The sequence below is a fragment of the Anguilla rostrata genome, chromosome 13 (genome assembly GCF_018555375.3).
Source record: "Anguilla rostrata isolate EN2019 chromosome 13, ASM1855537v3, whole genome shotgun sequence".
Lineage (NCBI taxonomy): Eukaryota > Metazoa > Chordata > Actinopteri > Anguilliformes > Anguillidae > Anguilla > Anguilla rostrata.
Genome location: NC_057945.1, coordinates 33,792,037 through 33,925,978, shown reverse-complemented (window position 1 = coordinate 33,925,978; position 133,942 = coordinate 33,792,037). Strand labels below are relative to the sequence as shown.

Sequence of the window (133,942 nt, the reverse complement as noted above, 5' to 3'; positions counted from 1 at the left end):
TTATATGTAACAATATACCCACACATGCTTATGAGAACATCTTCCTTGTACGTACGTTATTGTGTAAAACTGAAGATTTCAAGCCGAGACACACAATCTGCTGATGTTGTCACATAGGCTAGATGACTAATTCCAACACGCTTCCGTGTTTCATGCTTCTCAGTTTCATGGCAAATGTTTCTTTTCAATGTGTTCCACTGAAGCATAATTTTGAACCGCAAACTTATCGCTCACTCACGCAAGCCATTACGTACTACTAGTTCTCGTTTGGTTTTGAGCGCCATCCAGTGGCATTTTTACTCTTTACAGCTTATTTGCAAGCTGGACTCTTCCTAAGTGGACAGTTACTTTTTACATTTGAACAGTATTGATTTCCCCTCCACCATCTGTCCCACCTTGGAAATGTGGCTCTATATAGGAGATTAATATCTATAATTTTGGTCAGAAGTGCACTTCAAATGTAAACAATGAATTTAATTTTTAATAATTGCAGAATATTAACAATAACATTCACATAATTTGGCAGAAGCTCTTAACCCAGAGTAATTTACAAAAGGGTAAGTAAGGATTAGTTATGTTTTAATTTTATTGAAGGTAATTGGAGGGTTGTTTAGTTCATATGTTCTCACAGGAAGATGGGTCTTCAGTTAAAAGTGGAAGATAGTGAGTGGGGTTGTTCTTCCACAACTTAGGTTCTGAGATGGAATTTTTAAAACACACACACACACACACACACACACACACAAAACGTGTAGCTTAAAATTGTTGCCTCATAAAGGTAGCCTAATAAACTGATAAGGTACCTGATAGAAACATACAGTCCATCAGTACCACCCCCCCTCCCCCACACAAACACACATACACACACATAAAAACTTTTCTGAATTGAGTTACCTGAAATATGTGAGCTGACATGTGACTAAGAGGTGGCTTCAGGGGGATTTGCTCATATCAAAAATCCTAACAGACATTAAAAATGAAAATCTGGCTTGAAGCCACACAGATGGTGCCAAATAGGAAGACTGTGTTTCCATCTGTGAACCATCACCAAGCAAAGGACAGTTGCCATTTTATTTTTTGCCTGGCATCCCTTTGTATATATCTCACTAGCAGTGACACTGCAAAATCAAAGACAAATACAAGAGTGGAGGCTAGGTAAAAGAAGGTGGGGGTAGGGGGGTGGGGGTGACCAGAGATCTGTCTGGAATAAGCTCCTCCCACCCACGACCTCAGTCTGGGAAATGTCGTTGATGACGCATTTCCATGGAAACAGCAGTCTCCCAGAGGGGGTGGGGACATGTGGGCTGAATCCGCTGTGCTAAGGTACGGAACACCACGTAGCAGTTGTGGCACACGCAGCGGTCCACTGGACAGCATGCTGGCTGCAACACCGCAGAGAGCAAAGGCGTATTATTTTTTATTTTGCCACTATCAAAAGGCAAACCCTGAACGACAAGAATCCAGGGGTGTCCAAAACCCAGCTCAGCCTCGGCCTTACGCCACAATATGATTGCGTTTTTTGGTTGTTAAACTCAACACCATGCCTCTCCCCTCTCTCTGTTGCCATTGAAATGCACAAACATTGGTAACTGGAGCCATGGTGATGGCTGCATTAAAAATGTATTGGGGTCAGTGGTGGCTGTACTGGAGATGGTTAAGGTGAGGCTGAAAACCAAACCTGCTGTGATGGGAGGGAGGCCATGAAGAGATAACACTTAGCTTGAGGCGTTTTACTGTATCAACATAAATATTACATTACATTACATTACATTTATTTGGCAGACACTTTTATCCAAAGCGACGTACAAAAAGTGCATTTCATGGTCGTAGACAACTACTAGACACAGGTTCAGTAGGATACAATACTTATTTTGTACAGCTATTTCTAGCCAAGAACACAGTTTAGTTCACACAGTGAACACTATTCAGACCTAACCTCTGCAAAGCCAACTAGGCAATAATAAATAATCTATTGTATGGCAGTTGTGTTTTAAAGGCTGCAGATAGGGTAGGACGAAACACACTGGTTATTTTACAGGTTAGATTCCAGCCACGTCTCATTTTATTGTGAAGCTTTTACAGAACATCATAGACATTGTGCATTTACATTTTGATGATGCGTTCTGGATTCAATCAAATCGCAGTCCATTTACAAATAAATGCAATTCTTAAGGCAGTCTGTTGTGTTGGGATTTAATGTTGTATAAACGTTTTTGTGAAGAAAAATGACTACATTTTATTGTACTTCATAGTCAAGGACAATGGTTAATGGAATCCAGTATTCCACTTTATCAGTCACAATCAGAAGATGAATTTGTCAGTCCACTCTTAAAGTTTCCTGATTCTATTTTGAAATTGAATAACGGCTGAAAACCTCTGCAACGTTTTTCTCAGACGTGTTTAAATCCTGCTCTCTAACTTGGAAAAAGTAATGCCTGACTTTTTCACTCTTGCCACCTATGACACAGTCTTGAAGCGTAGATTGTTGTCATACTCCACAGAGTGAAACTGCATTTAAAAACCCTTGCCTCTGTAGAGTGGTGATTGCTGTGGTGCAAAATAGCTGCCATTTATCAGAACTTTGGATACTACATGCGGTATCAGGATGTTGAGATAGACGTTGTATTTCTTATAGATGTATTCAATTATTACTGAACCCTTGAACGATAATATTTTGGTAATGTTACATGCTGATATGTTTTAAAAGACGCTACCTTTGTGAACAACCTGCTGATAGCTTTTATGAATGATGCAATGCTGTTGTCAGGCATTTTAATTCTACCAATGCTTACTTGGGACTAGGAATAATTCAGTACTATAGACACAACCATTCCCCACACACTTTGGTTAAAATTCAGGACCATCACTAGCTTTGTGACCTTAGACTCAAGCCTGTGTTCACAGAGCAGTACAATACCAAGCTGTTCTGTATCTCCTGTGTTGTAATCACTCATCTTACAGTGATTAAGATACATTTTTTTTGTAGTTTGTACAACAATAATTTATCATTTGAAAAATCAATCATGTATCAGCATGGTGCCCCGATCATAAATTGTAATGCCAGTATTTTGGTTCTCACTCTGCTTCTCCAGTAGCCTGAACTAGACGGAGGAAAGGGAGCAGAAACCAGTGTTGTCCTTTGTTTTCCCCTACCTCCTCTTGACCCGTAGAAGGTGAGCCTCGTGTGGCTTTAATTTTGAAGTTGAAACGCAGCTGAAAAGGTCAGGGTGTTTGAACCGCTCTGCTTGGCTCTTAGCTGTCTCCCTTTCCAATGGGACATCAAAGCGATGAGTCAGATCAACACCGATCCCGTACCGCATGGAGCACACACTGCACATGACATGGGAGCAGGGAGGGAGGGGGGAAGGGAGGGAGTGAAAGAGAGGAAAGAGAGAGAGAGAGAGAAGGAGAGATTGTGTGTGAGAGTGAGATTTTAATGGAGAGAAAGCACGAGGGATGATTTTGAGAAGGTATCATGTCAGTTCCCAGTGAGCGTTTTTGTGGTGAAGACAGTGAAATCATTCAGGTGAAAATCTGGCTACATTTGGTTGAAAAGCAAAAGTTTTCTAGCCGATTAGGACGTAAGCCAGGTTATATCTGGGTAAAACCTGAGTTATATTGGGGTTAACCCAGTTTGTTTCTGTCAAAATGTCTCTCACTCTAGACTTCCACGCCTGTAGATGTCTGGATTTTGTCTTTTGCTCACTGGGTTATCCTCATTTGTTCCTGAGGAAAAACAGCAAACTCACCACACTGTTTCCCTCAGCTGCCGTGAAGTCACCCATGACCCAAGGGATTTTTATGTCAGGCTTGGCAGATTTATCATCTTCATGTTACCAACCATCTTACTTCGAATCAGTGGCTGAAAATACACATTATACACAAACAATGTGCTCAAATATCCATAACATGCCCTAACCTGGACATAACTTTTTGACACTTTTGAATAAAGAGTACATGAAAATAGGAGTCTTGGTAAATTTGACCATGGTGACAGTTATGACCCACCGGCCAGCTTCTGAAACTTGAAATGAAATGACTGAGCACACAGGGCTAAGGGCTAACTTGGTTTAAGCCTAGAGGATCAGGATCAGTAAAAGCAAACTAGGGTCACTGGGGCACAAAGCCTCCATCGCTATGGAGGAAATAACCCAGTTTGAAAAGCAATAGTTAATTCTACAAATCTTAGGGATAACTGGACCCTTTTAGCCTCCAAGGCCACTGGACCACTGAGCAGCTTAGACACTTGGAAGTAAATTTAGCACAGGTGTAACGAGGGACCGGAGCAAGATGGACTCTCCCATCCCTTGACCAATAGATTTCCCTGAGGCTTCCCCTGACTCACACCCGCAAGCTTCCCTCATCTCTTCGCAGATACTAACTCTTTAGGTCCCCATATTTCCAAAGGAAAATTATCTCCTGTAGTTCCCTTATCTCTGAAGCCAATACCAAATCTTGAGGTCCCCTTCTCCCTCCCACAGGACCTCAAGAGGTCCCCTTATCTCTTCCACAGGGTTGGAACAGAGTGGACACTTTAACAGGGGTCTTCCTCCAGGTGTCAATTGTCAAGGGTGCAGGGAAACACTGACTCTTGAGAGCCTCGTCTCTGAGGCGATACCGATTATGAGTTTGTGCTGGCTCTCTGATCTGCAGCGCTGACTTACTCCCCCAGTTGTTTGAAATTCTCGCGATTCGGATGCTTTTTGCCCTTGCTGATAAAAGGGTACTCCAAGATGAAGGGTCCTTGAGGCAGTGGCACTATAAATAAGGAAGAAAAACTAGACTATGATTAGTTTTAGGTTGCCCTGGAAATAGTGTTGTACTGATTTGCTCCTGATAAATATTCATGAGGGGTGCGGTCAAAAGTAGACTAGCATAGCTAGCACAGCAGAAGTTACCGAGAGTTTTCATTGCTAACATGAACCTTTTAGATATATAGGCGCCAAGGACAGATGGAAACAGAGCTGGAAATTTCAGTAAAGCCAGAGACCGGGGTTTAAAAAATTAAACATAAGACAGTGACATATCCACATACTGGAGCCAAACCTGAACTAAGCGGCTCCTTCTGTTTGCATGGCTAGACCAATTCCTGTTTAATCCCTTGATTCCATTACCTAGGAGCCACATAGACAATCTCTGCCTCTCACACCTTTTAAGTGTGCGGTAAAATGTAAACAGGCCTAGCATTGGGGACACACTGCAGTGACCTGTCCTTCTGAAATAAGTGGGTTCTCCTTCGCATGGGGGCGCACGGTAGCGGTGGAGGTTCAGCCTGGATGATGGTGGTGTGGGGGCTATAGGGAGCCCATTGATACGCCCCCCACACTGAGTTCTCCTCCGCACTCCCATTTCAAAAGGTCACTCCTCTCTTTCATGTCTCTGCTCCGTCTCAACGGGCTTCCTCACTCATCCCTCACCCCTCACCCTCCCCCCCCTCCCCCCAAATTATAGATTTGTTCTGGCTTCCACCCGCACCCCCACTCCCCCCCTCCAAAAAGCATGGATTTGTTCTGGGCTGTCGGGTCTGGCGTGTGCATTTTAGAGTGTTAGATTTATTGTAATATTAGGGGTAATTTTGAATGAATGACTGCTGTGGGTATAACCAGCTTCAAAGAAACTGTGCATGTGTTTGTGCGTAGGGTGAGATAGCACTGATAGGCTATAGCCTTCGAAAACCTGTATGTGATCCTAAAGTCCCATTAGCCACTGAGAGAAGAAAAGATGATATCAGCCCATTGACAATCATACACTTAGCAGAGCTCATATCAAATGCACAGTTCATTCACATGAATTCAACCATGTCACAATACCATTCAAAACAACCTAAGGTGAGCTACTCTCAAGAACACATACACCAACAGGCATACATGCACAAAGACACACACACACACACACACACACACACAATCATTGATACTTTCAAGATTTTTTTAATCTAGGAATGAATTTGATGACATAAGATGTAGAAAAAAGTTGTGACCACAAATCGCTCACAAGGAAGATATAATCTCTGGTTAAAAGAAAATTCACAAAGAGGGATCAATAACCAATAACCAACAATTTGTCTAATAAATAATCAAATATGGATCAAAAAGAAAACAAATAAGTTTTAATAAGCTATTCTCACACAAACCATGTGTTCTATAGACGGGTGCCACAGATGAGCCTCCTTGTGTCCATAATAATAAGGTCTAAAATGACCAACATATTTGAGCCTCCACACACAGTAGAATGTGTATCCCTGTGAAGCTTGCCAGTCCAGATGTGATGTCGGCACAGTCCTAAGGCCAGGTTTGCAATTCGGGAAAGGTCACACGAAAGTCAATCAGTGTCTCTTCGTTTGTCATCAGAAAGCGACGCACAGAACGGAAGGCATTGACGATTCACACCGTTGTTGGAAAAAAAAAAACCATCTGAACAGATCTGCATTTAAAAATAAAAAAAATGAAATCAATTTTTTTCATATCACATTTCTGCTTTGAGGTATGTTCGAGGAAGAAATCCTCACGTTTGGAGAAGCACAAATGCAGTTCAATAAACTGTCTGGTCCTTTTGCACTAAACTTGTACGGTACCTACTAACGGTACTAATGGAACCCACACAAAAGGGTTCAGGTTCTAGACAGTCCAGGAATCAATGTGGCTCCTTATTTTCATTGACATACATACAAAAAAACCACTTTATTGTCTTAACAAATAAGCACCTTCCCATCCCAACTATAACACACCAATTCCTTTATACCATGGTCAGGGTGGCAGACACCGATCAGAAGAGTGTGGGCCTGATTTACTAAGACCTTTAGCATATGCAAAACCTTTTAGCAGCACACGCAAAATTAATAACACAACCAGTGATTGGTGCAAAACAAATACCACGACCAATCATTGGTCATCATACTGGTTGTGTGCACTAAAAGGTTTTGTGTCTTCTAAAGGCTAGAGTAAATCCAATCCTGTAGGTGCAGAAGAAATTGACTCATCTCTCCTATGATACAACTAGAGGGTGCTGCCACATAAATAATTATTTTGCTTTTGAGATGGCTTTCGTGACCAGTGGCGTGCGACTCCTGCTTTGCGAAAGAAAACTTGTGGAGAAAAAGCCGTGGTTTTCCTTGCATTTTCGGCACACTCCTTGACAGAGAGCGTTAAAGATGGTGAGAGAGAACAGATCAGTGCAGAGGGCACTATTTGATAAAGACTTGCTATTTTTAATTGTGCTTGCTTGGTCCTCTCTGCACCGATGTGGACCTTGCCGATCCCAAACACCTCACCTCACCTGCTCCTGGGGCAGTGTTTAATATAAACAGGGGGGGGAAACCCATCGTAAAGAAGAACAGCCGCACCAAAGTCATCAAACTATAAATTCTGAAGAACATTTCTCCACCTATAAATACTACCTCCCCCTCCAAACCTTCTTCTGTAGTGACAAGTCTCTTTTGCTTTTTGTTGCTCTTCCTTCCACCCCCCCCCCCCCCCCATAAAAACAACCAACTTTTTTTCTCTGTCCTTCTCTGTCTGTTGGTGGCTGGGGGACTGAAAAGCTGCATGTACTGTAGATAAAATGTCATCATTTCTTATGTTAATATGAGCTGAATTTGAATGAGACGCGAGTGAGAGAACACCCGAGGGGGGGTGGAGGGCGGGGGGGGGGAGTAAGTTGGTTGCACAAGGACGTAAAAGTGTAGATGGCCACAGACTTGTGAAATGCATTGCCTCCGCCACCACCCACCATGTGGACAAAACAAGCCACCATTTGCTTATGGCAAAACACACTGGGGCTCGGAGAGCTCCGTGGAGAGGGGTCAGCGTGAGGTTCACCTGTAAACACCAGGGAGCTGGTGTGGGGGGGGCACTAATTGGTGCCATCTGTCTCCATCAGAGCCGGCAGCGCGCATGCAACTTTTCGAAAGGCCTGTCGGTAAACACCGCCCCCCCCCCCACCCAACGCCGACCCCCCCACCCCACAACCATATCAGACGGCTGTATGTTTCTGCAGCCTGCAGCGTGCAATTCCCCTTCCAAAAAAGGCCTTTTAATCACGGTGCTTACGCTTCACCCAGATGGTGAAGAACACTCCAGCTTTTCAGAAATAGGCTTACCTGTGTTAAAACAACACACATTGCCCACAGATCAACTTGCAGAGAAAGACGTAAGTTTTATGCTTGTGTGGGGGGGGGGGGTGTTGGAAGGCATGCCGTTCGAACCTTAAAAATCATAGTTGTCAGAGTCGGAAGTAATATCGAGTGATTAATTTCAAGTGTCAACATTTCCCACGATTCTTTCACATACATTTAACCATTTTCCCAGCTTTGCCACACACCCATTCCAATGTGGAAAATCAATGTTTACACGCATGTCATAAAACAACACTCACGCTCTTCCAAGTACATTTTGGTAACAAAGGACTTTCAGCAAGGATAACACGCCCCCAGGGCTCCCCTGTCAAGAGTGACACCTGTTGCCTTTCGAACCGCCAGGTGCAATGTTTAGCTTGCTCATAATCTGACAGTTCCAGGGAAAAATCATCGTCAATCGTCGCACGCGATGGAAAGTGCATTCACATGCAGTTACCTCTTATTTCATTAAGCCGACTCAATGCATCAAATAAGGCAGACACCCTTTCAAAACGAAATTTACACTAACCTGCTAGAGAACAGGGACATGCGCACAAGCGAATCAGATAATAGCGATGAGAAAGAAATGATTAAAACCGGAGATCACATTATAATATAATTCTTGTTAACATCGCCCTTTGTCATCGGCAGCGAGAACTGAGAACGAGTAAAAAAAAGTTGCACGGATTCAGCAGCTGAATGACAAGGAGCTGAGAAGATTGCAAATAAATAGCTCACTTCTGCAAATACATGCACTTTCCATTGTGTGCACAGCAATACAACCGTTTCTCCTGAGTCAATACCACAGATATTGGAAACCTGATGAAAACTGTCAAAGCAGCTCCAAATGTGACATTTCGGCTTGTTCGCTCATTCTCTGGGGACCATGGGTAATACTCGTCTTCTTGTATACAATGTAGACAGTTGTGGCTTATTTGAAACAGACACATCCAGGAGATATCAAGGCTGAACAACTGAGCCTTGTGTGTGATAGCAGGGGCTCCGTAATCTGAAAATCACGACTCCCTGCTGACATACTTATTAACACTACTATGCCCCGACAAAGCATTATTGCAATCAGGCAGAAGTATTTTTTTTTTTTTTTTAATTAAAAAAACAAAAACAAAAAAAAAAACCTCCCCATCCCTTAAATACCACAGAGGATAGGGTGATATTTTAATCCTAGAATAAAGTTTGCTCCGGGTAAACAGTTATATCATAAAGCATACGGTCTTAAGAACAGGAGAGAAACTGGGGTAAACATTTTTAATCACCTCAGAAAAAATGGCCGGGGCTGAGTCAGAGCCGGTTTCATAACGCGAGGGGAGGGAAGCAGGAACGAAGACTTTCCCATTATCGTCACGTCCCACTCAAAAAAAAAAAGGCACTCTTTTTCCCTCAGAGGCAATTACCTGATTCCCTATCCCTGTGTCTCCATAGCCAGAACTTCAGAAGGAGACGTTCTCCCACGAAATACACAGCGTGCTGCTATAGCTACGGCTGGAGAACGGCTGATCCTCACGCGGGCGATGGTGCTGGAGGGAACGCGGCACAGTAAAATATCCAGCGTTGATTCAGCTCTAACTGAGCACATATGAGTCCAATATAGGGACTCACATCATACTCTCCAAGAGTTGATTTAACACTGAACATTTCCACTGTGAATGACCTCTAATTCAGACCGGAACAAAGGTGGGAAGGGCACAGAAAGTGGTTTATAGTTAGAATGTCGAATGAGGTGCTGTAATACGTATGCTCAGTTGTTCATTCCAGTTGTTAGTATTGTTTATATTTTTATATTTTTATTTTTGGGGTGGGTGTGGGGGCAAAGTAAGCAAAAATCGAGGAGTCGTGACAGTCAGGATGGCATTCTGAATTATGCCACATGCTAAAGCTTGAAAGCTTTGCTTGGATTGTCAAGTGCAACAGATTGGTTTCTTTCCATCATTTGTGCAGTGGGACATGCCTTTGAAAAGCACTCACGAAAGCAGCTTTAAATAATGCCCAATAATATCACGTGAGCAGTGGAGGGCAGGGGGAGGAGACACCTGTAGTTACCTGCTCCATAGTGGCATCTTAACAGTACGTTTGATGTGAAGGAAAACATCATTTTATTTCCCACACCACAGAGCCCTGAGAGTGACTACCTTGTAGTTTCCCAGGGCTGAGAGATATCATTGGTGGGATACAGCCGCTGTGATCACTGGACCCTTGAGAAATTCTGAACTTTACTTTTTAACATTGTTTTTAACATTTTTCATCTTTCCGTCCAAGCCAGGCCTATTAATCCAGCATTTCAATCCACCATTTGCACGCCTAGTTTGCAGATCTGTTCATGCTTTTACCTTGTACCCCTGCCATTCTCACAACTCCACTTTAACTGCACATGCCACACCATGTTGTTTGACAGCAATTGGTCACCATGAGCACTAATACTGTAACATCCCTGGTGGAATTTCCAGCTACCAGCCTAAGATGGAATCCGGCTGGAACCAGCTTCTGCTCCTGCTGGATACCGTCGGGTAGTTGGTGATGGTCTGTTGTCTCTGTACCAAGTTGGCCCCACCAGCTGGACGTGGTCTTGCCAGCTGGTTGCCAACTCAACCATCTCCAAACTAGCTTCAAACCAACTGGACCACCAGCTTCAACTCAGCTGGACCAGCTTAAAACCAGCTGGAACCAAGCTGGAATTTACACTAGGGATGTTTCTCATATTCATATGTGTAATTAATCATGTGTCCTGCCCTTAGTCTGAGCCCCTGAATGAATGAAAATGAAAGCTGTATGATGAATTGTAATAAAAATACTTAAACCTCCTTTGCTCATCCTATCACCACCGAGGCATTGGGGCCATTTATGAATATATTTTATTTAAGAATAGATATTTATAAGATCAAAGAAACTTCCCATTTGCAAGTATATGTATTATATACAGTAAGTATAATGGGTGGCATGCTACTTACTGTTTCTGCTTTATCAGTATTAGACTTGTGATATTTTTTCCATGGAAAGAAGAGGATCTTCTTATCATTTAAGTGAGGGAAGGGGGCCCCAAAATGTGATTCTGAAACAGGCTTCAAAATCACTGAGGCCATCTGTACTCAGAATTAATAGCTGTTTTGAGGTATGTGCATATTCCAGCTCGTTATACACTCCTACTCATGATTGCTATACAAAATTCCCTGCTGTTCTGCCATATAGTCTACCATTAGAATACTGCACTCTCCACAGCACCACAGCATCTAATGAGTGGAGGAATAAGACTCTGAGCTGTATTTGTGTGTGTGTGTGTGTGTGTGTGTGTGTGTGTATGTATGTATTTGTGTGTGTATCTATGTGTTCTGGGACTTCCCACTGCATTTTCCAAGAAAATTATAAAATGACGCCTGGCATGTAACAATTTTGGTGAAATGATTGCATTTTTAAAATGGGTGATAATCCAGTTGACCCACAAAAAAACCAGTCGGTCCTACAAACAAATATAGTGGAACTGCTTGAAATAATGAGATCACAGTCCGTGGGATACTTGCAAACAACTGATCAAATGAAGGATTGAAAATGTGACTTAATTGGCCCCCTGTGGACGGTGATAATGCAGTCCAAAAAAAAAAAAATACGTTCAGAAATTCGCACGCTATACTTTTCACATAGGCATAGGTACTCTGGGTATTATCCATAAAACTGTGTCTAGACATCAAAAATAGTTATTTGCTGTCACTGTATGATCGCATCATTCATAGATTCTGCCAATTCTGCCACGGACGAAAAAGACAAACAAAATGAGACCGTAAGCTCTGAAATAAATCTTAATAAATAAAAATATATAACAATCGTAATAACGCTATAGGCTCATAACATTGATGTGTAGAGCCTTCCGTGACGTAGCAATGCCCATGCTTTTCGGTTCATCAGCTGTTTACTGAGACGTGTTTATTTACAACTGTTTTTCTAATGGTGTCATTTTGAATGGCCAGTAATGTTGTAAATTAACTGTAACTGTAGTCATAGCAATAGATGCCCGATTACCAACTGTCGTCCACACCACAGCTGACAGAGGCTAGGTGTTACATTTACTGTGGCATTTTCCTCTGATCCATCACTTCAATTGCATGCAATTTGGTGTTTCTGCATGTGACAGCAAATACTAAAGGTACAGGTAAACCGCCCTGTTACGTATTCACCCCCGAATCTGAGGAGTACACCCATTGCTCCGCTGTCTGGAACACATCTCCCTATAAAGGCATCCCTTTACAATGTGTCACTCACAAGGAGTGGGGAAAAGGTGTTCGGTTTTCAATAATAATCAACAGATGAAAAAAAAAAACAAAAAAAAAAAACAAGCAAACAAAAAAAACAAAATGGCAACCTAAGGACCCGAAAAGCTGTCCACCGAAATGGCCTGTCTTTGCCACTACGCTTCCGGCTTGGGAGAGGGCGCTGTCCTGAGGCAGCCGTCCGATATAGTGAGGTCGTTGTTAATGTGATGGTGCTCCATGAACTCGGAAGTCTCCTCCACGATCTGGCCGGGGATGCGAAAGTCGACGGGTACCTGTGGCGGCGGCGGCTGCTGCTGCGTGGGCGGCGCCTGCAGCACGGGGTGGTGCTCCGCCTTGGGGCTGGAGGTGCTGTGGGAGTTCTGGGGCTCCAGGTTGCAGCCGGTCCCCTGGAGGAACTGCAGGAAGTTCTCCTCGATGGAGCCCTCGCGGCTGGGCAGCCGGTCCTCCTCGCTGGGGCCCCTGCTGAACAGGCAGGGGAGGTGCTTGCTGAGCTCCTCGCGGATCTGCCGGTTGAGGCAGCCGTAGAAGAAGGGGTTGGAGGTGAAGCAGAAGTAGCCGATCCAGGTGACCACCTCCTCCAGGTGGGCCAGGTCGGCGGGCGCGGCGGCCGCCAGGGCCGAGTAGAGGTGGAAGGAGAAGTACGGCAGCCAGCAGCAGAGGAACTGGCCCCCGACGGCCAGCAGGACGGCCGCCGCCTTGCCGCCGCCGAAGGCCCGCTGCGGGGTGGTGCGGGCCGCGCCCGAGCTGGTCACCATGGTGGAGCGGCTGCTGAGCGACTCGGAGCGCTGCCGGGGCGTGTCCATCCAGGTGGGCAGCGGCCCGTGGTGCATGGCGGCCACGCGCGCCACCTTGAACATGCTGCAGTACACCACCAGGATGACCAGCAGCGGGCACAGGAAGTAGACTAAGGTGAAGAGGACCATGAAGGCCGTGCGGTTGGAGCCGCCACCCGCCCAGTGCAGCGAGCAGTGCCGGCGTCCCAGGACGGGCGGCGGCGGCGGCAGGGGGTCCCCGACGCGCCCGTCCAGCAAGGGGCCCCCGCCCTGGAAGGCCCAGCCCAGGAGGGGCATGGCCGACATGACGATGGCTTTTATCCAAATGCCCACCAGCACGGACACCACCAGGCCCAGGGTCATCTTGACCTCGTAGCGCATGGGGTGCACGATGTAGTAGTAGCGCTCCACGTTGATGGCGGAGATGGAGAGGATGACGGCGCTGACGAGGCAGACGCTGAGGAAGAGGTAGCTCCGGCAGAGCGCCTCGCCGAAGAAGGGCCGGTCCGAGAGCATGCCCAGCGGCATCAGCACCAGCGCCGCCAGCAGGTCCACCAGGCACAGGTGGAACACGAACGCGAACTTGCGCAGCTGCGGCGTCTTGGCGATGACGACCATGACGGCCACGTTCCCCGCCACGGCCAGCAGGGCCATGAGGAGCATGGCCAGCAGCGCCAGCGACTGGGAGAGCGTGGCGGCGGCGCCCCCCCCCGGCGGGGTCAGGCTGGAGGCGTTGGCCGGCTGAGCGGCCGCGAGGGAGGAGTTCCACGGCGGCGGGACGCTGGAGGAGGAGGGGGGCGACGGCGGCGGCGGCGGCGGCGGGCTCCATGGGGCTGCGGGATAGGGCAAACGGGCGCTGCAGCTCACGGGCCCATCACCCATCCTTTCCGGTCGCGGGCGGTCCCGGGACGAGGGGCTCAGGCAGCGCAGGCGGGCGGGTCCGGCCAGCAGCGGGTGGCGCGCGGCGGCCAGGCGGCTAACGTGGCGTTAGCGGCGGCGCGGAGGAAGGGCCAGAAATAGCAGCGGCGGCTTATTGGGGAACACCGGACTCACCCCCGGGCACTCATCAAACGGACAGCGGCCTGCCTTTCATTCGTCCCACGGAGCAGCAAACCTGGGGAAGGGCAGACACAGAGGCGCTTTTAACAAACAAAGGCATCAAAGATGGGCGCATGTATTCCGACAGCTGCAGAGGGCTGAATCCTGACTCCACAGTTCACAGCTGAAATACTGCACCCCAGGGCAGAAAATGTGGCTAGAAAAAAAAAGCAACTCTCTTCGGTTTTACAGTGTGCTGGAAGACATTCTCATCAGTTGACCAAAGCTTTTGCCAATCATTTTTTCTTCCGGTCATTTTAAAACTGTATTTGTCAGACGGACACAGATTCTGGTCTACCTCATTCCAGGATGCTAATCTTATCCCCTGTGCTAATCGGGGTGTACGAAAGCCAGGCCACAGAGCCCTTCACTCTGATTAATCTCATATCCTCTTTGAAGTATTTGCAAATGGTCCTTGGAATTCTAGTATGCTACCAGCTACAAGAGGAGGCTGGTCCAATGTTGTTTCATAAACATTTTTTTTTTCCCCTCTTAAAATATATGACGTCATCCACAATTTCAAGTGCACCAGTTTAGCAACTTAAAGCTACGCGCACAGGACAATGTCACCTTCCGTAGCGCAAGCCATACCTTCTGTCTCAAGGAACACCAAGGACGGTGTGGAAAAGTTTGTTTTTGCAGTAACAACACAGAGATTATCTGTACAGTTACAAGCCACCAATTCCTTTGTGTCTGAAAGAGAACGGTACTTCTATAAATAAAGAAACAAAGAAAAGGAATTATTTATACTCAAAGTTTGTGTGTACTTTTCATTTTAAAAAACGGTCAGCATACATCTGACAGAGTACTTAAGCTCAACATTTTTTTAAATATTGACTGATTTTTTTCTCTGTGTTGTCTTAAGGACCATTAGAATAATGGAGCGGTGTGTTTGCTGCGTATACAAATCATCGACGCTTACAATAAATTACCAAGGAAATGTCACTTCGGTCACAACTTGTACTAGCCAGCGTAGCCGCTCCACAGGAGGACTACAGTCAACAAAGCTGTGTTTTCCCACAGGTGAAGGAACAGAACAGACCACGTCGCGCGTGTGATGTGGACGGCCTCCCGTCCGATCGGGGCGGGCCCGCGCGCAGTGCCAGGAACGCAGGTCATCTCCAGGCCCGCCGGTCAGGTGTGTGTGTGTGTGTGTGCGCGTGTGCGTGCGTGTGTGTGTGTGTGCACCCCTCGCCCAGGTGCGCCGTGTTTACTGCCACCACCGGCTCACCTGGCCGTGACCCCCTGCCTGCCTGCTTCTGCAGCAGTGGAAAAATCTCAGGAGCGCGGTACATTTCCACACACGAGGGCGCGACGTCCTGCGCGGGGTGACCGTCACCGCGGAGGGGGCCCGTTTTGCCCCCCCCGCCCCCCCCGCCCCTCCGGTTGCACCCGTGTGGACCGGTTCCCAATTTCTTAAGGAGAACAGATAAACCATATTTACCACCCGGGTCAATTAACCCTACATTACGGTCTTTGGATGTTTCAGTGGACGGTTGGCTACTGTACTTTGTAATAGCGGCGAGAGGGAGCCGGGAGATGGATCCGAATCAGAGAATGATGAGATCAGCAATAAGTGTTTAATAAAAACAGGGGGGATGGTCCCTGTGGCCGTCCATAACAAGGCCAAAGGAAAAGCAAATATCTCTGAGAGATGAAGCACTTAGGCTGCAGGGAACGCCAAATTTTTTAAAGCGCCTTGATCGATATCGACCACAACAAAAGTCCGGTAACATTCAAAGTCCTAAAGTTGAACCCCGAAGACACAGTGTCAATTCAAGAAATTCCAGCGTCAGATTAAACCGTGTGTCACAACTAGTCACAACTAGTTTTGAAACTATTTCACTTTAAAAAAGATCAACAGTCACAAATTCAAACTCCAATCCTCAGAAGGAAAGAATGCATACATAAAATAAGGCATGGGGATGAACCGTGATCTGCAATGCATACCGTCAATTATTCTGCGTAAGAAAGAGTACCTTTCTGTCCATTGGTTCACAAGTAAACATACAAAACACATTTTCACTCTAAAGCGTGACATGTCTAGATTGGAATCCAACCACCGTGATACCCTGTAATTGCTGATTAATTAAATTCCGGTTCATTTGCTCATTCTAGAAAAAAGGTATACATTTTCTAAATCTAAAGGGAGCGAGAGAGAGAGAGAGAGAGAGAGAGAGAACAGAGAGAATGAGAAGCAGAGAATCAGTGACTTTACATCTGCTGACTGGGAACCACTGAACGCAGGGCAAGGTGCTGGTACAATACCCTGCCTTATGAGTTATGAGAGTTATGAATCCAAATAACAGGGGACTGACATGCAATTAGGGGAGTTCAATCCAAAAAGAAATCGCATTGATTGGAACATCCCCAAATCTCAACACATGGATCACTGGCTCCATAGGATGCGAACATTAACAACGGTTAGCATGAGAGTGATAACAAGTAACATACATACAGGTTTAAGCAGTGATAATAATCTTTGTACTCCCAGAGTGGGGATAATGCAATGGGGGGTTGGGAATCCAATATTTAGGCAAACATTTGTAATAACTGTGAGGAACAATCTAGGCTGTATTCATACCCCCCCAGTTGCTCTTAAATGTGCCATCGTTTTATTGTTCTCATTATAGGAAATTGGAGCAGGAGGAGGACAGAGATGTGGCCAAGCACACATCCTGTTCAATGCAAAGATCAGGCTTCATTTGCTTCATACACAAGCGGCCCTCACCTCGTCCCATAATGCACCCCCAGGATCCCTGGCTCTCTGACCCCATAAGAGAAACCGCACCTTCCTGCTCTGAATGCCAGCATCAGATGCAACTCCTTCCAGATCGATAGCACACTATCCCCCCCCCATCCCCAACCAAAACCTTGTTAGTGACTGGTCAAGAGGCCTAAAATGAGTGCCAAGGTGTTTCTTTTTAGCCGAAAATGCCCCCCCACCAGGTTCTCCTCCAGCGAGGAGCCGCACACCTGAAGGCTTGGGCTCGGTGCTGCCGTGGCATGTATTCCAATGCTTTTTCTGTATTTTTTTTGACCCATTAGTTCTGTCTGCGAGGCCCGCCGTCATTATTAGCGTCCGCGAGACACGCCGGCGGTAATGCGTGTGACAGCGAGAGCAGTCGTCACTCCCACCCGTGCGTCTCGGGCGCCGGAGGAGAAGTGGGGCAGGATCTCCGCCGGTCGACCCAACAACGTCCGCTGTCAGACACGGACACCAAGCCCCTCTCCTGGACCCTCAATGGCCCTACACCTCAGCCGGGGTGTCTGTCTCTCCCCCCGTTCCCCCAAACCCACCCCCCGTCCCACAGCCTTGCCGTCCCTCAACGGCCCAGCCGGTTACCCTAATTCCTAAGGTGCACCACAAACGGGCGCCTCCCAGCCCCCCCCACCTCCCCTTTTCGTCACTCTCCCCTCTATGTCCCGTCTATGTAGCTGACAACCCCCCACCCCCCCCCAACCCCACCAACACCAGCACCCCCCCTCCCCAACCGCTTAGACATTCAGACCAACGCGCGGAGAAGCTGACGTACACAAACTACACGTCCCTCCACTCTCCTGCTCTGCTCGCGTGCAAACGGTCGCGGGCGGCAGCTTTTCGGGTCGGCGGAGCGGGCCGGCGGGAGGACGGCGGCGGCGTACCTTGGTCCGGAGGGGCGGCTGCCGACGCCGGGCTTCCTGAGCGCAGGTGCCTGCCTGCCTGCCTGCCTGCCGGGCGCTCAGCGAGCCGGGAGCACCGGACGCATCGCAGAGCGCCGTAGCGCAGCGCAGCGCAGCGCAGAGCGGCGCAGGCGAGAGGGAAGGGACGCTCCTCGGTCCGCACGCCAGGCCTCGCTCTCCTCCCCACCTTCTCTTCTTCCTCCCGGCTTTGTTCTTCTCGGCGGGTGAGGGGTGCAGGGTGGCGGTGGCGGTGGCGATGGATGTGGGATGCGGAGGGTGCAGCGGAGGAGGGGGGGGGAAGGAGGAGAGAGAACGAGAGTGACTCTCTCCTGATTCTGATGTGCAAGTGCTGGCTCTGGCTCTCGCGCTGTCTCTCTCTCTCTCTCTCTCTCTCTCTCTCTCTCTCTCAGACACACACACAGAGTGAGCGAATGCAGAAGAGAGGAGACAGGCACACGAGCAGGCAGGCAGGCAGCGCGCAGCCTCATGCAGTCCTCTGGGTCCTAGTGCCCGTGTGTTTACTGCCACTCTGTCATCTGTGGATGTCTGTATGTCCCTCCTCCAGTTCTCTTCATGACCCCTGGTAAAGGTCACTCCAGGTGGTGAGCAAGAGGATGAAACAATGGAAGCTCTCTCTCTCTCTCTCTCTCTCTTTCCTTCTCGTCAGTCTCATTTCTTCTCTCCATCATCATCTTGGAAGGTTGGCTGAGCTCTCCCATGAGCCTCTGCTTCTAAAGCTCATTCACGAGGGCAGATTATTAGCAGCCAGGCAGAAAAAAAAAAACAACAACAAATAACACAGTACAGGAAGAAAGAAGAAAAAAAATTAGTATAACCTGTTCTATTAGTATAACCACAATTCATTCATGGAATCAATCCCCGCACATTATTCACTAATCCCTGCCCACTAATCCCTGCTCCTCTAAAGAATAACTTGGCTACCATTGCATTCTCTTTTATCTGTTAGTAAAACAGGCATGATCATGATACAACACACACACACACACACACACACACACACACACACACTGGCAGACCCGGTTTAGAATGAACAGGGATCTATAAAGACCACTTGAAATTGTGTTTAAAATGGCCAACGTTGCTCTGATGCGGTCTTCCCCGTGTGTCAATACACAAAACACACACACACACACACGCACACACGCACACAGGCACATGTTCTTTGATCTTAACTAAAGAGAGGGTCTGCAGAGGTAGCAGGAAGAATAAACTGTCAGCTCTTGAATGGGTGAGCAACATTCTTCAAATTCACGATACAAATAGACACCTGCAAATGAGGGCTGTTTTATCATGCTAATACGCTCACAAGGTGCACCGCAGAAACAAAGCGCCCTCTTCCAAGGACCCGCTGACTGACAGCTTGCTTGCTTGCGCCGTTTGTTGATGTTTCTTACACAAGATTCTAGGTTAGATTGGAATTCTACAACGCCTTGTCCTTTATTTTTGTTGTCTGTCAACTGTCAACCCTCCGTGCTACAAACTGAGCCGACATTTTGCTTTTGCGACCCTAAAGTGAAATAATCTCATGCTTGACCGGCCGAGAAAATGTATATTGATCATTTATATATTTAAAGATGGCATAAAAATTTTCACTACAGAAGCTACTACTATTACTACTATTATTTCCATAAGGTATTATTTAATTGATATGTAATTAATAGCAGATTTATTATTAAAAAATGTAATTTTAAATATGAATTTCAATTAATTAAAAAATCTAATTAAATTTAACTTTAATTTCGATTTTGTAAAATATATTGTACCCTTGCCTAGAAATATTCACTACTTCTATGTTGACAAAAAAAAAACTTTAAATCCTCATATATGGACCTCCAAAAAAGCAATAAATAAATATAAAAAATAAAACAAAATAAAAAAATAAATAAACTATTCTATATCTATATCTAGATAACATCTAATTTCTACATATGTATGACATAAATATACAGTATATGGATGGACTCACAAGACACAATTCTGAATGTAAATATAAATGGGATTTAATTTCTAAAATGACTTCTAATCCTTGCACTATTTTGCCATACAATATTTTATTTACTATATGAATATATTTAACACATTACATCTTTTTAATCTAGTGTTCCCCGTTGTGTAAAAAAAATAAAGAAAAAAGAAAAAGAACACTGCAAACATTATCCTTAAAAACACAGAGGGGCGTGTTCTCTTGTATTTACGGTAGTTGTTGATGAACAGGATGGCCATTGCTTTGATTTAACCTGACCACCAACCGAGGCCTTACTCTGAACGAACACACGAGCCGCACCTTTCACGTTTCTGGTTCCGTCCCTGGCTTCCAGGGTATTCAATTATTACAGACAATGCCGCTGTCAGGAAAGTGTCGGCTCCTCTTCTTAATCAATTCAGCCCACCGGGGGGGGGGGGGGGGGAGGGCGCGGGGGGGGGAGGCCCCCATTGATTAAGTCTGGCCCTCGAGTCATCGCACATCCACCCCTCGCCGGTCAGTCACTCGAATCTCGATTGCTCCGGCGTGTCCTTCGCCGCAAATGGACACAGAGCACTCTGCAGATATGCTCAATGGGCATGAGAATCAGCCCAGCGAAACGGGCTCAGCCGAGAATGCCGACAGGAGAGGGGCGTTTATGGTCTGAAGGGGGGTAGTCAGGCTGAATCCGACCCCCCCGCTGTATGTGCAGTGAGTGAATGAGGGCAGGGTCCTGGGTTCTCTTTGGACCCGGGTCCTGAATGAGGCTCGGGACAGCCAGTCATGGACAGGAAGTGATTCCCATTTCCTGTCTTAACGTGATGTGACAGTGAATGCTGTTGTCCCTGTATTTTACACAGACACTTAAAACTGTGACCGTGCGGTGTGAGCCTTAGTATATTAGTTTCAGATGTGTGTATCACGACATGAACTACATATTACACAGGCGATCCCTCTATGAAACTTCAGTTCCAAGCGTTCATTTTTGTTCAGAAGTATTTCGATTAAATCACATTGTTTTAAGCGCAGAGACACTGTAACAGTGATACTTCACTGAAAAACAGGAAATTGAGAAAATAGGCATGACCAATCCTGCTGGATCTCAAAAATCCAGCAAGTGAGGTAAAAAAAAAACTAAAAAAAAACCACAAACTCCCCTGTAGGTAGAAAAAACATTCAAACAGCAGTGAGGAAAAACTTTCCAGTATGCTAAAATCTTTGGAGGAACCCAGATACAGTAAGGAGGGGTTACTGGATAGTTAACTAGCAAATAAACAAATAGGTTGGGCAGATTATAATCTAGATATTACTCAACCTGGTAGAACACAGTCCAAAAAATGTACAAATGTATTAAAACATCCAAATGTATAGTAAGCATCTGAAAATACATCATATACACACTTAACAGAGAGAGAGAGAGTTAGTCACTGAACGCTCCAGTTAGTTTCTTTTTTCTTTATATAAGAGTGTGCATGTGTGTGTGTCCGTTTGTGTGTGTATCCATGTGTGAATATGAGGGTGCATATGTGTTGTGATTGATCACTTCAATTACTTTCCCTGAGGGCTTTCTGTATGTACACAAAGAATTCTGAAATGGTTTATTTGGAAGAAAAAAATAATAATTGTGTCCTCAGAGGTCGAGGACTGCAGAAGCTCAGTGCGCCCTTAGGGTGAAAATGAAGCTTTTTTTCTCCCCTCTCTCTTCTAAGGATAAGATGGAATAACAGACAGTACCGTGGAGTGAACATAACATACAGTACGCGGAATACAAGCTGTCCTGAAGATGCATCCTACGTTTGGCACAATGGGGTTTTCTGTCATGCACATTTCTCAGCTTTGTCCACTGTATTCGGTGGGAGCTAGAGAAGGCATTTGCCAAAAAAATAAACAAAAAAAACACAGAAAAAAGACTAGGGAAAAGAAGAGACAACAAATAGCTTCAATCATCAGTTTCAACAAGATTGGTGTTGCATACCTGTAAAAGAGATGGTGAGAGAGAAGTGTGTGTGTGTGTGCGTGTGCGCGTGTGTGTTTCAGGTGTTGACTCACGACAGAAATAGGAGATTCTCCCTCTCCCGGCAGCACCAATCACTGCCACTGCAAATACAATGGTTTCCATGGCAACCTTGAAAATAGACTCCTGATTCCCACTCAGAACCTGCAAAGGGCAGCATGCTCACCATACTCCCCCCCCCCCCCACAGCCAATAATAACTACCAATAAATGCATAAATACAGGACACAAACATCCCCCCCCCCCCCCCCCCCCCCGAAATAAACACTCACACAGACAGGCACGTGCACTCACCCGCTTGCAGACAGACTCCAGCATCTCCAACTGCACAACAGAAGAAAAAAAACTAACAAAAAAGAAAAGATGTTCAAGTCTATTTCTAACCCAAATAAACTGGGACACTCTGTTGTGTGTTATTGCAGATTTTGAAGGATCGCTGTCACAAACAGTCTGCCTTTTTAGATTTTTTCCACTTGGGGTGTGGACCGTCACATGCGAAGTGAACTTTATGTTTATTCATCCCCGTGGACCATGGACCAGTATCATTCTACAGGCAAAGACAGGGGAGTGATGAGGAGTCTTGGGGAATTGTGGGAAGTAGAGATTTAGAGAGGAGAGACTATTTAGCATCTTGCAAGATTTATTATTAATTTTACCTTCATTTTTGTAATTCTATTTCATTTTCAGCAGTTGGTCGATACACGTCACCGTTGGTTAGGGTCAATCTTACAGTGGGCAGGAAAAGAGGTTTTGCTTAGTTAAACTGCTTATATATTGCACAGGCATTCCCAGCCCTCCTGCTTTTGAAATCAAGCCAATAAAAAAAAAATACGTAGATGAATAATTACTTGATGACTGAATGATGTCCCTGTACTTTAACCAGGAGCTACCTGGACATATATATCAGGACAATCAGCCTTTGTTAGTCTCCAGCAACAGTGTTCCGAACCAGGTACTTGACATTTATCAGATATTGCAAACTTCGAAACATTTAAAAATTATTTAATCATCATACGAAACAAATTTTGGACATCTACTGGTTTGATAATAAGATCTTCACAGATTTAAATCCTATCACATAAGTTGTAGCGCTACTTTACTCTGAAATTCCATTTGCAGTTGAAGTCTACTTCGCAGTCCTGATGAGACAGTTCTTGTTCTCAAACTCACCAGTAGGTGGAGGTCTCATATCTCATTGGTTCTCGAACCTGAACCAATGCAATTGTGCTTCTATCATAAAAAAGGTTAATAAAGTACAGACACACACGCACAGATTTCACCCATTGTGAATTTGGACTTTTCCTTATGTTTCTCATGGCCAGAGCTGTTAATCTCATACATTTGAAAGGGAATTTAATTTCATGCCCAATTAATGCATACATTTCAGAAACATTATTTCATGCAATGTAAGTGTGGGATTATCAACAATAGCACAACTTGTCTGTATATAAGATTTATATAGATTTAAATATCCTCTCCCCTATTTTCTAATTGAGCTGAACCCGTCGCCCGTACGTGCACAATGCACACGTACACACACACACACACACACACACACTCTGCTTTGCTCCTCCCCCATGAACTCTGAAATATTGCGCTACTTTTGCCATTGCAATCTCTGCTACTACACCACATCTATATGCGCAATAATGTTCTGAATGTGGTTAAATTTAAAATATACTGAATAGAAATTACTTAGAATGAAGAACAACTGTCAAAATGCATGGGAACCAATCCAGTCACACTGAAGTCAAAATTTGTTGATAATCTCTTACCAATGACCTCATCTGTAGACTGCGGTCCATTAAAGTAATTCCAGCTTCTGTACATGTGTCATACATACTCACACTTCTAACAGGAAAAAAAAAAACCCACACCATGTAACCAATGTTGCTGGGCAACAGAAATGTCATGTATAAATTCAAATTACATGTACGTGTGCAGGAATATGAATCCAGGAGCCGTCTTAACTCAGCGAAGGACATAGACCTCTCCTCATTATCCTACACTAAACCACGCTGGGTTGTCAGGCTTATTCTATGAGCTGGCTTGAAAAAAAGCGCAAGGCCTCCGTAGTTTAAAAACAGACAATCGTGGGTTAATTTCACAATAACCTTCTCTGCCTTCATTACATAATTTTATCATCTCATTTTCAATTTCAGTTTTTCCTCAGTGTGGTTGTTCTCAAGACTCACACACAACCGCCCTTGCAAGCCAGTACTTTTCATATAGTATTTCTATACTAGTCGGGAGACTTGGGTTTTGCAAAGTCACAAAAGAAATCCGACTTTCCGTAATCAGGTGAAAAAGGGAAAAGGGGCATGGGGGAAGAGGTCAATGTAAACCCGCATGTATTTATATATTCACAGCACGCGTGAATACACGGCTGGTTTCTTCACTTCTCGGGATGGGCTTCACATTGTCGGTTTCTCCAGGGGTCACCCCTATTTCACGCTAAACATTTTCGACGCGCTCAGTTCCGTCGTTCATTAGCGACGCCTTAAAACGGCATCGCACAAGAATCGCCGAATCTGTCGTTAAGGCGCTGCCGCTGGCCTGCGGAAAACAGCGCGGGTCAGAAAGCTGCCCGCTGCCTGCGTGTCGGGAGGGAGACCGCCACGGAACATGCGCGCGCGGTAAGACGTGGACAATGCGGAGCCGCGGAAGCAGCCGCCATTCAGCGCTGCCGGGAAGCCTCGGCCTCCTTTTGTTGGTTGTTGCGTGCGCTGTTGACATGTAAACAGGGGCATGGACGCTTGGGAAAAGTCAATCAGCTTCAGCTTTGCGCCTCTACCCCCCACCCCCCCGCCCCCCCCTATTCAAAATACAAAATCTAAATACTGAGACTGTGCATTCTCACAGGGTAGCGCTCAAATAAACACGCACAAAAGGCACGCTGACACGCCAGCACTGTCACGTCAAGCGAACGGGCCTGTGTGGGGGGGGGGGCGGTCGGGGCAGCTGAAGGTTGGTAATGACACGACCTTTTGATCCGAACCTTGTTTGAGGCACCCGATTGTCACCACTTTCGCTGCAGTTAATTACCCTAGCGTGCTCCCTCTTGCTCTTCCGGCGCATTCATAACGGCAGTGATGCAAACGGGTCTCGGATTTAGGGGATGTCTGTTGATTGGGTGTTGTTCAAAAAAGTCCTGCAGCAACCGAATGGGAAAACGCAACGACCGAGCGTACAGTGTGAACCCATGACTTATTCATTAGAGAGAACCCCAGGGTCTGGAGGAAAAATTTAACTGGAGAGGTTTGAGTGTTGTGTGTGTGTGTGTGAATTTGCACTGACGGAAGGTTGGGTAAACGGGCAAGACTTTTGAAGTGTGCTCAAAGAATTTAAAATCTTGAAAGTCAGTTGCAGTGTCACTGCAGTGATCAGCTGTGGCCAACTACACACTTTTCCTGGGGTTCATATGAAAACATGTATCAACCTTCTCTCCAGTAACGTGAAAGCAAGTGACACCTACAGTACATAACATTTATGAACTTATGGCAAAATTAGTACATATATACAAAATAAACAAACTCTGCATTCATTAGGTACCACCAAAAAGAAAGCAAGATGAACAGTCCCTCGAGCAGTCACATCAAACCTCATAATTTACGGAAGATGCTGCAATGGACACTCCTATACCAGTAAGATGATTCCCCAAAAGTGACAAATTGTCTGTGCACACACTGGTGAAGTTTCTTCATGGAAAGTATTAATACTCACCGGAAATGTCAGCTGTCTGTTTGTCTACCCATGAACAGCGCCGCAATGCATGATGAGCATGAACCTTTGAGGAACGGCTGTCTTTGGCAAATGGATGATATTAGATTAGATTACATTATTTGTTATCGTTTTGGTTCCAATTTAAGAGAACAACCAGCAGGGGGCAGTGTTTGACAGCTTCAGTTTTCCCTTCTTACTGTTGCCATGATGAGGATGTTGTCCCAGGTACAGGTGTGATCATATGATGCTAAAGCCACTTTTGTTCTTGACCTCAAATCAGTCCAAATTGTGGTATTAAAAAAATGCAATTTATGCAATGGAAATCTTAAGCTTTCCCCTAAAATGAGTGTGCCATGTTTTTAAATACATCTTAAAGGCTCCTCTAATTTTGTAAGAGAGACAATGTGGGTGTCATGGAGCAGCTTAGTTCGTACTGATGCCTGACTGTCCCCCGGTTAATAACAGGAATATCATTTGGAAAGTACTCATCCCAGGCAAATCATATTCACACGCCAATTGTGTGAAAAATCGCAATTTTAAAGCAATGGATTTAAATTTCACAATGACATGTTTAATACATCTTAAGGCCTCTAATTGTAGGTGTGGTGCATGGCAGGTGGATATGCCCCCCCCCCGGGTTAATAACAGGAATATCATTTGGAAAGTACTCATCCCAGGCAAATCATATTCACACGCACATTGTTGTCTATTTTAAAGGCTGGATATTTACAGCTGTAGGCCTCGATGATGCAGAATCAGTGGATAAACTGGAACCTCCAGCCATCTGTTAATTATCAGAACAGCTGCACCGCGCAGCCACCCTGCGTAACAGAAACCCCCCCAGAGCTAGCCACGCAACCCGCAGAAACCGCACAGCCCCACAACCGACTGGATCGCCAGTGACATCAGCGGCGTCGCTGCCATGGAAACACGATCGGGCGCAAAATCAAGCAGGTGCTAAGAGTTGTAAAAAAAGATAACGGATTGCGTGTGGCAATTAAAGAACAATTAAGGACGAACGCCAATTTAATCAAGGCAAATTTCTGACGGACAAGATGCGGTCGGCCATTTTTGTTTGTGTCAATGGTGACCGATAAACCAAACGCCCGAGGTGACATATCGTGTTACCCTAACTGAGGTATTGGAACTGAAATGCCATTTATCATCATGTGCGTTTCAATAATGCAGAGGAAAATGCAAATATGTAGATTTGCGCATAGAGACATACATGGCTCTGTTATAAATGGAATTTCAGTTGTTGCCTAGCAGTTTCCCCTGGAAGGCAAAGAGAAACTGCCCCAGACACATTTTTTAAATATACTGCCTCCCCCCATCTCACCCCCGCCTCTGCTAAAATACAAAATGAATTTTAAGTAAACAGCGCTCCTCAGGGGGGAGATGTGCCCGAGCCCCCGAAGGCTCAGATATCATTTGGAGTTATTTTGAGATACACTGTAAAAAAAAAAGAAATAATAAAATAAAAAAATAGGCCCGGGGAACCGGATGAACGTGAGTCATACTTCAGCGAAGCTCTTCAGATAAGGTGCTTTTTCAGATGTGCAACCCTGGGAATGAGGTGTGAGACTTTAACTCTGTCTTTACAGAACCCTGGGACTGAGTAGGTTATTTACTGATGAGTACCCTGCACAGTAGTGAATGCGTTAATCCAGGCAGACTGTGTACTCCCAATCTAGGATCGCTCGCATCACATGTATCCTTCTATCTTGATCCTCTATACCAGTTTCATGTTACACCTGGGGACCCAATCAACAACCTTACAAGTTACAAGCCCAGTTCTATTGCCATGATGCTATACTGCCACCCAATGTCACTCCTGCACATGGATTCAAAATTATTAGGAAATAAGGAGATTAACTCTCTCTCTCTCTCTCTCGCTCTCTCGCAAACAATCGTTCCTCTGTTGCGAGTGCCACTCACAACGCAGCAAGCGTATGTGTTCATTACATTAATGTGTTGATGATGTGACAATGTGACTGTAATGACACGCATGCATGCACGCACACACACATACCATTCCACAGCATGCCAGAGGCACTCTGTTTGATATGTTCAGCAAATTAAGTAGTTAGTCTGTCATATATGCAGTCACACACACCAGGACATATTTGATTATTTTACAAATATGGGCGACTTGTAGCTGTGCATTGACATGTGTGCATGCAAGCACGTAATGTGCACAACGTATGGGGTGCAATATGTGGGGTATTTTGAATATTGACTCTACAACACTACATAGTCAAGGAGCAATGCATTTTGTTCAAGTAAATAAATATTTGATCATATATTTCTAAATGTACGGTAGTTCAACAACAATTCAATTATTATCAAGTTCATATATTATACATTATTAATGATTAATAATACAAAAGTGCACATTACCCAAATAGTTATTATTTTCATGTATTCAATCACCACAAAAATAAAACAGGAATAAAGAAAATGAATACAATTTCACTGTGCAGCTTATGACTGAAAATATTCTAGTTATTTTTAATGGCATAAGTTTGTTATACTGCAGAGCAAATTCAGTGACTTACCCTTTCGAATATTCTGTGAGCCATACGTGTGACGTTATCCCCTGGAGTTTGTCCGCTGGGATTTGAAACAGCATCTCCTGTTGACTTCAGGATGTCAAGGGGACAGCAAGTAACATTAATCCATTTGGCTTATTCATTTATTAATTAATACATTTCTACATGTACTATGTATGAATATAATGTGTTTCCATCTCTTTTTTTAAAACTTTGTTGGATTCAGAATTCAATCACTCTCTTTAGGGAATGGGACAGCTTTGGGTAGTCAAATTTATTTGCTATAATACATTATTGCTTATCTTAAACAGTGTAGTTGTAACAAAATGAAAAATTGAGAAAGACATAAAAATATATGTAGTAGTTTAAAAAAATTAAAAAGGGATTAAGTTTTGTCCTTGTACAGGTCATTGCTCGCATTCCAACAGGTAGACATAAAGAGAACATTATGCTCCATTGATCTGAGAGATTGCTGTAAGATCAGAGGGAAAAAAGTAGGATGTATTACACAGTCCCTTTTTCCATTGCTGGAAGCTGGAATTTGAGAACAGAAGTCAAAGAAACAAGATCAGATAAGGAAAGGATTACAGCAGACATACTGTGCGTGTGTTTTCTGAAGAAGCTGAAGGATTTGTAGAAACAAGGCATAGCACATTGAGCTGCAACACACGGTATGTGCAGGTGAGTGCATGCCCCATTAAGAGAAAGACAGCTCTGTCAAGCCAGTATGGACACCTAGTCATATTCAGCTAATGTCATGGGCCACACCCAGAATGTTAAGGCTCTGAGATGCTGTTTTTCCACTGCATTTAGATTCAGGATGCAAAGGGAGATCATCAAGACAGGAAAATCCTTGGAGAAATCCCGCGGGAACTTTCCCTGGGGACTTCATTATATGGGAGTTCCTGGTCACACTTCATCAGGAAACAACAGATTCAATCAGGATGCCACCTATCGATACACAATGTGCTCGCACACACAACCACGTTCACACTTTCTTCTATGCATACACTGCTCACCTGCTGTACTAATGGTAATACTGCATTATATAGCACTTACCACGCTTACATGATGCCTCATCACCAGCATTAGGATGGCTTGCTCAAGGACCTTGACCCAGCGGTTGACGCACTCATGCAAAATGTCTTACTCACTTGTCCCACCGTCATTGTCTAATATTGTCATAGCACTTACTCTTTAAATGTCAAGACATCAAATCCTGGTCACATGATCAGTCTAGCTGACCGTCCACCTAATTCACTTGTCATTAGTTTAGCGATGCACATGTTTCTGCTTCAAACAGAAAAATGCGCTGGAATTTACTGAAAAATCCCAACAAAAACCTCTTTACACACGGTGCGCCGATAAAACACCCCAAGTTTGGCAGTTCCCCAATTTCTCAGCACTGTCAAAGCACACACCCTTATTAAAAAATCTGGGGCGCTGAAGTCCCAAAGGGCCCTGAATCATACTTGATGGCTCATGAAGTGAAAACCATCAGGCATCAGGCGTATCCCCCCCTAATGAAACTTCAGGCCGATTGCCAAAAGGGCATGCGCACTCAGAAAGGCCGGCAAACAGGAAGTGGACTCTCCTTATTCTTCTCATCCACTGCAAGGAAGGGAACAGCTCTCTGAGCTGACGTGGAAAGTGAACTTCGGAGAGGCTGTGGGGAAACTCTTGCATGCCAAACCTGTCCCTATTTCCCTCAGCGCCCTGCCTGCACTTAAGAGACCTCATCTGTCACAGCTCGGGTACGTGCTGGCATAGCCGAGGGTTGCTGGCTTGGGGAGGAAGCCGGTGATCGTCAGTGAACCCCCTCCTGCCGGATGGGGGGAGAGACAGAGACATTAAGCAGCAGTGCACAGCCACTGAAGGGCACCAGAGGTAAATTAATGTGGAAAAGGAATTACCCACCCATTTCCTGTCTGTCTGAGGCACCCCTGATACCAGAGAGGAGAGAGTGCCATGCGGGGACAGGAGATGGAAGAGGGACTATGTGGCCCACAATGCTAATGACCTATGTTCTACTGTCTTTTCTCTTCCCAGGGCTGCAACCTACCCCCCCCCCCCCCAAAAAAAAATAGCTTGAATGTTTAGTGAGTCATGCGGGGGTTGGGGGGTGGGGTGGGGAAGGGGGTTCTCCCCACCCTGGCAGCATTTCAGTGGCTGTTATAGGGGCATTCATGGACTCATGATCTAAAGCAACAAAATGCATTACAAGGAATTCCAATGCAGATTTTTCTGCAACTTTATGCCTGCAGAGATTGTATGCATGTACAGTATAGTAACCAATTATTCCATTAAAAAATTATGTTTAATCTTATTTCCGGTTGGAACTATGATACAATGCAACTTCAGCTGTGCTCAAAGAAAAGAAGCAACAGCATGATATAAAAACTGATATTTAGGATTATAATCATGAATAAGCACAACAAAACATATGTTCAAATGCACAGCCTAATGTTTCTGTACAAGCTGCTTTGGAGTCACTTGAAGTATATTTTCTTGCTTTAGAAAACAAACCACTGAATAACCCCAAATAGTAGCTATTGTACAGCTGGCTAGTTGTCACAAACTTCTGTAATTACCTAAAATATCCCTTACGGTACATAAAACACAGCTGGGGCAAACTATAAACATATACCAAAATTGAATAATATCAAAAAATTTAGAGAACGATCTCTTCAAAAAAAAAAAAAAAAAAGACAGTGAGAGGAACTTTTCATAGACAAATCACCAAACTGTTTTCATTCCAAATTCATATATTAAGTGCATTAATTATGAATTTATATTCACCAACACTTGGAAAGAGCAAGCAAAAGCAACCTAAAAGGAATAATCATGCAGTGCCACCTGGTGGAGGTCGGTTGTAATTAAAACATTCCATGACACTGGTGCACACTGGAGGCCTCTAAAAACCAATGAAGTGCAACATAAAAAATATAAGTTCCATAATTATATTACCCACTGATCTATTATTAACTTCAAATTTTCATGTAGATGTGTTCAGTTATAAAAACAGTATACATTTGTTTTTGTTTTTAATTGTGTTTTAAACAAAACAAATGCAAAAAAAAAAACACTAATACCATTCTTATTTTATGCGAAACATAATAGTTTTCATCCCAAGATTATTTAAGATATTTATTACTCTGCTGTATTTGTTTGTTAATCAACTGACCACACAACGTAATGGCAAAAACATTACACGGACCCCGAACACGGTAACATTTCCACAGCGGATTTGGCAACGACACTATGTTCGCGATTCAGTGCGGACGTTTGGAACATCTGCTACGCTGATGAGCCACCATGTGCAAAATGGCCGCCGTGCATCCCTCAGGGCTGCTGCAGTGTGTGAACCGGCCTCCCTGTCCGGTCACTGCCGATTTCAACTGACACTGTCACAGAGCCAGGGCCTGCGGGAACTGTCCAAGTCCCTGTCATCCTCTTTTGCTTTCATTACATTACATTACATTACATCACTGGCATTCAGCAGATGCGCTCATCCAGTCTTACACATCTACATAGGCATTTATATTGTATTATGTATACAGCTGAATATATACTGAGGCAAATTTAAATTAAGTACTGTGTTTATCTGACTCAAGGGTACAACAGCAGTGACCTACTATAGTATAAAACCTGCAACCTTTAGGTCACAAGCCCAGCTCAAAATCATAAATCTCTACCTTAAATAAATGTCTGTTGTTTCACAGCACAGATTAGGATAGTGCAGCAGGAGGTGAGGCTCTGGAACAGAGCGTTTCTGCTTAAAGTGTTGCTATCAGTGGGACACAGAGCTGCAGCTGGTGTGGGGTGGGGGGGGGGTGCGAGGGGGGGCAGGGGGGTTTGCTGGTGGGGTTATTGATCCAACCCTGCAGTTCCAACAACCTCACAGAGCTGCTCAAGGAATTACTCAGGGGGTCGATGCGTGTCACCCAAGAAAGGGCACACAGCTCCGATCAATACGTTTTTACAATGTCACCGAACACAGGGTGGCCTTGCTGGACATTCAGTCAATAACAAGGAAAAGCTTTAAGGGGAGGGGACTGACATCGACAGACTAGAATAAAGGGAGTTTGGGCTCCTTGAAATTAAATTAGCCTGATGTTTTGGACGGGGCCAAACATTGCTATTGTAATGAGAGCACTGGACACTGATATAATTTAAGGGAAGAAGATCCTTTTCAATTTAAATTTCACAAGTGCATTAACAGACACATTTGTGCACAAATCAAATACAAAAAATGATCCCGCATGGACAGGAAGCCATTTCTCAACAATGAAGCACCCTGATGCACAAAACATAAGCAAATTAGAGGTCATTAGTCCAATCAGTCCTGTTCTTTGGAAACGTACCGCTTTCACCAGGGTATTCATTCATGTCAATCAGAGACAAGGCACGCCTTTCAATGCCTGACCTTAAACATACTTTCCAGTATGCCATACTGATACTTGAATTTCATACAGACGTATTCAGAGTAGATGCACAGTGGACAAATGGAATCTAAATGCATCAATTAATATGAATGTGTGAGCGATTGCAATCATACCTGGTTAATGGGATGATACTAAGAGGGGCGGATATTGATTTGTCTATATAATGTAATGTAATCATGAGTTTAATGCTTCCTCAGATGCTCGCAGATTAGGCCCCCGAGGTTTGCCTCCAGACCATAATATCCATTGCGATAATTATCTGCATTATGATCAAGGAGCTGAACGTCTCGTTGTGTTGTTTCTCAGTGTTCTCTTTGCTAGCAGTTCTGTTGGAATGAATTGTGATTTAATTGCAGGGGGGAGTTTTTTTTCTCTCATATGATGTAATCACTGCCGGTTGATTCTCACGTAACCAATGCCTAACAGGCGTGAAACTGGTGTGCAGCTCACGGAAAGAAACTTCATTAGCTTGCAGCTCTGCTCCTTTGCTGACACAGCGTTGAGGATCCAGATCACTGGTTTGCTATTCCAAAGACCGTCAGACCGACAAATATAGCCTTTCCAGTCCAGTGACGGACCTGATAACCGTGTCCGGCGATGGCCATGCACTAAACCACGGTAATATACTGTATCTGCAAAGGCTATAAGCCATCTAATGCAGTGGCCGATTGGCCTGCTCGGTCAGTGTGCAGTCAGGGTACCTCATTGCATAAGGGCCAGGAGGGCATCAGGAAATGCTCCTTCCTCTGGTCTGTGCATTACAGTATCAAAAACGACTCATTCGGTCACCATACATACAGTTTGGGGGACTGGTTGAAGATCACACACAGACAGTAACAAAGTTTGGCTCCGGGGTTCTGAGTGGGAAATCTGTAGACGTCCTGATCCATGGCATTTCAGACAAGTGCGATTTTATTAGGTAATCTAGATCAGAATAAATCAGCAGTTTGAGATTCAGAAGGGCTTGCTTTATTGGTCACAATATACCCCTCAATTAACACAAAAATACATATATGTTCCTCTTTTAATTTATCTTCGGATAACATGGGATTGGGAATATTATGGAAAATAAATAATCAGAATCATAATACTATCAACCTGCCAGTTATTATTGAACACTTAGATGCAATTGGATGATTAATTGAACATAGAGCTTTCTGGAAAATTCCACTTGAAAATGCACCCCAGGGAAAGGAGCTGAACCAGATGACCTCACCACAAAATCCCCCCCCCCCCCACCTCAAGACTTGAGCTTTGTAGGCTAAGCAAAACCAATCAAATGCATCCCTGGATTTTCCCGGTTTTTATGTATTGCCTGGAGTTCTTTTTAAATATAAGCTTTGGGGGGCAACTTGAAACAAATCATTTAAAAAAATCATTGTTTCAAATTAGTGGCTTCTTCTGATTCGATCTTTTCAGCCCAGAAAACTGAAGCCTTCGAAATACAGCTCTAAAGCTAAAAATGGCTGTCATCTTCCCAACATACACAGCTCCAGACACACAGCTTCCCAAATCTACAACTCTACCTGAATATCCTCACAACCCTGTGGAAATAAATGACATAATAATGACCTACGGTGCTATATAAATAAAGCTTATTATTATAATTGCAAATAACCTCAGACCAGTTCCGAGTTCTCTTAACAAGGTTACGTAGCCCCTGCGTCCAGACATCTCTCCAGCCTTTACCCAAGCAGAGGACCAGCACGCCTGTGTTCACAGTTCCCTCTTCACGAATGTGAACTGAGCGAGCGACATTTCATCAAGACTCAACTGGCTGAGACAAAGATTAGCAAAGCGCCACCGTAAATGTACTTAACATAATGAAAAGCTTGTATTTGATTTGTGTTGCCATTTTTAGAAAATCATCTGCTGGCTAAAAATGTAGCTCATTCAAAATCAAGAAGATAATTAAATACTGACACTTTACATTTTTCCATTAACATTTTAACCCGTTTTTTTTATTTTTTTATTTTATTTTTTAAAGAATCAGAGGCTAATTCAGGGAACCCACACTCAGTTATACTTTTATCATGATTGATCTCATATATCCCTTTCTATATTCGGGTAACATAAAGAAAACACTGTTCAGTATATACATTCAGAACATAAAGCATCATATTACCCATATTACCAGTGAGAGCAAAGATGTGCTTGAGAGTGGAACAGAACTGTAGAGTTAAAATTGGCACCATAGATATAAAAGGAGTGTTCGATGGAATGCGTGCCAAGGCTAAAGTGCACATTGTTCCAATCAGCCATTGCTGCATCACTACCTTTAATGTAGGATTCAGGGATGGGATCAGGAAAAAAAAAACATCTTTTGGCATAAATGTATTTTTTTCTCTCTAAATGAAAAATTCTGTTCTTTCCTGCAGCTTCCATGGTTGAAATAAAAAGCTTTCAAGCTTTATGGCCCTGTGTGAGTAATGAATCTCATCTTCCTGCTGCGTTAGCATTCAGCATTCAGCATTCAGCAGAGAATGGACTCGTCTCGCCATGATTTCAGTGCGCACTGTTTGAGTTATCCACCACAGTGAGTCACGCAGGAAGGGGTCACACTTGTTTTATTTAGATTTTTACTGAAACTGGCTCTGAATGAGATGATGTCACCATTTATTTTTTGGTTCCACCGAAGACTTTCATGCACTTTAGATAGAAACATTTTTTTTTTTCCCCACTTTGAATTGTTCAGATGCCCATTATTGTCACAGACTGTCACCGTAATTTCACTGGAAACAAAGCAGATTCTATGCGGTACACAAAGCACTGTTCCAGAAGAGTCTAAAAAGTATTTCACATTTACATGTTCGATTCACTTTCCAAATTGGCCTTTCCCTCATATGCAAATTCCCCATTTCACCATCAGAGGACACTGTCCGCTCTGTATCAGCTAATTTCTTGTTTCATTAACCTGTGGACAGAAACGGAATCATTTTATTTACTACAAACACAACTGATATATAAACAACAAATTATTGGTCAGTTTGTTTGCTTGTGACAACCAGGACAGCAGCCAGGACCCCACCCTGTAATCTACAGTACGTAAGAACGTCAACGCAGACACCTGAATGCGGAAGCAAGCAGGAGGCGCGCGTGAAACAGCCTCATGGAAACCTCCCAGTGATGCGCTGGACTCCAGCGGCCGGATTACATCACTATTTTTACCACGCGTCGTCATGGCGCAAACGAGGGAAACCGCAAACCCCCCCCCCCCCCCCCGAGAGCCGCGCCGCTGGGACGGCAAACGCAGGACCCTGACAGCACTCGGGCGGAATGAGGGCGCTACCCCTCCGAGCGGATTTACGCAACATCTTTCCCGCCCGCTGGTGCGCCAGGGTACTGGCCAGGCCCCCCCCGCCCCCCGGCTAGAGAGAGAGGAGAGCGGACAATCCGGCGGGACGGCCGGCGAAGGCCGAGACAACCGCAGGAACGCGTTTCGGAGAAACCCGGGCGGGTGACGGGCGAATCGATCCCCGCAGACACCTGTCCTCTCGGCAGATTTGCGCCCGCGCCGCGTCAGCGCTGCACGCGCCCGGCCCTGACCTTCGGGTACGAGCGTGACTGGCACTCCAGCGGCCGCTTAGCGCACAGGGGACTGGAACTGGAGGGAAAAACGCCCACAGGAACAAAGCGAGTTAGCGACACGCACGCATGTGACCAAAATGGGGTTTGGGGGATTGGGGGGTGGGGGGGGGTGCTTTGCTCCGCTGTCAAGCGGCCGCCTGGCTTGAGTCGCAGCAGGTGTTTGTGACAGTGGTGGGTGCACTGTGGGCTTCCTAAAGACACAACCCCCCCCCCCCCACCCCGCCCCGTACACTGCAATCCCTGCCTGTCCTTCCCACAGGTTTACAAAGCACAATTAGCCTACTATTAATCAAGACCAATTACAGTTATTAGTGCTGTCAGCCATGGCAGCTTCTGGGAAACAGCAGCTGCAGCTGGGAGGATTCCATTGGCTCTGTTGTTTTTTTTTGGAGGGGGGGAAAGGAGGGGGGGGAGTAAGCCAACACTGAGCGATCTTTCTTTTTTCATCTCAGTGGAAGGCAACAGAAAAAGGTAACAAATGTTTTTCAAACAGGTTAATGAAGCTCCTGAAGCTCCTGGCAACCATTTGACGTATTTCCCGGCCTATTGTGTGGGAATCAATTAATAAATGAAGCCTGCCAAAATCGTGAGAGCCGTTCCAGCACACTTAGAGTCTGGCTGGGTGAGATTCTATGAATAAAAAGCAGATAAGCTTTTTTTCTGCAAGAAATTAAAACTTTGAGAGAACATTTTCTTGGACAAAACATTAATTGGCCTTCAAACAACTTTTCTCAAGTGCCGTAAATCGAAGGCTTTCCCCTGCAGCTCATTTAAAAGCATTCAACGAAAATGTAAAATTAATTTCAGGCTCCAAAAGTGAATGCGCATGCCAAAACTATAATTGTCTAGGTAAACTGGTGATTTCAGTGAGCTACTCGAGGGATTTCATAGGGCTGGAACCACTGAACGAGACAGACATTCACAGGATAGCAGATGCTGGATCCCCTGCTCCTGGTGCTATAGAGCCCAGGAGCAGATGCTGGATCCTCTGCTCCTGGTGCTGTAGAGCCCAGGAGCAGATGCTGGATCCCCTGCTCCTGGTGCTATAGAGCCCAGGAGCAGATGCTGGATCCCCTGCTCCTGGTGCTATAGAGCCCAGGAGCAGATGCTGGATCCCCTGCTCCTGGTGCTATAGAGCCCAGAAGCAGATGCTGGATCCCCTGCTCCTGGTGCTATAGAGCCTAGGAGCAGATGCTGGATCCCCTGCTCCTGGTGCTATAGAGCCCAGGAGCAGATGCTGGATCCCCTGCTCCTGGTGCTATAGAGCCCAGGAGCAGATGCTGGATCCCCTGCTCCTGGTGCTATAGAGCCCTAGGAGCAGATGCTGGATCCCCTGCTCCTGGTGCTATAGAGCCCAGGAGCAGATGCTGGATCCCCTGCTCCTGGTGCTATAGAGCCCTAGGAGCAGATGCTGGAACCCCTGCTCCTGGTGCTATAGAGCCCAGGAGCAGATGCTGGATCCCCTACTCCTGGTGCTATAGAGCCCAGGAGCAGATGCTGGATCCCCTGCTTGCTCCTGGTGCTATAGAGCCCAGGAGCAGATGCTGGATCCCCTGCTTGCTCCTGGTGCTATAGAGCCCAGGAGCAGATGCTGGATCCCTGCTCCTGGTGCTATAGAGCCCAGGAGCAGATGCTGATCCCCTGCTCCTGGTGCTATAGAGCCCAGGAGCAGATGCTGGATCCCCTGCTCCTGGTGCTATAGAGCCCAGGAGCAGATGCTGGATCCCCTGCTCCTGGTGCTATAGAGCCCAGGAGCAGATGCTGGATCCCCTGCTCCTGGTGCTATAGAGCCCAGGAGCAGATGCTGGATCTCCTGCTCCTGGTGCTACAGAGCCCAGGAGCAGACGCTGGATCCCCTGCTCCTGGTGCTATAGAGCCCAGGAGCAGATGCTGGATCCCCTGCTCCTGGTGCTATAGAGCCCAGGAGCAGATGCTGGATCCCCTGCTCCTGGTGCTATAGAGCCCAGGAGCAGATGCTGGATCCCCTGCTATAGAGCCCAGGATTCCCCGTTATGGATGTAGCGAGCCGACGGTCTTCTTCACCCTACGGACGGCGAAGCATCACTCACATACCTAATTAGCACATTTGAATTCCTACCACTTACTGCAAATTGCCAGAGCAAATGTGAATCAATGCTTTTGTTCTTGCCCGGAAGAAAGGATTTACTAGCATTAGTGTTGTCGGGTAGGAATTAGCTTCATCTTCATCACGAGCGCGCTCTCTCTTTCTCTGTCTCTGTCTCTTTCTCTCTCTCTCTCTCTTTTTCTCTTTCAGGTTGCAGCGAGGCACACAGTGTCATCGCAAATAGTTTATTGCTATCAAAACAACGACTAGTGTTATGTTCCTCCCCACCGGGAGGGGGGGGGAACCCATGACGCCAAGCAATATAACATATTAATCTGCGCCAGGTGACATGACTTTGTGCACTGAAATGATGCCAAATTTGTATTTTTGGTCCCCTTATCTCTCTAACATGTGACAACCAAATGAGGTCCTTGAAAATGCGGCACTCAAATCACATGGATACATTTATAAATAATGAAACAGGCATTAAAGAAATATGTTTAGGGAGTGTGGAGGGGTGGATGGCGTTCTATATTGAGAAAGAGTACAAGGCATTCCATTCATTCAGCCTGTTCATGTTGCTAAGGGATGAGAGTGAAGTGGGGTGGGGTGGGGCAGGGTGGGCAGGGATGGAACAACATTAAAAAAAAAATTAAACCAACATTTTTGACCTTAACTTTGAACTATATATATAAATGCAAGCATTGCACTTTTTCTTCACAGGCTCAGGTTAGGTTTAGTGGTGGCTGAGATCTCCAAACTGTGTTTTGGAATTTAAAAAAAAAAAGAATAAAATTCTTGCTTTTACTTACTGTCAGTCAAAGTTAAGGACTGTTAGGGAATGCTGACCGAATCCCAGCTGGAGAGGCCCCCCCTCTCCTCTCCTCTGCTCATCTCCTGGTCCCTGTTAGCACTGGCATGGTGAGGATTCTGACAGAGAGAGAGAGAAAAAATAAAACAGAATTCAGCACAAAGAAACAGCTGGCATGATGCAACAAGCAGCAGCCGGACTGCACTTGCGCCTCTTTCATTCTCTGTGGAAACACTGCAAGCTGTCTAAATCCTGAATGAGCGTCAACTAAACAGATAATAATATAAAAGATCCAACAAAAGAGGACATGGCTCTAGATGAACGCCTCACAATATCATTTATAATTTAAAAAAAAAAGAAACAAACAAAAAAAAAACATTCCAGCCATGCGTCTAGGAAATGTGTTTGATCCAGACAAATTATCACAAAAAGAATTTTGGTTTGGATGCAGTCCAAATATATGCATCCCATCACAATAAAACGCAGGCTCTATACACCTCAAAATAACACGCATGTGTTCCACAGTGAACAATCAAAGATTTGATTAGATGTGCCACATGTGCAGAATAATAAGTCTGACGCGATCACGGAAACCCTGAGGAAGCGTCACAATAATGTTCACTTTCCACATTTAGCGGCATTTATCTTAATTTCATCTTCCCACGGAAATGCGCCCCTGAACTCCCTCACCCCCCCCCCCCCCCCCCACCGATCCGAGATTTCTCCTCCTCCCTCCCTCCCTTTTGTGCACCTTATTTGAAAATACAATTCAATTTATGCTTTCTTTGTCTCTTTAATTTCTGTTGTTTTTTTTTGTAAGGACATCAGAATGCTCAAGCAATTTTATCACTGCAGAACAGAGTGGGGAGAAAAAAAAACAGCAGAGGACAGCACCGTGAGTGAGTCAGGAGCGAAGCGCGGCTCGTAAACAGACCGCTGATCGCGAGGCTCAGGGTAAAATCCGCACTGCTGCTCTGCTGCTCTGCTGCGGCAGAGGACCTGAAGGCCTCGGGGGGGGGGGCGGATTGAGTGGAGGAGGGGGGGTTAGCTCTTTTCATGTCAGTGAGGACATTTCCCTTTTACACCGCATGCTGATGCAGCAGTTTCCAGATTCATTCCGAGCTCCCACAATCCTCTTCGGCCCAAGCTCGCGCTCGCGCTCGCCCCGCGTCTTCCTCCATTTAACAGCTCCGCGGCGGAGCTAGACCTCCCCTTCAGACCAGGACAGCGGAGCGGAGAGGACAGCGCTCATGAATTAAACAGCAGCCTGGCTTGCTATTCTTACCCTGCCACTAAAAATAGCCACCGAGGGCCTTATTCATTGAGGACAGATACTACATTATGCCCACCGACTGTTACTTACCCTCAGCACTCAAACCGTTTCGCGGTTTTAGGGTTTCATTTGATTGGACGAGCCGTACCTTTCTGTCACCGACACCACGCACTGTAACCTCACACCTACGAGGACTATGGTGAGCTATGAATAGGGACACATTTTTATTCCTTTCACCTCAGGGGACACCTGAGAGGAAAGGAAAATACACAGAAATACTCAGGAAGCCTACAGCCTGGCGGAAAAAGTCATGGCTTCTTCAACTTGTCTATGCTGGACGGTCAAAATATGGCCTGACTATATGTCTTTCTGTGTTTGATAATATAATATAATATAATTCATCCACCCATCCATTGTCTATACCCGCTTATCCTGGGCAGGTCGCGGGGGGTGCTGGAGCCTATCCCAGCATGCATTGGGCGAGAGGTTGCCAATCTATCACAGGGCATATAATATAATATAATATAATATAATATAATATAATATAATATAATATAATATAATATAATATAATATAATATAATATAATATAATATAATATAATATAATATAATATAATATAATATAATACAGGGTCTTGTCCACTTGAAGATTGCTCCACTGCTGTTATTTCATTGGCTCTCCCTTCATTGACCCCTGCATGAGACACCCAGCATATTCGCTGGCGTAAAAGCCTGTGACAGGTTCTCTCACCCTGTCTGTCCTGCAGTGCTGCCTCACGGTCACAGACGAGCGCATGGTAAAATATAATGAAAATAAATGAAATAAACACCGGCGTTAGCTGAAAACGCAAATACGAATACAGATCGGTGTCAAAAGCGTCCCTCCTCCGTCTCCACTTCCTGCGGAAACACAGGAAGTGTCTGATTAATGACGGTGGAAATGCGATGTGAGTGTGAAGCGGCTGCCTGGCTCTGGAGTCAGTGGCGGGGAGAGAAGGATGGAGCTCATCTCTTCCCACACGAACGGAGGGAAGGCAAAGGGGTGGGAGGGGGGTGTGTGTAGGGGGGGAGGGGTGGGTGGGGGAGGCACAGAGAGTCAGCGGTAGGAATGATTGAATGATGAACTCCATCCCACATCCCACAGGCAAATGGCTGCATTGTAGGGACTGTGCAGGACGCCCAAATCGATCCTGAGGAGAAACAAAATGGAGTGCTGGGCTGCTTAATGGAGTTATTAGAACCTTTTAAAAGGCTGCGGGTGGAGGGGGGAGGGGGGTGGTGTTAGCTGTACTCTGACTGACTCCTACCTACCCCCACCCCCCCACTCCAATCTTTTGTCCTGTTTTCTCTTCACTCTTATCTGGTCAGAATTGGTCATTTTTTATCCCCCTCCATATTCTTCATATATATTTTTAATCCTAAATAGTTTTAGCTTACAAAAAACTGTTATCATGAAAATAATGGAGAACAGACATCCCATAAAAATAAATGATCTTATATGACACAAGAAAAAATGCTGTAAATGTCAGTTATAAATAGCAAACAAAGTACAAAATTATTTTATGGAAATTAAATAGCAGGTCTTGCCATTAATTGAGATTTTAAAAAACAAACAACATATGTTTTGCTTACCATAGTCACAATCATTTTCGTCTAATTTCGTCTGATTCTGTTCTAATTAAGACTATTTGTGATTGGAGTTTCATTGTTTTTCTGTAATTACTTGGATTTAAAATTTTTTCGTATGCATTATATGCATTGTGACTGCTCAGTCTCGCAATGGTAGCAGCTAACAGGAACAAACTGCATTGTAGTAAAGTGGTCTAGCAAGGTCTGCAGGTCACCTAGACCGATAATTGCCTGTTTCAACTGCGACACGCTGCCCATTTTGAGACAGTCTGCGATTTAAAAAGCGAGCAGGCTAAGCCTATTAACGTGGCGTGTGTGTGTGTGAATGTGTGTGTGTGTGTGTGTGTGTGTGTGTGTGTGTGTCTCTCTGCAGCGAGGCGCTTTGATCTTCCGTCAAGGTGTTCTGAATGCGGCGCACTCGTCCGCCCGCCCGGCGGGACCATCACGCTCCATTATTCCCCATTACCGCCAGCGAGGCGCTCCGCCGCGGAGCGAGAAGGGGCGGAGTCACTCATCTCCGCACTGACATTATCGTGGCTGCTGCCTTGGAGGGAGGGAGTGGGTGCCGGGGGGCGGGGGGGATCCACAGCCCCACACAGCCCAATTCCCCAGAGTGGGTGGGTGTGTGGGAGGGGGTTTTAGAGAGAGAGAGAGACAGAGCTCTGGGGCTGAGCTCTGGGGCTGAGCTCCCCCCCCCCCCCACTGCGCAGTGCAGTCAGGAGCGTGGGCCTAAAGCACTCAGGGGACTCCTGCGCCAAAGCTCTCCCTGCGGAGACGGACCTCATCATACCAGGGCATGGGAACAGAGGAGCCAGAATCGCTGCAGTAGTGGGGGGAGGGGGGATCCAAACGCGAGAATCATGGTCAGGAGTGCTTGGGAGTTGTCAGACTGGTGGGGGGGGGGGGGGGGGGGGCATGGTGGCTTCAGATGACATAAGTCAATCAGAAATATAATAAAATATTCCATAGCATATAATATATTTTATATCAGCACTAAGTGGAGACACGTGTTGACATTACAAACAATCGGCTATAAATATCCTAAAAGACCCTCAATTGAATTTCTGGGCCTCAAACCGAAGCTGAACAGAAGATGGCTACTCTATGACACCCCTGTCCATTTACATTTGCCTTAACAGCTCACAGTCAGGTTTGACTGACCCCTCGTGCCTTCCCAAAACTGAAGAACCTGCGGAATCCTGATTGATTGTATTTCCCCAGGAGCCAATCAGACGCACGAGTGGTATCAGACTATCGCTTTTGTCCACCAGTCAGCAGGCTGCAGATCCACACTGTATTATATGGAGATGCACAATGCTTTGGCCAGTGGCCCTCAGATTGTTTAAAGCCACCAACTGAGCAACCTAAATAATGCATTAAAATGCAAAAAGCACTGCCATTTTAAAGTTTGCCTTGGTTAATGCGTGCGGAACAAGCGAACGCTGTTTAAAATGTTTAAGCCTGTTTAAATAATGAAGCGGCACTCATGCAATATGAAAACTGGAAAATCCCTTCCATTACTGCCACAGAGACAGACGGTAAATGCCGGAAGGTCTGTGTGCACTTTTCATAAAAGAAAAAAAAAACGCACAGCGGACTTTAGAGCCACCAAGGTAAACAAGAGACCGTTAACGGTCACCAGGCAACGCTATCACCGCCATTCCCGAAAGCAGAAGCAAATGTACTCACAGGAGCGCAGAGATCACCTTCCGCCGAGACCCATACGTGTCCTGACCACAAAGGACAACATTGCAAATAATTGGAGGCGCTTTAAAACATACCGCTTGTCACATGCATTACAGAATTTAAAAGAATAATTCAAATCTTAAATCTGATTTGTGTGCACAACTAAATGTACAATTCGCTGAAGCCTCAGTGTTTCTGTTCAATTGGAAATTCATTCGTTTAAAATGCGTTTTTAATAAATGTTATGTCACATACTGCATGACACAATACAGTGTCGTTCAAGTTTTAGCATTTATATTACAATTAATCTTTTTTTCAGTTTTTCAAATGGATATGCAGTGGCAATAGGCAACTGACTTTCACAGACCTATGCAGCGACCATCAGGCAATGTTTGTGAGGGCTTTGACTCTAACGTGACTCAGCACTGATCCAAACCTCCATTCCATACTGGAAAAAGTAGAAAACAAATTGATTCAAATACAAAGTAAACCAGATATCAGACATCTGTCTCCCTCTCTCGCTTTCTGTACCAGGCACAGGCTGTTTATCTAGTCAGTACAGTACACAGCCTTCCATTTCAGCTCTGTTTGAATTTTGTCCTCTCCAGATTCAGAAGCCAGTTTATTGACAGAGCAAATCAAGAGTGCCGAAGAACAACATGCTGGTTGTTGGGTGTGTTTTCATCCAGTTAATTGTTTGCTGCAATATCAGCCAATAAGATAAAAGCCAGAAGTAAAGTATAAATTTCAGAATACAAAAATATAAAGCAAAATTCAAAATTCAGCCATCCACAGTTATATATATATACTACATTACTATTGTCTTATTCATGTGTGAATATGTACATCATTTAAAACAAAATGTATGTACTGCATAAATATATACCATACAAGTACATAATTTATTAGCCACATTACTCCACATTTAGTTAGAAAAATATTACTTTTCACTAAGTCTCTGTATGTAGAATTTTAACAGTGTTTTATATACTGTATCACCATCCTGTCCGCTGCTGTAAGTAGTGATGGAATAGCCCCTCTAGATGCACACATGTACAAACAGCCCTGTCTCTCTGTTCCCTCTACCTGAAAGCACAGTAACTTCGAAGAGAGACCTTGGCTTCCATGACAACCAGAATCGTGGTCAAATCAAACTGTCCCTCGTTCTGAGAGCATTAGTAACAATCTGTCTGTCACAAATCTGTCTAACATGGGTTTGAACGTCCCCCCTTTCCACAGAAAGCTCCATTTCCTCATCACATATCAGTGGTCCTACACCAGAACTCGACAATGCAAAACGCCGTTGCTTTGTTTCCGAATCCCCACTAACCCAGGATGTAAGTCAAAATGAATGGATGGGTTTTCCCCCTCTTTTGTGTTTGAAACCATGAGTATAACACACGTACTAGATTTGGGGTGTGCCACCCCAGGATTTACACCTTTTCTTCCATTCCCCTTAAAGAGTTACTGGCATTCTCCCTCCCAAACCCCTGTAGAAAACAGTGAGAAATGCTAAGGCGCTACTAATGTAAGCCATCTCAACCACTCCTGTGGCCAAGGTGACCTTGGCTCATTACCGCCATCTTGACATGCGATTAACTCTCATCTTGAGGGGCACAGCGACTCCTCAAATCAACTTAAGGGCCCTGCAAGAAAAACAGAAAAGGAAATACTAATCATCTGAAAGATCCTGGAGCTCTTTTTGGCAGTTGAGGAGGGAATGTAGAAGGGTAGTAGTGTTCTTCAGTGAATAAGTGTGCTAAGCAATAAGAGCGTGGCTCTCCTTCCAATTACAGCCCCTAATTTTGAAAATTTAATTCAAACTGGCAAAATGCGGACCATGTCCTGTCGCTCGATTCTCTGACTCCTGTACAGGAATTAGCACAGGGGCAGAAGTCAGTTAAGAACATTCTAATCATATATTTGTGATCTTGGACCTTAAAGGGTTAAGCGCCTTAAAATTACGTAGGAAACATTGTTTGTTCGTAAAAATTTTTTTACCATGAATAATATTGAAAGCTAAAAATGTTCTTTCGTCTGGCTTCCATACAATTTTCATAAATTTTTAGCTTTTTGCTTTGTACCTGTACATACCTCATTTTGCAAATACATGTTTCTTCTTCAGTGCTGATGTTCCCACACTCAGAAACAACTGAGATATCTGTAGCCGGAAAGAAACACACCGAATCGATTGCAGAGCGACAGCCAATATTGCGAAAGACTGGATCTGAGAAATTACATTTGCTTCTGCAGCAAATGATGCATAGGAAGACACAAACACTTGCAGGGTATGACTCATACAGGCTAGCAACGTCGTTTTATTGACTGGGGTGTCCGCTCGTTGCAGTGAGCAAACCACGGAACTCAGAGGCCCAGCAGCTGTTTTAGATCTCAGCGTAAACAACTTCAGCCCCCCACTGTGGCACCTCATCGCTGCACCATCGATTGCTTGTCTCCCACAATTTTTTGTGCAATTTCTTAAAAAGTGTGTGGCCCCGAACATGAAGACATCTACGCACCATGCACCGATGCAGGCAGTCCACTGTGTAAGTCTTAACCCATTATAGTGATCCTAAGATCCTAAATATGTGAATAGAATGTTATTATCTGAACATTCTAATTATGATGTAATAATCACTGCTGGCAATCGTGACTAATGGAGTTCTAGAACACTGATGTAGAATTGTGAACAAACATTCCAAAAAAAAACAGTACATCTGTGTATGAACTGAACTGTATTCAGCACAAATGTTGTGCATTTGCAACCCATTATGAACATCTTATTCAACAGAGAATTCCCATTTTACCTTTTTCAACCCAGAGAAAACCACTATACAGAAATATTATGTGATTAATACAAGTGCCATTGATCATGGGAAAGATGATGATGATGCTTTGATAGGAAGGTTTGAGCTGGCCAAGCAGAAGAATCATGAATAGTCAGAATATACAATTCCACGTTTGAGAGGAGGTCTTTATGCCGAGGTTGTTTTTGCTCTGTAATATACATGTATATTATTTTCATACTTTGCAGAAACACTGTCCTGTGTGACCACGTTCCAGATAAATTAAACATATATACTTCTTTCATGCACCCTGTGCCTATGGTCTTGCAGCGATCTTAGATTACAAACATAAAAATAAGAAAAATCTGCATCCATGGCAGAATTGAACCTACTAGGGGAAGTATTAAATCCAAAGGACTCTTTCATCAGTGAGTGCAGGATGGTCTCCTTTCATCTGCACGTGATAAATAAACACCAAAAGGGGCCCATTAAGATGAATAAGCTGAATTTGAAAAGGTCTGTGCTATCAGTGGGCTAGGCGCACACACACACACACACACACACACACACAAACACCACAACAGTGGGCTAAGCACGCACACACACACACCACTACAGTGGGCTAGGCACACACACACACCGCTACAGTGCGATAGACACACACACACACACACACACACAGTGGGCTAGGCACACACACACACACACACCACTACAGTGGGCTAGGCACACACACAAATACACACACACCGCTACAGTGGGCTATGCACACACACCCACACACCACTACAGTGGGCTAGGCACACACACACACACACACACACACTGCAACAGTGGGCTAGGCACACACACACACAGACACACCGCTACAGTGTAATCACCTCTCCCAGGCCCAGCATTGTGACGGCCAGATGAAAGTGATCGCGCATCTCCACGGGGATGCACAAGGTTAATGCTAAAGAGAGGGGCTATGAAATATGATGCAGTCTACCCTGGCCCCAAATGCCCCCCCCCCCCCACCTCCTCTCTGCCATGGCCAGTTCACGGCTGTGAAAGCACCATGAACACACAGGAAACGTACAGGAAACAGGCCTATTAGACACACCTTTTTATCTGCTGTAAGCTATGAAAGAAAGACAGATACCTTGTTTCCATACACATTACTACAGTATCACTGGAATAGTACAAGAATAGTATGCTTGTGAGCGCTGTCAATCAAGCCAATGCTGGAGTGCCCCAGAGTATGAGTACAGGTAATTGTTTTCATTAAGCTGGTTGTACAAGTACATTGTCTGCATTATGGATAAATACAATTCATCATGTTTCCAAAAAAAAAAGAGGCAAAGATTTCTTGAAAAGACAACGGGCGCCTCCTACCTCTCAGTTAATTGTGCGTTGTTATCTCAAGGAAAATCCCCCAATGCAGAAACAATAAAAAAAAATTTTTTTTTTTTGAGACAGGGTCCTTAGCCACAAAGTGGTTGCTTTATGGAGCTTTTAGATTAAAAATGCCTATGAAGCACTCAACTGGCGTCAAAACTTGCAAACCAGAAAAGAAACTGGAAAGAAGTTTCAAAGTGCTTAAAGCCTAACATTTTACTCATCACTTCTTGGAAGATGTAGCACAAAAATCATCAGTAAAAGCACCGTAATGCAATCCCATCAGAGTGCTGTGAGATTTGGTTACAGGAGGATCTCACAAATAATCTGCTTTTTTTTTCATTAAAGGAGAGCAGGACAGTCTGCCCTCCTTTCCTGTTTCTGCTCTATAAAGACAGGTCGAAAGCAGAGAGGGTAACAGACAGGGTACGGGCCACAGCTCAAACAGTGTCGGGGCAGGGGTTGGAATCCCGCCTGTGTGGGAGGACTAGCACATGGCCTGAGAGAGACATATGCTAGCCCACTACAGAGAGAGCGTGCAGGACATACAAAATTAGCCTGTGGTGCGATGCAGTCCAGGCACACAGTGGTTGTCTTTAACACCCTTGGAGAATTTGCATTCTCTTTTCACTATGAATGGAAAACTGGGGCTACAAAACAATAAATCAGTGAACGGACAGATTCCGCACAATTTGCTTCCCAGCAAAATATGTCACAATTCACCTATTATTCACATTTGAAGAAATTTCTGGCTGGTTGGTCCTCCTGATAAAGATGTTAAAGAATGTAAGATGCTTGTTTGATGGCATTGGCAAACTTTGACAAACAGTGGCACCGTATTAGGGAGAGGGGTTCCAAGGGCCCTGACTAACAGGGGTCCTCAAAAAGTAGTGCTGTAATTGTGTAGGGATGGGGTAGCCTGGGGCAGTGGGGCCCAATGTGGGATCTTTTCATTGGGCCCAAACTTCCTAGCGGTGTCCCTGATCACAGGAGAAGGACAGGAAAAGACCATCGACATGTCCCTGTTACTCTCATACTGTTCAGCAATTTATGGAAATGGAATGTGCCTCAAATTTTGCTTTTGCATGCCCATTTCTGTGTTTATTTTATTTTTAGGACTTATAATGTTGCAACAGTTTTCATCATTCAGTGGCTACCTCAATAACAGTGTCTTACACTAAGCGTCTGACATTTGTACAGAAATCTGCCAAAATGAACCACTCAAAAACTAAAATGACTGAATGAAAAAGTTGATGTGAAAAGGTTTTCTGGCTTTAGGTTGCTGAACTGGCAAACAATTAACCCCGAAGAGCAGGAATCAAGACGACCTGCAGAGTCAAGAGTCAGCTTAACCTGGAAGCAGCACGGATGCTCGAATGGTTTTCGCGTGGCTTACCCGGATGTTCGTAGTTTGAACTGGGCTCCCTGAAAGACGGCTTCGGAAAAGGCCGGACCATTGAAGTCTGGGTAATGTGTGCCAACCAGGGAGGCCGGAGTAGGGTTAAGCCCACAATGGCGGAAGGTCATAGCGCACGACTGCGGTACCCATGTGCTAACGATGCTACTTATACTGGGTGTTGCCTGCAGCTCACTGCGGGTATGAGACCAATCTCTCTTAAGCCGAACTATTTTAAGCTACTTATGTACTTTTGGATCCCAGTATTATTGTCGTACTCTACTGTTATGTTTTGTTATTGTTGTCATAATAATAATAATAACAACAACAAGTTGCCTCTATCATTATTATCTATCATTTTCATCAGCAGTCGCCATAAAAGTCATAATCATAATTGTACAATTCCCGAGAAAGAAAAAAAAAATCATGTAATCATTAGGATACCATAATACTGAAGGCGCAATTAAATGAACCAATGAATCACTCTTATCTTTGAGCTAACAATATCCTGATCTTTGAAAAATTAAACGATTCATATACAAATAATGTAGTGTAAATTGGGAGACTGTAATTTCAGTCTCATGTGGAGGACGCTAAGGATGGATAGTTTGGATATGCGCCAGGGACTGAACGAGAAATTCGACTGTTTGTGGCTGTTCCAGTGAAATCAATAACTCATTCCACATGAATCCGTTTATTTTAATAAATTTCAAGAGGTGTAAATCAGTGTTTGCGTAGAAGGGGTGATTGCTACTACAAAGTAAAATAAAACAAATATAATGTTAACAGCGATACTCAGATAAGTGACCCAGTTCGCATTAAGATTTGTGACGCGTGCTTTTTGTGTTTTATTTCTCAAAATATTATTCAAACGCGCGCGCGCGCGCGCACGTCCTCCTAAGGAAATTGTGCATTTGTGTAGGCTTTTCATCAGCGAAGAAGAATAACATAACCTGCTTATTAAAATCGGAGAACAGGGCACCGATGAGTAAACTATGGATTAAATAATAAAGAACATTTCCAATACGATAGAGATGCTGTATTGCATTACACGGGTACCACTGAGTCAGACTGAAGCGGAAGACGCAGTGAAGGAGATGCACGTCAGTTATCCGGCTCGACTCAATTCGCTAAATACATTACCGCTGTCAATATTATTTTATTGTAGCCTATTACGCGCTCACGCACTCATTAAAACAAAGCAGAAAGGACACCCCTATCAGAACCAACACAACACACCATTGGAGAAGATCCTTGCATCACGGTTTTTGTTTTGATTTCTGAATTAGCAGTCAGACACCTGATGAGTTGTGGTCGCCCTGTGCATATGCGGGTCCCACCAGTGCTGGCTGGTACACTCTCTTCAGTAGCTGCATTATGTTGAGGGACTGCGGACTGCCGTTTCTGTTACTGAAAATACACGTAAGCCCCATTAGCTTTGTTGCGGCACTGGCTGCCAGCTGAAGTACTTTCGATCTCCAATGAAGAACACCACCGGAGAACTTAAACTGTCGCCGTTTCATTAAACGGCAGTTTTGACCGATTTGTTCCGATTCGGAGAGGAGGGGCGTTCTAGAGATTTGTGTTTCGGATGACTGAGTATGAAGAACCTGAGATTGGATTTTATGTATCGCAATCGGATGTGATATCATTTGTCCTGAGAAGCAACACAAGGTAAAACAATAACCGAGGCCCGGTGTGCCGTCGTATGGAATTAAGACAAGAATAGATTACGCGAAGAGAAGAATAAATTCAAGCAGGAATTATATTTTACGGTTTTCATAACTCGTATTTCTTAGGAGTAGAGACGCACAATGTACACGGGTTTAAGGGATAATAGAAAGACATGTCGGGCTTTCCTCCGTCGCATTTTTCTTGAATAATTTTCCAGCCAGTAAGCGAATATGTGTTTTATTGCCATATTAGATTTTTTGTTTTTGTACGATTGGTTCAAGGTTTATCGATTTTTGTTTAGAGGTTATGCCTTCTTTCGCGTATCTCTAAACTCGAGGTTTTGATGCTGAAGGACGTGACGTAGCCTATGTACTTTAAATCAAACAAGCCTGGGAAATAATGTTAATCTCAAAAAGAGATGTAGGATACTTTACCGCATTAACCGATATGTGAAGGAAAACGCTGTTATGGGACTTATGGTGTGCATTTACAAAATGGTGCAATGCAACACTTACACCTCCTGCAAGCACCATCCCAAACGTGCTTGCTGTATGGACAATACGAGTTCTCCCTCGGGGAAACAGCACGTGCACATTGCTGTGATTGAGACCTGTTACTGTGCTGCGACCGGAGCGCTTGTCTTGGTTTTCACTTCGCGCATTAAATGACAACAAATAATTATCACGCTTGAGATCATAACTTAACTGTAACATCTTTCTGCTGTCTGTGTGCGTGTGCACGTGCGTGGATTTAGTGAGAGGAGGGTGTAGTAGACTGCTACAACCATAACAATGTCATTTCAGTTCTTACAATGGATGCGCTGACAAAACGTATGTTCTGTTTTGCTTCTCCCACAGCCATCTATTTACAATGACGGGAGCCCCCGCAAGGCGCGACTCCACAATGCCCGGTGAGATTTGGCTGACTGTATAGTCTCCTCTGTGAAGAACTACTACTATAATAATGCCGCTTCCTTGCTTCGTCGGGCAGCCATTGCCGGGCTCCTCCTCCCTCGTCTCCAGGAGCCTCCTCAGGCTCCTCCCCCTCGCCCTGCTGCTGCCCTGGGCGACCGCGTCGACTCTCAACTGCCACAAGACCTGCATCTGCGCCAGCAACATCGTCAGTTGCTCCAAGATGAATCTGACCAGCATTCCCGCCCCGTTGCCCATCTACACCGCCGTGCTGGACGTGAGCTACAACGGCATCGCGCGCCTGAGTGCCGAGTGGACCACGGTCGAGCTGACCAAGCTCCACAACCTGCTCCTCAGCCACAACGGCATGCACTTCATCTCCACCGAGGCCTTCCTGTACGTCACCCACGTGCGCTACCTGGACCTGTCCTCCAACCGGCTGCGGCAGCTGGACGAGTCCATGTTCGAGCCCCTCGAGCACCTGGAGGTGCTGCTGCTCTACAAGAACCGCATCTCCCAGATCGACCGCCTGGCCTTCACGGGCCTCGCTAAACTGCAGAAGCTCTACCTGAGCCAGAACCAGGTGTCCCGCTTCCCCTTGGAGCTGGTCCGGGAGAAGACGCGGCTGGAGAGGCTCAGCCTGCTGGACGTCTCCTCCAACAGGGTCAAGGTCCTGCCCATTCCGGAGCTCAAGGCCCTGCCCGCGTGGATCAAGAACGGGCTCTACTTCCACGACAACCCTTTCGCCTGCAACTGTGAGCTCTACAACATGCTGGCCCACTGGCACATACGGCAGCTGACCTCCGCCGTCGACTTCAAGGACGACTACACCTGCATCCTGCCGGGCCCGAAGAAGACCACGGTGGCCGTCTTCGACCTGAACAGGGACTACCTGAACTGCAGCACGGTCAAGGCGGAGGACCAGGAGACCTACCTGGAGGAGACGCTCATCCTCAACTGCGACACTCGGCACAGGGTCATGAACAAGACCTGGATGATCCCCGGAAACGTGCTGTTGACCCCCGGCGGCAACCGCAGCGCCAGGGTCCTCGCGGACGTCAACGGCAGGCTGGAGATCGCCTCGGTGCAGCTGGAGGACTCCGGCATCTACACCTGCTTCGCCGTGAGCGAGGCATTCAACGAGACCCTCTACGTGACCGTGAAGGTGCACAACTTCACCCTCGACGGCAGCAGCGAGACCCTCAACACGGCATACACCACGCTGATCGGCTGCCTGGCCAGCGTGATCCTGGTGCTCATCTACCTGTACCTGACGCCCTGCCGGTGCCCGTGCCACAGCAAGGCCAAGGGCCAGCAGGAGGACAGCATCCACTCCTCCATGCTCAGCGCTGCTCCCTCCCACGAGGACCTGGGCACCAAGGCCGGCCTCAGCAGGCACGTGGCGTTCCTCGACCCCAGGGACCTGCGGGGGCAAAACGGGAAGGTCAAACCGGACGCGGGGGAGGACCTGGAGAACCGGGAGCGGGACGGCCGACGGGACAGGGGCCTGAGGAAGAAGTCGGACGCCGAGTCGATCAGCTCCGTCTGCTCGGACACCCCCATCGTGGTCTGAGCGCGTGCCTCCCTCACGCTTACCTACCCCCCCACCCCCGTCCCCCCCCCTCCCACACACCCGCTTCAGTGGATGCGTCTTCCAAATGGAACATGTATCAATGGATGTGTGGCACCCTCTGTTGAGTGTGACCTACCGGAAATGGTGGGGGGGACACGAGGGTCTTACCCCACGTCATTCAGCTCAAAGGAATAGTTAGCTTTATTGGGGGGCATTCACAAATCTGTCTTCGTCAAAGACAAGAGACCAGAGAACGAGGAACGAGGAACCCCCCTCCAGCATTTTACTCTGTAGCAATTAACTATGTATACTGTGATATAGTCTGGCAGGGCTAGAGGACATTCTTTAATCAGGTTAAATTAGGGAGGAAGAGGAAGGAGCTTTGGCTGATTACGCTGGGCATTTGACAGCTTGGGCAAGCAGATGCAGGATGTTTAAGGACAGGGCAAGGGACACATAGTGGACATTTTATGAAATGAAAGGGAAGTAAAATTTCTGGGGAAAAAAAGGCTTTATACCCATTAATAAGTTATGAGCATGAGCCTTGCAGAACCCATTTCATATTTAGTAGAAATATCCTTGTGTGAGTCATGCATTTCCTATAGAAATTATAACACTTATGAATACCCTCCGCTGGGCATGACAGGCTAGGATCACCGGGCTATGAATAGTCACTGTCACTGAATCACTATAAAAAGGAGCGCGCTGGTGTAATAGCACCCTGCAAAAACAAAGCCAGATATCTTGAATACAGAGCAGGCTGTGCTGGCAAACGGGAAACGTGGAAGTAGAGGCTCTGTTCTGGCCACGGGGTGCCGGTGGCGCGGAGCAAACGGACTGAAGGTGTCATAAAACCAAACCAAAGGAGACCGCAGCGGGGCAGGTAGTGCGGTCGCTCAACTTGCTACCGCCCAGAGCCGAGAGCTGCAGGCCGAAGCCAACTCAAGCTCAAACTCGTAACGTTATTCACAACAACAGGTTGGTGTGAACGTACCGTAGTATATTAAGGCTAACGGTGCATCGGAGATAGAAAAAAATAAATAAAAATTTGGGATCGACTCAGAACAGCAGTTATAAATGCACAGCAGTTTTACGGTCTTACAGGACAAGGCAAGCTTGCATGTTAAATACACAGAATTTATTGACCTTGATTGAATTTTAAAGCTTTAACTAAATTATACTCCAAACAGAGACTAAAATGGCTTATGGATAATTAGATTGCCAGAGATTGTCATCTTCTGCGAATACAACATGTCAGAGTGCAGTCAGAATTTCACTGGGAACAGCCATGTGTTTTTGTTATGCTCATTTTAAAAAACAACAAATAGCTATTCACTCCTTTTCACTGAATGCAAATATAAAGTTTCAGACCCGATTTTCTTTTTTTAGTTTTTAAAGGGAATTTCTGTGCATCCTTTAAAAAAGAAAAATAAAGAAAACAGAAGAGGAAACTTTGTATTTGTCATAGTTTAAAAACAGCTTTGAACATATTCTCTACTTGAGTTTTTCAAATTTTCTGTCGTGTGCTCCAATATGATTTTTAACATGAAATATATTTTCTTAATAGTGCAAATGACAAAAACATCGACCGTGTGTCTTTTTGTCAGTTATTCAAATATTATTAGTACAATTGTTAGCTCTACTTCTTCCTCATTCCATCCTCATCAAAAATTAACCTGTTCCTAGACAGATTCAGACATTGCAGCAGCTGGTAAGAGTGATGTGTCCGTGTCTTAGAGGAAAGTGAACACAGAGAAAAAGAATATGACATTGGTTTTGTAAAGTACAGGAAGCAGTTTTTTTCTTAGTCCTGGGGTTACTCCTAATGGCTGCTTAAAAGGAGGGTCTGCCTGGCGTCAGCAGCCCCCAAACAACTCTTCATCAAGACAACTCAGAGAGAATACGCTCTAATCAATTTAAAACACGCAAGACAAGAGCGCCTAATGAAATAAACATGTCTCGTGGTGGTGGTAAGACGAGGCTGCGTCCCAAACCGACCCCTATATTTCTCAGTCCTTTTCTTTTTTATATATCACTCCTTTTCCGAAGAACGAGGGAAATGTTTCCAGTGCCTCAGAGGTGTGTAAAGCTAGTCGCGTCTGCCTGTCATTGCTGCTCCTATCTATGCCTGCAGTCGCGTGCGGTGGCAAGAAATGTCACCAATAACAGCATGCAGCGTTCAAGAAGGTCAGGTACTGTTCCCTGGCGGAGCATGTCTGAAAACAAAACGTTTCTGTGGGAGTCGGCTAGCTCCTGGAATTAAACTTTTGGCTATTATCCAGCCTGTATACAGAATTCAGAAATCCCACAAATGGAACTCTTTGAGGGGTGAATTCTAACTCATTCTGTTTTGGATTTGTAGTCCTGATGGTGTTGAGAGAGGTTTGTTAAAATCGTGTGCATTTTGAATACAGCCATAAAATATGAGCAGGGAAAAATCTTAATCATTGTTTCTGATCATGGTTTTATCAAGGCTTATGTTTCTGAAGTCCTACGTAACATTTTATCCCAACCAGGTCAGTCTGTTTAATATGTTTGATGCCATTCTTATTCTGTCTGTACCCATGAACAGTTCAGACTCCAACATTTATTTTCATACTAAATATCTTGTTCAAAACATAGACTTTTCCAGGTAAATTATTGGTTATTATTTGTACTGGAACATCATATTATTCCCAATAAGGCGAAGCTATAACAACTACCGTATAGGCCAGTATAATATATAGTTATATACAGTATAAGTAAAGACTACTTTTTAATATAGAAGATGGTCAGATTTATTTATGTCATAAGAAATCCTTTGTATTTATTGAGGACATTTTGTGCCATAATTAAATACAAATATACACATAGAAATAGAATCAAAATACAAAACTTCTTTAAAAGAAAATATTATACAATCATGTGTCTATCAAGAATGGGTTAACATAGTACCTCATATCATTTCTAAATCTTCTGTTACTTTGACTTTGAGTTTACTTGGTATGCTTCTGAACCTTTGGCTGCAGAAAGTCACATTAAGTCCCATTTTTTGGAATGCAGATGAATTCATGTTATTAAAATCTTGCACACAGACGTTTTCTAAACCTATAGATGAAACTCACTGGGTAATGAACTACCTTACAACATGCTGAGAAGCTTCACTTGTGCTAATTAGATGTTGAATTAGGATGGATGTATTTAATAAAAGCAATTTATTTTAAAAAGTGGCTATGGCAACCCCTGAGTGCTGGGATGAGGGAACCTCTGGTGTTTTCTACAGGAATTTCTTCAGGTATTTCCACAAGCCCTACTAAATCAATGAGGAATGCTGGCTATTGTGTGACTGAACAAACTTTTGATCATCCACCAAGTCTGTTCCGCTGGCTACAACTATGCATCATGTTAACATTCAAATATAAATAACATTGACTTGCAACTAAGTACAATACGCACGTCAGAAAACAAATTATCCAGACACAGATACCAATCATGTGAGCATTGCATTTCATTCTTACACGGAAATTCCTGGTAGACAATGGAAAGCAATTATGATTGTATTGTTTCCAATGGATTGTATTTCAGTGTGTGAATTTGTATCCAATTACGGCACAAAATGTCCTCCATGTGTATTGATGTAGTAATAATAGAATGGTATTAAATGCATACATGTCTGTGACTTCATGAATTAAGTGTGTATATTTCCATGTTTTTTTGTTAACTATGCACATGTTGCCTGTGACACTCTCTTAAATTATTGTCTTAAAATGGTAGTGATCCCTATTAATAACTAAAGCACGCAAAAGTTTGCTTAATCTGTTTAGCGAAAGTGGCTACCCACATTGTATGTTGCATCTCACACAACTTATCAAAATGACTACATTTTCACACCTTCCTTGTTGTGTGCCACCTAGTTTGTGCACCATTGAGAAGAAGAGTAGCAAGTAAATGCCAACAAGGGAAGTGCTGGATATATTTAGAAAATGCCTTTTGACGACAGCCAGTCACAAGGGTGATATTAGGACATGTTTCGGTAACTGTTAAAAACGATGGAAGCAGTAGCCATACTGTAGTGTAGTCAGTAACGGGTTTTCAATAATGTTTTTGTCAGCAAGAAATTTATTTTACGTCATACCAAAAGTTTATACTCTTCGACTTTAAATGTATCAAGTGCTAACAAGTATAAATGACATCAATATTTTCTTTCATATTATAAAATGCTAATTCATAATGTGCTTCTACAGAATGCAGGTGATGTGTTCTTACCCTACAGGCACGAGCTCACAAAAATTGATTATGGGAAACCATTGGCAACACGGTTTTATATAATCACATCAGTTGTGTACTGTAGCTGGGTAATTGGAATTGCATTAATTTTTCTGCCAAATGCAAGCATAACAACCAAATCATGTTTTGTGCATTAATTTTCATATAATCTAGATACAGTGGATACATGTGCTGCCTTTTGGTATTGAGACCTTTTAGCACTGTGTTGTGTTAATAAAACATAAAAGAGTTCATTTACCCATCAAGTAAACATTGACCAAGTGATGCCAACAAAGACCATTTGGGACATAACCATCCTTTGTTGTTTGAGAGCAAAAACGTTAAAAGCAATAGACTTTTTTTCAGGTTAAGCCTCACTAACACATTGATTAGTACAGGGGTGTGGGTCAATACAAATAAATGAACAACGTCAAGAGGCAGTTTCAGCATCTATGTACATAGAAATTCTGTAATGCAGTGTTATCTTCGTAAGGTTTTCAAAGAAATACAAAACTATAACGGACATTCCAGGGGACACAAAATGGTTTTAAAAACTATAACTTGAAATGAATTATATTAGGATGCACATAATGAGTCTGAATAAGAGGTCTAGCAAACGGACGGATGGCAGTTACTCAGTGGGACAGACAGACAGACAGCAGTTACTCAGTGGGACGGACAGACGGACAGACAGATGGCAGTTACTCAGTGGGACAGACGGACAGATGGCAGTTACTCAGTGGGACAGACAGACGGACAGATGGCAGTTACTCAGTGGGACAGACGGACGGCAGTTACTCAGTGGGACGGACAGATGGACGGACGGCAGTTACTCAGCGGGACGGACGGATGGCAGTTACTCAGCGGGACGGACAGACGGACGGACGGCAGTTACTCAGCGGGACGGACAGACGGACGGATGGCAGTTACTCAGTGGGACAGACGGACGGATGGCAGTTACTTAGCGGGAAGGGCAGACGGACAGACGGCAGTTACTTAGTGGGACAGACAGATGGACGGACGGCAGTTACTTAGCAGGACGGACAGACGGATGGACGTCAGTTACACAGCGGGACGGACAGACGGCGCAGTTACTCAGTCGTCCGTGTTGGCTGTCGGAGGGTACGAATCTGCAGGCTACACGGGCGCTGGAGGCCTGCTTTACATGGCATCTGCACACTCGCCAAAGGCTACGCAGTCTTTCGTTACTGCGGACGGCGGTGTCAGGAAAGGGCAGAGCTGCGCTGCGTTACGGTATTTGACACACCAGGGAGTGAAACCGCAAATGCTGTAACTCTGCTGGGCACAGAACGTCGCTTTGATGTCGATGTTTGATATGCTGATTGGCTGCTGCGGCTGATGAAGCCTGAACCCAAAGGCGAGTGAACGAGGCTGCGAGCAGACTGAACGGACTGTGCCTTTCCCAGAAGACGTGGTGCCGTATCACTCCCGCTAACTGGATTTAGAGGCAAGCCGTACTCTGGCGGTCCAGCCCAAACATCAGAGAGTCTCAACGCATCGGCCCTACTTAGGAAAGGCTTGGGGGGGGGGGGGGGGTAGAATATAAACACCCACTTGAAATTCAAAATGGCGACAGTAAACACACATCACTTTGATCAGCAAAGTATCAAACGGATCTCGGGGACCTCAGAGCTCAGTGGTGCATGCATGGTAATGAGCTGCAGTACGGCAGGAACTGATTCTTCTGCCCCGCCTGCTCTGTGAGGCGCAAAAAACGACAACGGACAAGCGATTCCATTTCTTCTCAACTCTAATGCAGAATTAAATGCAAATTAAATGTTCCTAACACACCCAGTTTGGTGGGTTCAACGATCGCCAAAATACATTTTTTTATCTTTTTTTTTTTGATTGATTGATTCAGGGCCATTGACAAAGGGCCCGATGATGGGCCATGTACGTACATTTTTTATGTTGGCAGCGCTTGCAGTAATAAATCTGAGTCCAGCCCCAGCCAAGTCTCCCCACTGCTTTGATGGGCAGAGTGCAGCAAAAAAAAATTAATTCAATTCTTGGCACAATTTCAGCTTCTGAATACTTACGGAGAAAGCTGTCCAAAGCCAATCCAAAATCTAATCAAACATCATTTTTAAAGTAGACTGTGAATAATTCATTCAGCTTCACTCTGAGTTGGACTTGAAGGGGTTCGTGGATGTCACAGAAAGGCACAGCATGTGCTAATGCACTATTTGTATTTGTGGTTTTATCTGCAGAAAATCACCTTGTACAGCTGCCATCCAAAATGCACTGAATCTAGCAGATAATTTTTTTAATGGCTGTTTTCAAAATACTCATCATTTAACAAACACCTTCCAGGAGTACATATCCAAACAGAATGATTTAGAGCCCACTCCTGTGAAGGTTCTATTTGTGGGATTTGTGAGTTCTGCTGCTTATATACTCACAGCCCTGATAATAGCCAAAAGTTTAATTCCAGTAGCTAGTCTGTTTCAACAGAATGGCCACATTGTCTCATCTTGCTGTTTAGATTTGTCTCAATGGAGAAAGTTTTTCAAAATAAGAGGCCACTATAGTAATGGATTTGGCTCATTATTGTATCATAATTGTCCTTTCATGTATGCTATTGTGACACTGTTCTTGTGCTAGCCATTGTTCCAGTTCTAGTATGTGTGTTCAGTGTATACACTACACAAGCCTGTAGATTCTAACCTTCATATTGGCTTTGAATTGGAATTGCCTTGCCATCTTTCAAAAATGAAAAAGACTTTGCAGCACAAGGGGGCAAAAGCCCCCATGACTTATACAGGAAGCACAGGAGATGACATCTTCAAACGTGCACCGACTGCAATTTGTTCCTTTTAAATTCAAGTCTCTATCGTCCTGTCTGCTGTCCAAGCACCTGGCTGACATCACCTTTATCTCCTGAGCAGCAAGTGTTGAGGAAAAAAAAGAGAAGTATTTTATGGACATCGCTCAAGAGCGTCGCAGTATCCCATCTTCAGTAAAAGAGAGTAAAAGAGAGACAATGAGAAGGCTGTCTCTATTGTTATGTTTAGATTAATTTTACTGTGTTGTCTGTTGAAACTGTCTTGTCTTTGTGAAATCCTAAAAGCTAACGGACGGAATATGACTCGGAGGAGCGAGTGGATATACACGTGCCCCCCAGCGCCAGAGTTAGATAAAATATCATACCACAGAAAGTCTGTATGGTGTTAATGCGCAATTAGCGAACAGGAACAGCAGAAAGGGAACAGCAGTGGATGGCGTTCTACAAAACATGACGAAAACTCCTTCCCCCTGCAGGAAACAGCTTCCTGTCGAGACTCTTGCTCAAAGGTCTGTCTTTTGAAAGTGAGTTGAGAATGAAAGAAACAAACTCCCAACCACAATGGTGTGGCTTCAGGATATTAAAATATCTCAGTTGCGCTCTTTAAAAACAGTGGGCCAGGCACAAGAGGGAAAAAAGACTTATCTCGCCATAATCTCACAAAGCTGTATGTTCAACTAGAGTAGCTCAGGTTCACTGAGCTAAAACTAAAACAACGGTCACATGACCCTTTGGCATTCTAAGGATTGGTCTGCACAGTTTCTGATTGCAGAATATCAAGTCATCCACTCATTATCAACCGCAAACTTACCGAGAGCGGTCAGCTTAAGTGCGTCTTACTGCAAAAAGGCGTGTTCTGGATTTATGCTGATGTACAGTAAGTGATCGCCTATTATGCTGAATGTGATATCAATGGCTAATGTTTTTGCACAAAACGTATCAGCCTGTTCTTGACCTGAAGAGCAGGCCTATGACCTCGACCCAGCGAGGAGAGGTTGTTCTCGCAGCTACGCGACGGGCGTGCGCGGGCTGGTTTTTACTCTAATTAAAACCTCAGAATGTATAGCAACACACACCGTACACCGCACAACAAACGAGGGGGTAGACAACAGAGCAGCGTGTGTCAAAGGGTACACTCGAATAATAAAAATGGGGAAAAAAAAAAAAGTTGTCATGACAGCAGGCCTGCTTCTTTTGTGTCACCGTTCAGTGTCTCCTACTATGGAAGAACGGCCACGCATGAGAGGGGCTCCTGCGGTGTTTGTGAACCCGAGCGGAACACACAGCTGCACCAGCTGCCGTCGCCGGGTGACTCAGACGATATTTAGGGCTGTCTGCGACAGTTACAGCTCAGAGATAATGAAATGCAAGAACACACCGGGCAGTGGCGTGGAAGCTGGACTCTGGCTGAAGTGCTGACGGCATCCACATGTTACTGGGCTCTCCTCGCTGCTGTATGGCACCGCTGTGTCACATGGGTTTATACTCACAGAGGGACAGCCGTCAGTTACCAATTTAACTATTTGTCATCATCACCACCCCCCCCCCCGCCCCCCAGTAATTTTTTGAGTCATCATCAAACGCCTACTCCTGCTTCAGTGTGTACCATGACATTACACTGTCTCTCTTTTGGACAGGAACTGTTTGTGTGTGTGTGTGTGTGCGCGCACGTGTGTGTGCATGCGTGCGTGTGTGTATATGTGTGTGTGTGTGTGTGCACTTCAGTTCAGTCAGGTAATCTGAGGTATAGTCAAATATATACATTTTTAAACATTATACGCACACAGAACATATTGCATGTGCACAGACATGTCTCTGTCTCAGCGTCCATGAGCAGTCCTGGGAGTTCATGAAGCCATTATCATAGGTCTCCACAGAGCGCTCAGCTCCTTCCTGCAGGAAGAGCAGTATGAAGCTGTAAATGACAACTTGTTAATGAATTATTAAGCAGTTCCCAGCAGCGAAGAGTACCAGGTCTGACACCATAACAACAGCCACCGCTGGTACATTTGATCCGCCCATTAGATCCTTCATCCACACCATTGATCCAAAGTCCTGGGGACATATTTATTACAGTGTAACCGTTAACGTCCCGTGTGGCAGGGGCAAGTATCATGCGGAAAGGAGAAAGTGAATCTTAAAACGTTTTCTTTTTTTACGGAATGAAATGCCGTCCAATGTCCTCGCTGCAGAGTGGAAGCACTAACCTGGCAGAGATAATGGACAGATTATAGAGATGGATCAGACCCATGGTAAAATGCTGAAAGCTACTTGTATTGTTGAAACCCTTCTGTGTTCACAGTGGGTGCATTCACCCATTGTGTCCTTAATATTTAAACTGGAAAAGTAGCTAATTTAATTTTCAATTAGTCACACATTTTAAGAAGTTGTAAGTTTTAATATTTTTGGCCTAAATTCACTTATTCACTTGACCATTACCTTCCTGGCAGAGATAATGGACAGATTATAGAGATGGATCAGACCCATGGTAAAATGCTGAAAGCTACTTGTATTGTTGAAACCCTTCTGTGTTCACAGTGGGTGCATTCACCCATTGTGTCCTTAATATTTAAACTGGAAAAGTAGCTAATTTAATTTTCAATTAGTCACACATTTTAAGAAGTTGTAAGTTTTAATATTTTTGGCCTAAATTCACTTATTCACTTGACCATTACCTTCCTTGACTTTTCAATGGTTCTTTTCACAAGAGTTTCGTCCACTGCTGTCCCTGAACCTCACATATTATTAATGTTCATGAAGGGGGCGGGGCTTTGTGTTGCTATGACGCTTCATGTGCTTTGACTGGGGCAGTCCTTAGCCCATTGGCAATTGTCAATTACACTGGAAGAACAATAACGGTATGCATTTACTGTAAATAACACTTATCATCTCGGGATCTCAAACAGTTCACAGTGAAGGTGGGAAACTCACCTCGCATGCGACACATTGACATAAAAGCCGAACAGCCACTGCAGCTAGCTTTTAGAAGTAGCGATACTGTTTTAACCCAATACAGAAGTACTCGGTGTGAGCAGGCCATTGAGCTAATATCCTGTTTGGCACTTGTAAAAACCTTGATTCCACAATGTGGGGCGTAAGAGTGACAGTTTTAATGATAGTTTGTGTCAGATCACTGAGTCACTTCACATATTTCACATTGTTGAATTGTCAAAGAAAAATATATGTTTGATTCAATGCATTTATAAGTCTGGATATTAACTTACAGAGTTCAGGGTAGGAGTCATGCACAAGAAAAAAAAAATTCTAAGACTAAAATGTGGAACCACTCTGGCCTAGTTTACTAACAACCTGTTAAAACCAGCAACCCCATATCCAGCTCATGTCAAACTGCTGAAGTAAGTGTGTGTGGGTGGTGGGTGTGGACAGGAGACCTCCTGGCAAAACTAAATTGCTGCTGGAAGAGGTCTTGGTGAGCCTGTAAGGTCACTGTTCCCTCTGGACCATACAGAAAGACCACACTGGTGTCCTGGTCAAATTCCAATAAAACTAGCTCTGTACCCCTGGCCACCTAATCACCCTACAGATATAATCACCTCTAGATCTGAATGGCTACATATCCCCTTGCATTCCTACCACTTTGCTTCCCCAGATTATCACTGCAAAGGACACCTGAGTTCTAGAGGTTGCATAAGATAATAATAATAATAATAATAAGTAATGATGAGTTCTACATTAAACTATGTAATGCCACACAAAGCATATTCACTAAAGGCATTGGTTCCATCAATATGCACTCTAAAATGTCCACTAGCCTACAGAAAATGTGGCCATAGTAATATTGTGGTTGGCCAATTCATTCCCAACTCTGAGTTTCAATTAGCCTAACCAGTGAGTGAATTTCAGAAAGTCATTGTGTAAGACAGTCACAGAAGCATAGCAAAAGTGTAAGTCATGTGCTATTATCACAATTCGGTTGAAATAGGCCTATATTTCTAATGGTTAATTGACTGTCCAGTAAACAAGACAGTTTAATGTAAACATTTTAGCAGCCTAAAGCGTCAGTTTGTCTTAGGTTTGTTTTGATGTCAGGATCAAACCAGCATTTTGTTGATATCACGAGATGCACTGGACTGATTGTCACAACAATGATTCGACAGTTTTCACTCGCGTTCTGGCATTTTATTTCTACTGCTTATTTTGGATCGTGTTGTGTTTTGTCGCCATCTAGTGGTGTACTACAATGAAAATCCAGAAAAAGTGCTTTGAGTGCGACCCATTCGCGTTCTGTTGATTGAAATATTCCCAAGTACAATTCATGATAATACTAATTGTATTAATATGATAATATTTACATTTTTGCTATTACAGATCATTACGTTATTTGTAATCTGAAAGCTATATTTCTTTTGTTAGATCATCAGCCGCATTTAAAACTATTTAAGACTGAAGGGAAGAATCACGCCGATCAATCAATGGAAAGCGTATAGAATAGCGAAATAGATATTAATAAATTCTGACTGTGACTGATTTAGTGAGCCAATACAATAGGCCAACCCACTCGTATTAATATTTACTCCGCCACCACAAGCCAACTAGCTTCGTTCCCTCAACATGTAAGCTTTTGGTCTCCAATTCCTATCTTGTGTATCTACATATGCTGTTCACACGCGTGAGTAGTAGCTACGCCAAGTCGTGACCACAAAATAATACATCATGTTCCCACGAGTCCCGCCTTCATGCAGGGACATAAATTAAAACAGAAGTAAAATGACAATCGGTCCTTTCTGTCGATGGCATTCAGAAAATATTTGTCATTGGATCCATTATAAAGGGGAAACTATATGTGTCTGTGGGTAGCCTAACATTAATATCTTGAAGGCATGAGAGTAGGGCTAAGGAACATCTCAGTCAGTAGGAAAGGAATTATGGGGGGGGGGTTATCCACATGAATTGTTCACTGTAATGTAGGCTACATCTCTCTGCATCCCCTAAAGAGGGTATGCGATTATTTTACAGGATTTACGGTTATGCGGTCACCACACTGCTCAGATGTCCGGAAACAAATGTGTTTAGGCTTGTTAGCAATAGCTAAATGCACGCTAGTTGTCAAAAACGGATTAAGCACTGATGAAATGTAGAAAAAGAACCTAGCTGGCTATTAAATAGTTTTTTTATGAACTAACTCTGGTCTTAGATTCACACATTCCATCCAGTTGTAACTAGCTACAGGATATAGCTAGCCACAGCCGGTCGAAGAAAGAGGTAATTTACAGCCAGCTAATCGGTGTTAAAAATGGTTAATTTTGTTACCTTTCAGGCGCAATTGGCCTCCATTATGGAGGTGTTAGCTAAAGCAGCAGTGGTAGAAATCACCAAACTTGTTGAAGACAGTTCCGCCGAGATACGCTTGGAAATTTCACGGAACCAGTACGAGAATGTAGCACTAAGGAGAAAATTAAGTAGGATGCAGAGCGAGCTGGTTCGTGCTCGTGGATGCCGAGAGACAAAAGGTGCTGAAAAGAGTTCCGTAAAAGGTTACGGATTGCATGGTCCGATTCAGATATGTGATGGAGACTATACAGGTAAGGGTCTTTCGGTGGCTGTGGTATTCTGTGCATATTTAACTGTCCGTTTATTGTGTCATATTTAAAGCAGTTAAAGTATCAAGTAATTTAAAGTATCAAGAATTTACATGGGTTTAATTTGTCATAAGTCATTAGGTAATTAAATAATGAGCTATAACTTCTCGAGCGTTAACTTCTCCAACATTTTAGATGACCGTCATTCTTTGGAAGAAGGTGTCTTCGGAGATGAATGGGGAGGCAGACAGTGGAAGGATGGAGATGTCAGAGTTGTGGAAGATGACATATTCCTGCAGTCCATAACTCTGACTGAAGAGGTAAACTACATGGAGTTGTAGTGTTCGTGCCTGAATGTGTTTGAAACTTTGTGTTGTTTCGATTGAAAGAAAATATTCTCAAATAGCACTCTTCCGATGATGTCAATGTTATCTTACGGTTGTCAGAATAAAATAAAGATAAGGACCTTGTGAAATACCACTGTCAAGTAGTAAAGAGCTATTGAACCTACTGTATTATAACAATGCAAGGGAACAATCGATGGGTTGCTCACATGTAACCCTGGTCACCTGCATGAGGAATGTACTGAGGAGGGTTTTGGAGATCCCATGTGACAACTGGATCGGCTGGACAACTGTCCAATTAACTGTAGGCTCAGTCACATCGGTTACACGAGGGTGAGCTATAAGGGGATGAAGCCTGCTATTCAGCATCTTTTCTATGTTGGGTCCCCTTAGGGGACCAAGCATTGCAGCTGCCTGGCAGTCCATTCCTTATAGAGGAAATCATGGTTGTGTATCTAATCCATTGTTTCATGAATGGACTGCCAGAGTGAATTTAGGGTACCCCCAAGTTCGGGCTGCACAGTCCTGTTTATGAAGATCCGCCCTGTAGGTTTTAATTTCAACCCTAATTTGGCACACCTGATTCTACCAACGAGCAGCGCATTGAGATCTGTAGCCGTTGAAGGAGATGTGCTTTGTTAGGGTTGGAGTGAAAACCCACAGGACGGTAGCTCTCCAGGGTTGGGCAGCCCTGCTCCAAAGCTGTTGCACAGAATCCCCCAGAAACTCAGCTTGAATATTACAGGGCTGTAGAGAGCTGAGTAAATCTGTGCTCTGCAAGGCCCACGGCAGAATACATTTTGTCTTTCTGAAAGCAAATTTGATGGAAACATTTGTTTAAACCGTTCTTGTGATTTCAGCAAGCAACAACAGGCAGCTTGCAGGATACCGGAAAGTAATGTTTACAGTCTGCATAAAGTGCCAACTCAGCAAAAGAACTTGGTCTTGTTGGAACAGCAAAAGAATAAATGCTACCAAACATGTGTGATGCTGCCCATGAAGCCACTGCACAGATATCCTCCACAGACTGGGCCTACCTGCAGAAGGGCCTAAGAGGTGTCTGTTCACAGGTCGAGCGTGCATCAACAGCAGTCAGTGCTTCCAGATGCTAGTGAAAGGGCATCTATCAGCCGCAGAACAAGCTCCAGCCAAGCACACAAACAGCTGGTTACAGGCTCTGATTGGTTGAGGTTCGAGCCAGACAACACTTAAAAGGCCCAGACTGGCCCTCATCAGTAATACGAAGTGGAGAAGCCAAAGTACGGGTTTAGATTACATTTGCTTTGGTGTGGCGAGGCCCATAACTGGGTTCCATCCAAAGTCTTGATTTTGCTCTTCAGTTTCAGTCAATGGACGTGGAGAAGGACGTACCATCATCACTTCCGATCAAGGAGAATGGACCTAAACGAGGCCTGGTGAGGGACATCCCCAAGGAAGGGCTGAGTAAGTGGAGAGGGTTGAAAACATTTGAGAACACTGTGTCTCACAGAACAGGCAACTGCAATTACAGCGGCTGATTTTACAGTCATTTGTTGGGCTAACGCTGAGCTTGGCATGTGTTCATTTTGGGCTAAAAATAGTTTGTCACCATATCCATTGATCCAGCTTCAACATTAGTTATCCTACAAAGTTTACAGGGAGTTCTGAGGTATAACTATCAGTTAGATCTGACCAGTACTGTTAACTCTCTCGAAGAGAAGCTAGCTGCTGAACTTCACATTGGTTGCTAGAAGTTACTAGATAATGCATATGGTACTCAAAGTTTTTTTTTTCTGATAAAATTTCTGAAAAATCTCCAATCCCACATGAACTTGGAATATCCAATTTGCAGACTATGTATGAACGTGCTAATATACGGCTCCTGCTGCTGGCTTGGAGAGCGAAAGGCAATCCACGGCTCTCCTCTGAAACACGCACCTGCCAGCCAGCTGCTTCTTTTCACACTCACAGAGTTGAGGTGGAGGAGACCCATTCATACACGTGCGCACTGAGAGCTAGTCATGGGTGCCTGGACGGGCAGCAGGAGTCATTTGAGCAATGAACAATGGTCTATCCATACCAACTGTATCCCTCCCATATCCCTGACCGACGTAAAGCCAATTATGTGCCACTCCTGTGAGGCTGCTGGCCACAGTCGGTAATGACACGGGTCAGATTCGATCCGAGACTGTGGTGCTCACTCAAGGCACCATGACCGTGGCACTTTTACTGAGCGAGCCACCCAGCAGTCCGTACCTCTTAAATTTTTACAAAACATTAAGTAAAGTGTTTCAGTAATACATTAACAATGTCAAATCATCCATAAAACTAAAATGATAATTTCCTTGTTGCTTGCAGATAATGTTTTTTACAGTATGTCCATGTTGGCCATGATGTTATTTCTCCCTCTGCAGGGCCTTCAGATTTCTGTGCCACTGAAGTGAGAGGTCCTACTGAGCGGCATCGCCGTGAGGCCTGCCCAGAGTATCCGGATCCTCAGCCCATTCCCGCAGAGCGCCCGGAGGAGCTCGCTGGACTGCAGAGGGATGGACGCGGCAATGAAGAGGAACTGGACGTTAAGGACGATAGAGGGAGAGAGCCCTCCGCAGGACCTGAGCACAGCGTTAGGCCGCAGAACGGCCCGGGTGCTGAGCGCGTGTTTGAGAGAGGTAGACTCCCGAGGGCTTCACCCACACAAGGCTACAGCGACCTGGAGGCCGAGGACCAGCAATGCGCTAATGTTAGGGGTGATCTGCAGCGGCTGTTGGGCCAAGCTGAGCCACATCCTAATCAGGCGGAAGAATGTTCCGGTAACAGCACGCCCTCTTCGAGATCCCAAGATCTGAAGCCACATGTTGGGGCTTCAAATTTAGCGTGTGTCAAGGAGGAGGTTGAGATTAAGTCTATATGCATTGAAGAGACGGCAGCAGAGAGGGTTGAGCGACAGGACAGAGAGACGCTGAGCTCCGTGAAGAGCGAGGGCCAGGCCTTTCAGCCCGGGCCACACAGACTCCAGGCATCGGAAGACGGAACGAGAGAGAGTCTGAGCACGGCAGAGTCCGGCTCAGACACCGAGGACAGCCCGATTTTCCAGATGACCGACAGCATCGAGCTCTACGGCAGGACTGACACTGCGGATTCAGCCGACACCCATTCTGGGTTGAGTTTCACCCATCTAAACAGAGTACGTGATCAAGTACACCCAGGAAAGAAAGCGTTCAGATGCACACAGTGTGGAAAGTATTACAGCCATCGTAATAATCTGTACCGCCACCGGCGAATTCACACAGGGGAGAAGCCCTTTACTTGCGTGCACTGCGGGAAGAGTTTCACGCACCAAAGTAATCTCTACGAGCACGAGCGGATTCACACGGGAGAACGACCCTTTAGCTGTGTCGTATGTGGGAAGAGTTTCACTCAGCAAAGTAATCTTAAAAGACACCAGCGCATACACACTGGGGAAAGGCCTTATAGCTGCATGCACTGCGGAAAGACATTTACCCGCCTGATGCACCTCAAAATGCACCAGCAAGTTCATTTTGGAGGGAAACCGCACAGTTCTTTTGAGTACTGTTGATTGTCTCGGGCACTCCTTTGGCTAAATAAACATTTGGATTGAGAGAATGGATGCACAGTTTATATCAGTCTTGAGCTACTTTTTATTTTTATTACGGTTTAACTTTTACCAAAATTGCCAAGAGGGACGTGTTAAAAATGTGGTCAAAAATGTGCTAATATTGTACTATCTGTTATAAGAATGTTTGACATTAGAGACCAACTTATTTACCAATTATTGTATTTTCTACAAAAAATGTACATTCAATTGTAAGTGTCATTTTCTTGATAAAGGTGCTGCTTTTTTGATTCAGTTTTGACAATATGAAGAACTGTGAAACTGCTTTTTAGAAACCTGACATTTCATTATCAAAACAATTATTTATTTTATAAATATTTTTGGACAAGGCTTTTTTTTTTCTTTTACAAAACTACAGAATGTTTCATTGAATAAAATGCTATTTCTGTACCACTAAATATAGATGAATTTGTGTAACAAAATGGTATAAAATGTGTTATATTGCTCCAATTATTGTGCTTCTGTCACATTCTAGTGAATGTTTCATTGCAACAACTGCTTTGTGGCACAATCATCATCTTCCCCAATGGAGTGTATATCAGGAATTTTGTGGCGCAAAACATACAGTAAGTGCAGGTAATTGTGATTTATCAATTGTGTCACCGTTGTGAGGTACAGGGTTCAAAACTGTGGAATTTGGAAACTAATTTTGTTGTTGATTTTAATGGTAGATTTATTTTTGTACCTTAAACAACAGATTGCACTGAAAAACCCATTGCCACAGGAGCCAAAAAGGACCAACAGGTGATTTACCAAATAAACAGTAACAAATAATAAACGTTTTGGTGTACTCACGTCATGACATCATATACGGCGTCACATTCGGACAGCTGTTCTTCCAGCTATTATAAATTGCAAACCTGCCTTTAGTAATGCTGTCTTTCTTGTGTACCGCTTATGTTAACCCCTGATGATGGGTAATTTCCCTCAAGATGGCCTCTGCAGATGTGTTTATCAGGTGTTTACCAAGTGTGAGAACACCCTGACACCCATTCATCCCATGACAGCTGCACAGGAGACTGCATGTGGGATGGGGAACGTGATGCAGGTCCATCTTACCACGCGAGACAGGTAAGACACACCCCAGTGATGACGGCCTCTCTGTGAGACAGGGAAGACTCACCCCAGCGATGACGGCCTCTCTGTGAGACAGGGAAGACTCACCCCAGCGATGATGGTCTCTCTGTGAGACAGGTAAGACTCACCCCAGCGATGACGGCCTCTCTGTGAGACAGGGAATACTCACCCCAGCGATGACGGCCTCTCTGTGAGACAGGGAAGACTCACCCCAGCGATGACGGCCTCTCTGTGAGACAGGTAAGACTCACCCCAGCGATGACGGCCTCTCTGTGAGACAGGGAAGACTCACCCCAGCGATGACGGCCTCTCTGTGAGACAGGGAAGACTCACCCCAGCGATGACGGCCTCTCTGTGAGACAGGGAAGACTCACCCCAGCGATGATGGCCTCTCTGTGAGACAGGGAAGACTCACCCCAGTCATGACCACCTCTCTGTGAGACAGGGAAGACTCACCCCAGCGATGACAGTCTCTCTGTGAGACAGGGAAGACTCACCCCAGTGATGACGGCCTCTCTGTGTGACAGGGAAGACTCACCCCAGTGATGACGGCCTCTCTGTGAGACAGGGAAGACTCACCCCAGCGATGATGCCCTCTGGAGCACTGCACAGGAACCCCCACCCCTCTCTCTCTCTCTCTCTCACTCTCTCTGGTTGCTGTGAGGCCCAGTGTCATCACAAATATTTTATTGCTATCAAAACAACATCAAGCAAACGTTTTACAAAGGCTTCTTTATTTCCCCCCAGATTAATCTGGCTCGTTCACATCATATTGAAGACCATACATTTGCATAAGACCTGACCAAAGGAGCCCAGCTATAAAGCAGCATGAAATACCTGAGAGATCTGCCTGAATGAACGGCTGTTATGGAAGGCAGTGATACGTTAACAACTGATGCGTATGGAAACTAGAACAGCCACAATATAAAGAGGAACTAAGCAACAGAAATTCATCAAGATGCTGTCTGACAGTCAGTCAACTGAGGACATTTTACAGAGCAGCGGATTCCAGCAACATTAACTTAAGTGCAGCCCAGACTGATGAGAAAGGCTTGGGTTGTAGCCGCTTGAGTGGACTATGCCACTGTCACAAAGCATCATGTACAGCAGGGATCATCCAACTCTGGCCCTCGAATCCAAATCCAGCCCTGGTTTTCTTTTCTCCCGGGTAATTAGTGCTACTGATTGGCCAGACCGTCTTCACACCTGACTCCCAGGCAAAGGGAGGGTGGAAAACCAGCAGGTCTCGGCCCTCGAGGACCGCGAGTTGCTGATCCCTGATGTACAGGGCTATGAATGATTGAGACATTGTTTCTACATCATTCAACACCTTTATAACACCGCTTACGTGATTGGTGTACTGGCGGGTAACAGATAAAATGATGGGGTAGACCACCACGTGAACACTGGAGTGTGGAATAAAGAATGGTGTTCAGACTACATTTTCTAGCAACTGGCTTGTTCAGAAATAGTCTAAAAAGAGCAGTATATTGACATGTCCTTACGCTGGTGACCTGTTTTTTTGTTATGGTTGGTTGCATGGAGGTTAAACAATAGGCCTCCACAGAGTGTTCAGCTCCTCCCTGCAGGAAGAGCAGTATGAAGCTGTAAGTGACAACTTGTCAATGAATTATTAAGGAGTTACATGCAGTGAAGGGTACCAGGTCTGACACCATAACAACAGCCACCGCTGGTACATTTGATCCGCCCCGGTGATTCCTGGTCCTGGTGGGCTGCACGGTTGGCAGGTTTTTGTTTTCGCCTTAATATCAGCAAGCAATTCAGACCCAAGAAACCAGTGAATTAACTGTTCAATAACTGCTATAATTGATCAATTAAGTACCGAGTGACAACAAAAAAAAAAAACAGCAGGCAATTTTGGTAAAAAGTAAACAGTAATAAAAAAATAAAAAAGGTTCTCAAACAGATTTAAAATGTGCATCATCCTATCGATCCGAATGTTTATTTGGCCAAAGAAGTGCCAAAAGCAGTCAGCGGTGCTCAAAAGAACAGTTCATTCCCTCCAAAATGAACTTGCTGGTGCATTTTGAGGTGCATCAGGTGAGTGAAAACCTTTCCGCAGTGCATGCAGCTATAAGGCCTTTCTCCTGTGTGTATGCGCTGGTGTCTTTTAAGATTACTTTGCTGAGTGAAACTCTTCCCACATACGGCACAGCTAAAGGGTCGCTCTCCCGTGTGAATCCGCTTGTGCTCATACAGATGGCTTTGCTGGGTGAAACTCTTCCCGCAGTGTACGCAGGTAAAGGGCTTCTCCCCTGTGTGAATTCGCCGGTGGCGGTACAGATTATTGCGATGGCTGAAATACCTTCCGCACTGTGTGCATCTGAACGCTTTCTTTCCTGGGTGTACTTGATCATGTACTCTGTTTAGGTGGGTGAAACTCAACCCAGAATGGGTGTCGGCTGAATCCGCAGTGTCAGTTCTGCCGTAGAGCTCGATGCTGTCGGTCATCTGGAAAATCGGGCTGTCCTCGGTGTCTGAGCCGGACTCTGCCGTGCTCAGACTCTCTCTCGTTCCGTCTTCTGATGCCTGGAGTCTGTGTGGCCCGGGCTGAAAGGCCTGGCCCTCGCTCTTCACGGAGCTCAGCGTCTCTCTGTCCTGTCGCTCAACCCTCTCTGCTGCCGTCTCTTCAATGCATATAGACTTAATCTCAACCTCCTCCTTGACACACGCTAAACTTGAAGTCCCAACGTGTGGCTTCAGATCGTGGGATCCCGAAGAGGGCGTGCTGTTACCGGAACCTTCCGCCGCCTGATTAGGATGTGGCTCAGCTTGGCCCAACAGCCGCTGCAGATCACCCCTAACATTAGCGCATTGCTGGTCCTCGGCCTCCAGGTCGCTGTAGCCTTGTGTGGGTGAAGCCCTCGGGAGTCTACCTCTCTCAAACACGCGCTCAGCACCCGGGCCGTTCTGCGGCCTAACGCTGTGCTCAGGTCCTGCGGAGGGCTCTCTCCCTCTATCGTCCTTCACCTCCAGTACCTCTTCATCACCACGTCCATCGCTCTGCAGTCTGGTGAGCTCCTCCGGGCGCTCTGCGGGAATGGGTTGAGTATCCCAGCACTCTGCCAATCCATTCTAAAATGAAACGGAATGAGGGGTTAGATTCGCAACCATGATGTCCTCTATAAGAAACGGACTGCCATGCAGCCATGTTGCTTGGTTCCCCAAGAGGATCCAATATAGAAAAGACACTGAATTGCAGGCTTCTTCCTCCAATCACATTCCACCCTAGTGCAAAGGGTGTGACCAAGCCTTCAGCGAATTTAACAGTTGTCTAGCCAATCCGGTTGTGACATGAGATATCTGAAACGTCCTGGTAGTACATTCCTCATGCAGGGAACTACATAGGGTTATGCGAGTAACCCATCGATTACTTCCTTGCACTGTTATAATACATTTGTTTAGGTCTTTACTGTTTGACAGTTTCACAAGTAATTCATCTTAATTATTATTATCAACCATAGACACTAACATGCACTCATTGAAAGTTTGCCACTTGAGAACAGTATCTTATAATAATCCAGTGTGGAATATGTAAATTTCGAACACATTCAGACACGATTAACAGTAGGCTACTCCATGTAGTTTACCTCTTCAGTCAGAGTTATGGACTGCAGGAATATGTCGTCTTCCGGAACTCCGACCTCTCCATCCTTCCACTGCCTGCCTCCCCATTCATCTCCGAAGGCACTTTCTTGCAAAGAATGACGGCCATCTAAATTTTAAAATAATACCGAATGTATTCATTGTGATTAATTAAAGCCATTCATATTAACAGAATTTGTATTTCAGTCACTTTAAATATGGCACAATAAAGACTGTTAAATGTACACAGACTACTATAGCCATGCAAGCGGCACCAAAGAGCCTACCTGTACCGACTCCATCACATATCTGAATCGGACCATGCAATTCAGAACCTTTCACGGAAGTCTTTTCAGCGCCTATTCTCTCTTGGCATCCTCGAGCAAGAATCAGCTCGCTCTGCATCCTACTTAATTTTCTCCTTAGCGCTACATTCTCGAACTGGTTCCGTGAAATTTCCAGACGTATCTCGGCGGAACTGTCTTCAACAAGTTTGGTGATTTCTACCACTGCTGCTTTAGCTAACACCTCCATAATGGAGGCCAGTTGCGCCTGTAAGGTACCAAAATTAATCATTTTTAACTTTGAATTACCTGTTACTTCGGGCAGGCTGTGGCTATATTTATTTATTTGTTTATTTGAAAGGGAAAATGCACAGCTAGTAACTGCCCCAGAATTAGCTTGATAGCTAAATTTCATCTGAAGTCCCTTAGCAGATAAATGTATATCATGCTCCTAGTTACAGCTGTCTGGAATGCGTGAATCTAAAACAACAGTGCACTAATCAAACAATTCATCAGCAAGGTACTGTTCCTACATTTCATCTGTGGTTAATCCGCTTTTGACAACTAGCGTGCATTTAGCTATTGAAAACAAGAAAACGCATTTGTTTCCGGGCATCTGAGCAGTGTGGTGACCGCATAACCGTAAATACTGTAAAATAATCGCACTTCGTGGGACACAGGGAAATGTATGTACAGTACAATTGACAATTACAGGCTGATATCCCCACGTCAGAAATCCTTTCATGCTGATGGGGATGTCCCATACTCCCCTTCCCTCAAGATATTAATATTACTTCCAGACACATACATTTACCCTCTATTAAGGATCCAATGAATATGGACGGAGACGAGTGTCACTGGGTAGATGCGCTTGTATCAAGGTGAGGTAGAATCCCGTAAGACACTGCTTTGTACTGAGCAAGTACTACTGCATTGTTCGTAATATCAGTGAATGGATACAAGTAAGTGCTAAGTAAAAAAAATGGTAAGCGTCTGGATAAGAGGTCTGCTAATCGAGATATAGTAAGTAATGGGAAGTATTCGTGAAAGCCGCATTAACGCCGGAAAGGACCCAATTGTCATTTCATGTAAGAATGACAGACACAAAATACTGGTTTAAAAACCCAGAAGGTTGCATTTATTGACGTGTTATAAAAGTGTTAAAAGCTACAGAGTGATTGTTGATTGTTTTTGCTGCTCTCGTATGGTGTCAGCGGAGGGATGGCCAGTCGTAAGTCAGCGCGTCCTCCCGCCCGGAGGCCTGCCCTCCAGTCACAAGGAAAGAAGCCCTCCGAGGTCTATGAAGATGACTGCGAAACTGCAGTGACATCCGAGGAGGAGGAGCATAAGGTGGCTCGGGGAAATGGGGCGGTACCTAAGACCCACCATCGGCAGGAAGTCCCTTCCACGAGTTTGGTGGCAGCGGAGGCCAGGAGCTTACATGTTCAGAGAAAAATATTTAGTTGGCTCGTGCGGTACCACCGCGTGCTGAAGCTTGTAGTGTGTGAACACTCACTACCGAGTTCCAGACTGCCTCTGTGAGCACAAGACCTGCTTTTCGGGAGCTTCATGGAATGGGTTTCCATGGACGAGCAGCTGTACCCGAGCCTGAGATTGAGCATTGGCTGGAGTGGTGTAAAGCAGACCGACGTGGACCAGTGGAAACGCATTCTCTGGAGTGATTACTCACACTTCACTATCTGGCAGTTTGATGGGCAAATCTGGGTTTGGCGAATGCCAGGAGAATGCCAACTGCCCGAAAGCATAGTGCCGACTGTAAAGTTTGGTGGAGGTGGAATAATAGTTTGGGGCTGTTTTTCATGGTTTGGGCTCGGCCCCTTAGTTCCAGTGAAGGGAAAATGTAATGATATAGCATACAATGACATTCTAGAGAATTGTGTACTACCACCTCTGTAGCAACAGTTTTGGGAAGGTCCTTTCATGTTTCAGCATGACTAATGGTGTTATAGACCACTAGATGGCAATAAAAGACAAGATGATCCAAAATAAGTAATAGAAATGAAATGACAGAACATGAGTGAGGACTGTGTGTATACGTGCGTGTTGTGTCCATCAGTACAATGCATCTCGTGGTACCATAAAAATGCACATTTGACTCCGACAGTAAGAACCAACTAGTTCTCTTTTCCAGATCATCTCAAGATAAATTCTGTCGTTACTTTGTAAGCAGCCATTTGTTTTTTTTGTTTTTTTCTCTCATTTAACATTGATAATTAGTTGTTTTTTTCATGCTTGACAGGATCAATCAAGCACAAAATATCCACCCTGTTAGGCAAAATAGATAGAGAAAACAGTTCTTAATCTTTAGTAATATTTATAGAATAATTGTTTGTTTTTTTTACTGTTGAATGCTGATGATAGAAGGCCTTTTTGTTAAAATGAATATGCATTTTAAACTATGAAATACCAAAAATGAAAAAAATCTAAATAGCAGAGGGCATATAGCACCTATTATATGGAATCACTGGCATGTAAATTTAACAGCTTGTTCATTCATTTAGCGCCAACATTCTATGCCTTTAAACAGCTACACCCAAAAATTGAGGAGCTGCAGGTAGTGGACTCAGGCCAGACATGCTCGGCAGCAGTCCTCCAGGATGGAGGAGATGGGACATGGCGGGGAACGGGCCTCCAGCGTTGCGAAGGCATCCAGGATGGAGGGGCCTCCAGGGTGGCAGTGATGGGGCATGGCAGGCATGGCAGGCAGGCAGCCTCCAGGATGGAGACAGGGCATGCCAGGATAAGTAAGGCTTTTAGACAGATTCAGCATGGCACAAATATTACTTAAGTGCTATTAGTTCATAAGACTTTTACTACTTATAATGATTTCCAAAATCTTAAGTTTGCCAATCCCAGACATTTCAAATATTAACAGCAGCACTCTCAGCATGCAAAGCACGTCATTGCCAGTGATGCACAACCTCCACTCTACCCCCTCATGCAGTCAACATTTAAGCAATGAGGCTATTACTGTGCATGGTGACTTAGTGAAACATGTTAAAACTGAACCTCTCATGATTAGATTAGGACCACATAAACTCACACACACACACACACACACACACACACCGAGTTATGGCAGGGCCTATATTGGGCATGGATACGCTGTCCAAATTACAGGCATCTATTGATACTGGGGAGGTGAGCGTAATTATTTACACTATCTACTGGAACATCTGGAACATTCCACAACCACCCCCTTTGGGCACCTGACAAGTTATCATGTGGCCTCCAAACAGAGGAACCGGTCAGAATGAGAGGAATTATATGCCCCCACCACTAAAGCAGTACCCAATTAAAACAGAAGCTGTAGCTGTTGTCAAGGACATTGTCAAGGCTTTGGGAAACAGAGACATAATACAAAAATGTTCCAGTCCTGCTAACTCTCCTGATTGGCCCACGGAAGAGCCTGATGGCACCAGCTGTCTAATAATAGACTCCATGGGGATAAACACACAACACAACACAACAATTTACCTATCATTTTACAATAGTGGGGCAAATTTTAAGAAGACTCTGAAGAAGACGCTAAGTCAAAACGTCAGTCATATTTAAATAAACATGCTTTTCGTGTGAGTGCTCCAGTGTCTTCTTTTAGTAATTTCACTGAAAAGCCTGGGTTTATATTTTTTTCTCTTGATCACTGTCTATTGCTCACTTTCTACACTGCAGAAAATGTTCATTATCTGAGCCTATTTAGCTTAGATCGTAACTGCCATGTTGTGGTTAGGAGTGGACCCAGTATAAACAGTTGAAACGTTATTATGATATGTTGATTCCAACACCTGACTGCTATGTGATGGAATGTTGCAATAAAGTTTTAGGCATCTGTGACATAGGCCTAAAACTAATATAGTTTTATAGGCCTAACCTAATCTAGGCCTAGATCTTTGGTTACACCAACCTGTTTAGTCTGATTGTTTGTAATAAAAACTTACTAGCCTAGTTTAAAAAAGGAATTTCTCCATTTAAGAATATATCTATGTTACCAAGCAACCAAACTGGCAGGCGATTTTGAAAAGTGCCATCACCTCTTTAGCTTGCTGTTTATAAATTTTATGTTCGTTGGTATTCAGCGTCCTTCTGCTTCAACGTGTTAACAACAAATACAAAGGTAAAACGTTTTCTTAAGAATTCACATTCATTTTGTATAGCCTAAAAAGATGATGAATAGGTAGTTGGAAAGGTTCAACAATCACACATAGTCCCAGTTAATCTTGTAGCACCTTCGATAACGTTGGGTAGTTGTTTATGGTAATTTGCACTTGAAAGCTCTTCGGCTTAAGTCTGTTTGAAGATTAGTGCGCAAGAACACGCGTCGCTTGAATTAGTAGGGGGGGAGAGCTGCCATAAATGTAACAGTTTTGGATTTGGTTATTTACTCAGAAAATATTTAGCCTAGTACAATCAATTTTTATTACTAGTTTAATTTTTACTGTCAGTAGTCATTAGCCGTTTCAATAACATTCTTGACTTAATCGAGTCGGATACAATTAAAACCAAAGTACGCGCAGCCCAATGTTACATTCATACCAGCTAGTAAATGAAAACACCCCAACTGTTTTCTGCTTTCTGCACATACTAATGTCAATTAAAGAAACGCACTTCTTGAGATGATAACATGAGAGCAGCCACATCATCAGAATATGTAGCATGGGCCTAATCCATGAAAAATGACGCACAAGTGTGTTATGGTAACGTCCAAATTGATGTGGAAAGCTGCTTTTGTCTGTTTCAAGACACCCAAGTAAGCTTTTACATAGCAAATAGCGTACCACACAGAGCGCTGATGTGTGCTTATTATAAATGCGTGTGACCCGGTGACTGTTTATTTCCCATTAATCGCTTGGAGCATCCAGACGATGAAGCTATGTCAACGCAGCAAGCAAATGAGCTGAGCACGTTTCACATTAAACACAGAGCTGAGACAGTCGCACGTTGATGAATGAAAACAATTTAATTAATACATATTAAACACCATTTTAAATGGCCAAAGCGTCCCCAAAAGGACACCTACATTTATGACGACTCTCTCCCTATCTTGCCTCGCTTTAGTAACAGGCGTTCTGATTTCATCCTTACCTATCGAGCTGTTCTGCCAGTCATGTTATTTTATTTTTTTAAATTTTATTTTAATAAGCGTTTGTTTAACCAGATAACCAGAAAAACCTCATTAAGATTAAAAATATTTTCAAGAGTGTCCTGCCCAAGACAGGCAGCAGCACATGTAACAGGTTTGCACACGGACAATAATAACAAATTATAAACAATAAAGATTACGGAAGACAAGGTTATATTAAAAAACAAACGGAAAAAAAAAACTCAGTAGTAAAAAATGAAAAGCCATCATTCGAGTACAGAACCACGCAGAGAAAGTTGCTTACACAAAACATCGACAGCCTGTTCTACCTGCCTCCCAATCCCCCACCCTAGACTTAAAAAACTCCTTTTAAGATCAGCTCCTGGACATTTAAAACCTCCTGCAATGAAGCTCAGTTGATAATATTCATGTAGGCCCTATAGGACCTGTCTCCGATCATTTACAAAGGGTAATGAAGTAGAAAAATTTACTTGGGGTAGTATTTCAGATGAAGTAGCAAAGGTCCGTAGATATGACAAGAAATTTGCGCTATCGATAGAACGTTTCGACTACGTAGGACAAATCGACAGAACATCGGCCCTGACACTATACGTTGCTTAAAATATGTTTTTGCTTGTACTTCCATTAACACTTCGATCCCTGCTTCATTTACACACGGTTTTTCGAAAATATTGATAAGTGAGCCCCAACGTGTGGGAAATAAACTAATTGATTGACGTTGACACGCACAATAAATAGGCCAGCTAACAGTATGTTTAAAAACTCGTATGTTAGAAATCTGCGTCCTTTTTCATGTTTGTTTAGTTATAAATCTGCTGAAAACCCAGACTTGCCACCAACACAATTCGATTTCAGCCTCTTTGTCTGTTTCAAGTCAAAAAGGCAGACTTATTTTTATGATGTAATAGATGCAAAGTGGGAAAACCTTTTCTACAAAGGCCAACCTATCCCTTTAATCTCACTTTTTAAATACATATGTAAACATATTTCTTTAATCTCCTCTGAAATGTCAGTCATTCCTTTAACAGTTCTTGTTTTCATGATCTTAGTGACTGCTGAGATTCAATGTCAATGAACGTTCAAGGGTACTGCAATTGCACAATTTTACCAGGAGAGGGCAAAAACTGCAAAGAAAAAAGTGTAGTCAATTACCTTGTCTGAGATTTTTCAGAGGGTGATGCCAATCTTGTCATACTATTACTGTCCCATATATTGCTTAATTGCTTTTACTTAAAAAAAAAAATATTGTGCTCCACATGAATAGAAGCAAATGCGTGGCAGACTTAAAAAATCAGCTGTGTCAAACCAGACCCCTGGCTAGGCTGCATTAGCGTACATAGACACTCCACAATCACACCAATTCCACTGTTCTGTTATTCGTCATAAGAGATGGTCATTCTGCAGGCCACTTGATCCTTTGTGAGCCATCATAAATATCTAGGACAAACAATCTTTTATGGTTATTTAATTTATCAAAGTATTCCAGCCTATTATTGTGTGTACCAAGCTAGTAGCATGCTGTATTTGAGTGCTGTAGGAAAGTAAGTAAATAAAAAAATAATTTAATAATACAGTTTTAAAATGTTTATGATCAGAAGGTCTGTTTATTTATTTATTCTTTCTTTAGGATCCCCATTAGCAATACACAGTGTGCAGCTAATCTTCCTGGGGTCCGAACATAAAATACATACAATACATACAAGCTTATATAGTGAGACATAAAATCAAACAAACAGACAGAATAGTACGAAACAATAGTACTGTTGACACGCTCCTAATCTTTCCAACATATTCCTCACCATCAATTGCATCAATGTCTGGGTATCACAGGGTTAATTTAAACCGCCGATATACCTGTTGTAGCTTACGGCTATATCAACGTGTCAAATGTCAGTCATGAAATAAAAACACAGGCAGCAACGAGCTAAGATGCTTGAACGCAAAAGCGAATTTTTCTTAAGAGAATATTCGTTTGACAGTTCACAAAATGGGCGTAAAATATTAGGCGTGCATATGGATTTATGTCATCTGTTAATTCCGTTTGTGCACTGTGAACAGTAAGCACAGTCAAGCGACGCGCGGCCGGAGGTAACCTGTCCGAGAATCGGCATTTACAAAACCAGCTTTTCAATTACAAATCTTTAAAGACCTTTCTCCATCACACGGATATGCACTACGGCTGCCTAAATGTTTCTTACTCCACCATGGAAAGTTAACTTGGTCCAATTCTTGGACGGAGGTAAGGTAACATTGTATCATTTTAATATTTTGTAATTTTATGTTTGTAACTAAGAGGTTGCACTTTTATGCACAATATTTTATTATTTTTTAACTAAGTACGGTAAGTCCGCCTTTATAACTATTGGAACTATTATTATTATCATTATTATCATTATTATTATTATTATTATTATTATTATTATTATTATTATGTTAGAAGTTTAAATTCCATGTGCATAATCCGTAGTCTTATTTTCACTTTAGTTGCTACTATTTATTCGTGTCTGTTCTTTCCAATCGAAGCAAATTCGCCTTAAAGTGATTGTAAAGCAGCTGAAAATAGTTGAAATAACAGTAAATTATCACGGAGGGATACATCTGTTACACATACACCAAATATCTATTCAAAGTAATGTAAACTGCAATAACACAAATTTCAAGTCAGGCATAAAATCCTGAATTTCAGGATTGTATGGGCGTGGTCGGGGGAGCCCAGCCTGAGCCCAGCCAAGCCCCCTACCACCCCCCCGCCCCCCCCCCCCCCCCCCAATTCCGCCCAAAACGTACCACCCACAAGTAAGCGAACACACATAGCGAGCATGGCCAAGTCTATCTACCGAGAATGGCAGAGAGTTTCAGGGTTCGAAGTGCAAGGAAACGAACAGTAAGCGTATCAGATGATAAAACAAAGACATTCAGATCACTAAAAAAATAGCGACTTGGCACAATAGCCACCGGGCATAACAGATTTACAAGACCTGGATGTAGAAATTCTTTTATCGCCGTCAACAGTAACTAATCCGTAATTTTACTTCACTCAGCTTCACAAATAAATGACTCAATTGATGAATGAATAAACAAAACAAACAAATACATATAAGTGCAAGAAAAATATAAAAAATAAACGTACAGTACATGGACATAAATCAATTAATAGATCAAGTCTGACATAAATGGGTATTTCTGCATCTATTCATTTCTGTATTTATTTATCTATCTCTTTATTGGGTTGAAATAGCCCCTTGCAAGACTGTCCTCAAAAACTTTGGTACTTGTGTATTCAAGATTGTGTATCTTTTGTGGGGCTGACAGGGAATATTTCTTATATTGTGCATGTTGCGTAGTTTGCAGAAAATGTCATCCCCATGCAGTGTAGTGCTGAATGGCTATGGCCTCCCCCTTATCACGAAAATGGCAGTTTCCTTCTGAAATGATTTCAGGGCCTGCCACTCTATGCGTGAAAGTCTATTCCTGACCAGAGGGACATGTGATTTAAGAGTTTTTGCGCCTGATTTACGAAGGACCTTTAGCATGAGCGGAACTTTTTAGCTAGCACATTCAAAACCAATAACATGACCAATGGTTTTTCCACCTATTTTTGGCTGTTATTAGTTTTGCATGTGCTTAAAAAAAACTTTGCATATGCTAAATATCTTCATGAATCAATAATGCCCTAAATGTCCTGCTGTGCAAGTTTACTATACAAATCAATAGCAGAGTTTGGGGGGGGGGGGGGGGAGGGAAAGGAAAGTGGATTGAGGGTGAAAGGTGTTCCGCCAGTTGTCAGGGAGTATCTTTGAAGAACACTCTCGGACGGTCGACCTTACTTAATGACGTTACACAAATCAATGACTGTCCCAAAAGAGTCACAAAGTGCAAATGGGCACAAAACATAAACCTTCGGAAAAATGCAGATACCTGAGAGTAATGTACAATGTGATCTGTAATGTAATGAGAGGCAGTGAGAGGTTTACCTGAAATAGTTGCTTCTGGATCCTCCCCTGCCCTGGACTTGCCTGACAGGTTGTTCCAGTGGTTGGGTAGCAGTACTGTTACAGTTGGCATCTGATAACCAGTGTCTCTGAAAAAGGGCATAATGAGGAGGGGCCAGTGATGGCCCAGACCTGACGGCAAAGGAGTTCGGCAGGGCGGCCCAACCCAGTTCCTGAATATCTACCATCCTGTGGGTTTTAATTCCAGCCGTAGCAAAGCGCACCTCATTCAACAGCTATAGATCTCACTGAGATGCTAATTTGTAGAATCGGGTGTGGAAAATTAGGGTTGAAATGAAAAACCAACAGGACTGTAGATCTCCAGAAACAGGTTTGGGTCTTCAGTCTATTCTGTGCAGAACATTAGTAGTCAAATTTGAAAATGTAAATGAACAGTGGTTTTACCAGCATGCCTGACAGTGCCATTTGAATATACTTTTGGAATGTCACAACTCTGCCCTTATGAAAACTTTAACCTCTACTACAGCTGTATTTGATGTAGTGATATGTAATGAAAACTCATGTTATATCACGAATATGAGCATGGCTCGGGGGTGTTCATGATGTAAAGTATAATCACTGTTAACCGCTTGGCTGTGAGTCAGTGTCTTGACTCACAGCCAAACTCCTCATCCTAGAGGCACAACACAGCCCTGAGTAAAAAAACACAAGCCATTGTTCAATGCAATAAGCCTTCTTTTACCTACTTGACACGATTAAGTAATTAAAGGTGTGGTGTTTAAATTTGTCTTAGAACACTATTGTTCATATTTGGTTATTTGGTAATTTTCCTTCTCATTTTGACAGATGTCAATAAATTAAAAGCTCTAAGAAAGAAACCCAGTCTCTCTAACTGGCCCAGGCTCTGAAATCAGCCTGTTGGATATCTACTGTCTAGATGTGATTAGGCAAACTTGCCCTGTGTGAGCAGAGGAATGTTATCAGTTTTCTCTCTGTCTCCTTTCCCTGCTCTCCCTTACACAAACAGCTAAGGAAACATCCCTGGGCAGTTAGGGTCACCTGAAAGTCTCCTAAATGTATACATGTCCTGGGGAATTTTCTCTTTATTAGCTTCTGGAGGGAACACAAGGACACCCACAGATCAGTGTGACCAGAGAATGCCACACAAAGATCCTGTTCCTTTTGATTTTAAGTTGAATGCAATCAGTGACATTTAGCTGAAATCATTTCAAATCTTAATATCTATATAGATAACGATTGCTAAGGCCTGATAGTTTACATTTATGTTTTTTCAGAAGCAGTTTCAGTATCAAGTGGAAGCCAGTGCGGTGTGATTTTGTTTTTGTTTTTTTTTTTACATGGAAAATATTTTGCCTGAAGGCGGAGACTGGCTGGATTTAACAATTATTTGTCTACAAATATCACCTTGTAGCTGCAAAAGCAGCTGATGTGATGACAAACTGGGTAGCTCAAAACGACGCAAAACTCCAGCGCTGCCTTGTCATCTCACGTTGAAGAGCTTCAAAACTATATTTTTTTACTTATAATTTGGCATTAAGACATACAAATTATCAATGCCAAGATATTGTTCTACTAAAATAAGACAAAACCCTAAAACAGCCACAAATGTACATTTTTGACATTTTGTCCATAGCGACTTCTGGCTGATTATGACAGAACGGGTCACATATGTCCCCTCTCTGTCCAGTACTCAGATGTCAGGCTGTGCGCGTGCCTGTGTTTTGGGGGAGGGGCTTTGGAGGGAGAGCTGAGGGGAGGGGGTGGAAAGAGAGTTTAGCTCTCTCTTGCTCATTTCTCCAAACTTGCATGCTGTACCTTTATGGGGTCAAATGGAATAAAACTGGGAACACATTGGTGCTTTTCTGGACTTTTTCTGTTACATACAATTTTTGGACTTTTGCTCATTAGAGGTGAGGACTCCCAAAGCCATATTCCTAGGTACATCAGTACATTTTTTAAATTGAAAACCTTTCAAAATTATGCAGTCCTTCTCAATTCTTACAAAATCCTTCAAAATGGTCCTTTTCCTTTTCTCTTCTTTTTCTTTTCTTTTTTCCAGCTTTCTCTCAACATGTCATTATAATCAGAAATACCTTGACTACAAAGTTATGATTGAATAACTTGAGCTCTATAAAAAATAGTTGTTCATACTAGGGAAATTCTATGATGCTCACAGGACAACTGCACTGTATCTGGCCCGAGGTTTTTTTCTACCTTTGTCCCATGTTTTATGGGACCACTTTCTATAATCTGTGCAGGTGCCAGGATAACCAGTGGGTTTCCACCCAGACCTTTTCCAGATATACGTATCTTGAGGATGAGAACGAGAGGATAGAACTCCTGGCTGTATTGCATTCCACAACAGTCTGTCCTTGAGGATTCACCATGCCACTTGAACTGTGCAACAGGTAGGTCATAGAGTCTTTTCTACTTTGGTTTAAATGATTGAGTTATCGTTATTCTTCTTTAAATGTTTATATATACTATTATTTCAGGCATAATACAGTAGGACAGGGGTGTTCAACCTTTTCTGATTCAGGGACCACCACTCAGGCTCAAAGGCATCCAGGCGGCCCCCCATCATAATTTAAAAGGGATTACATTTTTAAAAAGGTTTTATATTTTGAAATATTTTCCCAAAGCTATATATAGTCACCGCATATCAAGTCTGGCCAGGGGCCCCCTACAGTACCTGTAAGGACCCCCCTGTTGTAAACCCAGGCTGTAGGTGGATCAGTGTACCATTTCCTGTTGATTTTGGATGCTCAGCTATATATATATATATATATATATATATATATATATAATGTTGCTCCATCTACATGGAGCTTACAATTATTTAAAGTGCAGTCCACTGTCAACTGAAACACTATGCTTTAATTAAGGTGAGTTCTGAAACTCTACAACTCAACCCACATTTTACGGTGGCTCTGTAAGAAGGTTGAATTACCAGTTGTTGTCATTTCTAGACCATGGTTACAGACCGTGGTCACATGACTACAGACAGGTCCCTAAAGAGTAGCTGCTCTCCATTGTAAAGAATGGTCTGTTTCAAGCCAAGATACTTCAGACAGGCTAGTCCCTCATTCAGCAACAGTGCTGCAGTGCTATTACATGAACGGCAACAGGCTTGCCCTGGATTTTCCACCATGAATTTGGTGAGGTCACTGATGCAGTTTTAAACTGGACTGAAATTATGATTTAATTTGTAAATGCATTCTCAGCAACATAAACTGGTATATTTATAGCAACCTTGGCAGGATGTCTGCTTTAAATATAAATAAGAGTTTTTTTATGGCTGTTTGCTCATGTTTACAAAAGCTTGATGCAGCTACTTGCTCTCACTGTGGGCAATACTATTGTGGTAATATCATTTTGCGTGTTGTTATCATTATTATTTTAATTGTGATATCTGCTTGGAACTCAATCTTCTTTCTGTGGAGTCAAAGTCAGGACAATGTAGGAGCTCACCACAACAACAAACGCTTCACGAAAGAAGGTAAAAGCGGGAAGATCTCTGATACAGCCGACATGACGCACGCGTCCTCCATTATCTGGTCCGAGACGCCAGTGGCTATCTCTGCATTTAGCAATGACATACGCTTACATCCTGTGCCTTACCCGAATTAAACACACACACACACACACACACACACACACACGCGCACACATGCACACACACTACTCTTATTACAAGAAAAAACTGCAAACCCATCGCATCGTATGTGCAGGAAATGTATAGATGTTCTCTTTGATTCTATCTATCTGAGGAGATCGGTTTTGTTTCCAGGATACTCTGAAAGCAGACATACATACAAACCTTGTTTAGTACATTACAACGTAGGCCTGAAAGTCAGCCTTCAAGACCAGTTAAAGTCTTGATGACAACACTGAGTCGGTCATAGACCATATACTGTGCATTGTTGTGTGGACACTTGCATCCTCACCCACACCATTCGCCTCACTGGTTATCGAACACCATGGATTAGGAGCACAGCGAGGCTGCAGCTGTAGGAGACGGCCATTGCTTCTAAACTGAGGGACTGGTGGCACCCTTGCCTGTAGCAAAAAAAAAAAAAACATTGGTAACATCTCCAAATGACTACAGACCAGGAGCTTTAATTCTAAGACAATTACATGCGACATGTAAGGGGCGACATAGCTCAGGAGGTAAGACTGATTGTCTGGCAGTCGGAGGGTTGCCGGTTCAAACCCCGCCCTGGGCGTGTCGAAGTGTCCTTGAGCAAGACACCTAACTCCTAACCACTAACTGCTCTGGCGAATGAGAGGCATCAATTGTAAAGTGCTTTGGATAAAAGCGCTATATAAATGCAGTCCACATGCAGTGTAAAACTGGTTAAAACTTATATAAGGAATAATATACCTGCCAATCCTAACCCATTTCAGTTCACTGTGGAAGTATGGTTTTTCTTCATTCTTTTAATGTTTTTACATTTCTTCTTATTAAAGATTGTACTGATCAAGAATATATTTAAATGTATGTGATTATGGGATGATCTCTGAAGAACAATAGGTATTCTGTGTTATGTCTAAGAATTTGTAATTAAGGAAAGACAGTGGTCTCCTTGTACACTGATGCATACTACCTAGAGAATCTTTGAACCCCAGTTGCAGGAGGGAAAATTGTAAACATTTACTTAAGTGGAATTTTGTAAGTAACTTCTGTTGGGAAACAGTCTTGTGCAGAAGACCTTTGAGTTGCAAGAGAAGAGAAAGGATACTGACCTAGAAAGAACTAATTTGCTATATCTAGTAAATGTACAGATTATATTCTATTAAAATGAATGAATGAAAATCAAAGTAATGGTAACGGTAATGATATAAACATACTTTGTTAGAACATGGTGGTGTGTATATGAGTCAATATTTCAGTTGGATTACAGCATGTAGTGAATGCATGTAAAGTGCATGTACTTTGGAACAGGAAGATGGAACAATTGTTAACCATGAGGACAAATACTTGTTATTCAAGTCATGCATATACATTCCTCTGTAAGTGTGTGCAGTGAAATATTTGTTATTGATTAAAATGGAAGATTATATAATAGTTATTGGTAAACTAACTGATGAAACATAAGGCTGGGATTGGTTATTTTAAAGGGAAGATACATCAGGGTAGGAGGAGATCTGGTTATTACATTACATTACATTACAGGCATTTAGCAGACGCTAGCAAGTGCATTAGTTCAAGGTGCAGAGGTGCAAAAGAAACACACTAGAGTGAAGTAAAGATCGTAGTGCCAGAAGTGACCACATAGATCAGGACTCCAACCCTGTAGAGTAACCTGTTCAGCAAACAACAATCCTACCAAGTACAAACTAGCACTGGAATCACATTTGCCTAATCAGACAAAAACAATCCTGCCAAATAAAAACTAACGTAATCGTATTAGCCTAACTAGGTACATTGAGCTAAACTATAGGCTAGGGAGGGGTGGGGAGAGGTGCAGCCTGAAGAGATGAGTCTTTAGTCTGCGTTTGAAGGTTATATAAAAATGTTGTAAAACATAATGCAAGGAAGCTCTCTATGTGTCTTTATGGTACTGGAGACCTCCCGTAGGCCTACGTACATGAAAAGGATTATTGATTGAAGAGAATAAAAAGGTTATTAGAAGAAATCATAATTTCTAGTCTTTATTCTTGCATCACCGACTCACCCACCGAACCTAAGAAGGGATTTTCCTCCACATCACTTACTGGCCAAATATATCTATAGATACAGTTTAGCTCATCTTGCACATTATTCTGGAACATCTTGAGAGGAGGAACACCTGCCACAGACTATAGACTATTCATAGACTATAGTTGTGCATCCAACACTACTGTGCCAGCAAAGCTGGCTTTTAAACTGTGACCAAGTCTGTGCTCACTGTGTGAACTGGACCTGATGTTCATGGCTATGGATAACTGTTACATAATAAGCATTGTACCTTATCGGACCTGTGTTTTGTAGTTGTTCCGATGACCTTCGGTATGCACTTATTGTACGTCGCTTTGGATAAAAGCACCTGCCAAATAAATGGAATGTGATGTAACTCAAAGGATTTGGTCTAGGTAACTCGATCTGTGCCTGGCTATACAATTTTTTAAAACCGGTAGACCCCAAACGGTGAGACTGGGAGCAACATATTCATCCACTTTGATCCATAGTATATAGGTGCACTCCAAAGATGTTGCTGGAACCCTCTACTCTACAGCTTGTTTACGTATGACTGTGTTGCTAAATATCAGAATAGCCGCGTTGATAAGACTGCAGACAACTCCACGGCGATAGGCCTGATTAACGACTCTAGTGACGGTCCCTATCAGGGCGGGGGTGCCATCCCGGTGGTGCAAGGAAAATGACCTCTCTCTCAGTGTAGATAAAAAACAAAGGAGATCATTATTAATTTTAGGAAGGATAGAGTCATTGTAGTATAATTGGTAAAGAGCTGGTCTTTTAACCTAAAGGTCACAGGATTGATTCCCAGGTAGAGCACTGCTGTTGTACCCTTGAGCAAGGTACTTAACCTGCATTGCTGCAGTATATATCCAGCTGTATAAATGGATGCAAATGTAAATGCTTTTAAGAAAGTTGTTTAAGTCCCTCTGGATAAGAGCGTCTGCTAAATGCCTGTAATGTAATGCAATTCACACTCTGGTAGCTATCAATGGAGCTGTTGCTGACATCGTTAAATGCGTCAAAAGACTCATCAACACAATGTGAGAAGGCACTAGACTCCCGCTATTTTTATATTTATGTTCAGTGTTTCACACAATGCTCCTGTTATGTAAATAGATGTACATCGACATCGACATCAACTGTGGGTAGGCTGAGGACACGCATGTTGATTTCTTATGCTGTTCTCAACATATTGTTTCTTATATTGTCTGTGTAGGTTTTATACTTGGTTTATATATGTAGCACATTGTTTTAAAGATTAGCCACGGCACTGGTTTTTCATTGCATTGAAACGCACTGGCTGTATATTTAAATGCATATGGCAGTAAAATCTACTACTGCTACTATTACTGACGCTGCAAATTTGGTTCCTACCATTGGTTCCTGTAGTGCACAAGCTGTGACCCCGACGTTTAGTAATCAAACTGTGCATCCCTGCCATAGACTATATTGTTTTATGAACTGTGCAAGAACATTGGAGAGTCGATAAATCAGACTAGGTAATGGAGTAGATTAGCACTGGGATTTTACTTGATTGTGCCATACACAAGTACTTTTTAGATAAAGGGTCAAGCAATGACCCATCCTTTTTTTCTTTACATGATTACTTCAGATTAGGAAGCCTATTTTTCTTTCTGATAATATTAATTAAATACTTGTGAAGCAAATGCATGGACTACCACCTGTCAAGACTACATCCCTTCATATTTAAGACAATAGCAACAGTGCAGGGACTTCTACCTCTACAAAGCAGAGCAAGGTGTAACCAAGTTTACTGAGGGAATGGAGATACAGTAAGAAAACCCAAAACAAGAGGAGGGGCAGGTCAACTTCACTAATCAAACTGCTCAGAATACAATGTACTTACCCTGTCTTCAGGACGGTGTTCTCCTTTTGTGGCGAACCCAGTCTGCTCCATGCCACCAGCAAGGGCCCAGAGGACTGCTGCTTTCCTCCATCTTAGACTGATGAAGCTAAAAAAAACACCCTTGAGCCTGGTTCCTTCCGAGGTTTCTTCCCATCTGCCACAAGGGAGTTTTTCCTCGCCATTGTTGCTTTAGACTTGTTCCTGTGGGGGTTTAGGCCAGGGTTGTCTGTGAAGCATATTGTGACAATTGCTGTGAAATGTGCTATATAAATTAAATTTGATTGATTGATTGATTGATCGATTGATTGAAATTAAGGGAAGAACAAATCAACTGCACATAGAGCCGCCCATGTGACTTTCAAAATAATTGGTCTAAAAATCAGAGAAAGAAGACACCATAAAACTTCTGCTGTGAAGGCATGGCAAAATATGTCTCTTCAAATTAGACTCTCAGATGTGGCAGCAGCGTAGCATAATGGTCAGAGAACTGTGCACGTGTAAGTCAAAAGGGTTGTGGGTTCGAAAGCCCATACGTGGTGCAGCAGTGGTCTGAGCAGGGTGCTGAAACTGAATTTCTTCAGCAACAGTATCAATGTGGCATAAAATACCATATTCAGCCCTCAATGCCAAAATCAAAATGCCCTAAGTACATAGTCCAAAAAACATGTTTCCGCATGCATACAATCTCCAGTTCGGCATTAGTACAACAATGGGCTCACCATTATCCCATCTGCTGAGGAGCAGCTTGTTGACAGGTCATCTCTTTGTATCGTTTCAGCAAAGGAGAGCCAGAAGGAAAGATAACCAAGAAGACGAAGGGAGAGACTCGCTATGTAGACCCCCCAGATGGGGGCTGGGGATGGATGATCATCTTGCACTGCTTTCTGGTAAGTCAATTTTAGTGGCCATATTATTTCCTGGTGAGTTTTGGTAATATCACCTCTTCTTGTAGACATTATTTGCCACAATTATTTTGGCATTCATGTGTATACGTGCAAAAAATAGTTGTGTGTGGGTAGGAACCATAGAATTAAATAGTCAACCTGCAAAATGCATGTCTTAGGAATATATCTCAGATCTTTAGATAAAATGTAATATTAATCACAAAAAACTACATTTTAAGTGAAATGTTTGCAGTTTCTGAAAGCCTAAAAAAACAGGAAATTAAATTGATCTGCCCTAACATGAACACCAGGAGGATCTACATCAGGGTGTATCAGCATAGATCTTTGACAACTGCTACAGCCCTGTATATATCTGCTGTACTTCAAACAACATGTACTCACCCCTGGGCAGATTGCTTAAGATTCAAACCTTCTCTCAAAGAGCCTAATTAATATTCTTAGAGTAGTGCTCTGTACAGTCCTCTTTGGAAATTTTGGATATTAAAACCAGAGACAATTTACTTACAGATTTTACATATATATACATTTTTCAAAATATTCCCAGTGGATGTCATCACATCCTTTAAAGGAATGAAGTCACGAAGCAACGACAGAAGCCACTAATTAAATGGGAACTCAGTCCATTTTGCTCTGGTCGCCAGGCCTCTGCAAAGGCACTTCCGAGGCCCTTAGGATTTCAGGACAGCGTGTGGTCGCTGCTTTAAAGCTCAGGGTTTTTTTCAGGTGAACGTCTTGGTAATGGGCACCCTGAAGAGTTTCGGGATCTTTTTCGTGGTGCTGCAGGACGATTTCGAGGGTTCCTCTGAGAGCATCAGCTGGATCGGCTCCATAATGTCCTGCTTGCGACTCTCCTTAGGTAAAAGTGACCACGCCGAGGCGCCCCACTGTAGTTCACCGCAGGTCAATGAACGAAGGACTCAAAACTATTCTGTCTGGTCGCTGTTCTGAGGGGGGAGCTTGCTTGCTTCCAGGTTCTTCAGCTTGCTTTGTTCTCTCTCCAGGTCCCCTGGCCTCTGTGGCGTGTGGAAAGCTGGGATGCAAGATTACCTCAATAGCGGGAGCGGTGTTAGTCAGCACGGGCTTCCTGATTAGCATGCTAGCAACCAGCGTGGTCTTCCTGTACGTCAGCCTGGGACTGGTTGTAGGTAGGTGGAGCTTTGGGGCTGGTCCTGGAGGCCCACTGTTCAAAAAGACTTTCCAACTGCCACCGTTCAGCATCTGAAAAAGTGTGTTTGAAGTGTTTGCATTCAGTCAGTAACTCAAAACTCAAAAGTTCCCACAAGCTGATCAGCAATGGTCTTTTTGGTAACATGTGCAAGTCTCATCTGTGAACTCTTTATATTTAATTGTAAAATACATTTTATTATATAAAATTGGAGAAGAGAAAGTAACAAGTTTCTCATATTAGGATAAATGACTAAAGGTGGCAATATCTTTCAGCACTTAACTGCAACAAAGTGTAATTGGTAATTGGAACATTTTGTCTCATTGTATTTACTTCAGGTCTTGGCTTTGCTCTCCTGTACCAAGCCACGTCTGTCGTGACAGCGACGTATTTCAGAAAGAGGATCGCAACGGCGTATTCCATTGGCCGCTCTGGGATGGGTCTGACCTTTGCCCTTGCTCCTTTCACTCAGCTCCTTCTAGAGAAATACGGCTGGCAAGGTATGCGCTGTAATCAATGATTGATCTGTTCTTATACGGCTTTCTACAAATGAGCTTTTGACTTAAAAATGACAAATCTCTGACATTGTCGTGAAACTCAAAGTCAGTTTACTGATTGGGGCACACCTTATGAATACATTTTTTGCATGTGCTACTGATGGCAGCATTCAAAGATAAATATGTACCCACAGATGCAGTGCCAATAGCACTGCCAATCTGCCCCTGTGTGTTATTCATGCAGTTGGCATTGTGTCATTGAGTAATTATAAATATACACATAATTCTAACAGCTGATGTGAACAGCACTGTGGAAATGGATCTGGTCTGTGTTAGGGGTATAATGATGCATCAGTACCATTATATGATACATTAGATGGCAACGATCCAATGCAATTGATACTTGCAAAAATCAATGCACACTGTTATGAATCACAGCAAAACACTTTTAAATATTTAAATGTCCATAACTTTAAGGCAATTTGCTCCCTGGCAACACCGCCAACATCACAGTTTCGTTTCTGACTCGACCTCATCAACACTCGCCCTAGTACCATTTTTCCGTCTGTTAAACCTGACATAAATCATTTTTTTTGCACTCTCAACCTCATTTTGGTTGCAGATGTATGTTGAAACAGGATCATGTCCTGGAACATATATACTGGTTGTTTTGGACCATATCGTAGCTAAATTTGTGACATTGTCAAATATCCAACTGTTGCCTCAAGAATCGAAATCGTATCCTATCGTGGTGAAGCCTGTGGTTTAACTCAACGGTCCACAGCAGTGGAGAAGGTGTGTAAACGGCAGTTTCTCGGCTGTTTTTTCTTACTTGGTCCCGTGTACTTCTTCCTACACAGGGGCTTTCCTCATCTTTGGAGGCCTCATGTTGAACCTGGTTGCTTCCGGGATGCTTCTGAGGCCTATCAACCTTAGACCAGCCTCATCCTCGTCCTCATCGCCCGTACCTGCAGGCCGAAAAGAGCAGCCGAGCAAGGGGTCCGGTCTGGAGAACGGTCCCGCCAACGCATGCTTGAACGAACACCGCCCTTTGCCTAGTGGCATTACAAAAACCGACCCGGCTTTGGGACGCCACTGGCAAACCCCAGCCCCTGAGTCAGCAGCCATGGAAACAAATGCCCCACTGACCTCAGACCTCACAACGACTACGGTCAGAAATGGCGTCAACGGTCAAGCCATCGCACGCGGCGAGGCCGCGGCGGGACATGACACCTCGGAGGTGAACTCGTCGATGCAGAACGTAAATTCCCCCGGGAATGCGCTGGAAAGCAGCGGTGTCCTCAAGCAACCCCCGAGAAAAAAACCAAAACTTCTGGATTTCTCCCTGTTAAAAAACCCTTTCTTCTGCATCTACACGTGGTCGGTGGTGTTCAGTCAGCTGGCCTACTTCATTCCCTATTTCCATCTGTCAGCGCGAGCCAGGACCCTGGGGATTGATCCCATGGATGCGGCCTTCATCATCTCAGTGGCTGGTGAGTCTTCATTGATATCTCTTCGCCCCACAATGAAGGACTGACAAGAAGTGATATTAACTTTAGCCACTCAGTCAGCAAAAGTGAAATCAAAAAACATATCTTACATTGTTTCCATTTAAACAGCTGAACATAAACTATAGCAAATCAGGTTGTCAAACTTACAGGCTACAGCTGAAGGTTCCTAATCCCTGCTTCATCCTTCTGTCATTAAATTGAATATTTGTGTATGTTTGGAACAAGGACGGAAGGGCATCCTCAGTGTCATTGACAATCGGCATATTTACTGCACCAAGGTAGCTAAAATCCTAATGTGACCATCTGGGCTGTCAACTTCAGGCATTATCTTCCAGGAGTGATGAAAAGAATCCTTCATGTGCATTTTTATTTGCTTTGGCTATCATAAGCTGCTCAATCTTCTGACTTCTGTAAATGAGATAAATGCTTTTACATAAAAATTAGCTTTAGCCCACCGGCCTGGGCTATTGGGTTCTCTCTTGATGTGGACATATTGTAGGAAAACAAGCATCTGTGTCCTACTCAGACCACAAGCCAAACACATAGAATTTTATGCGCACAAAGTGAATATGATCTTAAATATTAAAATACCATCTTATATTTATCTTACGTGGTCACTTGATTCTCTCAAGTATATATTGTAGCTGCCATTATAGGTTGTTTCAGAGTAGGTCAGAATAACAACGGGACCTGTCATCAGTCATTCCCAACTCAAGATCATATGCAACTGTGTTACGCTGAACTCATAGTAAAATTTCCAAAAATATGGATAAAATGTGACAAAACACAACGCATAATCATTTGATATCCGGTAATCAAATTAAATTTATTATGCACAGAGAGAGAGCGAAACATGGACCCAAACATTTCACTGACAGCTAGCTACAAAATTAAATATTGATGAAAATAATGACAATGATAATAATATTGTGGCTGAAATTGAAAATATTTTATTTGATCTGCGTAAAGGTCACCACTGTCTGATTATCCATCTACATGTATAACCCTGATGAAAACCAGATTAAGAAAAAATGTTTCCAAGCCAGACAGGTTCACCACTTAGCATGACAGATAATAGTCTGTTGAAAATAGTGCTTGTCAAACAGTGAGCTCAGCCCTTCAGGCCCACACTTGCCCAACAAAATCATAACAAATATGACATGGATACCGCATGTGAGTACGACATGAGGCAGTTTTATGGGCTTCTTCACTAAGAGGAAGGAATTATAACCAAATCAAAACAATCCCCCAGTACCAATTTCACAAGTCTCCCAAAATAGCACTTATCAAAAATATCAAAATATCAAAAGTTGCATCATACAATCCCAGTTGTGAAATAATTTTGGACTAAACAGACATTGCTCATCACTTATCACTCTGATGAAAGAGTCTACTTTGACCCTTTGGGGAAGACTGCCTCTTGCTGTGTAATGACAATGCTGCATGTGCAGATTAAAATAATGCAATTGTTTTGGGTTAAACAAATCCTGATACTAGGGAATAAGGGGATAAGGACATAATTAGCCCATATAAGCAGATAAAAGAACAGATAAAATACTGATGATAAAAACTTGCAAACAGATAAATTATTGCAGGAAGAAACTGTTACTTAAATTTTGACCAAATGTTCTGATATTTAAAACTTTTATGGTTTTACAGTTGAATGCATGATTAACAATCACAGGTACTTCAAATTCACTGTCTGAAACTCAGTCAACATATGAGAATGACAGCAAACCCCCTAACCCCCCCAGCCCCCAAAACAAGTTTCTCAAACAGGACTATAAGGCCAACTACAGCTGACACCCAGGGAGTTGCTAGGCAACAGCTTCAAAAGTGAACTGGCTACCGTGGCAACAAAAGGGCTCTAAATTCTTTACAGTTTTGAAGAGGCTAATATTATGCCTGAAACTGTTGAGGTAGTATGTATTAAGTCAGCAATCTTTCTTTTTCAGTGGGCAGGTTTGAAGAATTTCGGTATCAGAGACAACAAATGCTCACCAAAAAACTTGTGCAAGGTGCTGGGTCAAAGGAACATTAAGTTCAGAGAAGAAAAGACTCTCACACTCATTTTATGCACCAAAAAAACAAATAAATGTTTTTATTTTATCCTGTGAATCATTCAAAGGGTAAAATAAATGCTATTATTTGTTTTTTTGGAGCATAAAGCAAGTGTGCAAGTCTTTTCTTCGCTGAACCTTATACACTATATGGCCAAAAGTATGTGGACACCTGACATCCAACATCTCATCCAAAATTATGGGCATTAATATAGAGTTGGTCCACCCTTTGCTGCTATAACAACCTCCACTTTTCTGGGAAGGCTTTATACTCAATGATGGAGCATTGCTGCAGGGATTTGCTTCCATTCAGCCAGAAGAGCATTGCTGCAGGGATTTTCTTCCATTCAGCCAGAAGAGCATTAGTGAGGTTGGGCACTGACTGCGCGATTAGGCCTGGCTCACTGTTGGCTTTCTAATTGATCTCAAAGGTGTTGGATGGGGTTGAGGTCAGGGTTTTGTGCAGACCAAGTTTTTCCACACTGTTCTCAACAAAACAATTTCTGTATGGACCTCGCTGTGTGCCTGGGGGCGTTGTTATGCTGAAACAGGAAAGGGCCTTCCCAGAACTATTGGGGAAGCACAGAATCATCAAGGATGTAGCAGTATGCTGTAGCATTAAGATTTTCATTCACTGAAACTAAGGGGTCTAGCCCAAGCCATGAAAAACATTCCCAGATCAAGGGGCGTCCAGATACCTTTGGTCATAATATGTAGGTTTGGAAAATTTACATTTTTGTATGCTTTAGTAGAATATCTATCTTGTTTTTGTCCAAGTGAAGTAAATCTTTCTCCCTGTCATTCCTCCAATCAGAGCAGTTGATTAAAGAAGCCTGTGTAGCACATAACCTCAAGTTCTCAATAACTTCAGCAGAAGGGGTGCATGATACAAGTTGGGCAACTAACAGTTGGGAATTTGTAACTAGTATCCCTTTCAAAAAAAAATGTGATACTGAAACGGAGACGTCTGGAAAACCCAAAAAACCTACTGCGATGAAACACAAACACCCTCATTGCCATTCTGCACTCCAAGAAATATGCACCAGGATATTATCTAATTGTATATTAAATATGCCTTTGTGGATAACAGCAAAGTCACCACCCTGTCCAGTTCTCTGTTCAGTTCACTTGGCTGTACCGGGGTGGCCTGCCTTCAATCGGGGGCACTTGACCATTTGTGTCTCGACACATTTCAGTTTGCATGAGAATATGAAGAGCACTAAAACATAACATAACATAGCATAATGTAACATAACATGTCAAAACATAACATAATGTAACAATGAGACCAGATCACTCACCTAAATTGCACCTAGTGCTCTGATTGTCTACAAGACTAGACAGTATCAAACACCACATCAAGCCTGGTCTTGAAAATCCCCAGAATGTCTGCCTCTATTACTGTACCTGACCTGGCAGGTTATTCCACACAGTGACTACTCTCGGCATGACAAAATGCTTCCTAATACCTGTGCAGAATTGACTTTTTTCTAATTTCCATTTATGTCCCCTTGTTCTAACTAACAGAACTCAACTTGTAAAATCTGTTGTAGTTCACTTTGGTAAATCGCCTTCATGAATTTAAAAGCTTCAATCAAATCTCCCCTAAATCTCCGAAGAGGCTTAGCTTGGTTACAGATGAGATTAGGAGCAACACCACTTAATGGCAGGCTTCTGGATAGCTGGTGTTGCGATAGCGCAGTTTGGATTTGATCACCGTGGTAATTTTAATGACGGGAACCACTTGTTTTCACAGTGTCAACTTCTGTATGGTTATTAGTGTCTAGTGTTTCAGTCCAAGTAAAATTCCGTAAGGGGACAGATGGGAATCGTTGCAGAACAAGTTTGCTCAATATTTTTAGTGAGCATTACCATGTCTCTCTGATTTGGATGGTGACCATCGTGTTGTCATGAAGGTCAGTCGCTCCCAGAACGTATTCCAGATGTCAATAAACTACAACTTTTTAGTCAGCAGTTCAATTACATCACACAACCTCATCTACACATTAGTAGTGCGGTCACGATATGAGAATATTACTGTGTAAATCAGAATTGATTCACCCAGAATATTTCATGCATAAAGTGCCCAAATAAAAGCCAGCTATTGGAACATAAGTTTGTTCAGAGAACTAGGGATTGACATGACTGATAATTAAAAAGTGTCTGTGATTACAGCCTTGCTCAGTCTGTTGAAAACATGTTAGCTAACGACATTCATGTCACCTCAGCCAAACTAGGGCATATCAGGTCTGCCTTGTGTCAATTGCACACCATGTGGTTTAAGAAAAAAATTTCTTTTGTAATTCCAAACATATTTACCAATGGAAGCAGACAGAACAGGAATGCTATCGCGTGAACGCCCAGTTCCGCGAGTAACTGCGGCGTAAAAAACACCTGAGGACGTTGCCGTTCCCCATCCTCATCCTTGATATCATCATCATGATATCAGTCACTCGGATTGGCCGACGCAGGCACAGATCAATGACCCGTTTGGGCCCGATTCCCCCGCTCCCTCCTCTCTCCTTCCGGCAGGGATAACGGAGGCAGTGGCCCAGCTGGTATCGGGTCTGGTGACGGACAGGACCCGGCAGCACAAGTTCCACTACCACAAGGCCTACCTGATTCTGTGCGGAGTGGTGAATCTGCTGTCGCCTCTGGCCACCACCTACCTCCAGCTCATGGTCTACGCCGTCTTCTTCGCCATCTTCTGCGGAGGCTACATGACTCTGTTGCTCCCCGTCCTGGTCAGTGACAAAAATTATATATGGGGATAAAATATGGTAGTAGGATATCATGAACACATATCCTTAATATGTTACATTTACAACTTTACATTACATGACATTACAGGCATTTAGCAGACGCTCTTATCCAGAGCGACTTACACAACTTTTACATAGCATTTTACATTGTATCCATTTATACATATACAGAAGCAATTCCGGTTAAGTACCCTGCTCAAGGGTACAACGGCAGTGTCCTACCCAGGAATCGAACCTGTGACCTTTAGGTTACAAGACCAGTTCCTTACCCACCATACTACACTGCCACCCCACCTATGAACTATGTGCTGGCTAAGCTAAGTTAAGCTAAGCTAAGCTAAGCTGTGCAGCCATCTGCACTGAGAAGCAGAGCGGAGGGGAGGCAAAACCAAACTTTCTGTAAAGGGACAGAGTAACGATGGCAGTTAACAAGCCCTGTGCCCTGATCCCTGTGAAGTGTATCCCTGTCAGTAACGTTCAGATTTCAGATTGTTCCATTCCAATCCTTCATTTTTGTTTCATAAAGATGTGCAATGTGAAGGGATCAATTCGATTTTTTAACTCCGGCCCAAACAAAACACGTCTCCTTCACCAGCTTGAGACCTCACTGAGGTGCCAATTAGTGGAATCGGCTCTGACAAATTAGAATTGAATTGAAATGAAAACCTACGGGACAGTAGATCTCCAGGAACAGGACTGGGCAGCCCAGCATTAGATGGTCACCATCACTATTAGTCTCATAAGACCTAAAGAAGAAGAAACTGAATTTTTGCAGTAAATAATTATAGTTCCGACTGTGGCTATGGTGTTTCCCGGTGAGGGAGTGACTGCATTTAATTTTCATTTAATTTCATTTCAGCGTACTTCCCTTTCCTTAATGAGCCTCTTTCTTGTAACAGACACACTAACACCAATAATACAATAACAGATACATCATATGCACCACTTTCAGGCAATTTAAATTTTGATTTAAAATTTGATTAAAGATTTGACCAAACTCTGAAGTATGATCTCCCTCCACCCGTTTACTGGAGACAGTCAAGACTTTCGAAAAAAACAAAATTCACTCCTTATATGTAAAATTTAAAGGAATTAGAAGCACAGAACTGAATAATGTATAGAACTGGAATCAGCCTAAAATCAAATTGCTGAAACTTACCAAAGGCAAGACAATGTAAGTACAGCTAAACATCATAACAGCTACTGAAACAAGTCTGCAATTGCTCAGACAGAATACAGAACTAAGACAGAAACAGTTCAAGTACAGAAAGAAAATGGCCACCTCCTCCCAAATCTGGTGCCTTGTTTTGATTTGACATCTATGATCAATTTTAGCATCTCTAACTGTTGTTCGTAAAACCGTATCACATACGTTGTGCTGTAAGGATCTCTGGAAAAGAGCACCTGTCAGATAAACAAACGTTGAAGGTAATGAGCTCTGTGTTCTTTCTCTCTGCTCGTTCAGGTGGACCTGGTTGGGGTGGAGAGGCTGAACACTTCGATGGGCTTCTCCATGTTTTTTGTGGGTCTGGGCTGCCTCACGGGACCTCCCCTGGCGGGTCAGTGAACCCCGTCTCCGGCTGGCCCCCTGGGCCTTAGGCCGCATTTCAGGAGCAGTACGCCGAGCTGCAGTTACCCTTTTTGAAGTCGCTGTATTGGCAGGGGTGTCAGACTCTAGTCCTGGCAGGAGCCTGCAGTGTCTGCTGCTTTTGTGGTGCGTTTCAGCACGAGCGGTCAAGTCACTGGTGGGCTAAAGAGTTCTCAAGGCCTTCATTTGGCTGCTGGTTGAAAGGAAAACAGAAATACCTGCAGACACTGCAGCCCCCCCCCCCCAACGCCCGGGACTGGAGTTTGACACCCCCCCTGCAGGGTAATCCATTTCGCCACGGCCTTTCCCCACACTCTGTTTTGGAAACGTGCATGCGTGCGAGTGTGTGGGGAGAGAATGGTTCTCCTTTGATGGGGGAGGGTGGGGACCCTCCTTTCAATGCAGAGAAGGCTGCGCAGCACTGGATGAATGGGGGGTTTGTGGGGGAGGTGGATTCCTGGAGGGGTCTATAATGCCTAGAGGGCGGGGAGAATAACTGCTGTAGAATAACAACGGTCAATGAGTTCATTTTCCTACGTTTACAGAGAGATGAAACTCTTCTTACTCCCAACCAGCAGTCTGTTTTTCGGTCTGTCTTGAGAAGATTTCTTTATGGTTCAATTTAAAAGTTTCTGGATCTTTACATAAAATAATTAAATGTCAAAAGGATTTTTTTTAGGGCACAGGTCCTGTAGTATTTGAATATCAATGAGATATTATTTTTTACCACAACTTCTCTAAATTCCTTGATGCAACTTTCATAAGAGCAGTATTCAGTTTCCGGTAGCAGTACTTCAGCAGCTAATGTTCCTTGCAGACACACTGTGTGAGTAACTGCTCAGTGTGAAATCCCTTAACTTTACTGAATTAAGTTCAGAAACTCAGAGATGGTGAATACGCACAGTTGAAACTGGAGGGCATTTCAGTACGCGCTACGCATTTCCCGAAGGTAGTCTTTTAACATTCTTCTGCGGCTAACGCCCCGAATAACGACTGCACCGTGAAATATAGTCTTAGCTGGGGGGATGGGTGCATTCTTCAGTGGCATTTTTCAACTACCCAGTCTTTTATGTTGGTGTCAAACCTGCCCTCACTCTTTATTAAGGCAGTAGCTGCTCATCCGAAGGTAACGGATTCCATTTCGGTACTTACTGAAACACCTGAACATTCCATATTTGAAAGAAGTGGAAGTAAGTGGTTTAAATCAACAGAGGTTACAGAGCACTTAAAAATATATATATATTCATACCATTTTCTTGAATTTTTGTTTTGGAGCACACCAAAATACTCCACCGAAATGCTCAAGGTTTGGTCTGAACTCCGTGACACAGAAACCCGAGACTGAACCATTTTAACTGCGCTGCCCCCTCCGTCTGGCCCCCCAGCCTTGGGGCCTGCTGGGTAATTAACAACCACCAATCCCCCCTAGAACCCACTGGAGGGTCAAGAGTGCTTCCTGGAAATTGCTGGTGTGCCCGATTACCTCCCACCACCGCACACACACCAGATCTCAAGTTGCCACGGTGTCTTCAAGGCTCACCCTTGTGGCAGGATTGAACATTACACGGTTCCAACTTGGAAAATTCTAAGTTTAATTAGGTCTAAATCTTGATTAGCACAGTTGGACACAGCATAGCACAGACAGGGATGGTATTGCTTAGCTGGGTACGCCGTGTCTCACAATACATGCATCTTTGTGCATCTCCTACAGCCAAACAGGCACCTCCAATGCAGCAATATCTGTGGAATTCAGTTGGAGGGAAAAGAAGTGGCATTCTTACCTGTGCTCAGAACGCGTGAGGGGAAAGCTGCAGAGATAGCCTATTTTATAAACTGGGAGAAAAAATGTCATAATAAATGCGAAAGTAGCTGCAAGAATAATTAATTTCAGCAACTTTCTTGTTTATTATAAACAGGGTGACCATTTTGTCTCTGTCACGTGACCCACGGTGATTTAAGCCTGTAGTTGAAGTGGAATTAAATCTTAAACAATACTGTTGGCATTGACGTGTGTTGCTGCATGTTGCAGGCTGCCTGTACGACCACACCCAGACCTACGACGGCTCCTTCTACCTGGCGGGCGTGTGCTACCTGCTGTCGTCCGTCTCGCTGTTCCTGGAGCCCCTGGCCCGGCGCTGGCAGGCCCGGCGAAGAGCGCAGTGGGACCGGGAAGGGAAAGAGTCCCCGAAGGGCGACATTTTGTAGCACGAGTTGGCGACAGGAGACAGGACGGGAGGGCAGACAAAGACCGCACCCTCTGGGAGAGGCTTTGCTAACGGGCTCTCCTGTCCTGACCGAAAGGGTACGGGCTCTGTGACCCGAAATACGTGATCATCCACAGAAGTAATAAATTAAGTCTGTTTTACTCTTAAACGAATAAGCACGCCATGTCCCAGTGACACTGACATCTGCCCGAGAGATTATTAAAATGGATTTCCGGGGCCAAGGGGCAAAGAAGAGGTGCATAAATCTTGAATTGTACGACCTGGAATTACAGCGACTCTGACGGAACCCTGCGGAAATCTGCGTTAATCCCACTGGGCGCTTTGTTATGACAGGCCATGTCACTCAAACACTGCTCGGGGTGTGGTCCAAGGGCGTCGTTCGTCTTCGCTACCAGTTTTCTTTTTTTGTTTGTTTGTTTGTTTTTAAAGAATGACGTAGAGCCAGTAGCTGGATGAAGATCAGACGCCAAAAATAACTCTTCTGGTGTGCAGGAAGTAAGTTGTGTGATGCCGTCATTCAGGAAAAAAAAAAACTGGCACGGGAGGATTCTTCTGTCTTCCCTCGTTCCCCTTATCTCAGAATTAGCAGCACAAAGAGGGTGTGCATAACAGTCAAGCAGCTCGACTGGAGCAGCCAGGTAAGGGCCGGCAGGAGGCCAAGGCTGAGACCATGTGCCTCAGACATTATACCTCTTTAAAGTGTGAGACCACAAATCTGCGATTAGAACGCAGCAACCACTGCTGGAAACTGTAAGCAAAGGACTTCTAGAACACCGACTTTCTGAATTTTGAAATAACATACCAAAAACCTACTCTGCAAAGGGTTAATGTGTGCTTGTCTACTTCCTATAACCAAAGCAAGGAGACATTCAGTTGTTTTATTTGGGATGTTTCTTGGCACTCTGGTTCACTTGGGTTTTATTTTGATTCAAGCCAAAGTGCTGAAAAAAAAACTTTGTTTTTGCCTAATAACTCCCTCTTTTCTAATCAAATTTTCCTTTTTTATATTTGAATTGTGATACTTTACTGGAATATAAGCCAAAGAAATGCTTTCCTTTTGTAATAAATACAATGCATTCAGAGTATTACAATACAGGACACTGTAAGACACATTATTGGAGCATATCATGCATTTAAATAAGAAAGTAAAGCCTGATAGGCTGAAATCTTTGTACTGCCATTTAGAATGTTAGACTATATTTGTCACTGCGTATCCCGTAGGAGCTCAAAACTGGGAAAATGGATAGTGCCGGTACTATAAATTGTGAATTCCTTATTTAACTCTGCCCTCTAGTGGCAACCAAAGTCCCTGCAAATACGAATTGTTTCAATCGCGTCAGTTTGTGTCCTAAACATCCAAGATAGTAAAAGAAATGCATTTGGTAGAAGGTAGAATCTTTGATCTTTATCCTTTCCATTTATTTTTTATTCTTTCCTATATTTGTCCTGCATATTTCCTACAGTTGCACAAAGAAACACTACATCTGTATTTATCCCTTTAACGTGTACTTCTTGCTGTGTGAATATTCAGATTTTGGCACATTTCGACATCATTTCTGAATCTTATGTCCATATTTAAGTAAATACCATTATATTAAGTTAAAGTATTTTCTAAATCTGTTTTTTTTCCTTCTTTCCATCTGAATTGCCCCCCACGTAGAGAACGAAGCAGAAACGACCCTCTTTTGAGATTATAACAAATAGAGCGAACATAAAAAAACACAGAAATGTACTTTCCCCATAGCCTCGTAACTGCACACGTATCAGTAATATGTTTGACGGTGGCTGCTGGCCGACTGGCCCCCATGTCGTTATTAAAGGGGACTGTTTATGACTTTTCGGCTTCGGGTCGTTTGTGTTACACAACTTTGGGTCACAGTGGGGAAAAAAAAACACCTATAATGTAAGTGTCGGATCTGGAAACAGTTTCAGCTCATTCCTCACCCAGTGTGCAGCTGCCTTTGACCTGTCAGCCCGGGTAAGTGTGGGCGTGGTGCTTCAGGTGTAAATCAACAGGGCGTGGGGCAATGAAACGACCTGATCTCTGAGCCAAGGAGGGGAGGGGCGGACTGTTGAAAAGACTGGCTTCCTAAGGTTCATAATACCCGATGGGTCCCACGATCAAGTGCCATAAACAAAGTTCCTTTACACTCAGTCATTCACACGACAATAACACAATGCAAATACTTTTGTGGTGAGATAAACTTTTATTTATTTATTTAAAAATATATATATTCTGCAAATTTACATAAAGACAGGGTAAATACCAGTAAGTCCAAAAACATTACAAAATACAGATTTTACGTGAACCCCTGATCCCCTTAAAAGCATAAATTACTAACAGACCGTTTTAAATTTAAAAACTCACCAGCTGTGAAGACATGGCAACAGCGTCAGCCTGTACTCACCACGACGCGACCGCTGTTGTTCCTCTGAACCAGGTGCGGTCGATCTGCCGCAGGACGTGGGCGGGCTCTCGTTTAGGCACAGCGACCCTGAGCGACACACAAAGCCCATCAGCTCACGGGGGTGGAGTCACAAGCCAGGGCACCGATTTAAGAGAGAGCGCTTTTACATTACCCACGCAGGCGTCTGCCTTTCGCTTGTCCCCCTCGGTGCTGGTCAAGATGTGTTTTTAGTACGAGAAAGTTAAAAGGCGCAAATTAACCTTCGGGAATTGAGTGCAGACGGACCTGATACACCTTGAAAAATGAGCAGAGAGGCCCAGGCGTGGAAGGAGGGTTCCTGCGAAGGAAAGACTGGAAAGTCTGGCTTGGGAGGGAGGCACCCAAGCCAAAATAAAACATAAATGACTGCAGCGTGACAGAAGAGCTCTCACACCAACTCTTCAAGCGAGTTACTATCACTCAGTAGCATTTCTGCACACCCACTCCTGGCCACTCACACAGGATGTGTAAAGGTTCACATACAGGCCCATTGGTTTCAATTTCCATTTATAGCATGCCAGTTTAACCACACAGCCTAGCCCATTTATGATCTTGATCTAGAAATAATCTGGATTTGTATTTGCGGTTGTATGAACTTTCATGAACCTCAAAGAGATTTAATGACCTAATTCGCCACCATACATAAATAAATATCTGTGTTGTGTGGTGCGGTGTGTGGGGGGTGGGGCACCGCCATGCCAACACCACTTTCAGTTAAAAACTGGCTCTCCCAGGTCTCCCAACAAACCTGGCCTTACCTCACTTGACGTTTTACAAGGGCAGGTGACAGCCTGGTCTCGTTCCATGGTACTTCCAGAGGGAATCCCAAAGACAGGCAACCCCATTGCGGCAGCAGCGTTCCTAAAATAATTTAAATAAAAAGCACATTCAGGATATTCATACCAACATTTCAACCCCAGATTACAGAGACCGTACCAGAGTTTGGTTTAATATACACGATAAATGACATATTCCTTTGTTGAGGGAAGACATTTGTGCAAATGTAAGATTATCAACTGGCCTTATGCGTAATAAATCAAATACAAATTAATACGCTGAATAGATTTCAAAATATACCCGAGTTGGCTTGGCATACCTAACCCTGCCAGCTGGAAGCTGGGTGTTAACACCGACCCTTTGAACAACTCACGTGGTTGGGAGTTCAGAAGCCACCACCACAATTGACAATTTTCTCAAACCACTTTTCAAACAACTACACTAAGAGCTCTGCAGAACTGAGGTCAAGCAAGAGGTGTCAGGGAGCAGGAAGTAACCTAAAAGGTAGACGCACTACAACGGGCATATCGTACACTGGCCCTGTCACTCTACCAATGATCGCGGCTTTGAAAACACCCAAGAGGAGGAGCTGCTTTGGAGCTTTTTATTGTCCAATCCCATAAAAGTGTCACCTCTGGGGGGTGGGGGAGGGGGGGGCGGGTACAGGCACTGGGCCTCTGCTGTTCCTTAACGCTACGATTTGGGGGGGGGGGGGGGGACAGCTTAGAGGCCCTGGCAAAGACGGCATAAGCAGAAAGGAGGTAAGAAAAGAGCTCTCCTCGCTCGCCCTGACGGACGGGGTCTGCCCCTGCAGCTGAGTACACACACGCCTGAGGACGTCGGAGGAATGCGGGCGCTGAAAGGGGCCCCACGCCGGCCTGATTAAACAGGGTGGAGCGGCTCGGAGCCGCGGGAGGGACAGGGCCCTCTTACTGGCCGTACCAACACCCAGGTCTGGACCAAAAATTAGGAGGAAAAAGCTGAAGGAAGCACACCCATTTAACATGTTAAAGCAGTGCCAAAGCATTCATCATTACAGTAATTGCCCCCCCCCCCACACACACACACCCCTCCCCCACCCCCCACCCAAACACAACAATGGCAAAAACGCAGCGTAACGGTCAAGAGAAACCTGCGGATCACGTGACGCCCGTGACCATCGCGCTCACCAGACGCGGTCGTGTTAGCCCCTGCAGGAGACCCCACGGTGCGGTCAGCTCGCAGGAACAGAGGGACAAAAAAACACGGAGCTTCAGCATCCTGCATCTCTCTACCACTTTCACACACAAAAAAATAAACTAATAAACTGTAGATGTAACTGTGACAAGCAGGTGATCAGTGAAACCAAGGCCCTGTCTTCTCTTCTGTCACGAAAGATGACTAAATGTATTTTTACTTCATGGTTCCGCATGTTTTCGAACCTTTCGAGCACCTACCTTCGCCAGCACATACGCAAAAGGAACACCATTCTCAAGCCAGCCCACCCCCCTAACCCCACTGCTCCATTTCCAAAAAGATTTATAGTTAGTCAGATTCCAGACTGTTTTGTGATGCTACTAGATGATTTACTTCAGTAAAATTCAGCATAACATTCCATGACAAGCAGAACCATTTCAGCCCTCTTCCATATAGTGCATTTCCTCATTCCCCTAGGCCATGTATGTCATCTTAAACTGGCAGCCATATGGGTTTACCCCTCATACCTTTTCCATTTTCAGCCTGAGCAGACGTTCTCCTACCCAACAAAAGACATGACCTAGTAGTTAATTGCTCTTGCTACACATTCTGCCCATTACTGGGTGACTTACCGTTAACCGCAAACACGACTTACAAAATGGATGCCCCAAAAATACACTGGGAAGATACAGGTATTGGTTCGGCTTAGGACGCAAATATTTTCACCATACCTTATACTCGTGCTACAATTACTTGACAAAATGGGAAATATTTATATTACAGGAATGTGCGGAGTACAACAAATAATAGCTGAAGCCCATTCTCTAACAGCACCACACATCTTAACGGTCTGAAAATTTGCCATGGACATTAAACTGTAGACTACTGGCAGAGTATTGGACAGTATTCAAAAGAGCAAGTCTTCAGATGCATTTGATGCATTATTCAACTTTTATGTATTGTGTGTGTGTGTGTGTGTGTGTGTGTGTGTATACATGTATATACATACACTGACTTTAGGACATGTTTGAAACCTTCTTTTGGTTCTTTCTATTCTATTTGAAAAAGATTACATGATTATAATCTTGTAATATACTCATCCTCAGCAATGCGATTGAGAGGCAAATTACAAAAAAATGTAAAAATAAGTAACCTTTTTAAAACATGAACACAAATTAGCCTGAAGTTATATGATGCCACAGTGGACATGTTTGAAATAATGCTGTGAAAATACCAAACTGACATTCAGGATATTTTTCTGGCTGCTACAACTGTCAGCACCCAATCACCAAAAATGTCATTCAAATGAGGTGTGGCACACTTTTGTTTAAAAAAATAAATAAAATACAAAAATAAATCTATAAAAATATTCATATGATATTCCAAGTGGTACACATGTAGAGTTTTTTTTAACCACAGAGGAGAGACGGGTCTCCATGTATACGCACCTCTGCAGCAGGCGGCCATTACAACTCCTGATTAGCATCTCACATTACCTGACGTGACCTTTGCTGAAGGGCGTCGAAGCTGCGACCACGCCCCCAAACGCCGCCTCCTTGTCACCACAGAGCGAGAGGAAAAGGTGACGTAGGTCCTCCAGCGGGAGAGGAGGAGCAGAGGACCACCGAAACAGCAGGACAGGGGTCCCCCACGAGGTGGACAACACAGCTCCACGCACGGAAAATTCACAAGGTCTTTCCTCTTGCTTTCAGATCGCCGACAGTGGAAACTCACTTCGATTCCTGGCCGGATCAGTTTTCAATTAATCTTTTCAAAATCATAGATAAAAAGGAGAAAAAAAAACAACAAAAGCAATATGGATCCCTGTACAGGAAATCAAAGCGACTATGTTTCTCTTGTTTTTGTACAATTCCCCCGTTCACACAAGGAGACACTGAGCAGAAGATGATGTCGCACGGATGGGTGGGCAGTGTGCTGGGGTTGCCGGGGAAACCGCAGTCATCAGGACACATGCAGAGGAGAGGAAGGCAGTGCTGGCGCATAAGGCTGGGACGGCCAGGGGCCCCCTCCAAATCAAAACAAGGACAACAAAGGAAAACGCGAAACCCAACTCCTAGCCCTGACCCCGGGGAAATCCTCTTCCTTCAGGCTTTAGAATGAGAACCAAAAAAATCAAATAAAAAAAAATCAAACCATAACTGGAGAGAAAACACAAACCAAACGGCCAGAAAGGTGAGTTAAAGGACCGCTCCTCTGGAACTGGTGACGGGGGCGTCAGAACCGGCTCCAGGCCCCTCTGTGGCGGGAGGAACCCGCTCTCGAACGGTACTCTCCTGGCAGTGCTGGAGCTGGCTGCAGGGGCCATCGGCCTAGTACCCCCGTACACGGCGTGCGCGCCCCCACTTGTGTGTGCACGGACGCCGTCGGGTCTATTCCCTCGCTCAAATGCAGAAACGGGGCACCACAGGGGCCAAACATTTAGGTACTTTGGGAGGAAACCACCCCCCGCCACAACCTCGAGGACAAGTCGACCGGGACCAACAACAACAACCACCCAGGGAAGGCCACTGGCTGCGGGGGGCACCCGACTCTCCGGCCCCGTTCTCCGGTTACACTGGAGCGTTTCCCCCGCTGTGTTCACGCCGCAGAGCAGGACCCCCGGGCTCTAGGGCCAAGGGGGCGGAGCCAATACACGTGACCCCGCCCCTACCCCCGCTCCGCAGGTGGGGGGTGCAAATCAGGCAGGCGAAGGCAAGCAGGCATTTACCGTGAGACCATCAGGAACTCTTCGAAAAGGGGGAGGAGAGGGATGAACAACACTGATGAACAACACTGAAAGATGGCTTTGCCTTGCTCTCACTCTATTTCCTCTCCTTCCTGGACTGAAAAGGCGTGCTTTTCTTTCTCACTCGCAGACAGGCGGCCTCTTAAAGTGCGGCAACAATTCCTTTCGCAACACAACAAAGGTCAGAATGGGTGTCTTCAACTCACTTCCAAGGCAGAAACATGTGTGTTTTTTTTTTCCTCAAGAGAAAGACAATTTATTGATACTGAAACAAAATCAATTAAGTGCGTGTGCACTTTTTTTGTGTGAACAGCTACTTCTTAGCTGCATAGGTGCACAGACGTGTTTCCTCAAATATTTTTTTTCCCAGAAATCAGGTGTACACAGCACAAAGCAAAAGGTCATTTTTTTCCACTTAAAACACGGGAAACTGGCATCACAAATGCAGTTACACAACTTCTAAGCTGCTCTCTTAGTGAAAATGCACAAATACTATACGGAAAGCTTTCTCCATTGCCTCATCAGAAAGGCTCCCGTATGACTTTACACAAGCTTTTTTTTTTTTGGTTGTTCCCAGGCACAGAAAGTCCATCTGTCAGGTTGAATTTGTTATCCAGTCCTGTGTGGCTTGCTTGGAGCTGAAGAACATGTCAGAGAAAGAATACAGATGTTTTAAACAACATTTGATTGCACCTAACATAGAAATCTGACAACAGTCCTTTTTTCTTTTTTTTTTTTTTAAATTACAATATCCATGTATGATTAGAAGTCTTTTCAAAATTAACCTAAAATTGAAAAGGGGGCAATGGCACCAACAAGTTGCTAAGTATGCTATTTTACATTATCTAGGGCATTCCAAACATTATCCATCAAAAAAATGCAACCTGGCATAAAATCTAAAATTGATTTGAAACACATTATCAATTAACATGCACCAAACACGAAGCCCATATCTCAATTGTCCGGGTCAAATGTTACGTGGCAGGCTTAAAACACAATGAAAATAAAACATACAGTACAAACTCGTTCCAGAAGCATCTGTTCTGAAGAAATAAACATGTTATCTAAAAAAAAAAACAAAGGTATAGGTGCATAGTGAAGTTAAAAACCAACAGTTTCTTTTGAGTGAACTTCAAAATAAGGCCCTTTAATATTAGATAACATTAATGTGCTGCCACCGGCAACAGTTTCACAAGAGTAATCAAAATGCACATCTGGTTTTGTTGAGAAATGTCAATAACCATAACGAGAGAATTTACTCAAAAAAGGACTCAAATGCAAATATTTCACCAAACTCTCATATACCCCATTGGGGCATTTTGTGGGGTTACAAGCAATCTGGAAATTGGGACTTAAAAAATGAACATTAGACCAAACAGTGATTGCGCACTTCTTGAAGGATAGTATTTCTGGTAGGCAATTCAACCATTACAGAACAATACTGATATCTGTAACCCAATATTTCAAAGGGCTTCCTGCTAGAGATATCCCTGTACTCAATGGCTATTAATAGATTATGTACCAATAGCGGTTATGAATTACAACCAGATCTCAGTTCGTCTAATATTACACAAGCTCCATTAAAGACCATGATAGTCTCACAGGCTCAAATGGGTATGGGACTATAACAGACCATCTGTCAAAATAAAGGGCCATATTCCTGTCTGAATATTATTTGTACTTATTCCTTCTTGCATTTTTTAAGTGGTGAGCCAACTGAAGACTTTACCCCAGTCGATGTGGTTGAGAATTTGACTAAACCGTGAGCAAACGCCAACCAACATTTCTCACTCTTTCAGTTAAAAAAAAAAAAACTTGAAGCACAGAATTATTTAATTCTTGGGCATTTCATATAGCCTAAGTACCTTCATTATCATTCAGCACAGGGCCACTACAAAACGTCACAAACAATCTAAGATTTTGTTTAGTGAGCTTTCTGTTTTGACATGTTCAAGCACTTCTGTTATTGCAGATGCAACCTTACTGACCTTCAACATTGATCTCGGGCATTTACTGGTGCCAAGCCCAAAAATAAATAACTGACAGAACTGAGAAGGGGGAAAAAACATGCTTGTTGGATTCTGAACCATAAAGCGGGTTACTGAAAGTGTAAGAAACCTGTTAATAGAGCCATTGCTGTGAAAACTAAATCAAGCAGGTACTATTAAATCAAGCAGGTACTATTAAGAGCATTTAACGTTTGATTAAAAATCCTCTGAACTGCAGAGGTACTCCTGTTTAGACTGTCCATCATGGGATACAAAGTATTGTATGCCCCGATAGACTTCCCAGCCTCTATGCATACCATATTTTCTGTATGCTTCCTGACAACTGGTGACAATGGCTGACATTATCCTTAGTGAACAAAACTGCAGTAACACCACACACAAGCACTTTGATCCAGTTCTGATAAAGCAGAGGTGATGGAGCCAGTTTTCACTTCCGTTTCTGATTAAATGTTTCACAAAAAAAAACAAAAACCAATAACAAAATAATTTGAAATAACCTACAATTAAAAATAATCTCTTTATATTTACGTACATTTTCAAATCCAAATTAAATTTGTCCACTTGATTTAGCACCTAGCCTAAATCAAATATATTCTCAATTAAAGTCTTGTCACACGCTACGGGTTTTAATCAGGACTTCGGCCTCCAGAGTTAAAAAGTAACGGTTGTTTTTTTCAGAGGGGCGAAAAGTACTTTTCGTTTTTAAGGTGATTAAAAACTACTCTAATTCTACAGCAATGTTTAGCGTAGCCTTGTGTCTGTACAAATAGCTTAGGCTATGCTTCATCCAGCAAAAGGATGGAAAATGTGATAAAATCCTGTTGACTGCAAATTACAGCTGAACTTTTCTGTTACGCTTTGATCAACTGGGAAAGAAAATTAGGTCTATATGCTGATTAAGCGGAGCGGAGGCAGTATAATACCAACTGTCAGTTGCATAAACACACACATCACAGTAGACTTGGTTGTGTTTCCAAAAATAGAATCACATCCACATAACAGAAAACCTTATGCATTATGGGATAATGAATCTCAGACCAGTCGCAACTCAAGATAGACTTTAAAAAAAGATTTTAACACATAACTGCTGCAAACTTAATATTCCATTTAAAAAATATGCATTACGGGTGAATCTGAATTCATGGATGAGAAAGCAGACTTTCCAAGACCCAAATTCTAAATTGACAGTTAGCTTGTCTAGAAGAGTAATTTAATCACGTATGGATTAAAATTACATAGTTTAGTAATGCCTTCCTTAAACCAGAAAATCTGACCATAATGTGAGTGTACAACCAAATCACAATGACAAATCTGAACCATTTTACAAGAGAATGCCAAAATAGCTACACTACATTCCTTTCTGTTTGGAACTCCATTTTGGGGGGAAAAAAAGGGAGGAAAAAAAAAACTTGGACATTTACGATTGCTATATCCCATAATGCAAAAAAGAGCACATGCAATGTTGCTGATAAATTATAATACATTTTTTTTTTCTTGTTGATGTTTTTTTTTCTCCTTTTTTTTTTTTCCTTTACATTTTACGACGCTCCTCGGACGATGATCATGACCAGGTAGTCCTCTTCTGTTTTGGCGAGGGCCTTTGCGGAGGAATCCAAGAACTGCTGGGAGAAATCACAGGGGGGGAAGGCGTGGAGGACTCCAGCGTTGTCTTTGTCGCGGCTGCCGCCCACGGGCAGGCTGATGACTCCCGCCGCCTGCTTCTGCTTTAGGTAGGAGACCAGGTTCCTCAGCGGCCGCTGGGTGGAGGCCGCCTGGTCCGACGCCGACGACCCCCCCTCGGAGCTGCCCGGCACGGCCAGGAGGACGGAGTAGCCGCTGGGGCCCGCCACCTTGATGCGCCGCGTCACCTCGTCGAGCTTGGGCTGGTCCAGGCGCAGGCGCTGGGTGATCTTCAGCTGGGCCACCTTGCCGCCCGTGGAGCCGTCGATCAGCAGGCCGGTCGCCACGCCCAGGTCGCCCTCCAGGAGGTGCATGTTGGAGGGGAAGTTGCTGTTCTTCAGGAGCAGCATGCCTTGCCAGGCCAGGCTGAGCTTCTGCCCCTGGCCGTCCTGCTTGGCCAGCTGCGCCGCCTTGGAGGAGCCCGGGTCGAAGCGCTCCTCCTTCTTGGCGGGGCTCTTGCACGTCTCGCTGACCTTGCGCTTGCGCTCCCGCTCCACGTTGGCCGCCCCGCCGAGCCCAGCCGCCGCCGCCGCCTCCGCCACGCCGAGAGCCTTCATCCTCTTCTCGGCGGGCGCCCGGTCCAAGCTGGAGTGGCGCTCCCGGGCCGGGGAGGGCCTCTCCGGGCGCAGGGGTCGCTCCGAGTCGCTGTAGCGGCCCCCGTCTCTGCTGCTGCCCCCGGGGCTGCGCTCCAGGGAGGGGCAGTGGCGGCGGCGGCCGCGCTCGCTGCTGTCGGGCGAGCGCTCCAGGTGCCGGCTGTCCTCCAGCAGCCGCCGCTTGCGGGTCTGGTCGCGGTTCTGCAGCTCGCGCTCCCTCTCCAGGGACCAGGCCTCCCGCGGCCGCCGTTCGCGCTCCAGGTGCTCCAGCGGCTCGAAGGCAGCCGCCGCCGCCGCTGCCGCCACGGCCCGCACCCGCTCCCGGACCGCCGGCGCCGCCCACTCGGCGGTGGGGTACAGCTCTCTCTCCCGGAAGTGCAGAGGGGGCGGAGTCCTCTCTCTGACCCTCAGCACGTCAGGGGCGGCGCGGTGGACGAAGGATTCCGCGACGAGGTCGTAGTGGGGCAGCGGCAGAGGCTGCAGGTACTGCTGCTGGTAGCGGTGCTCCGTGTCGGCGAAGTCCACCCTGAGCCGGCGCTCGGGGCCCCCCAGGGGGAAGCCTCTCATGTGGGTGCACGCCGCCTGAGCGGCATCCAGGCTTTCATACTGGATGTAGGCCCAGGTGTCTCCTTTCCTGTAATCAATAGTCCTGATGGTGCCAAACCGGTCAAACTCTCTGGCCAGTGCGGCGAGGGGGACCCAGGGGCCCAGACCCCCCACCCACAGGCGGGTGGTGGGCGTGGCTTTGCCGTAGCCAATCTTGATAGGGTTGCGGCAGACCACTTTGCCGGACATGCTGATCTTGGCCCTGTGCGCCATGTCCAGGTTCTCGAACTTAAGAAATCCGTAAGTGCTGGTCTGCCCCCGGCTGGGTCGCTTGATGTCCACCTCCGTGATCACGCCAAATCTGTCAAATGCCCTCCGCAGGTCATTCTCAGTGACTGTGATATCCAGATTGCCCAGGAACAGTGTCCTGTTGGCTCTCTGATCATCTTCCGGGGAGATGAGGTCCTCTTCACGAAAAGCAGCACGCTCTGCAATGTAAGCAGGGCGTGCCCTCGCCTCATAAAAAGCATATTCCCTTTCCCTCTCCAGGTCTCTGGGTAAGGGTGGCGGTGGGGGTGGGGGAAGGCGACCCAAGGCTAACTGCTGCAGCCTGTAGTCTCTGTATCCCAGGCCAGTCGGCGACAAAGGTCGTTGGGTATGCAAATGCCTGTGTCCTGCCACTGTTGCATAAGTGTCCTTTTCAATGGGAGAACGACTCCTCCGCCTATTCATGTATACGGCTTCAATTTTTAAAGGTCGGTCATAAAGCACCAATCTCCCCCGGGCGTGTTTTGCCGCCCTGGCATCTTCCGGCCGCCTAAAGTTCACGAACGCCACCCTCTCGTCGCCAATCCGGCTTATTTTAACACTCACGTCTCCGAATTTTTTGAATTCGTGAAAAAGTCCATCTTCTATTTCCTCGTCGCTCAACTGTGAGCCCAACTCACTAATTTTAAGAGTCTTGTACTCACTTTCGGTACTCGGGAGCGAAGGCCGCTGTTCCACGCGCGCATTGGTCCTGGTAGTGGCCAGCTCGAGTGTAAGGTTCGTGTGGTTCTTGCTGCTCGAGCTGGCAGCAACGTTGCTGTAGCCGTGGTTACTCCCAGTACGACTGGAAACATGACCATCGAAGTCCCGACTTTCACGTTTTTCTGCCAATAAACTCCTCCTAGCCGAGCCACCGTCGCTTTTGGTCGAGCTGTTCCCGTTGTTGCTGCCACCAGACACCGAAAGAGCCCCCATTTTCTTGCTGGTCGGGTGGCTTCCTCCCCTGTCTCGAATGTCATCCACGGCCCGTGAGCGTTTTTTCACAGGCGACCGTTCCTTGCCTTTCATGTTTGCAATTTCTACTTGCAACTACTTTTACCCCGGCAAAAACAAAAAATACCTAAACGCACTAACATTCACTGTAAATATTCAATATTCTATTTTCTAAACGATTGGAAATTGTTTAAACAGTCAGTGTCCTTTCCTCAAAACACCGCATCCGCCATCTTGAAGCTACACATAAGTAACCCCGCCCATCATCGCGACTGGAAAACCAAAAGAGTAGAGAACATTTCATTGGTTTAGACTAATGCCACTCAATACGGGACATTTTTCTCTTGTTCTCTTGAAAATGGCTGCGTAGCTGTTCACAATTTCTTGTGCTGTTTTGATTTTCAGATATTTCGTTTCCCAGGCGTAGTGACTATATTGTGGTCTGAGTGCATGACGTAAAACTGAAAGTCACTCTTTAATTTCAGAACCCCCTATATCGGATTGATTTGAACTTCCTGATGATTTCTATACGAAAGAAGGTTATAGGTTATAAGTGAGAGTGAAATGAAAGTGAACTTGAAATTGCTTGCGACTTTTTACAACACATTTCGGAGATAAATTATTTTCACTAGATTATTTTCTGAGACTGTAAAAAATATGAATTTGGCATATACAATGCCATATGATAGAGATAGCTGTGCAGCTTCTCTTGCTCATGCCAACCTATAGCCTTAATGCATACTGTGCCACCGTGTTCACTTCCTTAAAAAACTGAACAAATTGTGTCATAATCGAACTTGGGTGTTGTCCATACGACAATAGGCTACTCTGCTTTTCAATTATTTCTAGGATTCAACTCCTGTGTTGCCCAAACCAAATGTTGACATAGCTGAGAGCCTTGACAGATAGCCTAAGTGTGAAATGGCTATTGACAAAGCAACCGCTGTTCACAAAATGAACATGGGGACCTGCGGTATTTGACACACCCTCTGTCAAAGGATGTACATACTTTATGTTCAAGGTTTTGAATATTGAGCAAAATGTGTCCTAAAGTTGTACTTACACCAGCTTGCAAGAAGATGGCGTATGTGCAACACCTCAAGTATTCTACAGCCTAGTCACCGATTCGTGTTACCACTAGTCTCTTAATTCTTTAACCAAGGCGCTCTGGTTTGTGCAGCGTGATTTGAACCGTCACAAAATACAGGCTATTTTATATTCGAAGACAAAGTCCTCAATGAAAAAATCCTCATGAATTTTAATAATTATTTAGTATCCCAATGAAAATATTTTAATGGTTGTACGTCAAGAAGTTAGCAGAGTTCTATACAGCCCTGGATCAGATGCATATTATATGAGCATTTATAGTTACTTTATTTAGATGTCTTTACAGTATTTTCAAATGCAATATGTATACCAAATAAATAAAATAAAATGGTGTTTTGAATTGAAGTGCTCAACTACATTCTCATGCACATTTTGCCAGTAAAATATAAATACATAAAATTGGACATTTAAAATATGTTCATCAAATGCTTTTCAAATGGGTTGTTTTTGCTGGGACTCAATACATTACGATCACTTGGCAAATATATACAGTATGACTGCAAATATATGGGGGAAAGGTTGCATTGTGTTTTGCATTAACATAAATGTATACTGAGGCTGTGCTTGTGTATATTCCAAAAATCTGAAAGGAATTTCAATGCATTATCAAATATGCCCTGAAATAAAATACTAGATATTTGAAAATGCTGTATGCCAATACTGTATATCAAAACAGTTTATTAATAGTATTTGAAAAAGTATCACATAAACAGTAAATTAGTGTTTGTAAAATCATTTATAGCTATCTCTTAAACCAACAGTGAAAACTACTGGGCAGCTATAGACTGAATTTTTTTTATTTTTGGTTGCATTTTATGGTTAAAGTTAGAAATAGGTGGCAACCAGTCAATATTTCACATTCCCCAAAAACATTTGTTTTAAAGTCTAAAGAGAAACATCTTCTGCCAAGTGCCCAAGGTACATTTGGAAGTGTGCTCTGAAAAAGAAGATACAAAACAGTAAAAGGTACTAATTAGTACCCAAACAGAACATTATTGTACTTTCAGAATACATTTGTCAAATTTGTTTCCTAAAGAACAAAAATGTACCTCCACTGTACCTTTATTTCTGAGAGTGTAGTGTAGGAGAGATCTGGGACACTTAGTCTAAATGTGCGTTTTTTACATCTTCCTTCTGTCTTTTCCATCATTTTTCCATAATGAAGTCCTACGTAGTTGTTTTCGCATAGTAGGTTTTGCATAAACCTGTGCAATTTATTACAGCCTACAATTGATTTTGCCCGAAATGGGTTTCAAATTTTTTAAAATAAAAACTGTTGCCCTAAACAAGCAATCTCTAACCATACTGAGTGCATTACAGAGGCTTAACATGTAGGGAAAACTTTCACTAATTCAGTTATTAATTGCACAAACACACAAAGGCTTTCAGGCTACCTATGTGATTGAACAACTAACAGCAATTAACTGAACTTTCATACTTACATTTCACAATTGGGGTCTTCTAAATACCAGCTACATAGTACAAAAATACAAAGTACAAAATAGTTTTTATTTTTGCCTTCTACCACTTTGTAGTCAGGCAAGGCCTAAGAAGCTATCCAGTTCTGCTTTTTTTCTGACAGGTTGCACATTTTTGCCACGCGCAACCCTAATGCCGTCTCTCTGGCATCGCGTTAAAACCACAATCATCTGCCAACTGCTCCGCTCCTAATGGATTTTACGTCTACGTCTATGTTCGGTTTAATGAGGAGAATTGAAATCGGGACAGCAAACAGCGACCACAATAAAAGGGGGTCTGGGGAGAAGGGGAGGAGATGTTGAATTCTTGCTCACCTCAGCCACATGCTGGCTGCCACACTCTGACAGGCCTCTGATGAATGGACGGCCTTGTTTCCCTAAATGGCAAACAGCACTGCGGGCTTCCATCGGAATACAAGGCAACCTGATTTACTGGGGTAATAGGTACAAGATGACCGATGCCCTGGACTCAAAGTTTCGCCCCGCCATAAACGCCAATGTCATACATTATATTTTATGGCCACTTAGGAGACTTAAAACGTGTGGCAGGAAAAAGACTGCTGGTTTAGCGTGTGCTCGACCAGAGGTGTGGGCATTCTGTTTGCCCTGCTCCGCACGGCTCTAACTGCCTACAGTATGAAATGACCTCTGGAAGGTCACTGTCCATCTGCCCCAGGGCACTAAAAACACACAGCTGAGACTTCAAATGCATTGGGAGGTGTAACCCAATGGCATTCTGTGTAGCAGTATCCCGAGACATAATTCTGAATGTCAAGATTTAAAAATAAAAAAAAGTGCTTGAACAGTATTCTTTCCATGTATTACATCAGCCAGCTCCAAGTGAGTCTCCTGCCTCCAAGCTGTTATCATCACTCGAAAGTTTTTTTATGGTATATCTTATCCTCTTAATCTGGGATTTAATCAGGGGATTCTTTTCGGCTAAGCCTAGCGCTGCTGTCCCCACCGGCCTTGCCCGAGCTGAAGGGCGGGGGTGTGGAAAGCGTTTCTGACAAGCCAGCCCCCATTTTCTATTGAAACCACATGGTGTCTGCTCATGCAAACATACCGCACAATCTGAGAGACTGGTAGTTAATGTGCACGGTGGAGGATGTATTTGCAGGGGGGTGGGGGTGGGGGTGGGGGGGGAGGGTTGTTCTGTGCCTGGACTGTTATATTTGCTTAGACATTTCAGAGAAAGTAGTGTTGAAAGGCCCAACCAGCACTTCTGGTATATTTTGAAGAAAAAAAAAAAAAACATCATGCCAGTCGGCCTGAAGGACACGCTTCCCTAGAACCGACATCCAGTTATTTGCACCAGATGGGGCTACGTGATGCAAACAAATGGGAGACTGTCAACTGAAATCGGTCACTACTGTTTAAGTGGACACGTCAGACTAACTGTTCTGAGGTGTGTAAGAACCCGAGAGAAGGCTGGCACTCAGTGGCTTTTATAATTCCCTGTAAGAGTAGCCATACCAGACTAGGAGCGTTTGAATGCAACTTCATTCTCCACACACTTTAGAACATAAAAGCATGATGTCTGTGTCCTGTAAAAAAAACATGAACTCCACTGAGGGAGTGTTTTGCTCTCTTGGGTTATCTCTTAACGTGGCAGTAAACAGGGCAGTGAGTTTATCTGCAAAGAGTGTGGAGGTTAACCGTGATCTCTCCACATTACAGGACTGTGAACCGGGGACACCCTCTGATCTGCAGCTGAAAGCTCCCTGGCCCTCAAGTGAAGCAAAGTATGCCTACGGGAGAAATAAAATGGGACACAATATTTAAAACTATCACAATCATTAAACAGACTCCAAGGAGCAAGAAGCACAGTCTTTTCCCTCACTGTGTCTGTTACTCTTTGGCTCTAAATGAAAATTGCCTATTGCCCGAATTCCATGTGGTGAACAGGGCCGCTCTAAATTTACATTCTTGCTGGAGGCACAGCAAGGAAGTCCTCTAGACAGAAGATACTCTAGGGCCTAAAGCTGAGCCCAGGAGAAGACTGCCATTGGCTGCCAACGGAGAGTCTAGGTTACTGAATGACACTGGACTGTGGTGCGACAGCATTTTCTACAACCCCACAACAATGTCATAAAGACATCCACAGCCGAGGAACTTTCATTTTTGCTATTATACGGCATAGATAAATAACCATGCAGAGGAGAAGCTGGTCTTTGGCAGAGAAGCAGGCCTCCAGGCCCGTGGCATCAGTATTAATTGAGTGCAGACTTACGGTCGCTCAGTTATTTTTTCATTAACGGATCTGCCGTTCGGCACTGATGCATGAGGTGCTGGCTGAAGGCCCCTTGAACCCAAGCCAATCGGAAGGCTCCTCCCTTGGCAACCAATGGCTGCCTGCTCCTGAGCCCAACTGCACCCGTGACAAAGGCATGTTGGCACCACGTCAGGATGTGGTTAGTTGCCAGGAGCAGTATTTAAAAATAATAATATAAAATAAAATAAAACTACCTAAGGCGGTTATTCCCAGTGTCTCTCTTCTGCTTTTCAATGCTCCTCATTTCAGGGCGACTTATTCTGCTGGGTAGGGTCAGCTTTAAAAAAAAAATGAAATGGCTAAAACAGCAAACTACCAGTTAAAAGCACATACAAAGGGGAGTAAATGTTGACCTACTTATATCTAGAGTTATTAAAAGGGATTTTAAAGTAGAATTTGTATGGTGTTTAACCAATTTACAGCTACTGTACATTGGAAAATACTGGAGTTGGTATATATATGTTAGCAAGTTAACAAGTAGAATTTTTTAATATTTTGATGAAAATGTACATTCTAGAAAGAAATCACCACTGTTCTATCAGAGGCTCAGTCAGAGTGTGTACAAATCATGGCAGAAAAACATAATTTCATACTACTTAAAGTACGTCTGCATTTTTGACCACTCCAAATTTCCTCATTAATGTAATCCCTTCTGTACCATTGTTTTTTTTTAAATTTAACTGCAATGGTAAAAAAGTTTTCATCAAGCCAATGACTCAGCAACAGATCAATAATTATAATTGAAGATCACACACCAATGAAGATCTGAATGAGGCAAATCACTGTAGGACATTACAAGACCAATTATATACGGTATATACAGTATATATATATATATATATATATATACACACACATACATATGAAGTCAGTAGCCTAAGTATGAGCACTTTTTGGTTTCTTTGTGATTAGCAATATTGTTCATTCCCACATAACCTGGAACTGACTTGGCTCACCTAAATTTCATAAAGCACTATACAGAAGGTGAACCTTCTAGAGCCCTTGATTTTTGCTTACATATTTTATACTTACCTGGCTCCAGGGAGACTATTTTATCAAACGAAAGTGGCACTTATGCGGCGCCATATTTTGCCCCTACTGAAAAAAGACACGCGATCCAATATCACGCCTGGTCCTGCGTGGATCTTGGTTGGAGGTAGAATCGGCCATTCCGGAAAATTTGGATCTGCTAAAACGCATTGAGTAGTGAGACTGTCACGTAGGCCACGGAAGATCTCTCTGTACATATATGAAAGCAGAGATCATACAGAGATCATTCTCCTCTTAAAATCGTCGCAACAAATGAGGCCTCCCTGCAGAGACTGGTGGCGCATTCATGATACACGATACTGCACATGATTCAATCTCACCCTTTTTTGCACATCCTGTTTACCTGATGTGGCCAGCCAACGGAAGAGGCTGGGTGGGAAGGGACTCAGGTTGCACAGAGAGAGGAGGATGATGGGTATTCTTTCAGGGCCAGACTTGAATGCCAACCAGACCCACCAATACAGTTCTTCATTTTGGATTCAATGCACATAGTATTTATAAAGCTGCCGATATGTGGTAATATATACACAAATTAACTACAATGTTCCACATATAAGCATATATGTACAAATGCATATAATATGTGTTCTGAATAGGTTTTTTATTTTAGACCAGTCAATGTTTATTACACTTTTCCCATACCATGTTTACCATTCACTGTCATACTCAAGCCTGACTCATGCCCATTAGCAACATACAAAGTTGTGTAGAAGAGGCATTAACATCAAAGCGCACAACTCCCTCAGGACAGTCAAGGGAACAGTGCCTGTTGAGCTGTAATCATGCGAGCAGTTCAGTCTGTGACTCTTCTGAGGTCTGTGAGAGTCTGCCCTGTCCCTCCTGCCGAGGGGCAGCAACAGATATGGGAAATGCACTGGCTAACGGAAATATTCAAATAGGTTCCAATGGTCTCCAGGGTAACCAAGGCTATAACGGACCAAAAAAAAACTCAGTTTGGTTGTCCTCCTCAGCCATGGCACAACTTAATGCCTGACTCTGATATAAATATGGAAATGTTTTCAACTGAAAGGGCTTTGCTGTACATAGTTGTGGCCCAACAATTAGCTTAGCTGTAATAAGGTCAGTATACTGATCAGTAACAGACTGTGCATTGAAGCGCAACAAAAGCAATTAATAAAATAGTCTATTCTTAGCCACCTGCCACACTCTTATCCTTTTAAAATGCTTAAGTTAAGCAGCAAATGCAATTTTAATTTGAAGCCACTTGAATGACTCTTTTTAGCTCTCCACAGAAAAATGATACTATTCAAATGTGTGAGTAACCAGTAACGTGTGAGAGATCCATTCATTTTGGGGTTTCTCATTCTCCTGTCATGTCAATGCTGACTTCCAATCTGAGAGCACTCTAAGCAGGCATGTGCAGAGGGGGTGCCTCTGGTTGCCCAAGAACCTGCCCCTTTTGCCCTAAGTGACCAATGTGCCCCTTTGATTTGATTTAAAAAAAATTCTGTTGCTGTAATTCATTTTCATTCATTCATTTAGGTGAAAATATATTGTCTTTGGAATCTGATTTCAGGATGTAGTCTCATTTTGTACAGGTCCGCAGCACAAGACCACAAACATGTACATTTTTAATGGCCTAAAATGACAGGTTGTCGGTTGTCAGATAAAGGCCAGATGTAAACTTTTCATTTGTTATGCAGTATCATTTTATTACTGTTTCACTTTTGGAACTTACATTTTCATACATTTCAAGTTTAAATGTGAAAAAATCTAAATTCAATGACAATTATTATTATTTCCAAAAAAGGCTAAATGTCCCATGCAAGTTGTCCAAAAGAAAGCTGAGGCCAACAACCCAGGCCTATATGGACCAGGCACGAAATAAGCAGACTGTCCCCTCCAAAAGCATCCTGTGACATCCTGCAGATGATAACATCCCTGAACAGTGAAATCAGGGTAAGTTACTTTAGTGGCAGGAGGAAGAGAGCTGAGAGGAAGAGGAGGAGTTGTACAGAGGGAGAGATGCCAGAATGAAAGGCCGAAACCCAAGCTTTGGACCTCAGCATCTTCCCTCATCCCTTCAGCCGGACAGACGTTCTGGGCGAGCAGCGGCTGGCCATGTGCTCTGGAGGGCCGGCCGAACTGCGGGTGTCCAGCGCCATAGTCACTGGGCCAGCGGCAGGGTCATGTGGGCCGGCGGCAGGGTCATGTGGGCCAGCGCCAGGGTCATGTGGGCCAGGAGAGAAGGCCGCCGGGCTCCTTGGTTTTCACACGCAGGGCCACCAGGCCCGACGGCTTGTAGTCGGACTCGGCCGCGGGTTCGAAGGAGTGGCCCCCCAGCGCCCCGGGGAAGCCGTGCAGCGAGTACAGGCTGTTGACGCCCGCGTGGGGGTGGGGGTGGGGGTGGTGGGGGCCGGGTGAGGCGGAGATGCCCATGAAGCCCGGCAGGTTGCTGTGGGGGTGGGGGTGGGAGTAGGGGGTCATGCAGGACGAGGGCATGCTGTCGGGGCCCAGAACGCAGCCCCCGCCCACCCCTGGGGCCCCAGGACTGCTCCCTGGCCACAAGTTACTCTGGATCTGACAGACGGAGGAGGACAGCAGTCAGACATTTCACAAATAAACCAGTCATAAAAAGCAGAACAAAAACTACTTGCAATGTTCACTATTAGTGACAATGGCAAATTGTAACATCCCCTCAATTTGAAAAGGTGGAATATTAGCAACAATTCATTTTGTTCCTACTCTGTAGAAGCATCACTACATCTGGAGTAATGCCTGCAAACATATCTAATTCTGGAAAAAAAAGCCTTCTCCTTTACGATTGCAATTTGTGGTTTGAAGTCAGTGGAAGATCAACCTTATCTTAGGCTCCGCAGGCCTAAGATGAACAGGAAAGTTCACACACTAGTGTGTTGTGTCGTTTTACGTAAACCTATTTGGGTCAGAGCCAGACAAAATGTTAGCTATTGAAAAAATCAATATCAATTGTACATGGGGGCATTGGGGGTGCACAGGGTTATCTTTAGGACTGGGGGAGACTGGGGGATCTGGGGGTTGGAGAGAGTGTACGGTACATCAGTGAGGTGAGAGGGCTTACCTGAGAGTACGTCTCAGAGCGAGGGAGGATGGAGATGTCGTACGTAGCAGCGAAGTGGTTGCGCACCTCCTGGATCTTCCCGTAGCGTTCCCGCTTCCTCCACTTGGCCCTGCGGTTCTGGAACCACACCTGTGGGTCGGCAAAACAGAACGGGCTGAGCTGACATACCTGGACCTGGCTTTCATGTGTGGGGGGAGGAGGGGGTCTGGGGTACCCAAACTATGGCCCGGGGACTCTTGGGTTTCCATGAAGGCTTCACAGTGGATCCTCCACTAAAACCTGAAACACTATTTTCCCATTTTATTTGTGAAGTGAATTGTTTAAATTTGCAGACAGAATGCGGGGGTACCTGCACGCGGGCCTCCGTGAGGTCCGTGCGGAGGGCCAGCTGCTCGCGGGCGTAGACGTCGGGGTAGTGCGTCTTCTGGAACACCTTCTCCAGCTCGTCCAGCTGGAAGGTGCTGAAGGTGGTGCGGTTCCGCCGCTTCTTGCTCTTGCCCGACAGGTCGATGGAGTCGGCGATGGAGTCGCCCAGCGGCTCGACGGGCGACTCCTTCAGCCGGCCGCAGCAGTAGGGGCCCGGGACGGGGAACCCGAGGGGCTTGGGCTGGCCTTTCTCCCCATCTGATAAACACGGAGCAGGGGTAGGGAGCCGTGAAACAGCGCAGGCTGTTTACATTCTATGTACTTTGCACAAGCAACATGTGTTTCACGTTCTTTTTTTTCTTTTTTTTTCCATTTACAGATTTAATCCAAAACAAACTCCTTTCTACCATGCTGCTGAAAGGCTGAGAATCAGGAGACGGGGTGGGTGTAATGGTTTCAGTTTCATAACCAGTTAACATTAACATTAATTCTCAGAATCATTTAATTACTTTGCATTTTATTTGGTAGATGCTCTTATCCAAAGTAACATTCACTCAGTGCATATCGAGGGTCATTGAAACAAATACAAATACAGGTATATCTCATAAAGGAGCAGCTATCCACAGCCACTAACATCAAGTCCAGTTTACTCAGTAAAGCTATGGATAAATCTTATGCTAGAAGTGAGAGAAAAGCTTACTGTACCATAATTTCATTGAGAAAAGGTTTTGTTTTTTGTTTTAAAAAAAATTTAAAAAAAAGAATTTTAAGGCAATAACGAGCCTTTATATTTTATTGTGAAGAATTCCAGCAAAGGCTGAAAAATCAACAAATTAATTATTTTTTTTTATTTAAAACAAAAAGAAAACTTCCTATGCCACAAAATCAATTTCAAATTTTTGGTCTTTATTTTTCAAACAATAGATTTTCCAAAAGTATTTAGGTTTACTATCCAAGAAAATTCAGAATTCTTCCAGTTTTGCCGATATTAATGTGCCAGATTTGAACTGCATTCCCCCTGAGACTTTTCCTCCTGCTCTTTACAACCATAATATGTAATATGATCACATGACATGACGTGGCCATGGAAGCCATGCCACGACTCTGCAAACAGACTGTAAAAACCTGGTGTGGGAAAGCCCCGTGCACAGCTTGAGATGGTGGGACAAAGGTAGTTAAATCTATTGTTTTAGCTTTAAAGGCCACAAGGGGGACCTGTTATGTGCAGAAACATCTAAAATGGCCACACTCGAATATTCTCACAAATATTTTTGGTTCATTACAAATGCTCTCATCCGGTGTGACTTCACCCGACAGAAATTTAAGGTTGTTCATGTACGAGCTCAGATCCAGTACAAAGTGATACGTGAAAGCACAGAAGGAGAAGCGTTTCCAGCACTAAACCAGAACAATAGATTAGTCTCCTGAGTGGAAAGCTGTGGAGAAACACCCCCCCAAATGTGGTATTTTAAAACAGTACTTTGGGAAAGCCTGCCACTTCATACCTTACTGATGGAAAATATGTGCATGTTACAGTACAGAAATCTAGTTCACGTGATCACGTGTGTGTGTGTGTGTGTGTGTGTGTGCGTGTGAGAGAGTGTGCGAGTGTGTGTGTGTGTGAGAATGTGCTTGTCAGTGGGGGGAAAAAATCATAAACAGTTGGCTCTGTGGCTTCATATTCTCATTCTTCATGTCCCAGATTCTGAGGAGATATGATCTGCTGAGTAATCTTGAGGACATGTCTCTAAATAAGCCATTGTCAACACTGGCTTTAACTCATATCCCACAGCTTGATTTCTGAAGTACGTAGGTTTATTAATGCAAGCGACTGTTCTTGCTTGTACATGCATACTGTCGCATACAAACAGAACATTTGAAATCGTATTCATGACCTGGATGGGGCATATCTCCCTGCTGTTGAATACTTGAGTGAAAAACTCCATTCTTAACCAGTTTTACAAACGCCTTATTCCAGTCATTGTTTAAGCAACATAAAGCCCAGCAGACGCAAGCCTCACAAACGGACAGTAGAGCTGAGCAGGCCCAGATGACAATCAACTATTAAGAGAAGGAATCATTCTATCGCTAGCAGGCTGCAGTAGTGCAGTTTCGCAAAATGGTGCCTTGCTGACAACAGTCCAGCAGGTGCTTGCTTGCTGAAATTTTGACTAAAATTTCTCTGAGAAAGTGAAAGTGGGCAGTGTTTAGGTTTTACCGATTTAAAAAAAAAAGTGTAGGCAATGAATCCGCCTCAGGGAATAAATACCAGCTCCGGTGGAACCAGAAAGCTACACGTTTAAAGTTCTTTATGGTGTTAGTGGAGTATCCAACAGCAATGCAAAGGAAGTTTCTGCTTTGGATAGGCCAGAAAGAGCACTGTCTGTCTGTTTAATACACTGTAACAGAGGAGAGGAGGCATGAACCACGCTTGCCATGTCCCTCCTTAGGACTGCTGCCCTTACTGAATCAGACAAAACAGGAAAGCCGCGATGTCTTTGAATGTAAAAGGGGAATTCAGAAGAGGAGCTGGTAAGGGGATCTTATTGCTGAGAAGGTCTACATTCGAGAGAGAGAAGCATGGCATACTCACTCGACCTTTGACTGGAAAAGAGAAGTCAAGCAAAAGAAAATTTTTGTAGTGTGACTTGCATAATAAAAACCTCTTTGTTTATCTGTGCATTTGTCATAACTAAAGGAGACTAAAACCGAGCAATTTTGTCCACCCAGGACATTCTAAAAGCATTATTTAAAAAAGGAGAAACATTCCTACCACAAACATTAGTCCAGTCTCCAGGACACCCCCTGAACCTTATCTTTAAGCTACTACAGAATATAGCAGGAATGGCCTAGAATTTGATTCAGTATTGTAACTGAAGTTAAAAAGAAGATGGTCCTTCATGTTATTTTTTTATCAGGAATGCCACCAATATTGAAGAAGTCTACCATTTCAATGCTTTTATGTGGACCTTTCTAAAAACATAGTTCACACGTATCCCCAATGATATTTTTCATGACTAAATGATAACCATCAGTGAAAGTTGCTGCCGAGTCAAAAATCAAATAATTGTGTAAGCTAGACAGTAAAAAGCATACAAACTGTTGTAGATTAAAATACTTCGAATGGTCGCACCAGCTGTTAAATTGCCAAAACCTTTAAAAAGATACACATGTTCTGACAGAAGCCAGCAAAAAAATATTCATGTTATGGTGTTCATTTCTTTGCATGTCTCTTTACAGAAATTCCTATTTCTGAAATACAGTGGAAAGTACAAATATGCCCACCAAAATACAATTTAGAAGGGTTGCGGGGTCTATTTTTACTACAGTCATTTTCATAAGTCGGGAAAAAATGTATTTATACCTGCAGTATTTTAATATATAAACACTGCATTTGTTATTTGTACATTTGATTCAGTAAACAAAGTTCGTTGAATTAGGATAAAAATATAATTACACCACATCGGCCTTATAGGCCTATTACAGAAAAGCTGCGAGCCGCCTGGCATTCATTTACTAGCAACTATTAAGCATTTCCGTCTACATTTACGTAAGATAATTTCAGTTAGTCCTCTATTTAAAGGTTATACATTATGTTTGATTGGAGCATGTTTTGCGACATGGCTGTTTATCGCATGAAAGTAATACATTCTTGTAGGAATTTTTTTAAATACAGCAACAAAACTGGTTGTCGCTTAAAATGTTGTCAACTTAACTAATATTGTTTTTGTTCTTTTCGTTTTCTAAAGTCAACACGGTGAAAAATAAATTCAAAGAGATGGTAAACCGACAAGATTAGAATGAAATAGTGCTACACCTGAACTCAGTGTCGTCCATTACAAACATGAACTGTAAACACATCATAAGGCATGTAGGCCCAGTGTGTCCTAGCGGTAAATATGTCCCATCATTTCAGAGAAATTTCGGGTACACCACTACTGTCCACATTTCTTAAATGTGGCTATCGTTGTCTGAAATTATGAAGGTTTTATCGAAATTTAGCTGTTATTTATTCCCATTAGTATCGCCATAATTTAAAAACTCTACAACCAAAAGTAACGAATGGACAAGTAAGCACGAGTTCTTCTCATATAAACTTGAACTTTTAGCCTAGTCGTGAAATCTGTGGACATAAAGCTACTTGTACAAAATAAAGTATTGGTGTGACTTTAAACTGCACCACAGAAAACAAAAATAAGAACAAATACCAAAAATGTACTTGCAAAAGTGTATGTATTCTGCAAAAACCGGGGAAAAAATGGAATGAAGAAACTACGGTACAGCACAGAAGTTATTCTCATTTGTGTGGGTTGATAAATGTGTTTAGACTACCACTGCGCTGTGAATGCGCAAATGACAACAAACTGTGGTAATTGTGAAGCGAAAGATTGCCCTTTACCCTGACCTTTGCCATTCTGCACTTTACATTAAAGCTAATTGCAACTACGGTGTCAGGCTGCAGGTAAACCGAGCTGACATGTTTGGCAACCACTCTTTGCGTCGTCGGCGCCGTTTTGATCTTTTAGTACATCTGTAAATAAAATATTTGAGGTTTCATAACTTCTAATATACCATTGCAATAAAAGTATTTTAGAAGACTGGACTATACGTAGTTATATTTTGAAGTAATTTACGTAGATATAGGTTATAGCTATGTCATAATTGTCAGAATTTAATTACCACACTAGAATTATAGGAGAAGGCCTATAGTTTCCAGCCTAGACTTTTTTTTTTACCCCAAAAGGAAGTGCCTATATAGGTTACACATATACTGCCCTACAAAGCCTAACTGCAGTAACTACGCAAAGGGTAAAACTGAGAAAAATGGCTTTAAAGTGTTTTAACTGGCCAGCCATAATGGTTTTTGGGCATAAAAATTACCTCATGAATACATGTACAATTAGTGCAATATCACTTATATACCTATAACCCATTTGGCTGGCCAGTTAAAACACGTTAAAGCCATTTTTCTCAGTTTGACCCTTTGCGTAGTTACTGTAGTTAGGCTTTGTAGGGCAGTATACTATACACTAATATTAACAGAAAATAAAAGCTTTTGTAGTTTTATGTAATCACAGCAGTGCTTCTACTCCAGAACGTGAGGAAATCTAAAATTTCCAACCGTTTGGTTGGAAACGTTGTGCGAACATATACATCACATTTGGGTACATGACTGTGTCTGGGGATATCCTCTCTTGTTCATTTATTTATTTCTTAAATTAAAATTGCATTAGTTCAGGTGTGTAGCGTATCTTTTCTCTCACTAGAGGATAGACTACACAAAGCGCAATATGCACTGGAATTGAGCGGTATACTTTTATGACATTTTCAATGTCTGTAAATAAATACCATGCAATAAATAGATTCGTAACATTTTCCTGTAATAACTTCGGTTAGCCATCTAATTTTTGACGCTAGCCTATGCGAAAATGATCATAGCTCACTAGGTTTTGACTTCTGAATTCAGTAAGGGTGATTTACCCTATATTAATTTGGGTGTCCACCCATTACTTAATGCATGGAAATATAATTAAGCCTACATAAGTTAAATCCCGTATCCTTCGCAAAATATTACCTAATTTCCATCGTTAATTAAAACTGTAAAAAAGTTTACGCGAGTCCAATAAACAGATAAGTAGGCCTCTTATCAAATTAAAGTGTACCATATCTGAGTTGCAGTACGACGGAATAATGAACTGTGCGTTTATTTCAAAAACCCTTGAGACATTTTGCAGACGCTCAACTCAAGAAGCTCTCGATAAGAGGAGCGTCTGTAAAATCCCTAAAATGAATTTAAATATAAATATAAAATAATATATTCTAAATGGAATGCCAATACTTAAAAACATCGGTGTGGCTTTCCTACCGAAGACAACACTCAAGATGTAACTCTCAGTTCTGATTTCAGGACCCTTAAATAGACTAAGCTAAAAAAAAACAAAAAAAAAACCCAACAATTGTGATAGAACGTAAAAATGTAAATTAGACACTGGTTACGGATCCTAAAATCTTTCATTCATAATATAATTTCAATATAACAACAAAAGTATGATGATGATGATTATTATTAGCAACCATAACAGTGTGAGCATCACCACCACCAGCACGACTATTATTATTGGTACTACTACTATTACTGCGAATAATAATAATAAAATAATAATAATAATACAATCAAAAGCAAAGGCAACAAAACAATAACAATACTAATAATCACCATAATCATCACCATACACGGATGATAATAAATCTAATCCAAGGACAAAACTTTAATTTGAAAAACATATATTTATCTTACCCGGAGGATTATTCTCATAAAGCGTAGTCTTCCCACTTAATGATAAAAACTTCTGACTTTGGTTTAAAGCTTCCAGATATTTGCTGTGCAGTTTCACTGATGAATCGCGAGCGTTTGGCGTAACCACGCTGTGCGCAAAGTCCCCCAGAGTATCGGTGAACCTTCCTACAGCTGCGTGGCTGTAAAAATCGCCCCGTAAATTTATTCGATGGGAATGAATATGGTGCTGGGCATTCGGTGACTCGTCACCGGATCGAAAAGAATCGGAACTGCGCTCCAAACGCGGAGAATCGTCCTGGGTTGTCCTATTAGGCGGAGAACAAAAAGACAAGCAACTATCCGTCTCCATTGTCAGTCAAGACCGACGTTTCTAACGTTTGAGCTTGTATTGGGAGCACAAACGTTTGTGTTTGAAAATTTGCTAGATTTTTTACCACTCCATTTCCAGTGGGTGGGATTTAACAGATCAGAAACAAAGACCCGTGAAACAGGAGGGGACTAGGGCGAAGTCTGACTTAATCCGTTAAGAATTCAATCACGTGTGGTTCTTGTCAGTCCAATTAACCATTTGATTTCTTCCTGGATTTAGACAGGCAATCAAAGGGCTTGGAAAATTAATATTAAAGTAGGAAACTATAGATACGGTTGTTTTCTCCATGGGAATATTCATTATTTAATCAGAGGCGGACTGTTTACTGAGACTTAAGTAAGGATTTAAGATATTGCTAAAACATTTACAATTGCAACAAAATTGATTTCACTCATATTTAATCATAGGTACGAT

General features: G+C 43.7%; 7 protein-coding genes and 1 long non-coding RNA gene across 10 annotated transcripts; 3 read left to right on the top strand and 5 right to left on the bottom strand.

Moving 5' to 3' along the window:
- Positions 1-9,233: 9,233 nt before the first annotated feature.
- Positions 9,234-19,595, bottom strand: LOC135238039 (G-protein coupled receptor 61-like). The gene is made up of 2 exons (XM_064305668.1): positions 17,907-19,595; positions 9,234-14,277 (listed from the first exon to the last, which is right to left on the bottom strand). The coding sequence occupies exon 2, from the start codon at positions 14,043-14,045 to the stop codon at positions 12,525-12,527; it is 1,521 nt and encodes a 506-aa protein (XP_064161738.1). The 5' UTR covers positions 14,046-14,277; positions 17,907-19,595; the 3' UTR covers positions 9,234-12,524.
- Positions 19,596-32,128: 12,533 nt separating this feature from the next.
- On the bottom strand, positions 32,129-43,761 carry LOC135238038 (uncharacterized). Its single transcript, XR_010324999.1, has 3 exons — positions 43,699-43,761; positions 39,103-39,224; positions 32,129-35,555 (listed from the first exon to the last, which is right to left on the bottom strand). It is a non-coding gene; the product is annotated as an uncharacterized LOC135238038 (long non-coding RNA).
- Positions 43,762-50,345: 6,584 nt separating this feature from the next.
- On the top strand, positions 50,346-57,082 carry LOC135238031 (amphoterin-induced protein 1-like). The gene is made up of 2 exons (XM_064305658.1): positions 50,346-50,931; positions 51,789-57,082. Exon 2 carries the CDS (start codon positions 51,895-51,897, stop codon positions 53,413-53,415), a length of 1,521 nt encoding a protein of 506 aa, XP_064161728.1. The 5' UTR covers positions 50,346-50,931; positions 51,789-51,894; the 3' UTR covers positions 53,416-57,082.
- An 8,353-nt stretch (positions 57,083-65,435) lies between these two features.
- Positions 65,436-69,966, top strand: LOC135237658 (zinc finger protein 397-like). The gene is made up of 4 exons (XM_064304984.1): positions 65,436-66,009; positions 66,202-66,326; positions 67,691-67,793; positions 68,744-69,966. Exons 1-4 carry the CDS (start codon positions 65,721-65,723, stop codon positions 69,904-69,906), a joined length of 1,680 nt encoding a protein of 559 aa, XP_064161054.1. The 5' UTR covers positions 65,436-65,720; the 3' UTR covers positions 69,907-69,966.
- Positions 69,967-71,757: 1,791 nt separating this feature from the next.
- LOC135237659 (zinc finger and SCAN domain-containing protein 12-like) lies at positions 71,758-75,560 on the bottom strand. The gene is made up of 3 exons (XM_064304985.1): positions 74,934-75,560; positions 74,652-74,776; positions 71,758-74,136 (listed from the first exon to the last, which is right to left on the bottom strand). Exons 1-3 carry the CDS (start codon positions 75,343-75,345, stop codon positions 73,042-73,044), a joined length of 1,632 nt encoding a protein of 543 aa, XP_064161055.1. The 5' UTR covers positions 75,346-75,560; the 3' UTR covers positions 71,758-73,041.
- Positions 75,561-81,965: 6,405 nt separating this feature from the next.
- Positions 81,966-106,123, top strand: LOC135237297 (monocarboxylate transporter 5-like). 3 transcript variants are annotated; one of them, XM_064304309.1, is made up of 10 exons: positions 81,966-82,291; positions 86,285-86,434; positions 92,355-92,463; positions 93,205-93,337; positions 93,483-93,626; positions 93,985-94,146; positions 95,004-95,636; positions 100,247-100,458; positions 101,942-102,035; positions 104,094-106,123. In XM_064304309.1, exons 2-10 carry the CDS (start codon positions 86,412-86,414, stop codon positions 104,267-104,269), a joined length of 1,686 nt encoding a protein of 561 aa, XP_064160379.1. In that variant the 5' UTR covers positions 81,966-82,291; positions 86,285-86,411; the 3' UTR covers positions 104,270-106,123. The 3 variants fall into 3 exon arrangements, with proteins under 3 accessions (XP_064160379.1, XP_064160377.1, XP_064160378.1); XM_064304307.1 differs by lacking the exon at positions 81,966-82,291 and adding an exon at positions 85,814-85,936; XM_064304308.1 differs by lacking the exon at positions 81,966-82,291 and adding an exon at positions 85,822-85,964.
- Positions 106,124-111,661: 5,538 nt separating this feature from the next.
- On the bottom strand, positions 111,662-117,778 carry LOC135237296 (RNA-binding protein 15-like). The gene has a single exon (XM_064304306.1). It carries the CDS (start codon positions 117,596-117,598, stop codon positions 114,983-114,985), a length of 2,616 nt encoding a protein of 871 aa, XP_064160376.1. The 5' UTR covers positions 117,599-117,778; the 3' UTR covers positions 111,662-114,982.
- Positions 117,779-125,079: 7,301 nt separating this feature from the next.
- Positions 125,080-133,633, bottom strand: LOC135237997 (homeobox protein aristaless-like 3). Its single transcript, XM_064305605.1, has 4 exons — positions 133,159-133,633; positions 126,844-127,118; positions 126,495-126,623; positions 125,080-125,974 (listed from the first exon to the last, which is right to left on the bottom strand). Exons 1-4 carry the CDS (start codon positions 133,505-133,507, stop codon positions 125,624-125,626), a joined length of 1,104 nt encoding a protein of 367 aa, XP_064161675.1. The 5' UTR covers positions 133,508-133,633; the 3' UTR covers positions 125,080-125,623.
- Between the last annotated feature and the right edge of the window lie 309 nt (positions 133,634-133,942).

Excerpts from the sequence above, each read along its gene's own strand:
- LOC135237659 (XM_064304985.1), bottom strand. The coding sequence starts at position 75,345 with ATGAAATTTAGCTATCAAGCTAATTCTGGGGCAGTTACTAGCTGTGCA. Across the intron at positions 74,777-74,933 it reads ATGTGATGGAGTCGGTACAG|ATGGCCGTCATTCTTTGCAA; the intron begins GTAGGCTCTTTG and ends TTTAAAATTTAG. Across the intron at positions 74,137-74,651 it reads CCATAACTCTGACTGAAGAG|AATGGATTGGCAGAGTGCTG; the intron begins GTAAACTACATG and ends GTTTCATTTTAG.
- LOC135237297 (XM_064304309.1), top strand. The coding sequence starts at position 86,412 with ATGCCACTTGAACTGTGCAACAG. Across the intron at positions 92,464-93,204 it reads TCATCTTGCACTGCTTTCTG|GTGAACGTCTTGGTAATGGG; the intron begins GTAAGTCAATTT and ends GGTTTTTTTCAG. Across the intron at positions 102,036-104,093 it reads CACGGGACCTCCCCTGGCGG|GCTGCCTGTACGACCACACC; the intron begins GTCAGTGAACCC and ends TGCATGTTGCAG.
- LOC135238031 (XM_064305658.1), top strand. The coding sequence starts at position 51,895 with ATGCCGCTTCCTTGCTTCGTCGGGCAGCCATTGCCGGGCTCCTCCTCC.
- LOC135237296 (XM_064304306.1), bottom strand. The coding sequence starts at position 117,598 with ATGAAAGGCAAGGAACGGTCGCCTGTGAAAAAACGCTCACGGGCCGTG.
- LOC135237997 (XM_064305605.1), bottom strand. The coding sequence starts at position 133,507 with ATGGAGACGGATAGTTGCTTGTCTTTTTGTTCTCCGCCTAATAGGACA. Across the intron at positions 126,624-126,843 it reads TCACGGAGGCCCGCGTGCAG|GTGTGGTTCCAGAACCGCAG; the intron begins GTACCCCCGCAT and ends GCCGACCCACAG. Across the intron at positions 125,975-126,494 it reads GCTCTGAGACGTACTCTCAG|ATCCAGAGTAACTTGTGGCC; the intron begins GTAAGCCCTCTC and ends TCCGTCTGTCAG.
- LOC135237658 (XM_064304984.1), top strand. The coding sequence starts at position 65,721 with ATGGTTAATTTTGTTACCTTTCAGGCGCAATTGGCCTCCATTATGGAG. Across the intron at positions 66,327-67,690 it reads CCATAACTCTGACTGAAGAG|TTTCAGTCAATGGACGTGGA; the intron begins GTAAACTACATG and ends TTTGCTCTTCAG. Across the intron at positions 67,794-68,743 it reads CATCCCCAAGGAAGGGCTGA|GGCCTTCAGATTTCTGTGCC; the intron begins GTAAGTGGAGAG and ends CTCCCTCTGCAG.
- LOC135238039 (XM_064305668.1), bottom strand. The coding sequence starts at position 14,045 with ATGGGTGATGGGCCCGTGAGCTGCAGCGCCCGTTTGCCCTATCCCGCA.